This window comes from Trichechus manatus, unplaced genomic scaffold (assembly GCF_000243295.1).
Source record: "Trichechus manatus latirostris isolate Lorelei unplaced genomic scaffold, TriManLat1.0 scaffold00121, whole genome shotgun sequence".
In the NCBI taxonomy this organism is placed as follows: domain Eukaryota; kingdom Metazoa; phylum Chordata; class Mammalia; order Sirenia; family Trichechidae; genus Trichechus; species Trichechus manatus.
The window spans coordinates 5,262,485-5,389,758 of NW_004444057.1; the positions used below are offsets into that span (position 1 = coordinate 5,262,485).

The 127,274-nt window shown below is 39.3% G+C and overlaps 1 protein-coding gene across 1 annotated transcript; it reads left to right on the plus strand.

Annotated features, from left to right (window-relative positions):
• The first annotated feature begins 40,674 nt into the window (after nucleotides 1–40,674).
• On the plus strand, nucleotides 40,675–109,971 carry GRAMD2B (GRAM domain containing 2B). Its single transcript, XM_004384288.2, has 14 exons — nucleotides 40,675–40,759; nucleotides 80,497–80,616; nucleotides 84,031–84,145; nucleotides 86,307–86,373; nucleotides 87,684–87,787; nucleotides 92,915–93,010; nucleotides 96,374–96,445; nucleotides 96,548–96,628; nucleotides 99,765–99,876; nucleotides 100,403–100,525; nucleotides 101,120–101,207; nucleotides 102,124–102,228; nucleotides 105,331–105,424; nucleotides 109,846–109,971. Exons 1-14 carry the CDS (start codon nucleotides 40,677–40,679, stop codon nucleotides 109,885–109,887), a joined length of 1,302 nt encoding a protein of 433 aa, XP_004384345.1. The 5' UTR covers nucleotides 40,675–40,676; the 3' UTR covers nucleotides 109,888–109,971.
• Nucleotides 109,972–127,274: the final 17,303 nt, after the last annotated feature.

The window sequence follows — 127,274 nt, forward strand, 5'->3', positions numbered from 1 at the left end:
TTTGATGGGAAGTCTAGGGGGCAGTGAGTTGAAGATAATGGTGATGGAATAATTTGGAAAAGGATAGTGAGAATAGCAGCACAACTGGAAGAATGTAATCAATGTCACTAAATTGTACATGTAGAAACTTTTGAAATGGTGTAACTTTGGCTGTGTATATTTTCACCAAAGAAAAAGTCCTCCAAGGTCGAGAAGGGAGAGTGTTGACATGTCGTGGGGTTGTTATCCAATGTCATAAAACGATATGTGTACTGACTGTTTAATGAGAAACTATTTGTTCTGTAAACCTTCATCTAAAGTACAATTAAAAAAAAATTTTTTTTAAAGTACTAATTTGGATCATCAAACTGTTACTGTATTTATAGCTTTACCTCCAATCCTATATGTGACTTTGGAGTCATCCATATCGTGTAAACTCTGTAAAGTTTCATTTTTCTGGCGATTAATACCAGGGCAATAAAAATAGGGTCAGTATTTGCTAAAGCTTTGACCCATAACTCAAGGTTTATAAATCAGTAGAAAGAATCTCCACCAGCGATCAAAAGAACCTTGGACTCATTTTCTTAAAAACAATGCTTTTTTCCTACTTTCTTTCCTTCACTGTTAAAGTTAAGCAGGGGAAAGAAAGATAACAGAGCCTTGCTGCATGCCTTTTCTTATCATCACTTTGCAGAAAGGAAAGCTGGAGTACACGGACACTAAACCCTTAGCCTGTCCACGAGCCCTGAACATGCTGGGAATGAGGAAGGATTGGAAGCCAGGTTTGTCTCACACTGAAAGTGTTTTCACTCATTCAATGCCAAAACCTGGAGAATAGCCAGTAGAGTAGAGGTGAGAAGAAGAAAAGACAGCCAGTAACAGACCTGAGAAGAGTGGGTGGTAGGCACTGCTGAAAGCTTTGAGTGAGGAAGGCTAAGAAGGGCAGTGGGAGAACTGAAGGGGCAGTTGGAGGGGAATGTGAGGATGTGGGGTAGATAGTTTGTAGTCTACCAGACAACGTTGTTGAAATCTTCAATATATGTCATCAACTTGTCACAGACCTTACCCTAAAGCTATCGTTCTTTATTACTATGATTTCTGACCTCTGAAGCATATTAGGCTATTATCTCCGGAAAAGTCTCTTACACTCTCTAAATTCCTACTACTCACTTACTGAAACTTTAGACCCTCCTAAAATTACATTCATTTATCTCAAGCAGTTGCCAACTATTAAAATGTAATTGCCCTAGGAAGAGTGATGCTTTAAGCTATCATCATCTTACCCTATCAATAATGTGAATCTATAGGGTCCCAATCAGTTAGCTCTTACCTTGTAACAAATCATCTCAAAACTTGTGCATTTAGAACAAGTATTATTTCTCACGAGTCTACCGATTGGCAGGTGATTCTACTGATCTGGACCAATTAGATTTCGGTTGGCACACTCATGTGTCTGTGTTCAGACGGCAGGTCCCCCCACAGAGAACTGGGTGGTCTACAGTAGCTAAAATGACTCAGCTCTGCTCCATTTCTCACATGGAGCTGACCCCTAGCTTGATCTCAAACTACCTAAGTCAAACAGGTTATCGTGGTGACCACGGATAAGTCAGAGAGGAAGCAGGAACACACAAGGTTTCTTGAGGTCTAGACTTGGAATCATCACATTACTTTTGCCACATTCAACTGGCCAGCTCAAGTCACAAGGCCAGCCCGAGTTAGATTGGGCAAGGACTACAAAGTTATCAGGCAAAGGGCAAGGCTACAGAGAGGCTATTGATTTAACTGGAGTCATCAATGCCTTCAATCTACCACAGGATTTGAGGGTAAATTTTCATAAAAGAATAGAGAAGGGAGGAGAGAGAACAAAAGTTACTGATATTCTTAATAATCTCATACATATAAATCTTTTCTTCAATTATCTGGTATTGAACTCAAGCAAATTCTACTCTTCCTTCTCATTTGTAAAACCTTATCCTAGTATTTCCTATGCAAGTAAATCATCTCCTTGCATATATTTTATTCTGGATTGGTGTTAGATTAAAATGAATTAAATACTAAAGGATATTTAATCATTTGAGTTCACTTATGTTTAAGTTTGGTATAGAGTTTAGAAAAACTTATATCATCCTATTTTCTTCTAAGTAATGAGCAACTTTATCGTTTTCATTAATGATATGATAGAACAGCCAAAACGAAAGAAGAATGGAAAAAATCAACTTCCCTGTGAATTCTCTTTCTAGTAAGAGGTGTCTATCATCAGTAAATATTTATGAGTCCCCACAATGAGAAAAGAACCAGGATGAAGATAGTACAAAACATGTTCTTAGAAGAAAAGTACAACGTAATTACAGAAAGCACAGAAGAGACATGAGGGATATGACAATGATAATATCATTTAACAGTGAGTATCAATATTGTTGGGTCGGATGTGATTAGCTTATATAATATGTAGTCATAACATTATAGGAGTAAACTAAGGATCAGTTAGGTAGAATTAGGGTGAAACCCTCGAGGTAGCGTATACTTACGGTCTTCTGAAGTGTGTAAAGACATTAGGATTGGAGTTAGACATAAGTCATCTTGAGTAAGGGGCCAATGAAATGACTGCAGGTCAATATTAAGATAAAATAAAGCTACCGAAGCAAGGACGTAATATTATCTTAGCAGTCACATAGAATGTTTCTGTGGTCGTTGTCTGACCCACAGAAGTGGATTTCAGGTGTGGCTGATCTCTTGGCTCTGAGCAGACTCTGAAAGAGAAACCCTTTCTCTGATATCGCACGCATGAAGGAAGAACAGGCCACTTGGCTGAAAGTGCTGTCATTGGCCAGATCAGGAGTAAACTCAAAGTTCCTTTCTGGCACTCCCCAGAGTTTCTTGAAGACCAGCTGGCCTCTGGGAGATGTGGAGAAGACAGCAGGCCCTACCAGCAAAGAGGAGCATCCAGCAGGCATTCCAAGCACAGTTTATGCCCTGGAAGAGTGTGGCCCAGGGGAGAGAAGTAAAGCCAGCGGAGCCAGACCTGGAATTGTAAGTGACTGGTCTTAGACCTGGAAAAAACAATTGAGAGCGGAGTGCTGCCTCTTTGCTATGTAAAAGATCTTTTCAGTAGCTCCAGGACAGAGCGTCTCCACATGGAGATCTTTGGCTGCCCACTGGGGCATTTTGCTTGATACAGCAGGAGCTTGAGTGAAAGAAAGAGTGAGTCCCGTACTTTAATCTACTCAGGAACCTCTGACACAACAGCATTTTGCTTATAGGTTTATTGTCTAGACAACTGGCAGAACTTGAGGTTTTTCATGTTCAAACTGAAGCAGGAGGAATTGAAGCTGAGAGGGCAATGAGCAATGCTAGGAGAGGCTTGGAAGGCGTGGTTGCAATCGGGAACTCAGTTTGTGCAGGAGAACTCGGTATTTCCCGTTTCAGTTAATTAAGGGAAGACCAGATTGTAACACACTTGCTCTTAATCACACTTGCAATGTCCACACTGTTTAAGTTCCTTTTAATCTAGAAAAATGGATTTGGTTTTAGGTTAGGTTTCTTTGAATTCCTTGTAAACAGGCACTGTGGGTTTGGCTTTTGGTTTTTTGGCTTTTTTTTTTTAGCTTAAATTTTGTAAAACTACTAGCAGAATACCGAATATATTTTAAAAACCAAACTAGTTGTCGTTTATTTAGAGATGTTTAATTTTTTTAATTCCTCTAGCATTTCCAATATGACTGCTTAAAAATCCCTCAAAGAATTCTATCTTCAAAGGAAAAGAATTTTATGGGAGGGTTATTAGGCTCAGCCCAGGCCTGGGGCAATAAACAGAAGGCCTCCAGAAAGACATTTGAAGGCATCACCATGGGTACACACAGACAGTGTGAAGGCAAAGACTGTCTGTGAGAAATGATGGGAACAGAAAACATCATAAAAAATGTAAGTGGACTAAAGAGACCTGGAGCCTTGTGCTTTCTTCTCCTTTCACGTATTGCAGGGGAAGGAGGCAGGGCTTTAGATTCTACAGGCCTGCATTTGGATCCCAGCTGTGCAGCTACTCAGCTGAATGTGTGGAATTGGGCAACAGACAATGTCTTTTGAGTTTCTGTTTCTTATTTCTAAAACAGTAAGACCTACACCTATTTCACAGCATTATCAGGATGAGTAAATAAGTTTCTATTATATTTAAAATGCCAAGTATATAGAAATCGCATAATAAATAAGTTACCTTTCCCTCCCTGCCTGGAAACCTAAAAAGAATCACTGAAAAATCCTATCTTGGAAAAAATGCTGATGACTTGGTTGCCCCCGTGCTGGCCCCAGCCCAATCTCCAAACCCCACCTCACGCCACAGAGTTTTCACACGTGCAGGTACATAGGGCAGATGCAGAATTCAAACTCTGCTTTACCAGAAATCTCAAAATGACATCTAACCTGTCTGGGTTAGATGTTCAACATGGCCTTGAAGGAGTGGGAGACATCTGTACCTGCAGCCAGGGCACTTGTATTTGAGTCTCAGCTTTGTCATTCACAAGCTGTGAGGCATGAAATCAGGTAATTAGACTCTCTGAGCGTCAGCCTTCTCTGCAAAATGAGGGTGATGATTCCCTTATGGAACTGTTTCCTGCATTGCACACAGCTGGTGAAGAAGCCTGCCTCCATCACTAAAAGCGTAATTACCTTTAAAGAACTCTGCCAGTTGGTTACCCATTGTGTCTTCTTCTGATTTTTGTTTTATTACTGGTGGAGAATATTTTTCATATGTTTATTTCTAGCTACCATCAGAAAATGACTTTTCAATGGCTGATTTTTCTGAAGTATATTCCCAAGGCTTTCTTCCAAGGTACCTCCAGGTGACTAGAATCTCCAACCATTTAGTTAGCAGATGAGTTTGTGAACCATTTGCACTACCCAGGGATTCCATATGTTTATTAGCTGTGTGTGTTTCTTCTACTGTAAAGTATCGATTATGACCTGACTCACATTTTAAGAGAGCCTATGGGCTCAGTTCTCAAGACTAAACTATCACAGACAGTACCATCTCAGTAACCTGTTCTGAATTTGGCCCAACCTCAAGCTTCACTGCTCTTCATTGTTTAAAAAAAAAAAATTGCCGGATGAATGCTAAATTGAAGAGATGTATGTAAATCAAAAGTAACATAGGTATGTACTAGTGTATGAAACTCTTTCACTTTGCCTCTCTTTATTTAAGTGATGATAATTTATGCTCTTATAGACGCCTGAAGATTTTGTAGAGAATCATCATCATTACTATTCTTCATTATTACCATGTCACAAATAGGTGAAATAAACACATTGATTTCAAGATTATCAAGGAAAAAGGGAAAATACCAAAGTCCTAACCCTAGACTTGTCTAAAACCAGAAAAGCAGTTGCTGTCAAGTTGATTCTGACTCATGGCAACCCCATGTGTGTCAGAGAAGAACTGTGCTCCATAGAATTTTCAGTGGCTGATTTTTCAGAAGTAGATCACCAGGTCTTTCTTCTGAGGCGCCTCTAGGTGTACTGAAACCTCCAATCATTCCACTAACAGCCGAGTGCATTAGCCATTTGCACCACCCAGGGTCTTATCTAGACATGCATAAAAATTGATAAAAACACAATGGCCTCAGAAGGAACACAGCTGATCAAATTCAGCAATTCCAAATAAGTTTTTATTTGTATTGCTAAGTATAGTTAATTATCCAGAAATAAACCCTAACATATATGGTTAATTGATTTTTTACAAAACCCAAACTAACTGCCATCGAGTCGACTCTTACTCATAGCAACCCTAAAGGACAGAGTAGAGCTGTAATCTTTACACAAGCAGACTGCCACATCTTTCTCCTGCGGAGTGACTCGTGGGTTTGAACTGCTGACCTTTGGGTTAGCAACCGAGCACTTAACCAAAGGTGGAGATAATTCAGTAGAGAAAGAATAGTCTTTTCAACAAATAGTGCCAAAACAACTGGATATCCACATGCAAAAGAAGGAGATGGACCATAGTCAACACACTTATGTAAGAGCTAAAACTATCAAACTCTTAAAAGAAGCATAGGAGTAAATCTCATGACCTTGGATTAGGCAGCGATTTCTTAGGTACAACTCTAAAAACACAAGCAATAAAAGATTAATAAGTTGAACTTTGTCAAAATTAAATGCTTTTGTGCTTCAAAGGACACTATCAAAAAAGTAAAAGACTACCCACAGAATGGAACAAAATATTTGTAAATCACAAACCTGATTTAAAAAACAGTGTTGATGAGTCTATTCTGACTCATGGCAACCCCATGTGTGTCAGAGTAGAGCTGTGCTCCATAGAATTTTCAATCGCTGATTTTTCAGAAGTAGATTGCCAGGCCTTTCTTTCAAGGCACCTCTGGGGGTCTAGAATCTCCAACCTTTTGATTAGTGACCAAGTTTGTTAACCATTTATACCACCCAGGGATTTCACATATCTGATAAGGAATTTGTATTCACAATATATAAAGAACACTTAGAATTCATTAATAAAAGACATACGTTTTAAAAATAGGCCAATTTAAAAATAGGCAAAGAATGTGAATAGATATTTGTCCAAAACAGATATACTAATAAGCACAGGAAAAGGTACTCAACATCATTAGTAGTTATTGTTGTTCACTGCCATCAGGTTGACTCTGACTCATGGCAACCTTATGTACAACAGAAGGAAATGTTGCCCGGTCCTATGTCATCCTCACAATCACCAGCGTGCTCGAGTCCATCATTCAGGCTATTGTGCCAATCCATCTCACCAAGGGTCTCCCACGCCCTCGCTGGCCCTCTACTTCACCAAACACAATGTCCTCCTCTAGCAATTAATTCTTCCTGATGATGTGTTCAAAGAAATGTTCTGGACAATGTTCTGTTGTGATCCATAAGGTTTTCATTGACTAATTTTCAGAAGTAAATTGATCGCCAGGACTTTCTTCTAGTCTGTCTTAGTCTCAAAGTTCTGCCAAAACCTGTCCACCACTGTAACAACACTGCCGTAGCTTCCAGCATCATAGCAACAGGTAAGCCAACACATTACAACAAACTCACAGATGAGTGGTGACGTTAGTCACTAGGGAAATGTGAATCAAGATCACAGAGATACCACTTCACACGGACTAGAATGGCTATAATCAAAAAGACAAAACAATCAGTTTTGGTGATGATGAGGAGAAATTGGAATCCTCATACTTCGCTGATGGGATTGTAAAATGGTGCAGCTGCTTTGGAAACAGTTCGGTGGTTCCTCAAAGTGCTAGTTACCATTTGACCCAGCAATCTCACTCTGAGGTATATACCCAAGAGAATTGAAAACATATGTCCCCACAAAAATATGTACATGTTTTTAATAGCCAAAAAGTGGAAATAATCCAAATATCCATCAACTGATAAAATAAAATGTGGTATATCCATGCCACATGAAATAGCCGTGGAATATTATTTGACAGTGAAGAGGAATGAAGTACTGATACATGCTACAGTATGGATAAGCCTTCAAAATACGCAAAGTAAAAGAAACCAGTCACAAAAGAACACATATATTGTGATTCCCTTTATAGTAAATTCCAAAATAGGCAAATCTATAGAGGCAGAAAGTAGATTAGAGGTTGCCTTTGCTGGGGGAGAAGGAGAGACAGGGTAGGAGGGAATAGGAAGTGACTACTGGGTACAAGCTTTCCTTTCAGAGATTTTCTTCCATGAAAATGTTCTAAAATAAGATGATGGTTAGGGTTTCATAACTCAGTAAACATAATAAAAATCATTGAATTGAACACTTGACACAGGTAGACTTTATTGTATGTAAATTATTTTTCAATAAAGTTACCAAAAGTGATCTATAGATATAATGCAATCTCCATCCAAATCCCAACAACATTCTTCAGTGAAATGGAAAAACTAATGTCCAACTTTATATCGAAAGGCAGGAGGCCCTGAATAGCTAAAGCAATGTTGAAGAGGAACAAAGTAGCAGGGCTCACACTTCCCAATCTCAAAACTTACAATACCGTCATGATAATCAAAACAGTCTCATACTGGGTCAATGACAGAGACATAGACCAAAGCAGCAGAATTGAGAACCCAGAAGTAAATCCATCCATCTACGCACAGCTGGCCTTCGACAAAGGATTGAAGCCCATTCAATAGGAAAGAAAAGGTCTCTTTAACAAAATGGTGCCTGTAAAACTGGATATCCATTTGCAGAAAAATGAAACAGGATCCATACCTCACACCATGCACAAAAACTAACTCAAAATGGATCAAAGACCTAAATATTAAAGCTAAAACTATAAAGTTCCTGGAAGATAACATAGGGACAAAACTAGGGGATCTAATTTTTGGCATAAATAGCCTATCGAACACAACTAAAAATGTACGAATGACAGGAGATACATTAGATAGCTGGGCCCTCCTAAAAATTAAATACTTATGCCCATCAAAGGACTTTACCAGTGGAATGAAAACAGAACCTACATATTGGGGAAAAAAATTGACAACATATCTGATAAGTGTCTAATCTCTAAAATTGAAAACTTCAACAACTCAACAACGAAAAGACTAACAATCTAATCAAAGAATGGACAAAAGACATGAACAGACATTTCACCAAAGAGGACATTCAGGTGGCCAACAAATACATGAAAAGTTGCTAGTGATCATTAGCTATTAGAGAGATACAAACCAAAACTACAATGAGACACCATCTCACCCCTACAAAAGTGGCAATGATCAAAAAAACAGAAAGCAACAAATGCTGATCAGGTTGTGGGGAGATTGGAACTTATACATTACTGGTGGGATTGTATAATGGTACAACTACTGTTGAAAATGGTATGGCACTTCCTCAAAAAGCTAGAAATAGAAGTACCTTATGATCCAGCAATTCCACTCCTAGGTATATATCCAAGAGATGTAAGAGCAGTGACACCAATAGACTTATGCACACATATGTTCAATGTAACATTATTCACAATAACAAAAAGATGGAAACAACCTAAGTGCCCATCAGTGAATGGATAAACAAATTGTGGTACATACACACAATGGAATACTACACAACTATAAAGAATAATGAGGAGTCCATGAAACATCTTATAACATGAATGAATCTGGAAGACACTATGCTGAGTTAAATAATTCAACCACAAAAGGACAAATATTGTATGGTCTCACTATTATAAAAAGTCAAGAATAGGTATACATACAGAAAGCAACATTCCTTGATGGTTACCAGGAGGGAGGAGGGATCACTTTCTAGATAGTAGACGCTTGTTATTTTTGGTGATGCAAAGGCGACACCAAATATGGATGAAGTCTGCACAACCTGACCAAGGTAAATGAAGACACTAGGAAGTATACAACAACAAGGTACAATTTCAGTAAATGCTATAACATATACAATTTTACAATAGTAATAACAACCAAAAATATGTCTGTGGTTATATAAGTAGATATGTATGCATATATGTGTCTAGGAAAGCATATGCAAGTAAATGCACACGCATGTATTTGTGTATCTGTAGGCATATGTATATACACTTTTGTGTGTGCTGCACACGTATCCATACATATAGCAAAATACATAGCACAGTTACAGAGGCTTCCTAGACATATCCAAATTACTATTCCAGCCTTGTACCTGTGCAAGTCTTTTCACTGCTTTTAATAGCATTTCTTAAATTTATAAAAAGAGTTGAGATAGTTGAGTTTTGGTTTGTATCCTAACCCCTCTGAAATCACTTTCCTCATCTTAACGTAATATGTCTACTACATGAAATAATTAGATGCTTTTTAAGATCCCTATTTGTTTTAAAACCCTATCACGTACCATCTAGTTTCTAAACTAATCTCAAAAACCACTTAGCCTGTGTTGTTTCCCCAGATAAACAAAATCTTCCTCGAACCTATTTCATGAAATTCTTCAAATATGTCTTCTCTGGTTCTCCAGCTACATGGAGGGAACTGAGCAGGTGGATCTGTTTGTTTCTCACTTTGTATGGTAAGTCCTCTTGAAAACAATACAAATACATTTAGTAAATGATGAACATACTTTTGGGATTATCAAACTATTTTGATAATTCCTTAGGGTAAAATATAATTTTGAAGATACCAAAATATTAATTGTGATTATCATTGGGGACTAAGCATTACAGATTATTTTTTATTTTCTTCTTTTATTTTGTACATTGTCAAACATTTTACAACAAATATATATTTGTTTTTAAACCTTATGAGGATACTAATCACACCAACTTCGGAAATGTTTCTCTGGAAATAATTACTAATTTATGTAAAAATCAACGGATGACAAAATATACAATAACTACAATGCAATTTGTCAGGTGGTAATGTTATTTAAATCAAAGAATACAGTTTTTGAAATTGAGCAGCTCTGGAGCCAAACTATATGTTTTACCAAACAACAAAATGTGAACGTTCAAATTTTTACGCTGGTGTGATGAAGTCAGATTGTACTGGCCCAGGAGCCCTGCTAGCGTCTCTTCCCAAAGCTATGTTCAATGACATCACATTGGTGGCTTGAAATCAGCTATGGCTGGAATATTTACACCATGCAAATCCACAAATGCTACAATCAGAGCCTTTTTCCCTTCCCAAAACCAAAATCCAAACCTGTTATCATAGAGTCAATTCTGACTCACAGCAACCCTACTGGACGGAGTAGAACTGCCCCATATGGTTTTCAATGGGCGGCTGGTGGATTCAAACTGCTGACCTTTCGGTTAGCAGCCTAGCTCTTAACCCAGGAGAACCAATTTACCTGCACACCAATGTTTAAACAATAAATATATCAACCAACAGTAATTTATGTGAGTATTTAAAATCAACTGTGTCAACTCTTTTTATAAATTTAAGAAATGCTATTAAAAGCAGTGAAAAGACTTGCACAGGTACAAGGCTGGAATAGTAACTTGGGTTTTCGAATTTCTTTATATCACAAAGACCAAACACACAAAAAGAAAAACTGCCTCAAATTTAGTATTACCACGTTTACTGGAACTACAAGATCAATTTTCTAATCTTTCTAGAAGCAAAACCTCTGAAGTCATGACCTGCTGCAGATAGCAATAGTTTTCTCTCAAGGGCACATGCGTCTTCTCTTGACATCCACTCAGAAAAGTGTTCACGACTTCGAAGGAGGAATTAACCTCCTCTCCAGTGTTTATCATAGAAACCACAGAATAAAGGATTTGAGGAGTGAAGAAGGGAGTTTGTATATGATCTAGTCCAAGAGTTAGACTGGAATGTTCCAAACTGCCTGGAAGCTTGACAGGCCATTATCACCAATGTCAATGCTCCACTACTCACCCTCTGGGATTAGGTCTTCAACAAGCAGCATACACACACACAGCTGATGTCACATTCAGAAAGACAAATCGTTGTTGTTTGGTGCCATGCAGTCGGTTCCGACTCATAGCAACCCTATGTACAACAGAATGAAATACTGCGCAGTCCTGCACCATCCTCATAATCATTGCTGTGTTTAAACCCATTGTTGCAGCCACTGTGTCAATCCGTCTCATTTTCTAAGCATGATGTCCTTCTCCAGAGGCAGGCCCCTCCTGAAAATATGTCCGAAATATGCGAGACAAAGTCTCAGCATCCTTGCTTCTAAGGAGCGTTCTGGCTGTATTTCTTCCAAGACAGATTTGTTCATTCATCTGGAAGTCCATGGTATATTCAATGATCTTCACCAATGCCATAATTCAAATTCATCAATTCTTCTTCTGTCTTCCTTATTCACTGTCCAGCTTTCGCATGCGTATGAAGCCATTGAAAATACTATGGCTTGGGTCAGGTGTACCTTAGTCCTCAAGGTGATAACTTTGCTTTTTAACTTTAAAGAGGTCTCTTGTAGCAAATTTGCCCAAAGCAATACGTCATTTTGATTTCTTGACTGCTGCTTCCACGGGCATTAATTGTGGATTCAAGTAAAATAAAATCCTTGACAACTTCAATATTTTCTCCATTTATCATGATGTTGCTTACTGATCAAGTTGTAAGGATTTTTGTTTTCTTCATGTAAGTGTAATCCATACTGAAGGCTGTAGTCTTTGATCTTCATCAGTAAGTGCTTCAAGTCCTTTTCACTTTCAGCAAGCAACGTTGGGTCATCTGCATATGGAAGGTTGTTAATGAGTCTTCCTTCAATCTTGATTCCACGTTCTTCTTCATATAGTCCAACTTCTCTGATTATTTGCTCAGCATACAGATTGAATAAGCATAGTGAAAGGATACAACCCTTACACACACCTTTCCTGACTTTAAACCACGCAATATCCCCTCATTCTGTTTGAACGACTGCCTCTTGGTCCATGTACAGGTTCCTCAAGAGCACAATTAAGAGTTCTAGAATTCCCATTCTTCACAATGTTATCCATAATTTGTTATGATCCACACCGTCAAATGCCTTTGGATAGTCAATAAAACACAGGTAAGCACCCTTCTGGTGTTCTCTGCTTTCAGTCAAGGTCCACCTGACATCAGCAATGATATCTCTTATTCCACATCCTCTTTGAATCTGGCTTGAATTTCTGGCAGTTCCTTGTAGATGTACTGCTGCAACCATTTTGAATGATTACAATTATAAGTAACTCTGTCAATAAAATAAATCTGACCCAGAATCCCATTTTTTTTGGCAGCCAGCTAAAGATATCCAAAAAGGGAGGCTTGGTAGGTTCTGGGATACAAAACCAGGTTGCCATCTGGTGAATTTGTTTTATATATTGTTCAACTTTATTTGAAGTATTTATCCATAATTTTACTTGCATTTGATATTAATGATATTGTTGAATAATTTCTGAATTCCATTGGATCACCTTTCTTTGGAATAAGCATGTACACTGTCACAGAGGAAAACTACAAATTTGCTTAAAGTAAAATAAGGAGGTTTATTGAAAGTATAAGAATCATTTGAATGAGGAAGTGTAGGCTCCACAGAAGTGAAACCTATGAATCCAAGGTGGGGCTGTTACAAAGCCCCAGTTACAGGGCAAAATCAGGAGATACAACCCACAACAATCTAATTGGTGGACGATGAAGTAAGAGAATTAAAGTTGGGACACTGAGAAGCAGCACTTGGGATATCATTTGTTACAAAATCCCATTTGGCAACATGGGATTGGTTGGCATTAAAAAAATTGCAGGATATGATTAATGTAATGATGATGAGCCCTGGTGATAAGACTTTCACATATGATTACTCACATGAACACATTCCGTATATGAACATATCTTCCTACAGTTGGTCTGTGTGTAGTCACATGATAACTACAAGGCAGATATCCTGATAACTGATTGTTAGAATAACTTGCTTATTAAGGCAGAACATTTCCTGAGGGTGTCTTATGTAAGGGTTTGATAACCATTTGTGTCAATACCCCCAGAGATAATGCATGCCAGCCCTGTGGTATGACCACAGAAAAAACAACTTAGTAAGCAGGTCTAGCTTCTGTTACAAGGGTCAACTTCTTCTGTAGTTAAAGCTTTAGTCAAAGATGGGGTTTTGGCCCTGAGTAAATCAGCCATTTTACTTTAGTCAAGTGCCTCTAAAATTTAGTGCTCCTCACGAACACCTACTTCTAAGTGATGGACTATCTCGTTATCCAACATTTCACATTTACAACAATAGTAAAAAATCTACTATCTGACTGTTTTATGCATTGACTCCATATATCTGGCAGTAAAGAATGCCAAGGTGCAAGGCAAGAGTAATGCTTGCTGTGGTGGTTAAGGTTATGTGTCAGTCTGGCTGGGCCATGATTCTCAGTGGTTTGGCAGATATGTAACGATATAATTTGGCAGTTATGTAATGATCTAATCATCCTCCATTTTGTGATCTGTTGTGGTTATCCTCTATTCTCACATAATGTCAGTTTTCATATAATGACCTGATCTTTGGAACCTAACCGTGTTGATAAATGAGGAGTGGGTATATATGGATTTCTTCTGGATGGTTGGCTGGTAGCTGTCTTCCAAATTTCATGGCATAGATGAGTGAGCACTTCCAGTGTTGCATCTGTTTGTTGAAGTAGCTCAACTGGTATTCCACCTAGATAAATCATATCTTCTGGTTATATTATGTAAGGCTGTACTCAACATTAGTGAAAATATGGCCAGCTCAAATCATCTTCTTCATAATCATCATCAACGGTCTTTCCTGAATGATTACTATGTGCAGACTTCATGTTTAAACATTATGTGTATGTATTATGTCATCAGGTCTTCACAACAATATTTTGAGTAGATAATATTCCCATTTTTACAGAGGCTTGGAATGGTTAAGTATCTTTCTAAAGTAACAGAACAAGGAAAAAGTGGAGGCATTTTCCAACTCAGGCAACCTGTCATCGCGGTGTTTTCAGTTTGATCTTGTGCCTTAAAGTGCAATTCCCATGCCTGCCAGTGAAAAAGAAGAAGGATATGTATGCTTATGAATTCCCCACTTCCTATCTGGCCTAGCATCAGTAGGTATATTATTTCCTTATTTGTGGACTTTCAGAATGGTTGGACATAATAACCAAAGATTATCGTCATTGCACAAGATTAAATTCATGAATCTATGGACCTCTTTTTTCATTGAAGAAAGAAAATAATATTTTGGTAAAAATTCAGTGGGGTTTAAGCAAAGAAAACTAGAACTAAAGAATTTTCAACATTATCTAGGCCAGAGGTCTTAACTTGAATGCAGGTTATAAGAATGAGTGCATGGAGAAACCCCAAGAGTATGGCCCCCAGACACCCTTTTAGCTCAGTGGTGAAGTCATTTCCGAGGTTCACTGTTCAGCCGGGGAGTGGACAGCCCCATAAAACCAAATGGGACTAATGAGGAACAGCAGTCCAGGGACAAGGGCCAGAAGGCAGAAGGGGACAGGAAAGCTGGTGATAGGGAACCCAAGGTTGAGTAAGGATAGTGTTGATGTGAGGTTGTTAACCATTGTCATAGGGCAACATGTGTACTAACTGTTAAATGAGAAACTATTTTGTTCTGTAAGCCTTCATCTAAAGTGAGAATAGCAGCACAATTGGAAGAGCATAATGGATGTCACTGAACTGTGCATGTAGAAAATTTTGAAATGGTGTATCTTTGGCTATGTGTATTTTCACTAAAAAAAAAAAAAAAAAGGTTGAGAAGGGAGAGGGTTGACATGTTGTGGGGTTGTTAACCAATGTCATAAAACAATATGTGTACTACTGTTTCATGAGAAACTATTTGTTCTGTAAGCCTTCACCTGAAGTACAATAAAAAAAAAAAGGAAAAAAAAAAAAAAAGAATGAGTGCAGCAGGCAGAAGGAGACAATAAGGAGGGCTGGAGACTGTGGCAAACTGCAGAGTACAGCCACATCACAAGAGGCCGCTACTACTTAGTACCAGCCAATTATTGCCACACTCTTGCCAGATCTAATTTTTCAAGACAGGTCAGATAACTATGTTTTCAATGAAATTTCCACTTTTCATTGGTCCAAACAGAACATATCAGTAGGACAATCTAGCCAAATCTCTTCATTTGGTAGAAGACAAAAGCAAATCCCAGAGATATTAACTGACTTAACCAAATAGAAGAGCCCAATTCATTGCCCTTTTTCTATGTCAGGTTCTAATCATTTACAATCTCAATTTATAACGACATAGCACTGTGATTTATTAGTTGCGGTTCTTAGTTACTGTTGAGTTGGGTCCGACTTGTAGAGACTCTGTGTCTAATAGAACAGTGTTTCTCAGTCCTGTGCCATCTTCAAGATCGTTGATATGTTTGAGATCATTGTTGCAGTTATTGTGTCAATTCATTTCATTAAGGGTTTCCTTTATTTTTGGTGATTCTCTTGTTTACCATACATGATATCCTTTTCTTTTCTGGAGGAGTCCTGGTGGCGTACTGGTTAAAGCACTCAGCTCCTAACCTAAAGGTCAGTGATTCAAATCCACCAGCTGCTCCACAGAAAAAAGATGTGACAGTCTGCTTCTGTAAAGATTTACAGCCTTGGAAACCCAATGGGGCAGTTCTACTGTGTCCTTTAGTGTCTCTATGAACTGGAATTGACTTGACGGCAGTGGATTAGTGGAGTCTTTTCTAATGACGTGCCCAAAGCGAGCAAGCTGCAGTCTTGCTATCCTCACTTCTAAGGAGTATTCTGGTTGTATTTCTGCTACTGATTTGTTCATCCTTCTGGCAGTCCGTGGTATATTCGCTATTCTTCACCAACACCACAATCTGATACATCAGAAAAATGAGATATTTGAATCATCAGTGATCTCACCTAAAACTGCCTGCTAGTTGTCAGTTTTTGTCTCGTTTGGCTTGGTTTTTTTAATTTCCATGGAAGTGTATAAAAGCGTCTCTGCTACCTTTTTTTTATTTAGTAGTAATATAGTTATTATATTATTTGTTTTTTGCCTCTGCGTGTGCTCGTTTTATAGCTATATTTACATAAACTTTCTACTTCAGTTATTTATCTTTGAACACCTGGTTTTTGCTTTAATTTTCACACACAAAAGTGAAAACTGTGTCCCTGGCTAGAAATGCCTTGGGCCTGGGTTACGTCTAAGTGATCAAAAGGGTCCAACAGTGGCAGCTCTGTGCTTGCAGATGTGGGTTGCTACACAGCAATCAATTGCCATTAATGTTAAGAATAAACAGTCAGAAGTCACATTTTCTTGCAATGATTGTGTGTCATCAGAGCCTTATTCTCATTTGAACATAAAGTCCACACATACTACTTGTAATTTTTCTCATAGGCAGCTCATATCAAGAAGTGAACTTCAGGACAGGTTCACAGACAAGCAGGCCACAGCTGCCTCTGGCCCTCAGATATGTTTAGGTTGCCCCCTCCCACCACCAGCTGTTGCATTTAAAACTTGAATGCCCATCAGAAGGGCGTGAAAGTTCCAGTTTTTTACCACGCTCTACCGTCTCCTAGCCCACCTCATGGTTTTACTTACCTTTCTGGCTCCTGAAAGCATTTGAATTTGTGAGCCCTGCTCTAGACCTTCAGCAAATCTCATCTTTGACACAATATATTATGATAAGAAATAAACTCAACATCTGACGTAAGAGTTCAGTCAATACTGTTTAGCTATTTCATAGTCTAGTAGTTGCTGTATAAATGAAGTAACCAGGTGATTGCAGTAATGGCACAATTCCTCTCCTTTCTCCCCTAGAATCTCCTTCTGCTTCCCAAGCACCATGCACTTGGCCATCCAACTAATCTTTCATCCGTTTGTTCCCATTACCTACATCATAAAGCTTGAACTATCCATAGTGGCATCCTTCATAATTCAGCCTCCATCTAAATGTTCAAACCTGTTCCACCTACTTGACCAACACAAATTTTCCACTCTTGTACACATACTCAGTTCATGCCCACTTATTTGTTCATGAGCCCTACTCCCTTCAACTTTGTGCCTTTTCAACGGTTCCTCCCTTATTCTTCAGGGCTCAACTCAAATTCCACCTTTTCCATTAAGCTTTCCTAAGTCATCTCAGTCTCAAAGGAGTCTTGCCTCCTTATAAATGTAAATACTTAATACATATTTTTGAATGAATGAGTGAATTCCAGCACTACCACATTCTTGTTCTTTAACTATGACTAGTTGCTTCACCTTTGTAACACACAGCTTTTTCATCTGTAAAAATATTGTTTAGGCAAGGTTTAAATGAGATGTTGTGTATGAAATTATCTAACACAGATGCTAGGTAGACTCAAGAAATATTAGGTAGTGCATAGACTTGAGAAATACTAGCCTAATTTAATGACCTCCTCCCTTTTTTATCGTTAGTTAACTTTTCAATTATGTATGTTGTCTCTACATTGTCAAAGCAAAGAGTCTTTTCTTAAAAATTTTTGCATTACTTGCTGCTGCTAGCATGGAACCTTGCTAATAAATAATTATGTGTGCTTGAGTGAATACTAGGAAAGCTGCCTTATTGAAAAATATGCCCAAAGACTGGCTGCTGACACTGGAATTTCCTTCTTAAAAACAGTTTGTTCTGAGTTAAGCTTTGCCTCCAGTTAAAATCCAAACCTACCCAGGAGAGAGTACTGTATTATGTTTCATTGGTTATTAACATCTGTGCTGATAGACTCTTTTGCCTACAAGGAGCAGAAACTATCTTGCCAGTTATTGCTATTATGTGAGGGATGGTGATTGGTTTGTTTACTTTAACCCTTAGTTTATTTAATATCTTTTTATTTAATATACATTTTATTACATATACATATATGCCATGAGTTGGCTCCAACTCATGACAACCCTATGTATGTCTGAGTAGAACTATGCTCCAGAGGGTTTTTAATGGCTGATTTTTCAGAAGTAGATCACCAGGCCTTTCTTATGTGGCACCTATGGGTGGACTCCAACCTTTCAGTTAGCCGCTGAGTGCATGAAACATTTGCACCACCTAGGGACTCCAATGTTTTTATTAAATATTATATATTAAAATAATTAAATATTATATATATTTATTTAATGTCTTTCCAACATGATTTCTAACGTAATTGCAACACAAGATATGGGGAAAAGAAGAATACAGACTATGCACTGTCAAGGAAGGACCAGGAGGGAAACTGGGTGCAGTGCACCATCAGCATTGCAGCATGAGGGCACTGGGCACTAAGCTGACTGCCCGTCCTGGTTCGTCCAGGACTGAGGGTTCCTAGGAAGCAGAGCAGTCAGCGCTAACACCAGGAAAGTCCCGGGGAAATCTGGGCAAGTTGGTCACCCTATCATTGTTGTTGTCAGCTGCCATCAAGTCAGCCCTGTCTCATGGTCACCCCCATGTACAACAGGATCAGACTCTATCAGGAACCAGGAAAATCTCCTTGAAAGACACACTTTGTCTTATTTTAAAAGTGTGCCTAGAGTCAGTACCGCACACTGAACGTCACAGACTTGCCCATGGCTGGTTATTGGTAGGTTAGAGCAAAGTGCCAATGAGACCAAAGCTAAAGGTTTGATTTCTTGGGAGACTTTGCTGTCTTCCATACATAATCAGAATCTGTGAACTTCACTTAAAACCAGCCATCCTACGTTGTCTCTGACTCTAACCACCAGAGAAATGAGGAGAGCAAGCATAGCTACTTTGAAACAAATCTTTCACTGCTGCTAGAACATTGGTGGAGGGCTACTAATGTTTTCTGTGTGCACAGACATTAAGTGATTGAAGATTGCCACATACAGGAATTCGTTTCCTGACCTTCCTGTTTTTCAGTATTATGGATATCTATGTAATAATAATAATAATGCATAGCGTAATTCCAGATTTCCATGGCACATTCTCCTATATTCTTTCATCCTAATCTTGTGAGATAGGCATGGCAGATACCAAGTTCAGCAGGGTTGGGAATCGCCTATTGTTAACCAGCCAGGAAGCGACAGAGACAGCGCTCAAACCTTTGCCTCCTAGTAGAGTCACTGGGTGTTGCAAACAGCTAATCGCTCAACTACTAGCAGAGAGGTTCGTGGTTCAAGCCCACCCAGAAGCAGGCACCTTGGAAGACAGGCTTGGCGATCTGTTCCTGAAAGGCTGTACCCAGGGGGTAGACTCAAAGGCAACTAACGACATCACCACGTTCTTCTAGGGGGGCATTGCATGCAGCCTTGCAACTCCTGTGTGTCTTGCCAAGCTGTAGCTGCGAAGCAAAGTGGGCGTGGGCTGGTTTTTTCCCGTATGTGTAAAGGCATAAAGCACATCCACATTCCTGGTCCTGTTGGTCAGGCTCAGGTAGTTAGAAAAAGCATCCCTACTTTTATGTTTAGATGCTGCCAGTCTCTGCACCTCATGGTTTTAAGTGTCAGCTTTACTATAGATTTTTCTGCCTAAATCCACAGAACTACATGGTTCTAACATTAGTAAACTGAAAGCTGAATTTTCCAAACACGTTTATTTTTCCTTTAGAGTGAATGTGGGCAGGATGAACATCACCCTGTGTCATACTTTCATGTTATTCATTAACTGACTTAAGGAAAAAAAGTAGCCTGAGCTAGATTAGGAGTCACGTGAAGAAAGAGCTTCCTGCAGTGCGGAAACTGCAATGCTAACACACAGAGATTTTCACATCATTTGGGAGACTCCGAAATGAACGTTTGAACTTATTTCTTGACTTTGCGGTTGACGAGTCCACAATGGTGAAAAAAAGGCTGTCTTCCAGTGACACAGTATTCCAGTTTGAGAGTCTGGACAGCTGGAGGAAGGCCCGCTCGAAGGTCCCGCACAGCTCCACGGACAGCCCCAGCTCTGTGTTTCTCAGGTGGGTGCAGCCGGGCTCTGCTCATCCCATCTGCTCCCCTGGTGGCCTCAGCAGCCCAACAGGTGGCCTTTGGGGAGTTCCTTCCTCACGCCCTGCAGCAGCAGTCTGCCAAGGGAAAGAAAGCACAGCATAGATATCTTAGCCAGTGGATTTGAAGAGGATACTGAAGAGATATATGATCTGAGAAAATAGAACTATTAGACTATTAAAGGGAAATAATTGTCAGTGCGCTGTTTAGTACATTTTTAATATTGGCTGACTGGTCAGCTATGCAGTTCCTCAATTTTTGACTCTTAGGTTTATAGGAAGCAAAGCCAAATACTTGAATCAAAAACAACTTTGGTGTAAAAATGACTTGGATTATTGCTAAAATGATAATTATTAAAACAGTTTTTTAAACTGTACTCTTTTTGCCTTTCTATGTTAAATATTTAAATATATATATATATTAGGTGTTTTTTGGCTCAACTGTTTACTGTACAGTGATTTACAGCAGCTTTGACCTGATTCAGAACATACCCTTTTTAGCTGTAAATCTTAATATTCACACCAACACCAATCTTTTAATTACATATTTTAATGAAAATTTATTTATCAACTCTTGATTCATTTTGACTCATAAGGATTCTCTAGCAACTTATAAAATGTGGAAATCAAGTACATTAGTTTAATGTCAAAGACAGGCAAAAATTTTTGAATGAATGAATGAATACACACTGTTGTTGTTAGGTACCATCGAGTCGGTCCCAACTCATAGTGACCCTATGTACAACAGAGCAAAACACTGCCTCGTGCTCTGCCATCCTCACAATCGTTGCTATGTTTGAGCCCATTATTGCAGCCACTGTGTCAGTCCATCTCATTGAGTGTCTTCCTCTTTTTTGCTGACCCTCTACTTTACCAAGCATGATGACCTTCTCCAAGACTGATTCCTCCTGATAACATGTCCAAAGTACGTGAGACAAAGTCTTGCCATCCTCCCTTCTAAGGCGCATTCTGGCTTTACTTCTTCCAAGACAGATTTGTTCATTCTTCTGGCAATCCATGGTATATTCAATGTTCTTCACCAACGCCATAATTCAAATGCATCAATTCTTCTTTTGTCTTCCTTATTTATTGTCTAGTTTTTGCATGCATATGAGATGATTGAAAATACCATGACTTGGGTCAGGTGCACCTTAGTCCTCAAAGTGACATCTATGCTTTTTAAGACTTTTGCAGCAGATTTGCCCAATGTAATATGTTGTTTGATTTCTTGGCTGCTGCTTCCATAAGTGTTGATTGTAGATCCAAGTAAAATGAAATCCTTGACCATTTCAATATTTTCTCCATTTATCATAATGTTGCTTATTGGTCCAGTTATGTGGATTTTTGTTTTCTTTATGTTTATCCATAATGAAGGCTGTAGTCTTTGATCATCAGGAAGTGCTTCAAGTCCTCTTCCACTTTCAGCAAGCAAAGGTGTGTCATCTGCATGTTGCAGGTTGTTAATTAGCCATGCTACGGTAAAATGTTGCCTTACATACACTTACATACTCTTACATACACTTGTGCAAGAGTGTCTCTAAGGTACGTACCTAGAAGAGGAATTGCTAGGTAGTAGATTATGGGCATAATTATTTTTTCTTATGGTTATAAAAATATTCCAGAGACTAATTTTTTGTCAGTTATATGTGTCGCAAATATTTTATTCCAGCATATGATTTGTCTATTCATGTTATTATGTCATTTGAGGAAGAGTTCTTATTTATAATTTATCAATTTATTAGTTATATTCTTTATGATTTGCACTTTCTGTGACTTATTTAAGAAATTCTTTCCTACCTTGAGGTCATAAGAATGTTCTTATGCATTCTCTTCTGAAAATATATTTTCCTTTCAAACTAAGGTCCTTTACATGGGAGGAATTTATTTTTGTTTCAGTGTGGGTTAGGGCATTATTTAATTTTTTTCATACACATAATGAATCATCCCACGCTTTTTATTGCATATTCCTTCCTTTTTTCACTGATCTGCAATGCTAGCTCAATCATACATCAGGATTTTATATATGCTTCTCTAATATTCTGGAGTCTCTATGAGTCAGAATTGACTCCACAGCAACTTGTTTGGTTTGGTTTGGTTTTGGGCTGTAATATCACACTATTCTCTGGGTGATGCAAATGGTTAAGCACTGGGCTACCAACCAAAAGTTTGGTGATTTGAATCCATCTAGAGGCATCTCAGAAGAAAGGCCTCACAATCTACTGTCAAGAGGTCACAGCCATAAAAACCCTATGGAAAAGTTCTACTCTGCACACATGGGGTGGCCATGAGTCAGAATCAACTTGATGGCAATAGGCTTAATATTACACTATATTAATTACTATCACTCTGTAATAAAAACTTTGTCATCTGATAGGACAAGACTCCTTATCTAGTTCAGAGCATTTGGCTATACTTGGCCCTTTGCTTTTATTATTTCAAATGACATTGTCTTCAAAAAAAAAAAAACCTCTTAGAATCTACATTAAAAACAAGAGTGTCGAATATAAGATTAATTTAGAAACTTAATTATATTTCTATACAAATCAACAAGAGGAATTGCAATTAAAAATATTTATAATATTATTATTATATTAGAACCTAGGGATAAATCTAACAAATGATGTGTAGGATCTTTGTATAGAAAATTCTAAAATTTCACGGAAGGGCATTAAAGAAGACCTAAATAAATGGAAGAACATACCAGGCTTATAAATAGGAAGACTCAACACTATAAAGATGTCAGATTTCCTCAAATTCAACAATAGATCCAATGTAATTTCAATTAAAAAAAATCTTTATCTGGCTTACCAAATGAAAGTTATTTCATTAGTAGATGATTTCTAATAAAAACTCCTGCATGTTTGCATATACGTGTATGTACAACTCTCAGGTTAATAGTGTTATTTTTGAATTACCTTTAGTAAAAATCAAAGTTCATGAAAATCAACAATTTTTTTTTTTGCTAGATTGTATCTTCAGTCCTATGAAAAAGTAGACAGTAGATTTTTATTTAGCAGGAGTATGAAGATATTAGAGTCTTTCAAAATCTTCAAAAGTTTGCCTTAACTGTTAGGCAGCCCCATGGGGAAACCCTAGTTCTCCAGAATCAGATTTGGTGGTCCCAATGATCAGTTTGGCTATCACATAGGAAATATTCCTGGAAGATATCATCCAGGGAGGGACAGTCCATCTAACACTCCAGGTTTAATCTTCATAAAGAATCAAATTTTCTTGAATCTCCAACTAAGTCAACTTGGAAACAAGACACAATAGGTAGGCTAAGCCTGTGTCTAAGACAATAATTATCTCCTACTTATCTTCCATTGAGGCAGGGTTTTGTCAAGACCAAAATAAAAGTTCTCCCTGAAATGCCGAAAAAAATTATGTCTTCTAAAAAATTAAAAAGTTAATTTGATATCAAAATGTATAAGAAGACTCTAGAATAAGGAAGGTAATAATCCTATGCAGGTCAGGCCTTTCCTGAACCATCCTGGGGGTCATGTAAAGTAACAAACTGGGGCAGGTACAGATGAGAGCACACTCAGATCTATGTCTGCTGTTAAAGAACTAGGGGTATTAGTCTGCAGAAGTAAAATTTAGAGGCCAGGTGGAGAATGTAGGCCATGAGAGTCAACTCAGACATTCAAAGGTTTGTCATGTGGTAGAGCAAGTCTATGCAGCCTGAAGGACTAAAATTGGAACAAACAGGCAGGAAGAGATGACAGCCTAAGCATTACAGAAGAGAACTTTGAACAACCAGAATTGCCTAAGAAGGATGGGGCTTCTTTGACTAGTCATGAGTTCCCTGTAACCAGAGGTGTTCAAGTCTTTGATAGATTCATTCAACATTCTGTATTCATTTACTGAATGCTTATTCTGAAGGCTTAACATTGGAATGAAATCATCTTGGTTCTTGCTAAGCTTGTTGGGGTGATTTGGCCAGATGGGGCACAATTATCAGATAGGAACTGTGAAGTTTTTCCCTATCCCAAGAGACTATGATTCATTGAAATAAAAGTCAAGGTTTTTCTACATTCGGAGAGCCTCAAATGTGATTTTTCTTACCAAGAATGAACCAGCCAAATTAATAACCTTTAACTATAAAACAGTCTAAAGCTATCTTAGGTAATATCTGGGATCCTATTAGGATAAAGGCACTTAAGGTTATAACTGTGGGTCTTCAAAATATGTTAATGAAAAAGCCCCAAATCCATTTTCCTAAAGTGAGTTAGTTAGAATCATCCTTTTGCTTTTGGTTGCAATTCCTGTAACTTAGAGTTATGTATGTTTTATAGTAAGAAGCTACTTTTCCTTTGGAAAAATGAAATAACGGTGTTTTATACTAGGAAAGATACATAAGACTAGGATATATTTAAGAAATATACTAAAAAGGATGTTCAAATATTATTAACATTTAGTCTCAGAATTAATTTTTTAAATATACAAAGCTGGTTAGGTACAATCTATTGTTGCTCATTAATTACAGTCAGTGGAGTTCATTTTCTAAACACTTTCCTAACCAGCATATTTCAAGAAATGACCACTTCATCTTAATCTAAATGTAACACCATGATCTCAGACTGAGATTGGAGGAAGGTTTAGAATCACAGACTGTTGCAACTGAAAGGCCCCTCAGTGATTGCCTGGCTTGACAGAAGGCAGAAGAAAGAAGCTCTGGGGAAATTCCAGTAGGTTAGCCTCACTGAACTTTCGAGCAGGGCTCCAGGCAACAGAGAATTCACAAACATGTGTTCATGGAAAATAAACTGGCACTCACAAAAGCTCATTTCATTTTTTTTAAGCTTTTTAAAATTGCTGTAGCACCAGAATCTATTAACAAGCTAGGTATTAATCCGTGCTAGAATGCTACAAGTTTGAAAAAAAAAACAGAAGAAAAATCATGTCAGTGACTAAAAAATCAAAAGCAGTAAGAGACAGCCTGGCACTCAGTTTTCAGGACAAGAGGGAGTACTTTATGGAAACTTCTGGATACAGATCTGCTTTATCCAGTAATTAAACAGAACAGTTTAATATCAAATAAAATAATGATACTTTACCTTTTTATACAGTTTTCTAACCACTGTGTCTTGAGTTGTTGTTGTTAGTTGCCATTAAGTCAGCTCCAACTCACAGTGACCCCATGCACAACAACAAAACGTTGCCTGGTCCTGCACCATATTCATGATCACTGGTACACTCGAGTCCATTGTTGCAGCCACTGTGTATTTTGAGCGCCTTCCAACCTAAGGGTCTCATCTGCCAGCACTATATCAGATAATACTCTTTTGTGATCTGTAGGGTTTTTATTGGCTGAGTTTCAGAAGTAGATCACCAGGCCGTTCTTCCTAGCCTGTCTTAGTCTAGAAGCTCTGCTGAAACCTGTCCACCATGGGTGCCCCTGCTAGTATTTGGAATACTATTGGCATACCTTCCAGCATCATAGCAACATGCATGGTGACAACATGATAAACTGACAGATGGGTGGTAGATGTCTTGAGTAGACCATATCTGTCTTAGGCTGGGTTCTCTAGAAAAGCAAAACCAGTGAAGCATATGCGTATAGAAAGAGAGAGAAAGACAGATTTATCTCAAGGAAATGGCTCACACAATTGTGGAAGCTGGCAAGTCCCAAGTCCGTGGATCTGGCATCAGGCTGGAGGCTTCTCCTGACTCACATAGCTTAGGGGCTGGAGAACCCAAGACTGGCAGGTAAGACAGTAGGCTGCTGGCTCAGGTCTCAAGAACTGGAGGTCAAATTATGATGAGCTGGATGCAGGATCCAGAGCAAGCAAAAGCCAGCACGCTTTGCCAGAACATCCATCTATATTGGATACAGGCCATGCCCCCAAGGAAACTCCCATTACAATGGATTAGCTGATCACATCAGATCACTTCATGGAGGTTATTACATTATATCACAAAATGGAGGATAACTACATCATTACATAACTGCCAAATTACATCATTACATAACTGCCAAACCGCTGAGAATCATGGCCCAGCCAAGCTGACAACTAACATTAACCATCACAATATCTAATTAGCATAGTCTAGATGTCACTGCTGCTGGTTATGCTCAGACAATTAAAACACAGAGGTAACCCTCATGACCTCAAGTCACATGCAGGGGTCAGACACTCCACACCTAGCAAGTGACACAAATGTGAAAATCGTACGAGTAGGATAATAGGGACCAGGGGCCCACAGCATACTGGAAAGTGCTTATTCACCTTCAGACTTTCAAGTTTTAACAAAACACATTTATTGATCACAGTTAGCTGAGGTTCACTATTTTGTAACTTCTGAACCAGCCACAGGGAAAACCAGAAGCCTAGGTGGTAGTCTCAGCTGAATTGGATTCCAGGCCCCACCCTGTTTTGGTATCAGCCCTTCCCAGCAGTGTCTTCAACAGCACTCCACCTTTCCCACGCATCTCTGGTGCTCTGGGTTGCCTGCTGGCAACCCCCCTGGGGCTCCAGAGTAGGGGGTCATTGCTATGCCTTCCTCCCACCCAACCCCAAGTGGAAAGAGATTTTCTGCCAACCTAGAAAGCCTGGCCTTATCAGCAATACTTAACGAGTTGCTCCTGGCGACCCCAGGTGTGTCAGAGATGAATTGTGCTCCATAGGATTTTCAGTGACTGATTTTTCAGATGTAGATCTTCAGGTCTTTCTTCCGAGTCACCTCTAGGAGACTTGAACTTTCAGTTAGAAGCCAAGTGCATTAATTAATCATTAATTTGCACCACACAGGGACTCCTTCATAAGCAACAGGCTCACTAATAACAAACTTAAAACTAATGCACCTAAGGGTTGACTGAGCTAGGAAACATTGGTAAATTACCACCTTGAACCATACTCTCAGGCTTCATCTCAGATGCAGCGCAGATGCCCTCAAAAGGGGTAATTCTCCTCTGTCTCCAGGAAGGATCTCAGTCACTGGAGAACCTAATCCAGAGACTGGGGCAATCTTCACCATTTTCTTCTTTGAGACATATCTCTTTGGTATTAAAGGTCCACAATTCCTTATCTGCAATTCTGTAATAGCAAAAGCTATAAAAACAAACAACTTTCATAACTTCGACAGCAAAATCTGAACTGAAGTAATATAAGGCTATAAGCAGTATCTATGTATCTCATTTAGTGGGAATGTTCGTACATTTAGCCAAAGAAGTATTGCGTTGAATTACAGGCCAGGGATATTATGTAATATGCAGCATGTGTATCATATTACCTTTCTTAAAAAAAAAAAAAAAATCTCTGAATTCCAAAACACATACGGCCCCAAGGGTTTTGGATAAAGTCCTGTAGATCTGTAGTAACTTCAAAATTAATTCCAGAGTTTCCCTCCCCTGTTTTCCTCAGGGGACTGAGGTAATTTTGCAGGATATGGGCTAAAAGGAGAAGGTCACATATAGAAATTAGAAGTCCTCTGACTTGAGTGGGAAATTAAATAAGAGAAGAATACTTTTATAGAGCCAGGAGTCAAGGTAGATTCTCCCCAAAGCCCTGGAGAAGAAAATATTTACTCCTAAGTGGCCACTTAGAGCCCTGGAAAGGCAGTGGTTAAGAGCTCGGCTGCGGACCAAAAGGTCAGCAATTTGAATCTACCAGCCGCTCCTTGGAAACCCTATGGGGGCAGTCTGTCCTATAGGGTCCCTATGAATCAGAATTGACTCGATGGTAACAGGTTTAGTTTTGGGTGTTTTTTTAGTGGGTACTCTCTCATGTCTCTGTATACCATTTGACGAATATCCACCGAGGAGAGAGAATGTATAAAGGAAAACCTATTCCTGAATTAAGTGGAGAGGTCACAAACATCCCCTGAGCCCCTGGATTCCTGCTGAACAGCCCCAGACCTGCTACCTGCTAATCACCTCTGTGATGGCCTCCTAGGACATTGATATCCCCTAAGCTGTGGCATCCATTTCTCACACTGGGATAAGAACTGCTTTCTCCATACAAATAAGCTTTAAAATAATGACTTGATTCCCAAGCTAACTCAGGAAAGATTACTCCTGGAGTAGCTAAAACATTAGGGCATTACAAAGACTTTACAAAATGGGATAAACTGTCTTTTATGAAATAACCTAGAAATCTAAGTTCCATTCACATTAAATGAAAAAATATATTCTGCATTCCAAATAATGAAGTACAAAATGGCATTCGGGGCATAATGTATTTCTAAATTAGATGCTGCCTGTATTGTGTAGAGTGTTTTTTTTGCTTTGTTTTTTTAACCAAGTAATCAGTTATTATTCAAGAAATATTTATTTAGCACTTATAATAGGTACTAGGGATATGTGGCTCAAAAAAACAATGAACCAACTCTCCCGAAGTGTACACTTTAGGGAAAAACAGCAGAAGAAAAAAAAATTAATACAGTTTAAAGTAATCTCATCTTAATGTAAAATTAAGTTTTCAATAAAGTTGTATTTTTCTTGTTGTAATTTTATACACCAAAACTTTCCTGTGATAAGCTTCATCTTACTTAAAAGCAGTTTTATGTCTCCTGAAATAGAATTTGAAACACTAAAAGATTCACATTTAGTAACATTTAGTAAAAAAGTAAAAAAAAAAAAAAAAAAGTAACATTTAGTAAAAGAATCCCACTTAAACCACAAAAGTTTTTGCAAAGGTCAGAGAGACTTCCCTCATGGCAGCTAGTAGGGGGAGCTGAAGGTGTCAGTGTTAATGGAAATGAGAAGCTATGGCTATCCACCCACCACCAACTACCACCAAGTCGCTTTCGACTTATAGTGACCCACAGGATTTCTGAGGCTGTAAATCTCTCCAGAAGCAGACTGCCACATCTTCCTCCTGCGGAGCCGCTGGTGGTTTTGAACAGCTGACCTTTCGGTTAGCAGTTGATCACTTTAACCACTGTGCCACCAGGGCTGTGGCTAGAAGGCACATATTATGTTTACTTACTTATAACATTAGACCGACTTGTATCAACAACCTAATGCCAAGGATAGAAAGTCAGTCTATGCTTGATGTTAATCCCCTAAAGGAATAGCAAACATATAATTAATTCCTAAATGGAGTCATGGGCATATGCAACTACCTCTGTACTTCAGATTCCTTAACCTAAAAAGTAATGAGGAATTCAGGAAATGAGTGCCAGCCTGGAAATCAATAATCAGGATCCTCAAGAATAGCAGACTAAAGTCTGGTAGGCTTGGGTTCTGTACTTGACAGAGTTATTAACTGGGGAAATCTGGAAAGTCATTAACCGGGAAAACCAAATCAATACAATAGGCCTTTGTTCGGTGTCTAGAATTGTTAAGTACTGATCTTGGCACTGAGGGAGGAGTTAAAGAGGAGTGCATTACAAAGATGTGGAAGACACCATCTCTGTCTGTTCGGGGAGATAAGCCTATACTTATGTAATTAGAAATCAAGAGAGAAGTATTATACAACATAATAATAAAAAGTAGTCACTAATACTCATGAGACACCTTCTACATGAAAGTGTCTATTCTAAGGGCTTTCTAATGTTTTAACTCATTTAATCATCACAACCATCCCATGAGATAAGTACTATATTCTTTCCTTTTTTTACAGTGAGGAAACCAGGGCTTCAAAACGGTTCAGTCCAGTTTGAACCCCTGCTGAGCATTTGCATTTCCACCCCAGATATATGAATCAGAATCTACATTTCAACAAGATCCCGAGGTGATTCTTACATATAATAAAATTTGAGAACCACTGCTCCACTAGTGGTTCTCAGAATTGGTCTTTGTTATGGATTGAATTGTGTCCCCAAAAAATGTATGTCAACTTGACTAGGCCATAATTCCCAGTATTGCGTGATTGTCTACCATTTTGTCATCTGATGTGATTTTCCTGTGTGTCGTAAATCCTACCTCTATGATGTTAAAGAGGCATGATTAGAGGCAGTTATGTTAATGAGGCAGGACTCAATCTACAAGATTAGGTTGTGTTTTGAGTCAATCTCTTTTGAGATGTAAAAGAGAAGTGAGCAGAGAGACAGGGGGACCTCATACCACCAAAAAAGTAGTGCCAGGAGCAGAGCGTGTCCTTTGGACCCGGGTCCCTGCATGGAGAAGCTCCTAGACCAGGGGAAGATTGATGACAAGGACCCTCCCCCAGAGCTGACAGAGAGAGAGAGAAAGTCGTCCCCCTGGAGCTGGCGCCCTGGATTTGGACTTCTAGCCTCCTGGTCTCTGAGAGAATGGATTTGTTTTTGTTAAAGCCATTCACTTGTGGTATTTCTGTTATAGCAGCACTAGATAACTAAGATAGTCGCTAACCAGCAGCATTAGCATTGTCTGGGAACTTGTTAGAAATGCAAATTCTCGGCAGGGTTTCAAACCAAATGAATAGGTTTAAAGCCTGGAGGAAACTGAAGCTCAGAATGGTTAGTAACTTACCCAAGGTCACACAGCTCATATGTGGTACATCAGGGATTTGAACCCAGGCTGCAGAGACCCTTGACCACCACACAACATAGCATGCAATGGAATTTAAATCTGTCTAGGGGGACAGGATAGGATTGGAGGATTAGAGGTAGCTTTTAGGAGGAACTGTAGTTGAGCTGTGCATTGTCCAGATGGATACAATATAACTTCCCTGTACTCCAGTTCCCTTATCTCTAAAATCCCTTTGAATCTTAGTTGCTTCAGAATGCACTTCTTGTGACATGATCAGAGATAGCACATTGTGGAGAAAGAGGTAGCTTTGGAAACAACACAAATGAATTATTAGCTGCATGATGTTGAGTGAGTTTTTTACCTTTTCCGAACCTTGGTTTCCTTGTTGGTACAATAGAACAACTATGATAGGGTTGCTGTGGAGATTAAATAATATATGCTAGGCACAGTGCTTGGCACACAGGAGGCACACAATTAATTTTATCACCCCCCCCCCCCGCGCTTCCTTTCTCTTTAATTGCAGATGATCTCAGTTCTTGAATTCACTTAAGTCTGGTGAACCAGATCATTGTATGGCTGGCTACACATTAATAGAGTAACATTTAGGGCTAGATAGAAAGTCAAAGGGTAGTTGAGGGTATCAAAAAAAATTTTTTTTAAATCTGGAAGGTTCTAATTTGCCATGCTGTTTGCTTCTCTTGATCCTTTTGATCACGCAACTCCATTAACTTGTTAAATAGCCACATAATAAACTAGGAACCAAGAGGTGAAGATACATACTATTCATAAATTATGACTAATGTGTCTAGAAAGCTTTTGATAGATATTTGCCAAACAAATGAATAGTTAAAAGAGTTAAAAGCATTGCAACACTACACTGAAATTAATATGTAAATAAAAATGGGCCAAAAAACTCCTATCCAAAATCTGTTTTGCTATAATCTGAAGTTTTACTATCAAAGATTAAATAAAGGCAGAGAAAATAAAGCATTTATCCATACGAAACAGTAAATAAAGAGACAAAGACCATATTGGTATCCAAGAGAGAAAAAAGGGGTTAAAAACTTTTATGTATGTTAGCAATTTGTTTCTTCTTTCTGTTACTTTACTAACTCCCAATCTGTTTTTTGTCAGCTCTGGCGCAGGAGGTTTCAGGCTTTTCTTTTTGTTTTGCTTTTTTAATTTATTATTATTGAGGTTTAACTTGCATATATTAAAATGCACAAATCTTAAGGGTACATTCAGTGAATTTTTACATATGCATACACCCATGTAACCACCACCCAGATCAATATATAGAACATTTCCAGCATCCCTGAAAGTACCTGGCCCCCTTCTTGGTCAACACACCCAAGGTAACCATTTTCTGCACTTTTAAATAGAGCACATATCAAAAACAGAAAATGGTAAATGAAAAAGTAAAGGAATCCCAAGGATGATTTTGTAGAGTTTTGTAGGTGCAAGCTAGAGTTTTTCATTAGAGTTTACTCATTGGAAGTTTAGTAACCATTAGATTAGATATCCAAGGCTCTGAGGAATTCCCTCACTGGATAATAAATAAACTTAATACCATAGGCTTGGGCTTAAGAGAAGTGATCTCAAGTTCTTTCTGTAGAGGAGTCAGAGGACTCATTCCTTCTAGGAAAAAAAGCGGGGGGGATTAAAGAAAGCCTCTCAAAAAGTAAGCTAGATTGTTCACAACCTCAGTATCAACATAAGCGTAATTCAGTGAGGTTGGAACAAAACCTTTGCCCTTTGGTTAGCAAAGCCAAGGTAAGTGATAACAAATAATTGGTCAGACTCAAACTCTTGATTGAGGGGCCCTGGTGGTACAGTGGTTAAAGCACTCAGCTGCTAACCAAAAGGTCAGTGGTTTAAACCCACCAGCCACTCCATGGGAGAAAGATGTGGCTGTCTGCTTTCATAAAGATTTACAGCCTTGGAAGCCCTATGGGGTAGTTCTATTCTGTCCTGTAGGATCACTATGAGTTGGAATAGACGGCAGTGGGTTTGGGTTTAAAATCTTGATTTGATCATGAAGCTATTAGCTTTGTACTTAAAGAGATGTCTCTGATTTGACATCAATGAAACATGAGCTTTGAGTGGTTTTTCAAGTAATTGTCATAATCTGACCTTCTTACAGGCATTTTTTGTCCCACCCTTCTGATAACGCTCAGATCATTTAATAAAAGTTAGGGATATAGTGAATGACAGAGAAAAGCCTTGTTGGTGAGCAAGCAATCAGATCCCTGATTTTGGTTCATTAGATGCCTAGTCTAAATAACTAAGCCAATATGATAGTTTAGTTTGGTCAAGACTATATAGACTGGCTATTAATAAATTGTCCAAATAGGGGCACTTTTTGAGAATGAAAGGGAATTCTATTATACCAAAACTGCAAGGCTAAATGAGGACTCTCCCAAGCGAACATCCGGTCACTCTAGCTATCATAAGCTTCCACCCATAAGAGTTCTTATTAATTAACTCTGAATTCCAATCACTCCTTTACTTGGTAAACTAAGCTTTTGTGATGACAAAGACATACAAGAAAGGGAAAAAGCCAAGGAGACAAGAGAGACTATGGTTAAGATCTAGCATGTAGCCTTAACCTCTGACATAAGAAAATCAGCTTGAATAGGCTTGAGGACTCAGAGAGAGGACAGAGGTCACATCTTGTATCTTTAATAACACCCCCTAGCATGTGACTTATACTCCACACACTGTAGCTGAGTGTGTGTTACTGAGGGTTGATAGACTAAGGGAGGGCAATATCCTCAATTTGTTAAAATACTCTTGCGCTGAATAATAAGGTGACAATGACTATCAATAGTTTATATGAATTAAGTGTCTGGCATACTGTGCTAAGTCCTTTATAAACATTATCTCTTTAAATTCCCCCAATGATTCTATAAAATAGATACTACTGTTATCCCATTTTTTTCCATAGATGAGGAAATTAAGGCTTAGGGGAGGTAAGTCACTTACCCAAGGTAACTGACTCGTTGCTGTCAAGTTGATTCTAACTCATAGTGACCCTACAGGACAGAGTAGAGCTGCCCTACAGGGTTTCCAAGGAGCAGCTTGTGGATTTGAACTGCCAACCTTTTGGTTAGCAGCCAAATGCTTAACCACTGCACCACCAAGGCTCAGTAGTAAGATGCATATTGGGATTCTCAGATCAGTCTCTTAACTGTTCCCTTATTCTGCCTCCCAGTCAGAGCTCTTCTATTACCAGGCCAACTCACCCAATTATCTCAAACAAAGAGAGTTGTTTACTGGAAGGATACTACTGGCAATCATTTGGACATCCAAGGGTAGAAAAATAAATACAACTGAGAAGCCAGGAACCAAGCTGTCATCTCCTGCTTCTTTGTAGTGTCTACTACAAGTTTATACTGCATTTTCTCAAAATCTAAGGGCTTGGGATTCTACCAGACCAAACATTTCCAGCATCTGAATCTTCCTCTGATATGTTACTTGTTAGATAACATTTTAAAAAATAAATAATGCTGCATAGAGAAAAAATTGGAAGAAAAGATAACAAAATCCTCACAGGAATTGTCAAAAAAGAAAATTAGAGAGTTTACATATTTTTAGTATTGAAGAAAGATGAATTTTTAATTTGATGTCTTTGACTACTCCTAAAAATAAAAATTAAATTCTAGTTTTAATTCACCTGTCATTTTAACACACGGGAAAAGATTTTGTTTTTAGCTGGTATGCTTTTAAAGGTAGAAACTAGTGCAACAAAATTCAAAGCCCTCAAGGAAGTAAATGTACATTTCTTCCCAAGTAAATAGATTTCAATACTTACTTTCTCTTCATTAAAGTTATTTAAAACTGCCGCTTTGCAATTGGTATATACAATATTTTTGTGTAAAAAGTTTCTTTTTTCCTCCCTTATTTCTATAATTAATCTGTTTAAAGGCAGAAAGAAGTGATACTGCTATAACCATGAGGTCTTGAGTCTTTTCCTTGGGACCAGCATTTCTGTTACTTGCAATGCTGTATTCCATTAATAGATCCACATTCCAGCACAAAGCACAGAACTTGGACTATAGCCCAGTCGTCTTGACTTCCAGCTTAGGGCCCTTTCTACAAGTTGTGTCGATCTGTGTGAATGTTGGGGGAGGGGAGGTGACCTGTGTGAGACCCAAAACAGAAGAACGCAAAATACCATACGGCCATCCCCTTCCCCTTTTCGTCATTTGACACTATGATGTCACTTAGTACCAAGTGTTTTGTTGTGATATATGAACGTGATTATTTTTTGGCTAGAGTTCTGTATATAGATGTAAGTATCTATTCATTGATCTGTCTCTCCCACTGGACTGTATACTCCCTTACAGCAAGCATGGTGCTTTTTTATTTTCATATCTCTATCACCCAGAATATGACCTGGCACATAAAAGTTATCAAAAAAAAAGGAAAGAAAGAAAGAAATATTAGTTGGAAGGAAGGGAGAATGGAAGGAAAGAAGGACTGACTGCACAACTTGCTTCCAACGAAGGCTCTATTTATAAGATTCAACCAAAAATAAACATAAAGTAAATCTGTACCTGGCAGAAATAGAAAAACTTTCACATTTGCCTGAGGAGTCTTCTTCCTTCTCTTCTTCCTTGTTGCTTCTCTGTTAACTTGTTAGATAACATGTTAGAACATGAATAGTGTGCCTAGAGAAAAGACTGGAAGAACAAAATGTTCAATAGGAATCGTCAAAAAAGAAAATTAAAAGGAACGTTTGTAAACATAGAATGAAAAATCAGAGAAAGCAATAAAGTGAGCAGCATAGGTGACAAAGAAAATATGTAATAGGGGGAAAATGCTTTAACAATAATTAAATATTAACTGCTTCAAAACAATATGTCAGTTGCAATGGGCTCCACTGTCCACATGGTTCACAGGAAGGACAATAGAACATGCCAAACCAGGATGGGAGGAAAGGGAAAGGCAGGAAAGTCCTCAGACTGATGGTGGGATCAGTAGTTCCCAAAACAAGGAAAGGAAGTGGCTGTATGAATGTTTCCCTAAGAAAAGACAAGAAAGTCCATAACTCTAAATTGTTGCCTGTGGATTATAAACAGTTGTTCTTAGACTTGCTCAGGAGCTGGACCATCTTGGAGTCATGTGATTTCTCTGATTTGCTTTGGGCCCATGCACTCAACTGGCAGATAAGTGATAAGTAGCAAGAGCCAAAGATTTTTTTTTCTTTCTTTTAAGTAACGTGTCTTTTTTAGTCTCTCTCTCTCTCTTTTATTTTTTGCTGCAAAATTCTGGCAAGTTTTACATCCAGAACTTCACATAGCTTCCTCCTTCTCCTCATTCAAGTCTCAGCTGAGATTCCGCAGAAAGGCTCCCCTGGTCGTCCTACATAAAACAGGCCTCCCTCACTTCTATCCGTTTCCATGTTATTTCTTTTGTATCTCTGATCTGTTGAGGCTGTATTATTTATGTACTTCTTAAATTTTTGGTCTCCTGCACTAGAATATAAAAGCCACAACAGTGTGGGTTTTCCCTGATTTGTTCATGTCTATATCTCATGCATTTAGAACCGGGCTATTAGAAATGCTCATTTACTTACATGTCCAAAGACAAAGTATCTATTATCTGGAGTTTGGTAGCTGGTCTCCAAAGATGCCCCTGTGAACTATACCTTCTGGTATTCACACTTTGCATAATTCTCTCACCTTGAATCTTGACTGGCCCTTGGTGGTAGAATTGATCGGACTGGATGATACCAGAATAGAAGGCCAGTAGACTCCAAAGGTAATATAAATAAAAAGCATTTTGAATTGGTTTACCTTTGACCAATAGAATGCAGCAGTAGTGAAAGTACATGACTCAAAAGCTATCTCATAGAAAGCCTTGCAGATTCTACCTTGGTATCATGGAACACATGCTTGGGAGGAAGCCAACAACCAAGTAAAAAAGTCCAGCTATCCTAAGACCACCATGCTGTAAGGAAGCCCAGTCTAGCCATATGGAGGGCCATGCAGAGACTGAAATGCTCAGCTAGCCCCCACCTCCCCACCTATTCCAGCCATCCCAAATGAAGCACTAGACATGGGCATGAAAAAGCCATTTTAAGCATCCAGCTCAATTAAGCCTTCAGAAGATTCCGGTCCCAGCCACCATCTAACTGCAACTGCATGAAAGCCTACAAGTGAGAACCACCCAGCTGAGCCCAGTCAACACACAGAACTATGAGAGATAATAACAAATTATTGTTTTAAGCCACTAAGTTTTGAGGTAGTTCACAACACAGTAATAGATAACAATGCAAAATGCAGCCACCAAAGGACTCCTCTAAATTCAAACATTTCTTTTCCCACAAACATTATACATGCCTGAGAGTCCTTCGGCCTCTGAGGCCCCCACCCCCCACCCACGCTCCCCTACAAAGCGTGTGTCTCTGTCATCAACATAATTCATTTTTCACTGTTCACTCCCCTACAGCCCTATGAGCATCCCACTGGAAGTCAGGAAAGCCTCGTCTTCATCTTCATAAGGCTGCTATAATTTTGGCCAAGTTACTAAACTTTCAGAGAAGAGCTCAAGCTCTTCTCTGAAAAATGGTGGAGGGGATCTGATTTTTAAATTTCATTTATGTGTGGCAGGCAACCCCTTCTTCTTCTCCCAAATAGAAATTTACACAGAACACGGGTATACGAAAGAGATACAAGTGGAAAAGTTCTAACTGAAGCAGGAGAGGCTATACATTGAAGGAGTGTTAAGAAGTAGGCACTGCGGTCAGAAGACCTGAGTTCAAATGCCAGTTCCTCTCCTTAATAGCCCAAAGAACTCTGGACCCCCTCAACACCAGGTGTGAAAACCACTGCACTGGATGATCTCTGAGGTCTTCCCACTTGACATGTTGTGATATGTAACATTTATTGTTGTTGTTGTTGTTAGCTGCTATTGAGATGACCCCCCCGTAGCAAGACCACACACAAATGCTGACTAGTCCAACTTTTGTGATCAATAGGGTTTTCATTGTCTGATTTTTGGAAGTAGATTACCAGACTTTTCTTCCTAGGTCATCTTAGTCTGGAAGTTCTGCTGAGACCTGTTCAGCATCATAGCAACAAGCAAGCCTCCACTGATAGGTGGGTTATGGCTGTGAATGTGGTACATTGGCCGGGAATCAAACCCAGGTCTCCCGCATGGGAGGCAAGAGTTCTACCATTGAACCACCTATGGCCCCGTTATGTAACATCTGTTATTGTTGTTGTTAGTTGCCAGGGGTCACCATGTCACATTTGCTGTATAGAAAATAGACATATATTTTAAAACTTTGAGGTAGATTTTAATTTATGGTTTATGTAGCACCATTTATGTTAATTTTTTAAAAAAGAATGTTGCATTGGAAGAGTCCTTTATTGTTTCTGCTTTCTCGCAGAACCAGCTTTATACTAGTGTTTCTCAACAATTATCTGGCCCCTAGACCAGTTTACCTATTTCTCTCAACACAGGTTGTAAGCTTAATTCTTGCCTAATCCCTAGGAAGAACAATAGAGTATTTCCAGTTTCCCAATCCTGAAACCGGGAAACATTGGTTCGAAACATTGGGAAGCATTGGTTTAAAAACCAATCTATTTGATTTTTTTTCTTAAATCTTGTTTTCAAAGACTTCCAGAGTAGGAGATTCCATAGCCTACTATAGATTCTTATTCTAATATTTACTAGCTGTATTCACTAGGAAACTTTTCTTCCCATTTGAGATAAATCATTTAATAAAGATCCTCTTCACATAATGCTACTCAACTTTCGTTCTTACAACTTTATTTTACAGTCTTATAATTAAGTTCCTCAGTATACGGCTCTTCACCGAATTCTTTCAATTTTTTTCCCTCATTTTCTCCTTTGGATATTGACCTTAAATAGACAGCAGAAAGGGTCTGATGAGCACTCCTGGAATTCTTTGACTTATGGCATTGATATATTAAATATCCTGTGTAGCTAAACCCATTACTGAGATGCCAGGTTTCATCTTGATAAGGGCATCAACATCTTCTAAAATATATGTCATCAGACAATATGTGTAAAATTACAGGCACGTGAAGGCACTTTACATAGACTTATATTGGTTAATAAATACACACCCTGCCCAATGTTATAAATTAGGTAACTACTTGACCACGCATTGCAACCAAACTTCCATCCAAATCTTCATACTCATTATTTTCATTCTGCCCCTGAACCTATGAACAGATGCACAGTGTATCTGATCAATGTTAAAAAGAGACCAACATTTGACCAATACTCTAAGAAGTTTGAATAGAAGCCATCAGACAGGGTTTGTTTACCATCCAGTACAATAATGGTAATGTCTTGGTGATGGTTTAGGCATTTTCTACCAGAGCTGTTTCAATTCCTGGAAAACACATCAGCTACTCTACTTTGACATTATAAACAAGAAACTATGTCCCCAGAGTCTTGAAGGAAAAAAAAAGAAACATGTCTCTTAATGGTGCATAATCAAAGAGCCCCCTAAAATCTATTTTAGGCATACTCTTATGTCTCTATTTTGTCACAGTGCAACAAAATTCCTCCTATCATTTGGCTACCGCTGCCTTTTAAATACTGTATTCTGTTTTTTATATAAATCCATTGCCATCAAGTCAATTTTGACTCATAGCGACCCTGTAGGACAGAGTGGAACTGTCCCATAGGGTTTCCAAGGCTGTAAATCTTTAAGGAAGCAGACTGCCCCATCTTTCTCCTGCAGAGCGGCTGGTGGGTTTGAACTTCCCACCTTATGGCTAGCAGCCTATTGCTGAAACTGCATCACCAGGGCTCCTAAACTTTTCCCAAGCATGCTCTGTTATTGCCACTTCGAATCGTTTTAGACTTCCAACAATAAGGTTTTACATTAGTTATTATTTTCAACTATTGTATAGCAAATCAGAAAACTACCAACATATTTGTTATTGGGCATAACAAGTGAATGTGTAGAGCAATGCCTGGAAGACAGTAACTCTCAAAAATTTGTTAATGAGGTTGAGAAAGGGAGAATGTTGACATGTCATGGGGTTGGCAACCAATGCCACAAAACAATATGTTTACTAATTGTTTAATGAGAAGCTAGTTCTGTAAACCTTCATCTAAAGTACAATAAAAAAATTTTTTTAATTTGCTAATGAATGAATGCTTCAGACGCAAACTTATAAATCAAAAGCCAACAGGGCCTCCATCTCTACCCTCAGAACTAGCATCTCAAATCAACAAAAGGCAGGAAGAAGAGGCATTCATTTTATTGGTTGGGTGCCTAGAAAGCAAGCTGCTAATGAGATTTTGATGATTGCCTCTCTCTCACAGAACTAGGAAGGGTTAACCAGGCAACCACTAAAGACAACTACCTCTTACTACCTTGTTATTCCCACATAAAAAAATCGAACAAAACTACTGTTTAAGCAACCGGGGTCAGTCCCCAACGAGGCAATGTCCTGTTTGAATAATTTAGGCTGGGGCATAGGCCAGCCCACACCGTGCATTTGTATGGGAAATCAGCCTCACTCAGTCGTATCCATTTCCTGTATCAAGGGCCAACTGCCCATTTTTAAAATCCCCTTCTTACAGTCAGGGTAGGAAATATAAAAAAAAAAAAGCCCAATTATAGCAGGAGGCTAAATACATTGTAACTTGTTAGGCAAATGTTTTCACCTGCTTGACCAATTAGCTTCCTCCCCCAGAAAGACTAGTTAAACAGGTTTCCTTTTTCTCGTCTTCTCCCTCCTGGGTTGGGGAAAAAGGCTGTCACTTCACTTCGACCCTCCCCTTCCCTGCCTGTGGGCTCTTCCACACTCGGTCCGACCAATAGCGCCGGTTCGAACGTGTCCAGGTTGGCGGCCGAAACAGCCGGCGGGGCCTGGATGCGCCAAGGGGCGGAGGGCGCTGGGGAGGGCGCGGCGCGGCTCGTTTGGCCTGCGCCCGGGAGGGGGGAACGCGGAGGAGGAGAATAGCGTGGAAGAGCGTGGAGATCTGAAGGTGCCCTCCTGACACGGCCCTAATGACTGAACTACAGCAAGATGTGGAAGACACAAAGTCTGCAAAAGTTCTCGGGAAAAGAGAGAGCAAAGTTGGCTCAACCCAGTAAGTATTCTCTGCTGAGACCCGTCCAGGGCAGTAGAAAGCGCGCTTCCCAAAGTTCATCTGCCATGGGACAAGTTTTGTGTTGAAACGGTTTCTGGAACTTTTACATTGACAACCTTGTGACTTTTACTCTTTCTGTGGCGCCGGATCTCTCTTTGGCTGAAACCCCTCGGTAAAGGCACAGCATCAGGAACGCGTTGTAGCTTGCAGTCCGGCGGGGATGTAAATTATTTGAGCCCAAAGCATAATTGGTGTTTTATAATTCCCAAGGGAGATCTGGGAGAACTATTCAAATCTCTGGGCCATGTCAAGAAAGAGTGCTGCCATTTATCTCACTTGTCCTTTTTAGTGACGTGTGTGGCGATTCAGTTGTCCCCTTGATGCCATCTGGTTATTAGCTTCCCGGTGATGTGTATTTTGTCGTTCGATTCAGAGCTTGGGGGTGTCTTTTCCCCCATTCCCTTCACTCTTTCCCCTCAGGAGAGAAGAAAAGTAGTCGAAAACATGAAATATGCTGTATCTTTCCCCTCAAAGACTGCCTGCCTTTGGTTGGATAGTTAACAGAAACTTGTTACCCAAATTTTTTTGAGAGAGGAGTTGGTGTTAGGTCGGGGTAGGGTGAGGGGAGCACGATGAATTTACAGATAAAACACTTAAGATATTGGGTTGCTATTGTCCTCTTAAAAGATTGATGTGCATAATTGGAAGATTAGCACATTATTTAACCTAGAAACCCTTCTGGTCAAAGAGAGTGAAAAATCAAATACTTTGATCGCAAGGATTTCTTTCTTTCTCACACAACACTGAAGGAGCCCTGGTTGTGAAGTGGTTAAGAGCTCAGGCTACTAACCAAAAGGTCGGCAGTTCAAATCCACCAGCTACTCCTTGGAAACCCTATGGGGCAGTTCTACTCTGTCCTGTAGGGTTGCTATGAGTCAGAATTGACTTAATGGCACACAACAACATACCACACTGAGGGCTTTTTTAAAATCCAGAAGTGTGATTATTTACAGTGTTGTTGTTCCGAAACATTCTTGTTTTAAAAATGTAAAGAATCAGTGTTTGCTTATTTGCTGTATCACTATAATATCATATCACTCTTAAGTTCCAGATAAATATCTAAACAAGCCCAATTTAATTTTTTTTAAACAACCCCAAGTTGTTGGGAATGCATAAATACACTATCGCTAGTAGTACAAAAAGATGACAAATTATTTTAATAGCAAAAATTAATCTCCTTTGTTCATTATTTCAGTATGTGCTCGTTTTTAAAAAAATCACAACCAGGCTCCACACAAAGGGTCATGAGTACAAAAGTATGTTCCATCTACACGTCTCTTGAAGTTTGGGCTGAAGTTTTAGAAGGAGGAGAATTTTATTAGCTGCTTTGATTTGTTTCCAACGCGTCGGTGGTATTCTCTTCCAGTATCTCTGCTTTGCTTGGCTCCTTACTCTTTCCTTTGCCCTCCCAGCGTTGTCCGCTTTTGCGAACGCTCTTTATTCTTCGTGATAGAGACATGATAGAGACAAAACTACTGTAGGTACAACCCCCACAAAATGTTTTTGTTTTCTCACCCAAGGATAAAATCCTGACTCTGTAATAATAATTCAAGTCCACAAAATGATGAACTCTCCAATAACATCTGTTATTTCCTTTTCACTTAATCTTTCTTTCAGATACTTTATTTCTCTGGAGGATCACGAGTAGGCAAGGTGGATGGTCATATCCCCATTTGATAGATACAGGAAGTGCCAGGATTGTTGAGTGGCTGGGGCAAGACTAGAACCTAGGACTTTAAACTCCTAGTCCAGGACTCTTCCAAAGACAGTGTTTAGATCTAGTTACACAAAGTGATTCAAGCCTACCCAACAGCTACCAAGTTTTGAAATCTTCACATTCCCTGTCGTCTAGATACTCAGTTAAGATCATTTTGATTGAAAAAGTCTACTATAGCATTTAAATTAATTTTCTTTACTCAAAACTCTTAAGCAGTCGACAAAATAAGCCTAACCGCATTGAAACTCAAGGCTCCAACACAGCCCTTCATTTGAACTGACCGGTTTCACAAATTCATTTCAGTCCAACAAATATTGGAATGCCTACTATTTGTTAAATAATGGTAGGGAATACAAGGAACAGTGTGACTTGGAATCTGTCCTTCTGGAACTCTCAGAGCAGTTTTGGTGGTAGAGGTGGAGGTGGAGGGTGGGAGACGTATATGTACATTATTATACCTTGAGGAACAGTGTGAACAATGTCATTAAATACACAGACAGGGTACCATAAAATTTTTACCTATAACTGAATCTTCTCTACAGTTAGGGTGTTTATCTGTTTGGTGGTATTTGGTAAACTTCTCTTGGTGTGTTTTTGTTTGTTTGTATGTTTTTCGCTATAAAGTGTCTTCCAGGCCAACTAAGATCACTTCTGATTCAATCTAAGATTTTAGACATTCTTTACTTCTGAGCTCTTAATCTCTTTTTTGGTATCAAAATAAGAGTAATTTTAGGAGGGAGGGAGGTAAATTATCACAGTGATGATACTGGTGTGACAATTCCATATTTGAAATCAGTTTTATTTTGCCAAATTTTTACGCTTAGAAACCCAGTCTAACCTCTCTGTTTTGAACTTTGTAACTAAGATTGATTATCCCTAAGCTCAAAGGCTTGTTAAAGTCCAAGTTTCCCAATGGACAATTTCCTCTAAGAGTGTTAGAATGGCTCTCTCGTCCATTTCCCATGGATCTGTAGCCACACTCACACAGGCCTCATCACCTAGGACCTACCCTCCTAGGTAATACCAAACCAAAAAACCAAACCCATTGCTGTCAAGTCGATTCCAACTCATAGTGACCCTATAGGACAGAGTAGAACTGCCCCATAGGGTTTCCAAGGGGTGGCTGGTGGATTCGAACTGCCGATCTTTTGGTTAGCAGCTGTTAACCACTGCATCACCAGGGCTCCACCTAGGTAATAGTAGCTGGCGTTTATTGAGAACACTTGCTCTGTGACAGGCAGTGTTCTCAACACAACATGCATCTTCTCACTTAGTGAGGTAGGTGCCATTATGAGCTTCATTTTTACAGATAAGAACATTGAAGCCCTGAGAAGTTACACAACTAGGCAGAGACACACAGTTAATAACAGCTCAAATCAAGCCCAGGTCTCGTAACTCTAGACCCTGAACTTGTAACCACTGCACTACACTTTAGCCATACTCCCCTGCTTGAGAATCTACAATGGCCCTCCATGGCCTGCTCTAAGAAAACAGGCTGCTATGCCAGGATTTCAAGATTCTAATGATCTGGCCATACATAAACCATTCCAACCTCATTTCCTGATACTAGTCCACATGCACATCTTTTATAGCCAAACAATCATACTAGCAGCCCTATGCTTAAAAGGTAGTAGGTATAAAGAACAGGTATGCCAAAGGTAAGGAGCTCTGGTGGTACAGTGGTTAAGCGCTCCTGGCAATCTGTTTACCTGAAGGTTACAGCCTGGGAAACCAATGGGGCAGTTCTGTTGTAGTTACATAAAGTGTCCTATAGGGTCACAATGAGTCGGAATCAGCTCCAAGGCATTTAACAGTTAAGAACATACCGAAGGTAGTAATGAATGGTAGTTCTCTACCCTCTTCCCTTCTCTCATTCCTTCCTCCATCTCTTCCTTTTTCCTTTCTCTTCACCTCTGTTCCTTTAGTTCCCTCTCCTTTCTCTTAAATATACTTCTAAAATAACTCAAGTTTTTCTTCATTTAAAGCCTTCCCTTTTCACTCCAGGCCTTGCTCATCTCTTATTTGTCAGCATTCCCCTTGTACAGATGCGGTCACCCCCACAGAACTCAGCTTCTACTATTTTCACTATTAATTAACAATTAGCATTTATTGAATGTTTAGTATGTACAAAGTACTGTTGTAAGCTGTTAACATATCTTAACTCACACACTAGTCCAGTGAATATTAGTTATCTTTCCCCAAATAGATTTTAAACTTCAGTGACATCTACTCTATTGAATTTCCCAGAAGGCCTAGCAAATAATCATTTTCAATAACTGTTAGTGGGCCAAGGAGAGTGAGATCATAGGTCCCTCTAATTAAAGTGGATGATATGCTCATAGTTGACATTCAGCTTGACTGTCTCAAGGGAAATTCTACTTTTTAAATTTCTTAAATATTCAGTCAGTAGCAGTTAGAATTTTTAGGTACATTTGCTTGCCCAAGAGTAGTGGCTTGTTTACTCATCCTTATGCTAAAAGGTGAGGCTGTGGATTTACTCATCACCAAAGTGCATATTTGATTTTAAAAAAGTACAGTGTACTCTTTTTCTGACAAAAAAGGTAACTTAGCTGCATATCTCCCTCTTGAAATTCTAGTTTCCCCTTACTTTCATTACCGTTTTCATTCTGAATTTTATGTTCCCAATACAGAAACAGTTCTAACATAGCCTAACTTTTTTCACATACATTTTATGAGATGTACTTTTATTTCCCAAAAGTCTGTAGTGAATCTGATTTAGTAAGGGCCAGGTTACTTATGATGAATTTCAACAAATATCTAAAACTAATGCTGCTATGTTTCTGGGCTAACGCTCTCTTGCTTCATATTTCAGATTATGAATTACATTATAGCAAAAAGTTTTGTGCCATCCTTTTATTTTTAACAGCTTTTTTAATGATACAGTTCATATACTATACAATTTACCCATTAAAAGTGTGCAATTCATTGGGCTTTAGTAGATTCACAGATATGTACAACTATCACCACAATCAATTTTAGAATATTTTTATCACCTCAAGAAGAAACCCAGTACCCTTTAGCTATCACACCTCTTCCCTCTTCTACCTGCTCCATCCTTCCCACCCCATCTACTTGTAGCACAAAGCAACCACTAATTTACTTTCTCTGTCTATAGATTTCCCTATTCTGGACTTTCAGATGAATGGAATCATATAGTATGTGGTCTTTCGTACTAGTTTCTTTCACTTAGAATAATGTTTTCAAGGTTCGTCCGTATTTGTAGCATGTGTCAGGACTTTATTCCTTTTTATGGCCGAATCATATTCTATCGTATGGATATACCACATTTTGTTTATCCATTTGTTCATTGATGAACATTTGAGTTGTTTCTCCTTTTTGGGTACTGTGAATAATGCAGCTATAAACATTCATGTACAAGTGTTCATTTCTTTTGAGTATATACCTAGGAGTGGAATTGCTGAGTCATATGGTAACTCTAGGAGTCCCTGGATGGCGCAAACAGTTAAGCACTTGACTTCTAGCCAAAAGTTTGGTGGTTGGAACCTACTGAGAGACACGTTGAAAGACAGGCCTGATGATCTTCTTTTGAAAGGTCACAGCCTTGAAAACCCTGTGGAGCAGTTCTACTCTGCATACATGAGGTCGACATGAGTCAGAATCGACTTAATGGCAGTTAACAATAGTAACAACCACAAAAACAACATGGTAACTCTATGTTTAATTGTTTAAGGAACTGCCAGACTGTTCTCCAAAATGGCTGCACCATTTTACATTCCCACCGTCAGTGTATGAGGGTTCCAGTTTCCATATCATCGCCAACACTTGTTGTTATCTGACTTTTTGATTCTAGTCATCCTAGTGAGTGTGAAGTGGTATCTTGAATTTTTAACATGTAAACATTAATAACTTAGGGCATAAGAATTATAGAAAATAGTTCAGCTCCATGTAATGGAGAGAGGATGAATGTGGGCAATGTAAACATTGACCTTTAAATGAAGCTCTTTGTTATTATTAAAAAATGGTTTTCATTTTAGGGACATATTTTTACTTTAGTGAATTCAAGTAAAAAGAAATTACCTGCAGTGAAAGCACCTATCACCCAAGCTTTACTATCCTTGTACATATCACATTGGGGCTACAAGCAGAATAAGAGTGGGAGTGGGAATTGATTTTGAATTGGAAGCAGGAAGAGCAAAGGCAAATTAAATTACTGAACCAAGCTCAATTTCTTAATGCTTACTTAACTTCAAACTTTGAAAATTCCCGTTGAGCAAGAGAATCCCTATATTACATATAAGTGTCTATCCATACATGTATATATATGTGTATGTATGTGTACATTACTTTTTTTAATTTCCAGGTCATCAGTTCTGAAAAACTTAGTTCACTTTTTAATATAAACTTCGGGGTAGGAAAAAAAATATGTATAACATATTAGAAAATGTGGAAAATATAAAAATTATGTTAAAATAAAACAATCAGCTGAGGGGTTTGAAGAGATGGAGAAAAATATGCAGTGTGTTCTGGTTTGAAATGTTTTCAAAACACATATAATAAAGCAGATCAACTCTATGGTTGGAGGCCAATATCACAGAAAATTGGTGATTTGTCAAGGCGGTTCATAGAGTTGTCAAGAACACAGGCCCTAGTAAATAGGAGTTGAATTCTGACTTTGCTATCTCTTAGAGGTGTGACCCTGACAAGGTACTTAGCACCTCTAAGCCTCGGTTTCATCATCTGTAAAGGAGAATAATTAAGTCAGCTGTTTCGTATAGACTTGTTTTAAAGTTTAGGTGAGAAATGTAAGAAAATGGACTTAACCACCTGTTGTTAGCTGCCATTAAGCCAGGGGGCCAATTTATGGGGACCACTGTGATCCATAGGGTTTTCATTGGCTGATTTTTCAGAAATAGATCACCATACCTTTTTTCCTAGGTCATTTTAGTTTGGAAGCTCTGCTAAAACCTATTTGGTATCATAGCAACACTCAGGGTGGTGGCTGCGCTTGAGGTGCACTGGCCAGGAATCAAACCCGGGTCTCACGCATGGAAGGTAGGAATTCTTCCACTGAACTATCGCTGCCCTTGCGCTTAGCCTAGTGCCTGACATACTGTCAGCTCTCCATAAACTGTAGCTATGCTAGTCCTCACTGACTAGCCATTGAAAACTCCACGGAGCACACTTCTACTCTGACACACATGGGTTCGCCATGAGTCCAAGTTGACTCAATGGCAACTGGTTTAATTTCTCCATTGCTTGAAAAACAGTTTGCTATTTTATATTGCTTTAATCAGAAAGATATTTGTTCATTTTATCTCTTTAGGTCATGCCTTACTAATTTGAGAACAAGTGAAAAATTAATATTGACATCTTATTTGGCTTAAAGTTCTGAGAGATCCCACTATAAAGGGTGTATTGTATGAGTTCCTGTATGTTGATAGTGTTGACAAACTACTATTTCATCATAACAACTTTTATCATGACGGTACTGTTTTTTATAATACAGCTTTAAAAGTATGCTGGATGCTTTATGTAGCATATAATGTGTTCTTCCAAGAGTACAGCTTGAACTGTCAACAATGTATTTCTTTCCTTCCCTCTCTTCCTTCTTTTTTTTTTTTTTTTGTACTTTATATGAAGGTTTCCAGAACAAACTAGTTTCTCATTAAACAATACACATATTGTTTTGTGGCATTGTTTGCCACCCCCACAACATGTCAACACTTTCCCCTTCTCGACCTTGGGTTCACCGTTACCAGCTTTCCTATCCCTTGCTGCCTGTCGTCCTTGCCCCTGGGCTGGTGTGCCCATTTAGTCTCGTTTTGTTTTATGGGCCTGTCTAACCTTTGGCTGAAGGGTGAACCTCAGGAGTGACTTCATTACTAAGCTATAAGGGTGCCAGGGGGCCATACTCTTGGGGTTTCTCCAGTCCTGTCAGACCAGTAGGTCATTTTTTTTCTTTTTGTCAGTTAGAGTTTTATTCTACATTTTTCTTCAGCTCTGCCTGGGACCCTCTATTGTGATCCCTGTTAGAGCAGTCGGTGGTGGTAGCCAGGCACCATCTAGTTGTGCTGGGCTCAGTCTGATGGTCCCTCTCTTCCTTCTTCAATAATAAAGTTCTGTAGTATGTAAAGTTGGACTAGTTTTGACATGAAGTTGGTAGATTTCTTAAGCTTGTTTATAATTTGATTAAAATATTTTCTGAAAATTTTACAAAGAATCATAGCACCTTTTCTGAACTCCATTTCTAAAATCACAAAATATCAGATCTTTCATCAAAACATAGGAAATAAGAGAATACCAATGGCCTAGGAGCTGGAGGAAAGGCCACACCCATAAAACCAAACCTGTTGCCATCGAGTTGATGCCAACTCCTAGTGACCTTATAGGACAGAGTAGAACTGCCCCATGAGGTTTCCAAGGAGCACCTGGTGAATTCGAACTGCCAACCTTTTGGTTAGCAGCCATAGCTCCTAACCACTACGCCACCAGGGTTTCCCAGGGGAAAGGCAGAATTTGATAATTCACAATGACCAGAGAAATTTGCTTATGTACTAAACCCACATTTACTAAGTAGTTCTGTGTGTTGGGCACCATGCTGAGTGCTATGAATATAACTAGAATAAAGAAGATAAGCCTTTACCCATAAGGAAAATGAAGTTGATAAAATTTTATTTTGTTTTGAGATTTGATTTTCCTTCAAAGAGACTAGGAATCTCCAGAAAATGTTATCAAAGCTTAAACGAGAATAAAACTCACCCATTACCATCAAGTCGATTCCAACTCATAGCGACCCTATAGTACTGACCCGATAGGACAGACCCTGTAGTAGAACTGCCCCATAGGATTTCTAAGGAATGGCTGGTGGATTCAAACTGCTGACCTTTTGGTCAGCAGCAGAGCTCTTAATCACTGTGCCACTAGGGCTTGTAAATGAGATTAGGTAATACAATTGCTATAAACTGTGCACTATTCAAAGTGCTTTTACATGTATACGTATAATGAGGTAGGTACTGTTATCATCACATTTCATGCATGAGGAAACAAAGACACAGTGAGTTGCCCAAGTTCATAACAGCTGGTAAAGTGTTAGAGCCAAAATTCAAACGCAGGCAGACTAATCCGAACCAGTCTCCTAAAATCACTAAATTCTGCAACCTCTGTCAATGTTAGGAAGAAAGATCACAGAACCAGAAGGCAAAGTGTCTCCCATTAAGTGTCTATGGACACATGAGTAGATCTCTTCCCCTTTATGGTATGTTTTCTCAACCATGTAACCATTTCCATTCTATAATTCTAACACTGAAAGGATTTCTGATGCTCTGTAAAGAGTAGAGAGAGAACCATTAGCTGTCATTTGGGCGCTGGTGCGCTCTCTGTGTGTTGTCAAGTACAGGTAACCATCTGCTAGATACTTCTCTATTCACTCTGTGCAGAAACCTGACAATAGATTTATTTTTTCAGTTACCACTTTACACTGTGATTTGTTCAGCAGTCATTCATAGAAAAACCATAACTGAGTTCTTCTTTGCTCAGTCACAGAGTGTTACTGTAATGTGACTGATTCATTTAAAAAAATATGTGAATGTTGTCTCTTTAAAAGTAGTCACTGAAGGAACCCAAGAACTTTTCCAACAATCCTGCAATTGCACAAAATCGTTTTTAAATTCTTCTCGTGGATTTACTTTCAAAGCCAGAACCCTGTTGTTTGAATAGTCATAAGGTTGGCAAATCCACTTCCTTCAAGAGTGAATTCAGTTTTTTTAAAAATAGCCTGAAGTTCCTTGAAGCTGAATTTCATGAATGAGGTGGATAAGAATAGTTTAAACTATTCTATAAATAAGGCGATTTTTGGTCAAAAACAAGATGTGACACTAATAAGACTGAGATTTTGGTCATAATTACAAACCAGTTTCTGTACTTTTAAATTTGAGTTAATTACCTCATTATGAAAAAAGTAAAATTTTATAGTTATTATTTTATCCTAAAATTATTTTTCAGTGTTTGTAACATAGCCAGCTAGGTGTTAGGTATATTATAAGCACCAAGAAATACTTTGAGGATGCGTACGTAATATATGATAAGCCTTGTTCTTAAAGAGTATATCCTATGTATTATGGAAAACATAATTTTGGAGATAATTTCTATGAATTTAGATAGTAAAGAAAATGAAGGTTCAGTAATCACAATCTTGAGGTACTGTCATCTGCTTCATTGCACATTATGGATATTTATATACAAATTATATTTTTCCAGCTCCCCTCCCCTCGTGGCACAGTGGTTAAGTGCTCAGCTGCTGACCAAAATGTCGACTGTTCAAATCCACCAGCCACTCCACAGAAGAAAGATGTGGCAGTCTGCTTCCATAAAGATTACAGTGTTGGATTAAAAAAAAAAAAAAAAGATTACAGCCTTAGAAACCCTATAGGGCAGTTCTGCTCTGTCCTACAGTATCACTATGAGTCAGAATTGACTCAATGGCAATGGGTTTGGTTTTCCAGTTTTCCCCTTTTTTTTTTTACTGTATGAAGTGTGACTGCTAACTTTCCCATGTAATAATTATTAGCAGTAAGCTTTCCATTTTTTGTTTAAGTGTCACCTAATATTTAACTTCTGTGAGCTACTACCTGGTAAGTCCCTAAGCGTACTAAGGACGAGCATGTTTTCCTGTTCCCTCATCCTTTGGACAGAATGGTTCCTTTAGCGTAGGAGTATTATACAGCCAGTTTGTCTGAAATCAGATTTTAATACTGTGTTGTTCAGTAACTTTTATGTGATATTCCTCCACTCAAATCTAATGCAGTTTAATTCAACAAGCATTTACCTAGCGTTTAATCTGTGCTGCGAATACAAGGCTAAAAAGGAGTTTCCTGGTGCCCTTTAGGAACTCCCAGTCCAGGGGGAAAGGAGGAGGATACAGATACTCGTCACTAATACTGTGTGAGAAGAATTCCATGCTTAGATCAGTGGAATGGGAACAGAGATGGAGGCAATTTATTTTTCTTGAGGTGAGCATAGATGAGATGTGATATTTGATGTGAGGTTGATGGATAAGAATTTGGCCTCAGTAGGGGGGAGAAAATTATTCTAGGCAGAGAGAAGAATAACAGTAAAAATCTGGAAAGTTCAAACTGTGTTTTTGATGAGCACTTAAGGGTCTCATGTGGCTAGATTGTTTGGGGCTGGGAGGAATAGCGGGGAGATCAGAAGAGGGGAGGGCTTGGAGTCCCTTGTTTAGAATTCCACTCCTTGCTTTGCTCACTTAGCTTCACTTCTGGTTTTGGATCTACTACTGACTCTTTGAAATGTTAGGGACAGCATCCTCCTCTCTGGTCTTCAGTTTCCTCCTCTATAAAGAGAGAGGATTCAATGACCTGATTTATTAGATCCCTTCCAATGTGAAGAGTACGAGTCTTTGAAGAAACTGGCCTACTTCTCTGTGCTCTTCTAAGGCCTTTCTATAAAGAATTCTGTCAGACATTGAACTGAACAAACTGAGGAAAGCTTTTTGCATATGAATAGAATCCTTGCTTTCTTACTTGGTCTGGCCTGTTTTTTTTCCCCATAGGTATACTTTGTTAAGGTAGGACTGCCACAGGAAACATACCTGAACTATCCTCTTAGGCATTTATAGATACATATCAGTATTCTCATTGAATTCAAACAACCATACTTTGCCTTTTGGCTGCAGTGGAAAGGGTCACAATGCCTTCTAGATTGGCCATTGCAGAACTGTCCAAATCGGGTAATTTAATTTAAACCTATTAAACAGATGGGACCAAAATCATTATCAGTAGAATTGCAAGCTTTTCTAGTATACTCTGGTGGCGTAGTGGTTAAGAGCTTGGCTGCTAACCAAAAGGTCAGCAGTTTGTAATCCACCAGGCGCTCCTTGGAAACCCTATGGGACAGTTCTACTCTGTCCTGTAGGTTGCTATGAGTCGGAATCCACTCGATGGCAATGGGTTTGGTTTTTGTTTTTTGTTTTTTTTTTGGTTCTAGTATACTCGGGTGGATGACCCAGTAAGCAAGGTAACCACGGGTTTACTTGTACTTACTTCCTAATCTGTAGTGAAATTGTTTACTACAGACTAGGAAGCAAGCACAAGTAAGCCTGTGCTTAACTTTCTACTGGGTCATCCATCCCTGTCAGGGATTGTGAATTTGAAAAGAGGATTGGATTTTATCGGAATGTGCTTTGGGGTTGGGGAGAAACAGATGCCAACCATATCCAGAAGCAGAATCTTTGATGGTGCAAAAATGTGAAATTTTTCACTACTGATGATCTGGTAAGTGAGGTAAGCACTGTGCTTACCTTGCCTATTGGATAATCTACCCCTGGGTATACTTAAGGTCTGAAAATAATCATATTTTGCACCTGAATACAGAATACAGTAAGTCCCTGGGTTACAAACATTGGACTTAAGGACAACTCATAATTGCCCTTTAATGTTATATAAATTTGGCGTCACTTTGAAATGATGGAACCAACCCCTACTTGAAACAAATTCTTCATCACAGTCACCTTCACTTGCTGCATGTGCAGCTTTTAAATCATTGAAAAGGCTTTGAGCCTTTTCTTGCACTAAAGTGAGGCTAAATAAGAACCAAACGCACCTCTTCCGACCTAACCTACAAATTCAACTTAAAGACACAGTTAGGAATGGATCTCGTTCATAAACCGGGGACTGCCTGTAAAATTTCAGGTTAAAAAGACTTTTCCCTCAAATGAAATCAGGGAATGCCTAAGAGATACTAGTTTCCCACCTGAACTTAATAATTATACTAGCATTTTAAAAGCACTTTATGTTCTTTGAAGCACTTATATTTACATCAGTAGTTGAATTTAACAAATATTTTTTGAGGACCTACTATTATTAGGCACTATATTATGTTATAGTATAACAGTGGTTAAAGCAATCGACTGTTAACTGAAAGGTGGGTGGTTCGAAACCACTAGGGGCTCCGCTGGAGAAAGATGTGGCAGTCTGCTTCCGCACAGATTTGTAGCCTTGGAAACCCTATGAGGTCACTATGAGTCAGAATAAACTCGATGGCAGTGGGTTTGGTTTTGTTTTGGTTTTGATACTGTGTTATATGTCCCTGGATGGTGCAAAAGGCAGTTTGACTCCACTACCCAGTGGCACCAAGGAAGAAAGACCTGGTGATCTACTTCCATAAGATTGTTGTTGTTATTAGTTGCCGTGGAGTCGATTCCAACTTATGGCGACCCCATGTATGCAGAGTAGAGCTGCTCCATAGGGTTTTCAAGGCTATGACCTTTCAGAAGCAGATCACCAAGCCTGTCTTCCAAAGTGCCTCTGGTGAATTTGAACCATCAACATTTTAGCTAGTAGTCGAACACTTAACTGTTTGTGCCCCCAAATTACAGCTATTGAAAACCCTATGGAGCAGTTCTAGTCTGACACACATGGCGTCAGAATCTACTTGACGGCAATGGGTTTTTTATACTATATTATAAGGATATTAGGGTACATTAGATGTAGACCCTGCCCTCAAGAACAGATCTCACTATAATTTGAGCAAGGTCTTACTATGATGTTAAATATGAATTTCAATCTACTGTGATCAGTAAAATTTATACAGGCACTTCCAAGAAAACAATGGAGGAGAAACTAGCCTAGTGTAGGGACTGAGGGAAGGCTTCTTAGAGGAAATGATATCTAAGATAAGTTTTGAAGAAAGCACAGATGTTAGCCAAAAAAGAAAAAGAAAAGAGGTGGTAAGGTCATTCAAACCAGAACAAATAGCCTAAATGATGACAGTGAAGTGAAACAGCCTGGTGAATATGGAGAACTAATATTACTAGAACATAAAATGTGTAATACTGAGTGACAATACATGGGGCAGAAGCAGTAATTTGGAGGAAGTTCTCAGAAAACCTCTTATGCCGTGAGACGGAGTTTGGATTTCCCCAGAAGGCATAGAGAGCCATTGAAGGGGTTTACTCAGAGATGTGATACGCTCAGGTTAGAGTCTTTTTTAGCGATGACTCTAGTGGCAGAGTATAAAATAGATTTGATGAGGAACAAAACAGGAAGCGGGATTACCTGGCAGTGAAACAATCCATGTGAGACTGTTTTGGTAGGGAAAATGGAACAGGAAGGTGAGAGAGAAATGGGGAGAACAGGTTTGAGAATTGTTGAGGAGATAAAATCGAAAGTACAAGGTGATAGATTGGATTGATAGAGGGAGGAAGCTAGAATGACTCCTAATTTCTCTATCCAGGAAGGCTACATGGATTGTGATGCCATTAATTAACCCACAAAACATGGCAGGAAGAGGAGATTTGAGGTATTAAGATGATGAGTTCACTTTTATAGAAGTTGACATTGGGAGGGTGGCCAGGACTAGGAGATAGATTTGGGAATTATTAGCCTAGAGGTGACAGTTAAAATCATGAGTGTGGATGAAATTTTCTAATGGTGAGAAGAGTAAGGGACCAAAGACAGAACTGGGAATGATCCTATGTTGGGATGAAAGTCAAAACAAGAAGAGGCCACAAAGGTAATGGAAAACAACAGATAGCAAAAAGCAATAAAAGAAACAAAACACAACAAAAAGCACACACAAAAAAACACCAGGGGAGTAAAATCGTGGGATGGGGTGGGGCAAGGGAGGAGAATCTCAGAGATAGTAGCCAACATTGCCATCAAGAGCGACCTGAAGAGAACTATTAAAATGCCCTGGGTATTTAGCAATATACAGATTCCCAGTGAACTTCGAGAGAGAAATTTTAGTGGAGTGATGGGAATGGAGGTCTGACTATCGTGGGCTATGTTAAAGGGAAATGAGGAAGCAGACACAGCATGTATAGACTATGACTTAAGAGGCTTGATTGAGAAGAGACGGAAAGAAGGGAAACAACTATAAGAAAGTGAGGTTGAAAGAAGGTATGCACATAAACTAGGAGAAAGAAGTAGCAGAGTGGGAGAAGATAAAGATGTAACACAAAAATGGAATGACTGTTATAACCCCAGAGGTGACAGAAAATGAGCCTGAACATGGATAGAAGAGAGACTTTGTCTTAGTGGATCCAGATATAGGTGATCGTAGATCAGGGGAAGACGTGGCTGCTCTCGCTTGAGGGCTTCAATTTTCCATTTTCTTAATGACATGGTGATACGGCTTTCATCTAGAGGCATGTTTGGTTAGGGGCTTGAGAGTGGTGAGTGTTTAGAACACTAGTTGAGGGTACTAGAGGAGGAGGGTGACTGAGGACTGTTGAGGTCCCAGCAGACAGTGGAGAAACCAATCCACAGTAATGGCTGATTTTTCTTTCTTCAACAGTGCTCAGCTTTCAGGGATTAGCAGTTTAAAAAAATAATTTTGAATTGATCCTGGGGTGTTTATGCTGAGTGGGTGTGGTATAAGGACCTGAGTGATTGGAAACCGAGGGTGAGCAATCCCACGGTTTAGGCTGCCTCAGGAAATAAGTATAGTGAGCATGGGATTAGCAGAGTAGGGGAAGTGGGAGTTTAGAGCTGTCATATAGACAATGAGTATTTCTGTATGGAATAATCTGAGCAATGATAAAGCCAGGCATTAACCATGAGTGATTTATGTGAAGTGGAAGTAAAGGTCACTGTAGTTAAAGCCAGGTTGTTGGATGCGGTCCACGTGGACTTTGAAGGATCCAGGTGTCAAAGTCCTCAACAAAGGAGAAGTGATCAGTATGCCAGAGGGTGAAGCAATAAGGAAAGTTAAAAGCATCTGGGCCAAGAGTAACCTGCGGGAGGCTAGACTTTCTGTGTGCTGAGTATAGGTAAAAATTGATTTTTATTTTTTAAACTCAAGTGAACTGACAAAAAAAAAAAATTAAAAATAAGGGCACTCAGTAAATTGACTGATTACCAGACAAAAATCATAAAAATCAATACCTTTCTTACTAACCATAACAAGTTAACAAAATAGAGTCAAAAGTATAGACCAGCAACAAAAAAATATAAAATAGCCAGAAGGAAAGAAATTTAATAAAAAGTAAATAAAGCAATACACCTACTAAAGGAGACAACTTGGAAAATGGAAAAGTCTATCTTCTTCAGAAGGAAAGCTAAGCATTATAAAGATAGCAGTGTTCAATATAACACCAAACAAAATCTCAGTGACTCTCTCAAGGAAACATAACTGAATGATTCTAAATTCTTCTGAAAGAGATGCATACAACAAGCGCATGAAAATATGTTCAACATCATTAGTCATTAGGAAAATGCAAATCAAAACCACAATGATATACTACTTCATACCTACTAGGATGGCTATAACATGAAAAACAGCAAATGTTGGTGAGCTTTTGGAGAAATTGGAACACTTTTGTATATTGTTATTAGGAATGTAAGATGGTGCAGCCACTATGGAAAGTTTGGAGGTTCCTTGGAAAGTTAAATAGAATTACCATATGACCCAGCAATTCTACTCCTGGGTATGTACCCAAAAGAATTGAAAACAGGTATTCAAACAGATGCTTGTACAAGAATGTTCTTAGCAGCACTATTCAGTATCCAAAAGGGAGAAACAACTCAAACGCCCATCATAAACGAAATGTGGTATATCCATATGGTTAAATATTGATTTATAAAAAAGGAATAAAGTACTGAAGTATCACAATATAGATGAACCTAAAAAACATTATGCTAAGTGAAAGACACCAAACACAAAAGATCACATATTGTATGATTCCATTTATATGAAATATCCAGAATAGGTAGGTGGAAAGCAGATTAATTATTGCCAGGGGCTCGGGGGAGAAGGGAATGAGGAGTGACTTCTGGGTACAGGGTGTCCTTTGGGGGTGATGAATGTTTTGGAACTAGATGGAGGTTATGATTGTACAACGTTGTGAATGTACTTAATGCCGTTTACTTGTATGCTTTAAAATGGTTAATTTTATGTTATGTGAATTTCACCCCAATTTTTAAAAAATGAGTATCCAGGCTGAATCTGAATGATAGACTCATAGTTTATCATATATTCTCAAGCTATCTTAATAAAGATTGAGAAAGAAAGCCAAATATATCTGGAGGCATTTTCAAATCCCTGGGGACAACTGGTTAGCCATTTGGGAAAAATCAGATTTGGTATCCTACTTCACTCCATAATTAAAATGAGTTCCTGATGGATCAAGTATTTAAATATAAAAAAAGAAACCTTAAAAGTACTAGAAGAAAACAAGAACCACTATATAATCTTGAAGTAGGAAAGGTCTTACTGTACATAAAATTAAATTTAGACATTATAAGGGGAAAGATCGGTAAGTTTGACCAAAACAAAAAATTGTCTATTGTTTTAGTTATCTAGTGCTGCTGTAACAGAAATAGCACAAGTGGACGGCTTTAACAAACAACTTTATTTACTCACACTTTAGGAGGCCAGAAGTCCAAATTCACAGTGCCAGCTCCAGGGGAGGGCTTTCTCCCTCTGTTGGCTCTGGGGGAAGGTGCTTGTCATCAATATTCCCCTGTCCTAGGACCTTCTTAGCACAGGGACCTTGGGTCCAAAGGACGCGCTCCCCTCCTGGTTCTGCATTCTTGGTGGTAGGAGGCCTGCATGTCTCTCTGTTTGCTTCTCTCTTTCATATTTCGAAAGAGATTGACTCAAGATACAACTTAATCTTATAGATTGAGTCCTGCCTCATTAACATAACTGCCTCTAATCCTGCCTCATTAACATCATAAAGGTAGGATTTACAACACATAGGAAAATCATGTCAGATGACAAAATGGTAGACAGTCACACAATACTAGGAATCATGGCCCAGCCTAGCTGACTTACATTTTTGGGGGATACAATTGAATCCATGACATCTATGATTTTAAAAAAGGCGCTGTAAAGGCTCTGAAATATCTTTGATATAAAATTTTTTAAAATAATTTGCAAAAAAATGTGTAACATGATTCTATTATATAAAATTCTATATTTATATTTTCTATTCATTGAGATAGGCCTGGAAGGATGTACGCTAAAATGTTAAAAAAAGATGATTTTCTCTAAATTGTGTTTTGATTTTTGTTGATTTTTCCCCATCTTTATAACTGTTGGTATTGTTTGGATTTTCTAAAATGAGTGTGTATTATCATGGCAGAAAGGAAAAAACAATTTTAAAAAATGCACCGTTTTAATGAAGTCCATGGTGGATTTGATTTATATCTTGCATTGTGAGTGTAAAGGACTATTGCTTTGAAAAGGTGATAAAAGACCTTGTAAACATGCCCAGTGAAAATAATGTAAGGTCACTATAGACATAATTTCATCTGGGACAAGTACAGGCAGTCCCCCCATTACAAAGAGTTATATTCCTAAATCTGTCTTAAAGTCGAATTTGTACGTAAGTGAGAAGTTAGGTATGGTTCCTATCTAATGTTAGTTAGTCAAATGTTAGTATATCGTATATAGCTATGTATAAAAGACGCTAAAGAAACACTTCCAGATACACTAAAACATCTTTAATGCAATAATACAGTAATAATGATAATAGTAATGTTTTGATGTCTGTCGCAAAGTAGCACCCATTTGTTATTATGAACCAGTGTATGTACATTGAATTTTTAATATACTGGGCTTTACAGGGATTGGTTCATAACTATGGGTTGTACGTAAATGGGATGTTTGTAACCCAGGGACTACCTGTATTCTATACATGCTTCATTCAGCTTCTTAAACACTTTGGTATTCTGTCTTCTCAGTGATAAAAAGAGGGAGTAATAAAGGATTTATGAGGTAAACTTCATAATCCAGCATTTTTAATTTGAACCTTTAAAAGAGATGTCAATTTCCCATATTAAACATATATTTTGTTTCTAGATCATGCACCAACAATGATTTTCCTCATCAAGTATCCTTTATCCTAGTAGTAAAAAATACTCCACCCCACCCTCCAGGAGGGCCAACTCAAGAAAAGTAAAATATCTGGATTTTCTTATCAGTTAAAATAAAAATAGCTTTATTTAACCCCATGGGGGAAATGTATATAAAATCATAACCTTAGATCCCCTGCTCCATGAAGGAGAGGAATGCCTTTTACACTCTAGAATATTGTGAGCTGGGCTTATTTGAAATGTAACAACATGAAGGCAACTTTCTAATTATCTAGTCGTTAATCCTGAAATTAAGTCTCAGTTCATTTTATAAAACTAGGTACCTAGATATGTAAGGAGCCCTGGTGGTGCAGTGGTTAAAGCACTTGGCTGCTAACCAAAAGGTTGGCAGTTCAAACCCACCAGTGGCTCCGCAGGAGAAAAGACCTGGCGATCTGCTCTTGTAAAGATTACAGCCTAGGAAACCTTATGGGGGCAGTTCTGTTCTGTTCCATAGGGTCACTATGAATTGGAATCAACTCAGCGGCACACAACAGCAGCACAACAGATGGCATGTGGGCTGTGGATTGCTCACAACTGCAGAATCAGCCTCTGGGTGCCAAGGAGGAAAGGAGGCTCTTTGGGACTGTTTTTAGGATTGACTCAGGGCCACTCCCCTTTACTGAGTCATTCTAACACTGCTTCATTGATGATCTTCCTAGTGTTTTATATTGCCTACAGTTGTATGCAGGGGCTCAATCAGCAGTCCGCGGGCATCTCCCAACCTTTCTCTTCTTCCTACACCCTTCCTCTTTACCTGGACCACAGAGCCATAAATAATAATGGTGACATACGTAACATTTCTGAAATACCCTTGTAAAGGATAAAAAAAAAAACCTATTGCCATCAAATCGATTCTGACTCATAGTGACTCTATAGGACAGAGTAGAACTGTCCCATAGGGTTTCCAAGGCTCTTATCTTTATGGAAGCAGGCTGCTGCATCTTTCTCCCATGGAGCAGCTGGTGGGTTTGAACCACTGACCTTTCAGTTAGCAGCCTAGCACTCCTTAGAACTTTTTTAGAAAGGAAATAGAAACTTCCTTCCAAATGCAACCTGAAGGCCTTGCCCCTGTTTAGAAAAACCATGTATCTGTTTTACTGAAAAGGCTTTCTGTAAGCGCTATCCTTTACAAGTTCTAAGGAGAAGAGCTCCTCCATGAAGATTTTCACATGAATATGAACCTGCTTGTTAGAGGCTCTTAATAAAATATGCCTCTGCTCAAAATTCCTAACATCTGGCAATCTACTCTAGTTTAAGATATTGTTTATAACTGGTGGCCCAAAATTAAATGTGGTCAGACATAACTTTTTTCTTTGTAAAGAACTTTTGAATAAATTAACATCTATGATTATAAGAGAAATAGAGGCTCATCCTAAAAACCTTGACAATCACAAGTCATAGCAAAAAAATAAAATAATAAAAATCATCAATAATTTCATCTCCTAGAGATAACTCAAACATGGTCTGCATTTTGATTTGGGATAGTACATTGAACTATCCTAGAGAACTTCATTCCTGAAGGTAGCTCTGCAGATTCATCGTTAATAGGGATTGTCCTTTGAATTATTTTTTTAGTAATACTGGTTTGTGCTAATAAATTTACGACTCTCGTCTCGCCTCGGTTTGAAGATTGGAAGAAACAAAAGTAATCAATTCATTTCCCATTTGGCCCGATAATCTTGGCTTGGTTGACACTTGGTTAGTTTACTAGTTCCAGGATTTTAGTGAGTATAAGATTTAAATCTTAAAAGAGTCTGTTGATGTAGGTCTAAAATGTGCATTTTTATTATAAGTCCCTCTTCTTCCTACCCCTCATTTGCCACCCCAAAGTGGTTCTGACATAGAAGATCCTTCCCTAGGCCCCAGTCAGAGAATCATTCGTATATGGAGCTCAAACACTGATCTTTCGGAGACTGTATGGCTCAAGCTCACCTAAAATGACCCTTCAGGGAGGAGAGAAAAGTTCTTCAGAAGCGAAAAGTTATTCTCAGTCCTGTTTTGTTAAGTGTTATCTCAGCCTGTGTATTTCTGTCCCTGAGCCAGAGTCCTACTAATTAATTCAAAGAGAAGGGGGCCCCTTCATGTAAAACATTGAGGCTTCAGACCCTTCCCACATTCTCTTTCCTGTCTCTCTTCCCCTTTGTCTTCACCCTTTACTCAGTCACCTCCTCCCGGGTGGAGATGTTAATATACCTGATAACTTTGCTGCACAATACCTGTGCTCTTTCCTCTCTTGTAAAACTGGCTTCCTCTCAGCTGTGGTGGAAGAACTCCATCAGTGACTTCACCCGTTCATGTTGCTATAACAAAACACTGAACTGTAAACAATATAGATGTCTTCCAACACCTCACCCCATCCCCACCCAAATCCTGGCCTACCTTTTCAAGGAAGATTATTGCAAAGAAATATAGGTAGAGCATATTGGGGTGGGGGACTGGGGGGTAGGCAGGGGTGATCATAAAAGGATTCCAGGATACTACTGAAGAGGAGCCCTTCCCCCAGGATACTGCTGAAGAGGAGCCCTTCCCCATTCTCTCTCACTATTGAGCAAACCACACTATGCAGATAGCTACCTTAAATACAGCCTGGCCCTGAAGAGAACTCCGGTTTAGAAAAGACCTTTCCTCAGTGCCCTTTAACCTGCCTGTTTGATATCTGAAGCCACTCAAGGAGAGGATGGGAATTATTGTTTTGTAAGAGCTGTGTTTCATGAGCCAGATTCCATAGAATTGAAAAGAACCTCTTGCGAGCAGAAGGGGGCAGGTACCATTTTGGCATTATTTATGATTGACAAACTCTTTCTGAGAATCTATTACTTTTGAGAGCTGGCCTTTGCACCTAGACCTCCATATTTTGTTTCAAACTCACATACTGGTTGCTTTTTAGTTACGTACAGAATTGTTGCTTTTCTGTGTTCGTGGAGGTCTCATCTAACCCTGCAAATTCTCAAAGACAAATGAGCGTGTCTGTGTGAAAGCCCGGACAATCTCAAGTGTCAGCACCGCCTGAAGACTAGATGACACATCTTATTGATGGGCTGCAAGGGGTGGGCCAGAGGAAATGGCAGCTTAGCTCTCACATCATCACTGTGTCTGCTGCTGCTCGGGTTTCTCTCAAGACTGTCCCTTGGGTGTGAGCCAGGGTGGGAGGGGGGATTGGAGTAGAGCAGCTGCAGCATCATGTGTAGGCAGGATGCAGGTATGGCTCCATCATCCCACTTGGAATCATAGGATTAGGTCATCTAGTTTGATATATTCTGTTTACAATTATAACTAGCTCCAGGTTGACCCATGGTATTAGGAATTTCTTTTCCTACATTCCTCAAGAAAACCAAATCTCACCCAGGTGTTGGGATTAGGGGATGCCATTTCTGTTTTGTCCTCTCCCCAGAGTAGCCAGAGCAGCTTGGCCCACAAGAGAGACTGGACACTGGCAGCTGGGGAAAGCACAGTGGGTAGCTCTTATTACCATGCAGGCAACCGCCATGTGGACTTGTGCAGGGCCTGTGAAGTTGCCTAATGTCCAGCAATATGCATAGAGATGTTTTAGTCCATTCCATTCCTAAATACTAATATATAATACTAATACCTTCCCTGAAGAAAAGCTAGATTCCACTTATTTTTTTTTAGAAATGAATTACAATTGTTCATTTTTTAGGCTTGATGCTGGTATTATGCTTATTTAAAAACAAACAAAAAAATCCTTTTAGAGCAACATACTGCAGTGATTATAGATGAAAAAAATAATATTGTTTTGGATTTGCTTCAAAATAAATAGAAGATGGGAGGAATGGGCAGGGATATAAATGAAACAAGATTAACCCGGAGTAGATAAATCATTCAAGATGTGTGATGTGAAGATGGGGATTTAAAATATCTGTCGACTTTTGTGTAAGTTATAAAATTTTCATAGTAAATAGTTTAAATTTTTTAATCACTTGTGAAAGTAAGTGGGTACCCTTAATTACCCAATCAGCTAGGCTGTGTATTAAATGTTATCCAAAAAAGTAGACCAATTTGAGTTTTTCTAATAAAATCCAGCAGTAACCGTGACTGATTTTCAAACATTGTTCCTATTGCTGTCACCAACAATGCCTAGCTTCATTGGTCAAGTAGAAAATATATACATTCCCCCAAGCTCCTTTACCCAAAACTTTTGAAAATGGAGGGCAAAAAAAAGCTCATGCTTTCTAAATTTGAGTTGTCTATGACAGAGAGCAACACAACTCTGTAACACATGCCATGAGAGGGCGGACCTGGTGTGGAGGTAGGGAAGCCAAGCTCTTATTAAGACACTGAAATATAATAAGCATCTTTTATGACAGTGCCACTCCCAGAAACAGTCAATGGGCTATTCTTAGGAAGCCAAAGATCGTGGAATAAAGATTCTTCTCCTTGAGCCTTTCCCATTTTGGAAAAAATGTAAAATGAAGAAAAGCAATCCTGTTTTCTTCCTTTTCTTCAGATCTTTTATATCTAATTATTGCCCTTTAAACACTAACAAAGTAAAGCAGACTTAGGCATTACGGCCCCTCCCAGCCATATGATGAGATTATTTGGTTTAGTAACTAAGGTAGACTCCACTACCTTTCACCCAGTTTCATGAGAAGAAATGGTAAAGCTTCCTTAATGGGAATGTTTCTTCTTAACCTACAACCTTTGTGGGATTGATTAATCTGACCTTTGTCTGAAAGAATTGGAGGAGCAGGCCATTCCTTCAAAAAACCATCTCTTAATAGTTTAGTTAAGGTCGCCAGAATGGGATCCAACATCCAGCAGAAAACTTCTCTGGTCTTTCCCCCTCCAGTCTTCCGAAGTCCAGGAATTCCAAGTGAAATACATCTTTTCCTGTTGTTATTTATTCTGTCTGGTATAGCCAAAAAGGGCAACAGGCAAGAAATCAGAAACCCTGGCCTCTAATGCTGATTCAGTGAACATGAAGTGCTTAGGGTAAGTGAGTACTGTCCTGAGGGTACAGAGATGTGATAGATGCAGACCCTGCCCTCCAGTGGCTTATGGTCTAAGGAGGGGAAGACAAGCAACAACACATTGATATTTCTAAAGCAAGCCCTATAAGGTACTAGGGAAGAGCAGAAAAAAGGGAGGGATCAGTCCTTACAAGGGGGTTGGAGAAGGTTTCATGTGGGAGGTGAGTCCAGCCAGAGCCAAATCTTGAAAGATGAGCAGTGTTTGCTGGGGACATGAGAGAGGGCATGAGCAACCCAAGCATAGGGTGCTTGGGGGAAGCATGATAAAGAGGTTAAAATCCAGGGAGGGAAGAGGCTCCAGATTGCAAAGGGTCTCCTTTACTGTACTCATCTTCAGCTTTATCCTGTAGGTAATGGAGAACCAAAGGGTCTTAAATGGTGGAAGGTAGGGGGAGTAGGAGCTGGGGATGTGTGATCAGATTTGAGTTTTTCGAAATCACTTCAGCAAAGAGTGCAGGGTATAGATGGAAGGAAATGTGAGACACGAAATGGGAGGTACAGCGATCCTGGCAGGAGACACTGAGGACCTTAGCTAAACAGTAGAACTGGGGAAAGAAGAGGACATCACTGGAAAATGTTAAGAAGGTAAAATCTGCAAGTCGTGTCTAACTGGGCTTGGTGGGAGAAAGATAATCTAAGTATGTGTCTTAGTTATCTAGCACTGTTATAACAGAAATAACACAAGTAGATGGCTCTAACAAACAGAAGTTTTATTCTCTCACAGTTTAGGAGGCTAGAAGTCTGAATTCAGGGTGCTAGCTCCAGGGAAGACTTTCTCTCTCTGTCGGCTCTGGAGGAAGGTCCTTGTCATCAATCTTCCTCTGGTCAAGTCCCTTCTCAGTATAGGAACCTTGGGTCCAAAGGATGCACTGTGCTTCCAGCGTGGCTTTCTTAGTGGTATGAGGTCCCCATGTCTCTGCTCGCTTCTCTCTTTTATGTCTCTAAAGAGATTCGTTTAAGACACAGCCTAATCTTGTAGTTTGAGTCCTGCTCCATTAACATAACTGCTGTTAATCCAGCCTCATTAACATCACAAAGATAGGATTTACAATACATAGGAAAATCACATCAGATGACAAAATGGTGGACAGTCACACAATACTGGGAATCATGGCCTAGCCAAGTTGATAGATATTATTTTGGGGGGACGCAATTCAATCCATAACTTTATGAGAGTAATGGAGGTTCCAATAACTACAAATTTCCTTGTTATGAACTATAGATGACACCTGTCTTACACACCTGTCTCATAAGGTTGACATGAGGCCTAAATGGTATCATGGGTGTGAATGCTCTTTGAGAACAGCAAAGCACAAGTATAAAGTCATCTGGAAAATTCATTAGGACGGATTGGCCACGAAGAGGGAAAAGGCAGAGAAGAGGTGTTTTGCAAAGCAACATATTTTCAGTGCAGGTAGACAAAATGCATATTTGAGGTGGGAGAAATTAAGGACTGGAAATAAGGATGTCAGATGTAAACTTTATTAAAATCTGTTTAAACTTAATGCTTATTTCCTTGAAAGAGATACCAATTATCATATATAAACCAGTTGCCATCAAGTCAGTTTCAACCCATGGTGGCCCCGTGTGTGCCAGAGTAGAACTATGCTCCACAGGGCTTTCAGTGGTTGATTTTTCAGGAGTAGACTTCCAAGGTTCCTCTGAGTGGACTTGAACCACCAATCTTTGGGTTAGCAGCCTATCACATTAACTGTCTGCATCATTCAGGTCATGTATGAATTGCATTAATTCTAGTTCTTCTATCCTGTACAAGTTAGTTGCTTTTGACTAGGATAGACATCTCATTTCAACAGCCATGAGGAATTATTATTAATTCCACAGCTATTCCGTATCATTGATATATATATAACAATTATAATATTAGTAATATTATACAGTATAATAACAATATATGCTATACTATGATATAAATAACCATAATGTGGAATAATTCCACATCTTTAGACTAGTATGTAATAACTGAAAATACAGGGATAAATTCTGAGGAAAATCAAATACAGATTTAAAAACAAAACAAACAAGCAAATAAAAACAGTTGCCATCAAGCTGACTCCAGCTCATGGCAACAGGTAACACAATTAATGCATTTGCTTTCATAAGTAATTTACATTAATGCTTTTGAATCATCACTTAAAACTTATTTGAAATAATTAAAAATGTACTTTTTTTTTTGATGGAGGGGCACAGGATAGCATAAACTGCTCTTAAATAAGAGTATCAAGTTCAGGAGTGCTTTGGTTAAAACAAAGCCTTTTACAGAAAATTATTTTCTCTAAAGTGTAGATATCCCATTTTTTCAAAGTGACAATGTCTTTCCTTTCTAGAAGTTGAATGACATTAATTTTTTATTAGAAAAGGAATCCTGAGTTTTAATAATAGATGACATCTTAAGCAAAGAGGGTTTTCATGTGTGCTAATGACATGCACAACATCATATGCCTGTTTGATCATGGGCGGGGTGGTGGTGGTGGTGGTGGATGTGGCCTGAGATCTGAATCTGCCTGCTGGGAAATTCCTATATGGCACGGCCCTTTGACATCCAAAGCTGCCGTCATGCACATGGAATTCTGCACAATGAGATCAGAATGCAGAAGATTGAGGAAATAGTAATGCTGTGTTTGATGCGGGGAGAAACAAAGGAGATTCCCCTCTCTCGTTCTATTTTGGGCTCCTGTGACAGCTTTTAACTCTGCTGTGTGCCCATGTACCTTGATCTTTTAGCTTTTTGACTTTTGATCTATTTTTTTCTTCTCTCCTACGTGGAACAGAAAGACAGAGTTATAGGAAATGAAAGGAGTAAGAGGAAAGAAAGTATTTTAGTCATCACAGATGACAGCCAGGGTGGCAGGAAGCAGCTGCTCTCTGGGATGTGTCAAGTCCAGATGCCCACTCGCCACAGCTGAGGATCAAAGTAGCACAGCTCTCTCCACGGGGACGGAGGTTTCTTCAAAACATAAGCAAACATTTCTCTCTTCAGTCTGCTTCTAACTGCTCTGTCTGTTGGGTTTTTATAACCTTAAATGTTACTGTGCTATTAATTGGTAAAATATCCACTTCTGGTCAAATACATATATTTCTGGCATGATACATTCCCTCTGTCTCTCTAAATATATGCTGAGAGAAATGAAATTTGATTCAAGAGGAATTCGTATTAAATATACGGAAATGTTTTGCCTATGAAGTTTATTAGTAATGCCTAGCTCTGAGGCGTCTGTCATTTCCTCCCTTTTTCCTTTCTTACTGACCACCTTAGCCTGGTTCTCGTTCCTTTTCTTGCAAGATGAACAATAATTTTCTCAACAGTATCATTTTCATAAAACAGTGTCTCATGTCAGGAAACTATAGCAAGTCCTTTTATTCTCTCGTAAATTCAGAACTCCTCTGCTCAGCTGCAGCCTCATCCGTTTGTCTATAAGCCCAGCATCTCAGCCACGGGATTCCTTATAATTCTCCTCAGCTGTCAGGTTCTGATACTACAAACACGCTCTTTGCCATTCCTGATACACAAGTTACTCGTTCTTTTCTTGACCCTTCTTTGCATATGTAACTTTTTATGACTTTTGCATGAAGTGTTCATCCTCCCAATTTTTACCATCCTGGATCCTCTGTTCCTTTAAAATGGAGCTCCAAATTGATCTTCTTTGTGATTGTTGTTGTTAGCAACCTTATGTATAAGAATACCAAAGGGTTGCCGAGTCCTGCGCCATCCACACAATCATTGCTATACTTTGTTTTTTTCGCCCATTGTTGTAGCCACTGTGTCAGTCCATCTCATTGAGAGTCTGCCTCTTTTTCACTGACCTCTACTAGCCATGATGTCTTTTTCCAGTGATTGGTTGCCTCTGATGACATGTCCAAAGTACATGATCCCATTCCAAACCCATTGCCGTTGAGTTGATTCTGACACATAGTGACCCTGTAGGTCAGGGTAGAACTACCCCATAGGGTTTTCAAGGCTGTAGGCTTTACAGAACAGACTGCTACATCTTTCTTGTGCAGAGCTGCTCGTGGGTTTAACCTGCTGACCCTTCAGTTACCAGCCAAGTGCTTAACCACTGCAGCACCAGGGCTCTTCAAAGTACATGATAAAAAAAACCAGACTCATTGCTGTGAATTCTCATAGCAACCCTATAGGACAGAGTAGAACTGCCCCATAGGGTTCCCAAAGCTATAAATCTTTACAGAAGCCAACTGCCACATCTTTATCCCACGGAGCAGCTAGTGGGTTCGAACCACTGACCCTTCTGTTAGCAGCTGAGCACTTTAACCACTGTGCCACCAGCATTCCTAAAGTACATGATGGACCCCACTTAATTCTGAGAAGTCCAAATTAGAGGTGTTAACATTCTTTATTCTGGGTTTTAATGGAATTGCTCTGAGAGTGGGTTTTATTTCCCATGTATGTGTTTCATGTCTTCATTTCAACTGTAAATATATTGAGAACAGGGACAGTCCCCTGTGTTTCTGCTTCCCTTCTTCTCTACCATGTCCAGGATGTGGTAGGTTCAAAATCTGTATATGTGACGATTTATCACAGGTATAGGATCTCTTTTGGTGAGAGAAAAACTAGACAACATTCCCTTTTGAAATTATTAGATGTGGCCCTACCCAAAGCTAGAAGATTGAACTTCTTAATTATTCTTAAATTCTAGAATTCCTGCTCTGGCAATAGGTGCACTTGTGAATTTGACTAGTTGCAGGTCTGGTTTATGGAAGCTGCTTTGCTTCATTTTATTCTTCAGAATAGTCTTTTATCCCAAATGGCTATTTTGATTTATCATATAGCATATTGTTTTTCCATATTAACTCAAAAAAAAAAAAAAGTACCAATGCCCAATTGTTCTCCATAATCCAAGTTTTAACTGCTAGTTATTTCTGAAGTACCTGAGGTACTTTTCAGTTTTATTGATATTTATGATACTTTGAATATTTGCCCTAATAGCTGATGATTTGTCAATATTTTACTTTTTCTAGATATTTTTTTCTGGACTCTGTGCCCTATTATTTTGCATTCCTATCTTTCTGTTTTGATTTGGCAAGTTTTTCATTCTACCTTTAAATCCAGTTCTTCTCTAAATACATCCTCAGGCCAAAGTCTTAATCAAATAGATGGTCTCCAGTACATTATAGGTATTATATGAAAAGTGGCTTTAGTAGCATTCTGACAATTCTGGTGGAAGAACAACATCAAAAAGAGAGAGGAGATATAAATGCAAAAAATATTTAAATTCCCTGTCTTATAAGTTTATATGCTAGTTTGAAGGAGATATATGCAGTGTATTTTTTAGAAATTTTGTTAGTACTGAGTAGTGCAACAGGCAGAATACTGTTTACATACTGGGAGTATTAATAAAAAGGAACTATCAACAGCATCAATCTGCCTTTCCTGGGAATTGGAAAAGTCAATTGTTGTCTCCTTGATGCATTTTCTTGCAATTTTACTTTGTTGTTTTCCAATTGTGCTTGGCCTCAAAAGCCACTATTGGAAAGTTATTTAATTTGATTATGATTTGATTTGCTGTTGTTGCTTCTTCCAACAATGAAGACAGTCTTTTCACATTTCCATATGGTTTCAAATTATTGTTCACCTAACTAATGATAAGTCTGAAAAATAAGTTTGTACACAATGCTGATTCAGTGATGAGGAAGTGAAAAGACTGGCTTTTTTCACAACCTTCCCGCTTTTTTCCAATAGGACTTGTCAGCCACACTTGGGAAGGAGTTTACTGGGTAGGTTTTGAGATAACAAAATTTGAGCACAAGTCCCTTTTCTTTTTATTTATTTATTTTGAGCTTTAAGTATTTACTAAGGAGCCCTAGTGGCACAGAGTTTAAATACTTGGCTGCTAACCAAAAAGTCGGTGGTTCGAACCCACCAGCCTCTCCATGGGAGAAAGTTGTGGCAGTCAACATCTATAGAGATTACAGCCTTGGAAACCCTATGGGGCCGTTCTGCTCTGTCCTGTAGGGTCACTATGAGTCGGAATCAACTTGATGGCAATGGGAAGTATTTGTTACCTTTGATTTTTTTATTGTTATAAAAGTATAGAAAACACAGTATTTGTCAATTAGATATTTTTCAGGTGTACAATTCAGTAAAATGCTGATTGTTGTCCTGTACTGCAAACATACACAAAGTTGTCCAGTCAACAGGGATTAATGGCACAATTTCTTATATCCAGAAATTGGCAATAAAAAGATGGGAGCCAATATCAAAGGGGGTATAATTGGGTTTGTCCTGGACCTGGAACGATGGATAGTTGTGGGTAGGTAGGAAGGAGCAGAGAGGATATATTCCAGATAAAAACTGAGAGCCGATGCACAGAGGATGGAACATGAGGTAAGCGAGGCCACGATGAGAAGACCAACAGGGCCGGAATAGAGAATTTCTTTTGAAAAGTGGAGGAAGGCCATGAAACTCTGGAGGGTCTTGGCTTGTGTTCAGATGCCTCAATGTGATGTTCAGTAGAGAACCATTGTTGGCTCTGGAGCAGTGGCATGACATAATGGAGGCGGTGTCTCCGGAGGATGAATCGGGCATTGATGTCCCAGAAGACTTGCCCGCAGAGGGAGATCCTAGAGATCACTGCTGTGTATTCAAGGGTTGCAGGGAAGCTTCTGCAGCTGCAGCTATTCTCTACTGCTGACTCCATCTTAAGGCAGTGACGGAAGCCCTTTGCGGGGGTGGGGAGAGGGGTTATTCTTTCTTTCTTTTAACATAAACTAGTTTGAGCTGGGTTTCTGTCCCTTCAGAATCAGAATCCTGACAATTAAATGCTTTTTGGAGTTGTGTGAATTGCCTTAGGCTTTGAAAGAAAAGTAATAATTTACAAAAACAGAATTAGTAGTAGATATAAAGGTGGGGATGAATCACATGATTGTTCACGGCACAATGGCTTGTCCATTTTAATGAGAACAGAGAGAAGAGAGCTCTGTGAGAGGTGTGTTGGGAAGAGATGTTGGCCTCTGCTAAGCCATTCCTCCAGCGCTAGTATCGCAGCTGAGATTTGGATGTTACTCCTTGCTATGGCACTGTGCTTGGGACTAAACAGAATTTGTTTTCACTGGCAGAACCCTTCTCTTCAAAATCAGATACTCTTTTTTGTCATTGTTGTTGTTATTGGTCTTTTGGACTCTTGTTTTTTAAATACGGTTGTCTGCCTACTAACAGTATATGTCTATTACATCCAAAACTTGATTCACAAAATTGTTTCCGCCAAACTGTTTCCTCTTGTGTTCTGTGTTCCCTGTAACAGATAGTGGCAATGCCATCCTCTCCATCCTCCAGGCTTGAAAACTTGGGGTTTATCTTATACTCCTTTCTCTCTCTTACTTGCTCTCCTGACCAGTGTTATCTCTAGATCTTCTCTCCAAGGCAGTCTCTTCCTCTGGCCTCCAAACTCAGCTTCCTCTCTGCCTCTCCATTCTCTGTCTCCAGCCTCCCCCTCCCCAGTTCTTGTCAGCAATGCAGATAATCCTTCAGAAGCACATATCTCATCAGGCTACTCATGATGTATGTATGAGGAAAGGTGGGCACTTAGTGGGCATTTAATATGTCTTAGTTTCATTCCTTCTATTTGAAAATATTCAGCTAATTCCTACTGTCAACCAAATGAAGTCTAAAAGCAGCCCTCTCTCCATAGAAAACAGACTTCATAACATCCTAAGCTCTTCCTCTCCCTGCTGTCTGTACTGCAGGAAAAAAAAACTGGTAGATGTTCCTTGTTCGCATGACTCTTCCTTACCTGAATGTTTGTGCTTACCCCTTCCCTTGTATTTCTCATGCCCATCGGTGTTTCTACAGTCCAAATTGTATGCCCCAGCTCAAATGTCAATCTTTCCACAGTAAGCATTATACAATTACAGTATTTCTTTGGGCAGAGAGGTGACACAGATGACTGCAACGTGATAATAATGTAAGGTTTTGATTTATCCATCAGAAGGAATTGTTTTATTTTTGTGGTTTTATAGGACAACTAGAAATGAAGTTTATACTTCTGATTTCTTGTATGGAAATATATTTCTGACAGTTATAATATTTTTTTGCTAAATTAAAAAACACGTATTACCCCACCCCACCCCCACAGTGCCACAAAACTTCCCTGATTCTCTTCTGTTCAACTGGAAGAGATTTCTGAATTCCCAAGGCACTATTTTTTTGTGGCAGATATCCCTAATGACCTATATATGCTTTAGTTATGTGTTAAACTAAAATTCCCAATAAAAGCTAAGTCCCTTGAGAACACAGCACCTGGCATTCTAGTTTACACATAGTATGAACACAAACATTTGAAGATATAAATCCACCATATTTATTACCACTCCTTATTTTACACCTTCTTCACAAGGATATCAATAAAGTTTTTTTTTTAATTTTTAAGTGTTTACCAAAATAGTATAACACATTAAACTTTTTAATAAGGAACTCAGTCCTACATCTCCCCCATTCCTCATCCACCTCCCCAGTAGCTGCCACTTAAAACAGTACCTGGTTTTAGTTGTAGTCTTTACTTCATCATCTGCAAAAATGTATTTATCCTGCTCTTTCTTGCTTCATCAGTTTTAAACTTTATCTTTCAACTTCTTGTTTTTATGGAAAAGAATCAGCTCATTACACTAACTCCCTTGCGTCTGCTTTCTTCCTGCTCCCAGTTTTAAATCGGCAAATCAGTCTTTATAGTTCTTATTTTCATGCATTTGTATCTTTGAAGGAGCCCTGATGGCACAGTGGTTAAGAGCTCGGCTGCTAACCAAAAGGCTGGCAGTTCAATTCCACCAGCCACTCTTCAGAAACCCTATGGGGCAGTTCTACTCTGTCCTGTAGGGTTGCTGTGAGTCAGAATCAACTGGACGGCAGTGGGTTTAGTATCCTTAAATAACATATCAACCTCAATCTCTTGTTAAATCAATTTGACTCCCCGCTTTTTAGGATAAAGATATTGGTACCTCTGCCCTTCACCCTGTGCTTCTTTTACCCTTTTACCTCCCCATTTTTTCTTCTTTAATAATATAAATCCATTGCCGTCCAGTCAATGCCGACTTACAGCAATCCTATAGGACAGGGTAGAACTGCCCCATAGGGTTTCCAAGGCTGTAATCTTTACGGAAGCGGCTGCCACACGTTTCTCCTGTGAAGCAACCAGTGGCAGCCTAGTGCTTAACCACTGCGACACCAGGGCTTCGCCTTTAATAATATATTCTCCTTTTTTTTCTGTTTAAAACTCCTACTCATTTTATGTAGAATTTCATGGCTTAAACATGTCTTGTTTTTCCATCTCACTTTTTCTCTTTTTGAATTTCTGTATCTCGACACTAACTACTACCCTTTAGTTAAATATATAGGTCTCATTGAGAAGGTGACATTTGAGGAAAGACTTGGAGAAGATAGGGGAGAGGGTCACATGGCTATTTGGGGCAAGAGCATTCTAGGCAGAAGGAATGGCCAGTGCAAAGGTTTTCTCATGGGGGCATGCTTGGAGTGTGGCTGGAGTGGAGCAAGTGAAGGGGAGGAGGAGATGAGGTCAGAGAATAAGAAGTGGGTGGGTTAGGTAGGTCATGAAGTGCTTTGTAGGTGATTACAAAGATTTGGACTCTAAGAGAATTGGGGGGACAGAGGAAGTTTCCTTTTCAATAATACTCGGATTCTGTATTATGGATGCTATCTTCTTTCTCTCTCTGAAGATATTAATTAGAAGTTTTGGGGTTTTGTTTCTGTTGTTTAAGTTTTCCTCTATTCTCTGAAATCAGTTTCCTCTGGATTTTATTTTCTCGTTGGTTTATCTTGGTCTTTTCCTTTCAGATTTCAGGTTTTCTTCAAAGGTCTGACAATCCTTGGTTGTCAATTCATATATAAGAATGAGGGACTAGAGTAACTGTACTGGATGTACATGCATAGAGTTGGCGCTTAGCCTAGGGACTGCTTTCTCAAAATGGAAGCATCAAAAGGGACTTACCCTGGGGCTCCATCCCCTGCATCGGGTGCCCTGGTTTTCTGTACCTAAGTTGTTCGGTTTTTTGGTGGTGACCCTTCTGATGTTTTTTTTCCCTCTTGGACTAAGTGCCTGACTGCCTACCATTTGACTCTGAGCATGAGGGGAGGGAGTAGGGAGAGAGGCAGAAGGGGTCACATATTTAATTAAACATATTGTTTTCAGCCAACTTCTCACTTCCCCCTAGAGGCTTTCCATTCTAGGTCCAGCACCTGAATGGGCTTCTGACAAACAGAACTCTAGTTTATGTCTTCTGTCTTTGCCCATATTCTGGACTACAGCTTCCTCTACTCTTGCTGCATGAGTTAATCATGTACTTTACTTTCTGCTTTCCATTTTCCAGAAATTTTGGGAAATCACTCTTCTGTTGATGGTTTATCTCCATTTTTGTAGTGAGATTATTACTTCTTTTATACTTATTTTAATAGGCTTCAGAAAGAAAGGAGAGGCAAACATTTGTGCTCAGTTCTCCATCGTGAGCTGAAGCCTGTCAGATTTCATTAAAGCGCTGCTGAAATCAAAGAGTACTGTGTTTTCGTTATTCCTTTTATCTGTCTGGCACTAAGCCTATCAAAGAAAAAAATATGTTTATCACTGATGTTTTGCTTTAATGTCATGCTGACCACTAATATCCACTTAACTTTTCTACATGTTTAAGATTATTTATTTAAAAATTCAATGCCAGAATACTGCCAAGAATCCGTGATGCAGCTATGATAAGAATTGTTTTCCTTAAATATTGCAATCAACAGCCTATTAGAAAAATTAACAAAATATACAAACAGCCAATTGAAACTGTACTGGGATTTGCACATTTGCAAAGATCAGAAAAATTAACGCTAGTCATTACTAAAATTATTATTTTATGTGCCAGATACTGTGTTAAGCACTTTTAAATATTTAAAAAACAACAACACTTTATTAGTGAGAATGGGAAACAACTCCTGTATGTTGTAGGTATGAGTCACAAAATTTCTACTGAGCGCTATTTGGCAATAACCATGAAAAATTTTAAATCGTAATACCTTTTGACACAGCAGTTCCACTTCCAGGAAATTTTCCTGTGAGTATATTCATACACATAATAAGTACACAAGTACATTTATTGCAGTGTTGTTTGTATTTGCAAAAGACTGAAGTCCGCTTCAATGCCCATCAATAAGGAACTGGTTCAACTATGGCCCATCCATTGTCATAGAACTCCATGCAGTCATTAAAAAGAATGAGGAAGCTCTGCATTTACTGATAGGCAAGAGCACCAAAACAAAAGGTAAGGTGTAGAGTAGCATACTGTTGCTTGTACTTTAAAACACACACACACACACACACATGTGCAGGCTCTCCCTGTAAAGAAACAAGCTGCCAGGAGCTGCAGTTGCCTCTGTGGAGAGAAATTTGGCCACCATGAAACGGGTGGAAGGGAGATTTATTCTTCTGTTTGTAACTTTTGGATTGGACTTGTGCTTATACTATCTATCAGAAATAAATAATTTGATATATAAATAAATAAACAAAATTTAAACTTTCCAGATGAACATACTCTATTATCAGAATTGTACCTGGAAGGTTCTTTTTCTTGACCTAAAAATCTAGTTTGGAAAAATCAGAGTTTATGAAATTGAAGAAGCTAAGGGATCTCCCAGCAGTCCTTGTCCCCATCACCAACTCCTGCACCTTCTGCATCCACTTCTACTTCCTTCAGTTACTATGACATCTCTCTTATTTGTACTCTGGCTGCTGTGCAGGAGTCCCCGACACCATGTTCTATAGCCCAACTCTTTGCTTCCCAAGCATTGCAGCCCTTGCCTGCTAGCCATGGAGCCACTAAACAGGTGGCACACACACACACACACAAAAAAAAAAATGTCTTGGCTAGTTGAGATACAGCCTAGGTTTAAGGACAAAGCTTTAGGCAACACTTCTCTCTCACAGAGCTGGCCTTTGACCACAGCAATCTCATTTCCAGGGATTTATCCTATGGCGATCCTTTGATGAAATGTATCTTCAAGTCACTTCTAAACCTTTGTTCACCAAGGCTGTGGTTTTAGAAAATGATGATCAGTTTTTTTTTTTTTAAATGATAACAGTTATCAGTTGTTGCCATCAAGTGGATTCTACCCCATGTGTGTCAGGGCAGAACTGTGCTCCATAGCGTTTTCAATGGTTAATTTTTCAAAAGTAGATTGCCAGGCCTTTCTTCTGAGGCATTGCTGGATGGACTTAAACCTCCATCCTTTCGGTTAGCAGCTGACTGCATCAACCATTTGCATCACCCAGGGACTCCTTTAAAATGATAGATAAAACTACCCCCAGTACCATAAGAGGATTAGTGACATTTTTATGCCTTAGCTTAGACTAATGTAACTTGAAGGTAGACTTAAACACAAGGGACTATAATTAAGAAACACAGCATCCTGGCCTGAACTGCAAATGAGGCATGTGTTTTTATTCACCTGAGATGCAGCTTAATCTAACTTCTGCCCAGGTAACTGCTTATTTACCTTGACTGGCATGTGACCATGCCCAAGTACATTACACAGGAAGGGCAAAGGGCCTGGGAGATTGATGGGATGAGAGAAACGAGTGTTGAATTCACCTTCAACTCTGCCTTTACAAAGGCCGTCACGAGGGGTATGATAGTTAACTCCATGAACGAGTTCTAATTCTGAAAAATTATAAAATCCAAACCCAGTCTCCATCAGACTAATGAGGTCTGGGAAGTGACAAATATTAGACTGTTGGGGATTGTCCACCGTGTTTGTTTTTTTTTAATCGATTGTGTAACAGTGTATGGCAGGTGGCAGTGCTTTATTAAAACCAGCACTCGCTAGCTGGTAATAAAATTGCTGTCCCCTAATAGGTGAAGTCAGGCTTAGTTGGCACAAGCCTGACTGTCTCTCTCACAGCTCTGAAATTCCTACCGAGAAGCGTGCAGAGCCTATAATTGATGCGTACGCTGGACTGGAGATAGGAAAAGAAATAACCTGCTCAGGCCAAGTGAAGGTTGATCCTCTCTGATCATAGCCTTCTCTTATGCTTCTATGGCATTTAATAACTGTGGGCAGCTCCCTTACCTGTCTCACCCACCAGGCTCTGAGCATCCTGTGGGGAGGCACTGTTTCAATAAACATTTGTTGAAATAGGAAGATAAGGCTTTGTCTTCTTGTTTAAAAAAAAAAAAAAATCTGGTTTCCTTATTTTCCCTGTTTAAATGAAACCTGTATTATTTAGTCTCCCTTGCCAGGGAGAGTTCAGTTTCATCGACAGTAACTTTAAAGTTACTGAGAGGCCTTGAGGAAGCATTCCGTTTCACCTCCCATGCTCTGCTTGCTAAAACGCAGACACCTCTCTGCTGTTTGGATCTACACAGTTTCAGTCTCTGGCTGACAAGACTGTAGAAGTAAACGGTGCTTGCAAGAAGAATCCTGCCCGTGTTAGGAATTAGCCTGCTTGAGTGTATGTAGCATCGATAAGAAAACCAAAACCTAGAATTGAATTGGCCCATAGGTAAATTTCATTTCCTTTTTGAGACACTACCTAATTAATCCCTTAATTGATCAACACATATGAACGACCGCTATGAACAAAACACTGAGCTGAGTGCTGTGGAAAAAAACAGAAGTTGTGTGACTTTAAGGAACTTGTTATAATGGTTGAATAAGTAGATGTGGGGAGGAAGTGGAGTTTACAGAACAAGGCAGTAACTGATTAGGTGCCTAGTGAGTTGTAAAGCCCTCAGCGAGCATAGACAGACCACCTGGGATGCAAAGGTTTGTGGAGGATGTAACCCTGAGCTGGGCATTCCAGAAGAGAAGCAGTGCTGAAGGCAAAGCACAAGGTTAAAGAAAAGTGGGTGGCAAATCTCTAGACAAGGAGCCCTGGTGGTACAGTGGTTAGGCAGTTGGCCGCTAACTGAAAGGCTGGCAGTTCAAACGCACCAGCGGCTCTGCAGGAGAAAGACCTGGCAATCTGCCCCCTTAAAGATTACAGACAAGAAACCCCTATGGAGCAGCTTTACTCTGTAACACGTGTAGTTGCTATGAATTGGAATCAACTTGACGGCACCCAAGAGTAACAACAAATCTCAAGACAGAAGTTATTCTAACTGGAGCATACCTGTGTTTTCTGTCATTAAAGATATTGTTTTCATGGGCTGATGTAGAGGTGTGCATTATAATCTTTTCATTGCTAAGCTAGGACTCCTGAGCAGGACCACCACATGTGGTTAAGCACTTAGTACTCCACACAAAAGTACCCAATAAGGAAGGGCTGAAATCCAGATGAGTTTTGCTTCCTTTGCAGCTTGGTAATAGACTGTTTCTGCCTAGAGCAAGGGATGGCTTTTCTCTGCCAGGCTGCGTGTCAGTATGACTACAGCCAAGCAGAGGAATACCTTTTTCTGACTGGTTCCCAGGAGGGGTGGCTTTTTTTTATGTACACAAAGGATGGCTGTTTATGTATTATGTAGGACAGCTACGGCTTTGCCTCTAAATCTTAATCTGACCCAGAATTAAAAAAAAAAAAAAGTCACCATCGAGTCGAGTCCAACTCTTAGCGACCCTACAGGACAGAGTAGAACTACCCCCATAGGGTTTCCAAGGAGCAGCTGGTGGATTCGAACTGCCAACCTTTTGGTTAGCAGCCATAGCTCTTAACTACTGTGCCACCAGGGCTCTATTTGAGTGAACACTGAGATGGATTATTGAAGTTCCATGTACAATTAGTCTCCCTACTTAAAAAGGAACTCTAAAGTAGATTTCTGTCTGATATTTTTTAAGTGTAGGAGTGATGTGTGTGTCTTGAAAGGGTGAAGGGAAAAGGCAGAGATATGCCCTAAGGCCCCTTAATAGCGCTAAAAGTCTGAGTCCATAAATTAAACTTGATGCTAAATTTAAATAAAGTCATTTTTAATTCAAATCAAAGCAGTGTGTTTCAAATAATATTTCAAGGCCTTCCATGTACCTTTTGTTACATAATACAATTCAATTATTGAATTTAAATTTACTCATGTGCTTTAAGTACTTTTGAGAAGAACTACTAAAGCAGAAGATGAGGCTTCTGTCTTCGGATACTTAGCTGCTTAGGAAAAGAGAAGTATTAACCACAATATGAGAGCATCAATCATTCATAAAAACCACTTGCCTTCAAGTCAGTTCTGACTCATGGCAACCCCACGTGTGTCGGAGTAGAACTGTGCTCCATAGGGTTTTCAATGGCAGATTTTTTGGAAGTGTACCACCAGGCCTTTCTTCCAAAGCCCCTCTGGGTGGACTTGAACTTCTAGGGTTTCGGTTAGCAGCAGTGTTAACTGTTTCCACCACGCAGGGACTCCCAGCCATTTATAAGGGTATTAATTGAATACCCTTGCCAGATATACTTAGTCTTGATTTTTACACTGCAATAGGTGTCTAAGTGTAAGCTGGAATTTTCATGTGCTGTGAAAAAATGGTAAGAAAGCATCCAGAAAGCTTTAACTGAACAATAACATTTCCTGCCTGTGATCATTATGAGGTAAAGATACCAAACAGGTAGTAACCTATGTATAACTTCCTGGGAGCTTCTTGGAAATGCAAATTCTCATCAGGGATTCAGACCAGAAATAACAATAACCTTAAGTGGGACCTAGATAAGGACAGCAAAAGGTGGTGACATAAGAGAAGTGCAAACAAAGGGCGAGGGAGTTCCCAGCTGGAAGGCTCACACCTGGCAGGAGGCTGCACAGGAGCATGCGCAGGGGCCCTCCCAGCCTCCAGGTGATCTGCTGCCCACCCACTACACGGCTTGGCAGGGCAAAGCTGGGAGAGCTGGGCAGCGTGAGGCCCACTGGTGCAGAATGGTGGCTGGGAGCACGGAGAAGCCGAGCAAGTCCTGGCCCAGTTGGACATTTATAAGTGAAGCAGCCTGCCCTGCAGCTATTGCCCTCAAGGCTAGGACCCAGCGGAGTTAAAATGGGGGATCTGGAAAGGGCTCAGCTGGCAAAGTTGACTTTAGCCCATCAGTGGAGAGTGAAGATCATTCCACTCTCCTGAAAGCGAGGTTAGGTCATTTTTCCCTCCACCCGCTTCTGGATGGCTAAGGTGAAGCGTTTTTCTCTCTTCTCCAGCTCAGAGGCTGAGAATGGCATGGAGGAGAAAAAGAAGATCTGCAGGTTGCCAACAGCCCAGTCCCCCGCCCTGTCCAGTGAGGCCGAGTCCCCGGACCAGAAGAGAGTCCTTTGCCTGCGGTAAGTCCTCAGGTTGTCTCTTTGTTCTTGTTTGCCTTTTTGGAAGGAGGGGTTGCTGGGAGTAACCTCTATGGTTGTTAAAAGATTAAGGAGCTACTATAGGTAAATAAACCCGCTGAGAAAGAAGTGGAGAGTTTTTCATTGATATACACGGGTTAGAGTTTTGACTTCCTTTGGCTTCTTCTTTTTTTTTTTTTTTATTTTGTTGTTGTTGAGAATATACACAGCAAAACATATACCAATTCAACTGTGTCTACATGTACAGTTCAGTGACATTGATTACATTCTTCGAGTTGTGCAACCATTCTCACTGTCCCCAAGGTTCCTATCTAATCTTTCGAGTTGCTGTTGTTGCTTTGATCCCGTATAGACAGTTCTTAAAAGAGCATAACGCTCAAGGCAGACATTTTTTTACTAGTTAAACTAAACTATTGTTTAGTTCTAAAAAGAATTCAGGGAATAATTTTGGTTTAAGTTTTAAAGATTGTCTGGCATCTTTTCTTAGCAGCATCTTTTTCTCCTTCCTGTCCCAGCCTTCTGCCGGAGCTTCTGCCCCTTTCTTTCGTGAAGCACTGATTTTGCTACCTGATAAAACCAAGTGGCTTGCTCTCAGGCAGAGATTTAGAAAGCACCTAGCTGGCCAGATTGCTAATGAGGCCTGCCCAGGTTGGAAGCTGTGCACATCTGGCGTCTCACCTTCCTAGGAACCACTGGAAAGAGTGAAGGAGAAGCCGGGCCCTCGTCTTGCTGGGGATCCACAGGGAGGGTGTATAAGCTTCTGGTAGCTGCCTGCCTATTTCCTGTGACTGGTGGAGTGAGGGATGGTTGATGTGGTTGTGAGGGGGTGTGGGGCTTTGGGAGGGGGTATAATTGTAGTCCTTTTACTCTCAGAGGCACTAATTACATGCCTTCTTTCATTCGGAAGGGGGAAGGAGGGACTTAAAGTTGTTTTTCAGACCTTAAAAGAGGCCTTAAAAGTTTCACAGTGGTTAGGAGCTTAGCTGCTAACCAAAAGGTCAGCAGTTTGAATCCATCAGCTGCTCCTTGGAAACTCTATGGGGTAGTTCTGCTGTGTCCTATAGGGTCGCTATGAGTCAAAATCAACTCGACAGCAACGGGTTTGGTTTCTTTGGTTTATCTATATCAAGTGGAGGAGTGATTGCTCTCCTTCCCCCATTATTAGAACTGTTAGAACTGCTGCCTTCTATTTCCTGTGGCCTCTGCTAAGGGATGATTAAATAACTCCTGCTTTTCACTTCCTCCCCGGCTACCCAGCCCATATCTTCTCTCCAAATCTATACTTCCTTCAGGACCAAGCGTAAGTTTTACCTCTTCCCCAAAACTTTCCTTTACTGACTATGACTCCCAGTTATCTCTCCATCTTTTCTGCCCATTTTGTGGCATCTCACTTTTAGCCGTTTTTCCTGCAGTTGTGTCCTGTCAGGGCACTTGCCTCACTCGCTAAATGATTCTCTCCACAAAGGCACCAAGCCTGTCATTTCTTGTATCTTCCACCACTGTTGACTGGCTGCAGCAGGCGCTTTAAAAACACTGTTGGTTTTACTCCAGACCCAGCTTCTGATGAGAATAACACACTCCTCATCAGGTCGTGCGCGGTAAGCTTCATGGGGGTGCGGTCTGTGCAGTCGCGAAGGGCCCTGTGCTTGGTGTAATGCTTTGCTGTCACTGTCTTGAAATCCTTAATAATTTTTTTAACAAGAGGACCTGCATTTTCATTTTGCACCGGGCTCCTGATCCTGCTTATAGTCACCTGTAGGAACATTGAGAAGACCCACAGAAATCAAACCTATGGAGATAAGCACCCCACCCTCGGAGGACAATGCTATGCAGACAAGCCCCTTTACTCCTTGTGCCTTTGGAAATTATCAGGAATAGATCTTCCCTGCTTGTCACATTTGCAGACAGCCCATGGTTTTTCAAAAGGTGTGATCATTTCCTCAGCAGTGCCATTTGCATTTATTAACTTGAATCAGTACAGGGGATAAATTCAAATCAGTGAATGGTATAAATAATATGTAATTTGACATTTATAAAAATAATTTTATTTTTAAGCAGAGTACAGATATTTACTCATATTTTCCAAAAAATTAATTCCTGGAATTAGTTCTAAGGGAATTTATACCTGTGAATAGATGCAATGGCATGTAGCTGGATCCTTTTACCTTGAATTGATGAGGAATTTTATCAGTGACTTTAGCATCATGGAGTCAGGAGCTGTGGGGGCTGGAAGGGTCCTAGGAGATACATGGGCCATCATTTTACAGCTGAGAAAACCAAAGCCTAATGTCTCCCAAGCTTCAGTCATTCCTATTCCTCTGTCACACTACCTGAATTACATAGGATTCTTAAATCTGCTTTGAACCAAGTATTTCTTTAAGTAAGCCTCATTCTAAGGAATAACATTATGTCATCATGGATTTCATTGCCATTCCACCCCAATGAACAATAAAACAGCCATATAGGTATATGATAAAACTGGATCTACATACCTCTAAAAATCATACATGCATTCAGCTTTGAAATTACTGTTTTTAGTTGTAGGCTTGAAGGTATGTGTAAATTCATTCAGCTACTGAAATAGAGAACTAGGGCTAGAATTACCTTAGTAGGAAATGCTGGAGCTCTGGCATCTACCCTGAATAAACAAAGGAAGACTTGACTTCAAAATGTGTTCTTTTTTTTTCCCCTGATTTTGCTTCTGTTTCCTCAATCTGTGATGTTTTTTGTCGTTCTTTTCCTCATACCCAGTTTCTGCTCATTCTGTAAGGCCCGACGTATTTAATCCACATTGTTCTGTTTACTTTCTCTTCTCTTACCTCCTGCTGGACTTATTGTCTATATATCATCTCCTAACTTCTATGATAGGCATTGTTTCATTGCTAAAGCGTGTACTGCCCTTTAAAAAAAAAGTTTCATTTGTGTACAGGCTCCTTGAAGATAGAGACTGTCTTGTGTGCCCCAAGGCATTTAACACAATGCCCTACTCAATTAATACTTGTTAAATATTAATAGAATTCTGAAGCAAAACTATTCTTTGATTGAGCTATAGCTGCAATTCTGTTTAATAATTTGCCTCCAATACTCCTCTTTACACTGATTAAAATACTTTAGAAATGATATAATTACTTTTACAACTCTGTTATTATTTCTCACTTCAATAATTTACCATTTATGCAGTTTGAGACAGCCTGCTGAAATCATTCCAACTCCCTAAGACACATGCTGTGTGAATTACCCTTAGAATATTAGGAATAATCATTGATGTCTAAAAGAGAAAAATGAATGTCCAGTTTTCTCGTGGCCTGATATAATAATCAAGATTTATTTCAGAAATATTAATGAAGTAGCATAAAAATATCCATCTTATAGAGTCCCTGGATTTTCTTTCCCCAGGTCAAAATCCGGTTTTGATGGTACCTCCTCCTCAGCAGGTGATAAGAATGACTGTAAAACAGAGAGCAAAACTGATTCCAAGACTGAAAGGAAAAAGTCTTCGTCTTCCAGCCAGGTAATTTGGGAATGGAATGTGTACTGTCTCAGAGAATGACAGAAGGATTGAGGCCAGTGGAAAGAAAGAACTCAAGTGTACAGCTTTCCACTGGTCAGACTGAATCTAGGCGTAAGTTTGAGAGAATCTAGAACGGACAGGCTGAAGTTCCTTCAGTCAGTCTTTCATCAATATTATATTTTACAACTGACCTTTCAACACATATTGAGGGGCGATAAGTTCCAGGTTGTGACCCTTAACTCTGTCAAGTACCCCGAAAGTAGGGACCAACCCAAAGTAATGTGCTTGTCTAATAATTAGCAGGATGAGGAGAGGGGTGACATCCTTGCATTAAAATGAAATAGTCTGACAAGGCACCTTCCTGAGAAGAAGGCTCCCCATCTGCATACAGAGGAAGGAAACCTGTGAACAGGGCCATCGTTCTCCTCCTGAAGTCATTTTGATTCTGCTCTAAAATATACCCAGAGAGGTACAAAACCGAGTTCTGTGTCATAGAGTCTGACACATTTACTGAGCTGGAGATTTTTTTTTTTTTTTTTTTTTGACACTTCACACCTAAATACTTGAATATGTGTCTCCTAAGAGGGGTTGGGGGAGACTGTTGGCACATACAGTAAATATAGCTAAATATTAAATATATAAAAATATTATAAAATGTATATTCAAGTTTCCACAGTTGTCCCAGTAATGAATGTCCTTTATAGTTTCTCTTCCTCTCCAGGATCCAGTTAAGAGTCATACTGCATTTATTTGGTCTGTTTTAGTTTAGATCAGTCCTCTCACTTTTTTTTGTTTAACCTTTTATTACATTGATACTTTTGAAGAGTCTATGGCCTGGGATATTTTTAAATCAAGTATGCAACCAATGCTCACTGTGCCATTAAAAACAAAATCTCAATAAAGCCCCCCTAGAACACTTAGCTTTAATGAAGGCAACTTGCTGGGTGAAAATGTGCAGCAGGAAACAGCATGTGGTAACTCTCTCTGTGTAAGGTGTTTATCCGTAAAATAGCTGACTCCCGAGGACCATCTATCATCTTGATGACCTGCTCTGTGGCTTTTTTATGGCAATAATAGGCCAGTTTTTCTGTTAAGACTATTCATACTTCAGCTAATAATACATCAAGGGCATATTTGTGCTTATTTCTCTGTGCTTATCTATCTTAAGTCTTTTCCTTATAAGACTTTTCCATCAAAAGCATCCTATGAGGAAGAGAAGTCCTTTAAAAGGACGACTCAGCTCTACTGATTAATAGCTATGTGGTGCTGATTAAGACAGTCAATATCCCTGAAGCACAGTGTCCTAATTCCTGGAATGGGGATATCAGGTTCACAGGGTTATTGTGAGGATGACATTTGTGAAAGCATTTTTACAAATTGTAAATTGCCACCTATACATTGTTGTCAGTGTGGAAACAGATGCCTTGAAAATGAAGTGATTTGTAGCATTTCAGACCCTTGGGCCTTTTACTGCCCTGGAGTGTTAAGTCTTTGGTAAGAAATCCTTGTCTTAACGGTCACCTCCCCCTGAGGCTAGCTAAGGAAATGCCTTCACAATAGTAGTAGTAATAGTTACCATATATTGTCCCAGGCAGTAGGTCCTTTAGATGTATTCTCTCCTATAAGCCTTACGGCATCCCTGTGACGCAAGTACTGGCACAAAAAAAGGAAACTGAGGTTAAAGTGGCTAGGCCATGATAACACACTAAGTAAGAGGTAGAGTCAACGCTTAAACTCAGAATTATCTGACTACAAAGCTTTAACCACTGTACTCTTCTGCCTCCCTTTTGTCTTTATTGCCCTGGGATCTACCACCTTCCCTTGTGAGACTCCCTAGAATTTCATCTGGTTTCTTATCAGGGACATTCTTGTTCAGCCCTGTTTCTGTGCAGAGAGCTGACTACCAGCTATGTCGTTATTATAAACCCAAGTCCAACCAACAAGTCACTGGTCTTACTGGAGTATGAAACAATTTGTGTCCTGCCTCCTACCGTTTTCCACTGAAGGATTGTGTCAGAGACTCTGAGGTCAGAGAGAAGGAATGCCTGAAGATACTATTAAGGGAGGGAAAATTTGTTATTTCATTTAAATTGAAATGAAAATTTGTCATGTTTCACAAAAAAGTGAGAGCAGTGATACCTGTCTTTTGTTCTCGTTGTAGTACAAGGCAAATATGCACTTTCACAAGTTGTTTCTTGAAGTCCCAGCTGAGGAACCACTGACGCAAAGTAAGTTCTGACCCGTTTGACATTTTAAGCTAAGTATTTGAAAGATACTAATTAGTTTTGGGGGAGAGAGAGGGTATGGTCTGGGGATAGAGTCATCAAGGGGAATAGGTTCCTGAAAGTCATGATGTAAGAATAATGCCTGTTTCCTTCAGCTCTCACCCAGCTAAGAGAGTAGAATGAGAAACTGCTGTGAATGAGAAGCTCCACATGATATGGAATAATTTAAGGGGATTCCAGAATGATATCCTTGCCTTCCATATTCACTGCCGAAATGCATGTGATTGAATTGTCCTGAGATTTAAGATAACAATCCTGGGACACAAGAGATCACTACCAAACCAAATCAAACTCATTACTGTCAAGTCAATTCCAACTTATAATTGACCCTATAGGACAGAGTAGAACTGCCCAACAGGGTTTCCAAGGCTGGAAATCCTTATGGAAGCAGACTGCCACTTCTTTCTCCCATGAAGCGCCTGGTGGGTTTGAACCACCAACCTTTTGGATAGCATCCAAGCACTTAACCACTGCACCACCTAGAAGAAAGCTAAAAGAGAACAAAAATCTAAGTGGACAGACATGTGTTGGGTTCCTGCAATATGCAGGGTGTGATGCTCACACCTAACATCCTCACCAGCACGCCAGCTAAGCACCTACCCTGCTCTGCAGAGGTTCTTCAAGAGGCCAAGGTTTCATTCTAGCCTCTTGTGGTATGAAACAAACCAAAAACCCACGGCCATCGAGTCGATTCCAACTCGTAGCGATCCTATAGGACAGAATAGAACTGTCCCATTGGGTTTCCAAGGAGCAGCTGGTGGTTTCAAACTGCTGACCTTTTGGTTAGCAGCCCAGCTCTCAACCACTGCACCACCAGGGCTCCTCTCTTGGTGTACAGATGCTTAATTCCTGCCATCATTTCCAAACAGGAAGGCTTGCCCCTCCGCCACTGAGACAACTTATTTCAAGAGGTGCCATTAGGGAGAATCCCAAGAAGAAAGGGACGGGGTGCTAATGTTAGCCCACAGGTGACACACCTCCCTAAAGAGAGGAGATTTTTGAAAACACCATTCGTGATCTCTCCTGTGAAATGATAGGCTTGGCCTTTCCATTTTGATTTTCATAATACAGTTTATGAGATTTAGAATTAAAAAACAAACTAGTCTTAGCTGTCTTGTACCACAAAAGATGACTGAAAAAGAGGTCATAGCGTATTATCTCTTCCCATTTCTGAGTCACCAAAATATATGTATGTAAAATTTTTATTTTAATGGAAATTCTAAGTGGTGTTATATCTATATATATTTTCCCAGGCTTTACCTGTGCTCTTCAGAAAGAAATACTATACCAAGGAAAGCTCTTTGTATCAGAAAACTGGATTTGTTTTCACTCAAAGGTCTTTGGAAAAGACACTAAGGTTGGTATAATTTTAAAAAACTAAGCAATTTATTGCATATTGTGAATATTGTTTTAAAAATATATTATTGATAAATGAAATTCAGTGATACTTATAAATATTTCCATCATTATTATACTTTTATGCCAGGTTTCCTGAGTTGTGGTCCCAAATATTACAGATTCTAAATGCCTCCAGATGACACTAACTTCCCTCTTTCCCTAAACATTCACTTTCTTACTCATTTCCTTGTACACATACACACATACCTCTTCACAACCATACTCTATTTTTTTTTTACCCAAATATCACAAAAGAACATTCAGTACGGTTCATCTGGAGAATATGCTCTAATTTGTTTCAAAGATATATGTTAAAACCAAAACCACTTTTTTTAAGAAATGTTAATTTTTATACCTTATTCATACCAGTTACCATAAGAGGCATCTAGGAAAACAGGCCTATAAATAAGCTACTTATTAGTACTCACTTTGTACCATCACCAGCACAAAATGAGCAGGAGTTGGAGCATTCAAGGCCTAGTCTCAGAGTCACACACCCATAATCCCGAGTAGACTCTGATATGACATCTTTTCATTAAACGCAGCTTTGGGGGAGGGGTAAGCCCATGAAATGCCAAGCCATTAAGAAGCTTCTGAAGGAACTGACATCTTCCTTAGGCACCACCTCCTAAAATGAGGACCTTGAGATAGTGGCGTAAGAAGGGAAAAGAGGGTTCCATCCCACTGACATTCTTTTCCTTTGAACTGTGATGTCACATCACAATTCATTCAGGCCACAGAATAAGGAGTCAGAGAAACACCTTTTTGGGTTCCCATGACTTCAGTGAATTTCCAATCATTCTGATTCCCGATTATGAATCAGCGATTTTGATACTTATAAAGTAGCTGACTAACAACTTTTTGTTTTGAGTTGCCCAAACCTACTGCCATGGAGTCTATTCTGACTCATAGCAACCCTATAGGACAGAGTAGAACTGCCCCATAGGGTTTCCAAAGCTGTAAATCTTTACAGAAGCAAGCTGCCACATCTTTCACCCGAGGAGCCAGCTAGTGGGTTTGAACGGCTGACCTTTCGGTTAGTAGCCGAGCACTTTAGCCACTGAGCCACTATATTCTCCCTAAGCTACTGGCAATCTTATAGAAGACCACTTAACAAATATAATGGAAATGCTTTATTTTATTGGTGTTGAGTAATCAGACTAACACACTATTCTTTAGGTCAAGCATGCTATTTTTATATTATTTCTTTCTATATAGAGTTATGTTTAGATAAACTTATTTTGATTAACAGTATTATCTGAATCAGTGTCATGCGAGGCAGTGTTAAACAGTATTCTACCACATTTCTAGATTTCTAAATTATAAGAACTGGTTCAAAGAGTGGAGAGGATGGTTGTATAGTATTGATCTCCAATTCAATGTGATAAAGATGATTGTCAGGGATTCAGAGAGAGCCTACAGCTCTGACTAAAGCAGCAGGGGTTGAAGACATTAGTGAACAAAGAAATTAGTCTTTGTTAACCAGTTGCCGTTGAGTCAATTCCGACTCATAGCGGGATTCACAAAGGCAGTGAATACAGTTTCAAGCTAATATGATTTTAGCAGTGGTTTCAAAGTCTTACTTTTACTTGAAAACCGACAAAAAGAAGATCCTGGTGTTTTAAAGGAATGGATACACTGGGATCACTTTTACAAATGCTCTATGTGGCACAGCGTTGAGGAGCTTGGCTGCTAACCAAAAGCTCGGCAGTTCGAATCTACTGGGTGCTCCTTGGAAACCCTATGGGGCGTTCTACTCTACCGTATAGGGTCACTATGAGTCCGAATTGAATTGATGGCAACGTTTGGTTTGTTTTCATTTTTTATATGTAATCTACAGAAGGAGGAGATTGAAAATCTAAGGATGGAGTTAGGACATTTATAATTCAAATCTATTGCAGTATTTCCTCACTGCCAACTGACCTGGTTTCCAACATGATCCAATATGAACTAAAGGCACCCAAACAATTTGCTCTAGGAAAAGGAATTTTCTGAGCAGCCCACCCTAGAAAAATATTAATAAAGTATAACTTTAATCAAGATCTTTTAGTCAGCCTGTTGGTATTTTCAAATGTTAGCAAAAGTAACATGCATGTATCACATTCCACCCAGGCTCAAACTGAAAAGTGATTTATGCTTTATTTCACAAATGTTATCTGCTTATAGTCTTACATTCATGAAGCAATTGATTGAAAACTCCTTAACGATGTCCCATGCCTTAGATTATGAAAAACCCTAATTTATAGCCCCTTGTCACTGCATGTTTGTGTTTCTGCTCAGAAACAAAATTAGACTTATTTTTATTTCATCTTCTGTCTTGGTGTGTCTTAAATTCTTTTTTCCAAAGTTATCCCCACTTAGCACCAAAGACACATCCAGACTCCCTGAGGGACCAGATTTGGGGCTGAAGGCTCTGGGGACCATGGTCTCAGGGAACATCTAGCTCAATTGGCATAACATAGTTTATAAAGAAAATGTTCTACATTCTATTTTGGTGAGTAGCGTCTGGGTCTTAAAAGCTTGCGAAAGGCCATCTAAGATACTCCACTGGTCTCACCCCTTCGGGAGCAAGGGAGAATGAAGAAAACCAAAGACACAGGGAAAGATTAGTCCAAAGGACTAAGGAACCACAACTACCACAACTTCCACCAGACTGAGTCCAGCACAACTAGATGGTGCCCAGCTACCACAACCGACTGCTCTGACACAGATCATAGTACAGAGTCCCAGACAGAGCTGGAGAAAAACGTAGAACAAAATTCTAACGTACAAAAAAAGATCAGACTTACTGGTCTGACGTAGATTGGAGAAACCCTGAGAGTATGGCCCCCAGACACCCTTATATCTCAGTAATGAAGTCACTCCTGAGGTTCACCCTTCAGCCAAAAATTAGACAGGCCCATAAAACAAAGCGAGACTAAATGGGCACACTAGCCCAGGGGCTAGAATGAGAAGGCAAGAGGGGACAGGAAAGCTGGTAATGCAGAACCCAGGATCAAGAAAGGGAGAGTGTTGACATGTCATGGGATTGGCAACCAATGTCACAAAACAGTATGTGTATTAATTGTTTAATGAGAAACTTGTTTGCTCTGTAAACCTTCATCTAAAGTACAATTGAAAAAAATAAAGTTATCCCAATTTATAACTTCTGAATTGTCTCTCACCCTTTAAAATTTTTGTAGGTATAGTTCTTTGGCAAAGTAAATTTTTAAAAATGTCTAATTTAGATTAGTGCCTCATTCTTCCACAGTATTCCTGTCCAGAACTTTGAGACAGTAGAATAACCCCATCTCATAAGCCCAAATATGAATGTAAATACTCATCATTAAAAGCTTATTTTTCTTCTGTGAAGCTGGCAGTACTAACATATAAGGCCCTTCTCTCCTCAGTGATGTTGTTGATCTCTTTCAGAATGTGTGAAACATTTTTACAAAATATGTTTGTCATGGTTTGAATTATGTCTTCCCAAAAATGTGTGTGTCAATTTGGCTGGGCCATGATTCCCAGAGTTGCGTGGTTGGCCTCCATTTTGTGATTGTAATTTTATGTTAAAGAGGATTAGGGTGGGATTGTAACACTACCCTTACCCAGGTCATGTCCCTGATCCAATGTAAAGGGAGTTTCCCTAGGGTGTGGCCTGTACCACCTTTTACCTTACAAGAGATAAAAGGAAAGGGAAGCAAGCAGAGAATTGGGGGACCTCATAGCATCAAGAAAGCAGTGCCGGCAGCAGAGCACGTCCTTTGGACCGGGGTCCCTGTGCAGAGAGGCTCCTAGTCTGGGGGAACATCAAGGAGAAGAAGGCCAACAGAGAAAAAAAGCCTTCCCCTGGAGTTGATACCCTGAATTTGGATTTTTAGCCTACTTTAACTGTGAGGAAATAAATTTCTCTTCGTTAAAACCATCCACTTTTTATTTCTGTTAGAGCGGCACTAGATGACTAAGACAATGTTCAAGTGAGTATGTGTACCTATAGACATGGAGGGAGCCAGATCATTTTCTTTTTACCATGGGACCATGGACTCTTCAGGGATAGAAGTGATGTGATCTATTTTTTCTTGTGACTAAGCGTTGTTGGAGGGATATAATATATAAGTGTCAAGAACATTTATTACTCTTTGTGGCATCTGATATATTCTTTTAGCATATTTTATATTGAAAAGAACCCACATTTGGATCCAGTTGGTTCAGATTCTATCTGTAACTTCTTATATGTGTGATCGTGAGCACGTCATGTATCTCTATAAACAAATTTCCTTATATGCCTACTTTATAGAATTGTCATAATTAAATGACATTCTCATCTGGTAAATAGGTATTAATGATGGTAGTTGCTACAGTTGTCATTGTTGTTTTTCTTTATTGTTTGAATCTGGAAAGAACTTAAGAGTTCATTTATTTCACCCATCCTCATTTTATGAAACAGACAAAGAAATGAATGAAATTTTTATTGAGTGGTGGGCATTTTTCATATATCTCATTTAATCCTCACAAACATGGGAAGTAGGTAAGATTAACTCTATTTTACAAATCAGCAAACTGAGGCCTAGAAAAAAGATACCTTATAAGGTTGAATGGGTCATGGGTCATGTAGATAGTAACAGAACTGAGCTGAGAATTCAGGTCCCAGACTTTCTGTCCAATGATCTTTCTACTACACCAGTGCTTTTCAATGTTTTCCACACCCATATGTGCCTAAGGACAGAGGAGAGTGGGTTCCCACGTAGTTACCTGGGTTAGCACAGACTGGGTGACCACAAGAGGCAAATTAGCACCTTAGGCTTAGCTTTAAAAAGAAATGTAAATTTTGCATTCCTCTCTGTGTGGAGATAAAGGTTTCCCACCAAGTCCTTCCAGCAGAATTGATGATCCAGATTTATCCTCTGGCTTTGCAGACACCAGTTTGAGGAGCTCACTGACATGCCCCATGCCACTCTCTAAGACTTCGTTTTCTAAGTCTTAGAGCTTGCTGCTGGTTTTGATTGATTGATTTATCTATCTTTCTTTAACTGAAAGTGTGACGTGAAGATTTAAAGTGCCATTCTTTGAAGCCTGACCCAGTATGAACTTGGTGATTCTGTTTCAGATCTCCATCCCAGCTTTCTCGGTAACCCTGATAAAGAAAACCAAAACTGCTCTTCTGGTGCCAAATGCCCTGATTATAACGACAGTCACAGACAGGGTGAGTATGTGCAGAGCGAGGGCACCTTGGCTTTGTCCTCCTGCTCCGTGCTCCATTGCTTCAGGGGCCTCTTGCCAGGGACCAGGACTCTAAACCACAAATAACACCATCATCCCCAATAGTGAATCAGGAGATATTCTATTCACGGGACATCCCAGTTAATTGGGAGGGAGAGAGTGGAATAGTTTGGCTTCTGTTCTACCTTATAGTTCCTTGCATAGTGCCTGGGGTCTTAAAAGCTTACACGCAGCCATCTAAGGTACAACAATTGGTCTCTATTCACCTGGAGCAACAGAGGAAAAAGGAGAGTCAGGAATAGGAGGAGGATATGTAATGTGTGGCTAATTGCCTCCATGAATAACTGCCTCCTTTGCCATGAGACCAGAAGAACTGGATGGGGCCTGGCTACCGTTAATAAACATTTTGATCAAAGATTCCATAGAAGAATCCTGATCAAAAGGAGAAAAATGCAGAACAGAATTTCAACTTTTCATGGACTCCAGACTTTATGGAGCCGTAGAGGGAGGATGAACCCCTGAAACTATGGCCCTGAGATACTCTAAACCTTCACCAAAAATATCCCCTGAAGTCATCTTAAAACTGAGCAATAGTTTAGCTTAACTGATATAAAAGTCTGCCTTGAGCATTATGCTCTTTTAGAACTATCTATATGGGATCAAATTGACAACAGCAAATCGAAAGATTAGATAGGAACCTTAGGGGGCAGTGAGTTTATGTTAATGAAGGAGGAACAGCTCAGAAAAAGGGTGAGAATGGTTGTACAACTCAAAGAAATGTAATCAATGTCACTAAATTGTATGTATAGAAACTGTTTAATCAGTGTATGTTTTGCTGTGTATATTCTCAACCACAACAAAATAAATGAAATTTAGAAAAAAAAAAACCTATCTCTAGATATTTATAAAGTGTTGTTTCCCCTCACAAGGTGATTTATTTGAATTAATTGCTGTCAGTTTTGAATTCCCTACTGTCTTAATTATACCAATTACTTAGTCATATTGCTTGACCAAGGTCAAAAAGATTATTCTTTTCTAACTTCCCTTTCCCTATTCAGTTCTTTAATATTAAAAACAAAAGTGAGCAACTACAACCTTGTGGACAGGGTGAGGCAGGATGACACTTAGGAGTCCTTGGGGTGGGGGTGGGCTGCTCAGCCCCCTCATAACCTCAACCAGTACCTCCCCAAAGCCATCCCAAGTGGATACAACTTATGCTTCCCAGGCAGTGGCAGCTTCAGCACTGGTTCCTAGCCCCTCTTTCCTACCAGACTGCCTTAACTACTCTCTTCTATACAGAAATTTTGGAGCTGTCATTGATTGTTGGGTTACCCCAGACATGTCCAACCAGAGACATTTGCATTGAGAGTGGTGTTTATTTCAGGTTGGCAGGAGAGAAGCAGAGAGTGGAGTAGTTTGGATGCTCGTTTTTCTCTTGATTTTTTAAGAAATATTTTATCTACTATATGAAAACATAAAAGCTACATTCCATTTCTAAGCATATTTGTTAGACGTGGATAACTTAGAGTGAAACGGAAGGAGAAGGAAGGAAAAAAAGAGGCTGTTCTGATCAGCTAGGAATGTATTTTGTGTATTGTATGTATAATATGTATTTTGTGATTGATTTCTTTAAAATAATACTTGCTAACAAGCATTGAGTACTTACTCCTTGTCAGGCACTATGCTAAATACTTTACTTTTATTTTCACATTTATTCCGCATATTTATTCTACATCCTTGTCATGGATTGAATTGTGTCCCCCCAAAAATATGTGTATTAATTTGGCCAGGCCATGAATCCTGGTATTGTGTGGTTTTCCTGTATGTTGTAAATCCTACCTCTATGATGTTAATGAGGGAGGATGGGTGGCACTTGTGTTAGTAAGGCAGGACTGGATCTACAAGACTGGATTGTGTCCTAGGGCAATCTCTTGAGATATGAAGGACAGAGGTGAGCAGAGAGACAGGGGGACCTCATACCATCAAAAAAGCAGTGCCGGGAGCAGAGCGCATCCTTTGGCCCAGGGTCCCTGCACAGAGAAGCTCCTAGTCTGGGGGGAAACTGAAGAGAAGAAGGCTGACAGAGAGGAGGAAGCCTTCCCCTGGAGCTGATGCCCTGAATTTGGACTTTTAGCCTACTTTGACCATGAGGAAATAAACTTCTCTTCATTAAAACCATCCACTTGTGGTATTTCTGTTGTAGCAGCACTAGATGACTAAGACAATCCTATAAGGGATAGATACTGTTAAGAAAACTGAAGCTAAGAGTGGTTAAGCAATTTGCCCAGCGTCACCAAGTTAGTCAGTGTCAAAGTGAAAATTTGCAACCAGTTCAGTCCAGCGCCAGACCCCATAATGTTAACTACTTTGAAATACAATACTTGCTTAGAAATTACATCAAGTTTTCTCATTGGTGAACGAGAGCGGTAATGACAAACTAATGGAAAGGGGATCTGAAAAGTTTCTATGCCTCAATTAGATCAAGAAAGAGTGAGTTTCTATATATTCTGAAGGTATATTTTTCAAACTTCCCTAAGACAAGTGAATCTTATGTATGGTAAAATCATTTTTCCTTATGTCATTTATCTCCAAATTCCTTGTCTAGCTCTGATTTTACTGTTTCTTGTAAACATCCACTAGAAAAATCTCCATTTTTGTGCAAGAAAGAATCTGGAAGTGCTTGAAAAGGTTGCCTGTTAGAGCTGATGAGAAATTTTCGATGGAAATCTGAAGTCAGAGCAGAGAAAGCAGACTCTTAAGAATTGTTTTTTTGTTCCTGTGATTATTTGTTTGCTTGTTTGTTTTCCAGTTGCCCTTGAGTCAGTTCCAACTCATAGTGACCCCATGTCTGTCAGTAGAACTGTGCTCCATAGGGTTTTCAAATGGCTGATTTTTCAGATTACCAGGCCTTTCTTTTGAGGCACCAGTGGGTAGACCAGAACCTGCAACCTTTTGGTTGGCAGCCAAGCATGTTAACCAGTTGCACCACCCAGGGACTTCTAGGAATTGTTAGATACCTTAAAAAATAAAAATAAAAAGAAGGAGGAGAGACTTTAAAGAGGCTCTAACAAGTATAACCAGCCTTCATTTTGCCCTACACTTCTTTATTACTTAAAATTGGGTTCAGGGATTTCGTTGCTATTGTGGGGGGGTATTTGCTTTATTCCAAGAATGGAATAGAAATTGAACGTTGCAGTGAGAAAAATGAAAATACAGATCAAAGAATGGCCTTTGTCATTTGAAAATAAAAAAATATAGACATATACCTTTCTGAACTCTGAACTCTTTTCTCGTTAACCTCTCAGCAGGCATTATCTGTACATAGTTATTCCGTTTTGTTTTTCAGTACATATTTGTCTCCTTACTCTCCAGAGATTCAACTTACAAACTACTGAAGTCTGTGTGTGGACACTTAGATGTGAGTATGACATCTCTGAGCCTCAGTTACTGTATCTCTTTTGTATTTTTTGTCATTTAGTAGTTGATCTGATTTTTTTTCATTTTATTCCTATGATTTCAGAATACAAGCATTGGTAACAGCCCCAATCCGTCTTCTGCTGAGAACAGTTTCCGGGCAGACCGCCCTTCATCTCTGCCTCTGGTAAGTTGCCTGCATAGCTATCTAAATGCAAAAGAAAGGGAATATATCCTACGATTTCACTTCTCTTTCTACCATGACCAGGATGCGGGAGGAGCATAACCAAAAAACCAAGCCCATTGCTGTCGAGTCGAATTCTGACTTATAGCGACCCTTAGGAATTGTTTTTCAGAGGAGGACCATAGGACTATGATATTTGAGACATAGTTGAAGGAACAGGGCATTTCTGTCCTGAAGAAGAGAGGATGATAGGAGGCCATAAGCGTTTTTCAGGTAATTGAAGGCTTGTCCTGTGGAAGAAACTTGACTGCCTTGGGGAATTATTGGTCGTTGAAGGTGTTCATAACATCCTGCTCTGTTTGCTTGTCAGTGTTGTTTTAGAGGGATTCACAAATCCGTTTGGGGTAGGGCGTGATTCATCTCACAAATTATTGAATGTCTGGCACGTTCAAGGCACTATGCTAATGTACACTGTAACAATACCAGCAAAAATCAAAACTAGTTCTCGCCTTCAAAGACTTAGAGCTCACTAGAGAAGATAAAAGAAGAAAGCTATAATGTCCAAGTGAAAGGTAGAGAGATTCTTTGATTCCCTTACACTTTGTTAACTGTAGAATAAATCTCTAGTGGGAAGTAGCTCCCCGTTTGTACAAGATTTATTCATATGATATTATAATGTTTGCCCAAGAGAGTCCTAGCTATATTATCAAAATGATTATTACCAAATATTGAAATATCTTTGGTAGGGAGTATAAGCCCTTAGTTTCAACATCTACAAATCTTTTTTAAGAGTTGTTAAAAAGTAATGGGATTCAATAACAACAAAAATAAATTATAAAAAAAAAAGTAACCGGTTTGAAAACATATGTTCACACAAAATCTTGTACAAGAATGTATACAGCAGCACTATTCATAATAGCCCAAAAGTGGAAACAATCCTACTGTCTATCAACTGACAGATGGACAAACAAAATGTGGTATGTCCATACAATGGAATATTATTTGTCCATAAAAAGGAATGAAATACTGATACATGCTACAACATGGAAGAACCTTGAAACCATTATGATAAGTGAAAGAAGCCAGACATAAAAGGCCACATTCATATATTGTGTGATTCCATTTATATAGAATATCCCAAATAGGCAAATTCATAAAGGCAGACAGTAGATTAGTGGTTGTCAGGGGCTGAAGAAGGAAGGGATGGAGAGTAACTGCTAATGGGTATGGAGTTTCTTTTGGAGCTTATGGAAATCTTCTGGAATTAGATAGTGATGACTGCACAACATTGTGAATGTACTAAAAATGGCTGAATTATATACTTTAAAATGGTTAAAATGGTGAATTTTACTTCTATTAAAAAAATATACCATTAAAAAAAAAGAGTGGGGAAGTCATCCAATATAGAATAGCTAAAAAAAGACAGATTAGAAATCCAACAAGCCTGGTTTCAAATCTGAGCTCCACCCAGCTGAGCTATGTCATTGAGTAAGCTCTTTACTGCTCTGACTCAGTTTCTTCATAAAATGCCAACCTCATGGTGTGGCTGTGAGGATTATATGCAATAATGTATGTAAATATTAAAAATCAAAGAAGTCACTTTGAGGATTAAGGTGCACCTGACCCAAGTCATGGTATTTTTAGTCACCTCATATACATGTGAAAGCTGGACAATGAATAAGGAAGACTGAAGAAGAATTGACACCTTTGAGTTGTGTTGTTGGTGAAGAATATTGAATATACCATGGACTACCAAAAGAACGAACAAATCTGTCTTGGAAGAAGTACAGCCAGAATGCTCCTTGAAAGCAAGGATGGCGCGATTTCGTCTCACATGCTTTAGACACGTTATCAGGAGGGACCCGTCCCTGGAGAAGGCCATCATGCTTGGTAAAGTAGAGGGTCAGTGAAAAACAGGAAGACCCTCAACAAGATGATAGATTGACACAGTGGCTGCAACAATGACAGCAATTGTGAGGATGGTGCCAGACCAGACAGTGTTTCGTTTTGTTGTACATAGGGTCGCTCTGAATTGGAACGGACTTGACAGCACAGCAACAACAACAACAATGTATGTGAATAGCTTTACATACTTCCTGATATGTGATAGGCATTCAATAAATCATTATTATACTGAAGAGACTTTAATTTTTCAATTTTCCTTCCCCTATAAATTCTTGAATGAAATTGAAATGAGTATTGAGATGACCAAAAGTCAGCAAGTTCAAGGGAAAAGGTGAGTAATTTGCTTACAAGATGAGTCTCTTCATTTGGTAGCTAACTAAATTGTTAAAAGTTCAGTCTAATTGTACCTTCACCAGGACATTTTAATGACATTGCTTTGTGTCTTTAGTTCTTAAGCACTTTGGGAGAACCAGTGGCAAACAAAGTGAAGAATATCTGCTTTTTCCTTACTCCTCTAGCATCCTTCCATTATTTAGATGTGATAGCACGGACCCTGTTGATTTTGTTGGGGAAGAAAAAGGCTAAAATTTTCAGGGTCTACTTTGCTAAAGCCATTTTCCCTCTTCTGTTTTCAGTACTTTCTTTAAACTATCATTTATGAATAGCTTTCTCTCTGTCTACATATCCAAACATCCACTCTTTGTCCTAGTATTGTCTACAGCAGCCAGTTTTTCTCATTAGAAAGTGCTAATGAAATGTTTCTAGCTTTTCACTCGAAGCGTTTCAATCACCAGCATTCCAGTTTTTTTCTAGACGTTTGTTGTTTCAAACAGGTTGGCCACTGTTGACAGAATTCAACTGCCCAGAAAAATCTCACTTTTAGTAACCAGATACAGTGAAACCTGTGAGAGCCTGAACTCAACAGGACCACCTTGTTTTCCTGGGTCTCGCAAGTTTTCCACCTTCGACAGGGTGCAGTTTTACCACTTTTCTATCACTCATTTTAGTGGAAAATATTTAATGTTCCTTCTCTGACAGGTTTCCACCTTACACATGTTCCAGCTTTTGCAGGTTTTCCTGTACTCAGTGACCTATTTGGAAGAACTCAGTAGGATGGAGTGGTCCTCCTTTCTTTTCTGCATTTTATAGGGCAGGTCTAAGGCTAGGGGTTACAAAAACCTGCCTGTTTAACAAGGGAAAATTGGCTTCTCTTCATTTCACTGTTTCCCTTCAGGATTTCAATGATGAATTCTCAGATCTGGATGGAGTGGTTCAACAAAGAAGACAAGACATGGAAGGATACAGTAGTTCTGGCTCTCAGACTCCTGAATCCGAGAACTCTCGAGGTCTGGAAATCATTGTATTTTGACTAAAACTTAATCTTCCACAAAACGTCCCTACCCCACCCCCTTAAAAAAAAGAAGCACTTTGTCTTCCGACTTAACATTTGGCAAAGAAATCTGGAGAAAGGATACTTTGAAAGTTCAAGGGAAAGAAATTACCTATGTGGTGAAAATCTACTTCCCTTTATATACATTTAATAGCTGTCTCTTAAATAGACATAATATTGGGGTGGTTGAGAGAGATAAATATATAATATTTCCTTACCTTTTATTTAAGCAATATGATTAATTGTTATAGCTGAGTCATCCCTGTGAATCAGTGGGGTGCAGACTGTCCTTATATCATTTATTTGCTTGAGCATTGTTTTTCAACCCCCAACCACCTTAATCAGTTTTTAAGAAGATCCATTTATATTCTCAGGTATTATGCATATTAAGGGATTGATTTGCTTTGAGGTTGATCCCGTGTGTTTTAAATGCACTGGAGGGAAAACGAGAAAACTTACCTAGCCCTGTTTTGGCTTGATAGATTTCCATGTGACAGAGTCCCAAACAGTTCTGAATGTCTCTAAAGGAGAAACAAAATCAGCTTGGGCAGATGCCCATGTAAACAGAATGCCTGAAGGAAAAGCCAAGAGTCTGCCTGTACATGGTAAGGAACTGATTTTTTTTTTTTTTTTTTAACAACTGTATGTAACTTTTAATAGGTCCTAATGTTTCAGTTTATGACTGCCTTTCATATCCCTTCCCCCTACTTCCCACCTTAGGTCTTTGCATATTAGTTCATTTATTCATTCACCAAACAGTACCCAGTGCTTTACTATTGGGAATACAAAGGTGAATAGCCTTCATGGGAGTCACTTCATTATTCTGAATACTTTGAGATTATAATTCAAAAATTGCTGGTAAAATTCAAAGTATTGAATTATTTCCTTTTTACTAATTATTCTAATAATGGTTACCAGTTATACTGGTATGAAAGCAAGAATAGTGTCTATATTGTTCACCATTGACTCCTACACAATGCTTGACACAAAGAAGGCGCTCAGTAAATATTTACTGAATGAATGGTGAAGGAATTTTATAATTATTGGCTAACTGGAAGCTTTTAGTTAATTTTTTTTTCCCTAATTTTCCTTATCTAGGGTTAAGTCTCTCTCTCAAATGCCTCTTCCCCACAGGGGTATTGTTGCATGAAGTAGGTGTGCTACGGCTTTAAAACTGTCTCTTTTTGTATACCCAACAGGTCAGTCAGAAACCGTTGGAATATTACACAAAGTAAAGTCTCAGAAATGTCTGACTCTCCACCATATTCTTATAGTATATGCAATTGTGTAAGTAAATGAATTTACTATTAGTGACTTAAGAAAGTGATTCAGTTCTCTAAAGGGATAATTTATTCTCTTCATGTTGCCAAGAGACATTGCAAATCTCACTTGTCTTTAATGTGATCCAGATATTTTCTTTGACAATTTTTGCCTCCTACTTCAGCACTTTACTCTGGTAAGCTTAGGTCACATTTTCATATTCATTTTCCTCTTGTTTAAGGAAATAGTGAGAAGGGAGGATGGAAAAGGAAAATGATCGTGCCAGATCCAGCAGAGGACTAAGTTCTGAGTCAATACAATTAATTGGGAAATTGCTCTGTGAATTATGAAGCGTTTTCCCCCTTGTTATTTATTGTCCCACCTATCATATGTCCCTTGGATAGAGGCCAAAACAACTTTAAAATGTCATCTCCTTTCCTGAGAACTTAGGCACTGACTTGTTAAACTTCCCCATCAGCTTCCAGTCTGTAACCAATTATTCTTCTGAAAATAGCCTGACCCAGTTCTGAGCTATTCCTCACAACCAAGCAGCATATGCCCAGTTTCCAGATAGAGTAGGGCATTTGTGAGTCACCAGAGAACAAGGCTGGGCACTTGCTGGCATCCCTTCTAGCAGAGGGAGACAGTCCTGCATGGGATGAGGAACACTGACTTGGTACTCCAGCTTGGGTCTGACCTTGAACAATCATATTAGAATGGCCATTATTTATAAAATGAGGGATTTGGGCTAGAGGATTTTAAGTCCCCTTGCAGCTTTAAGGTTTTGTGACAAACAGCAGCCTTTGAAATAAGACCTTTTTAAAGTCTTATTAACCAAGTTATTTTGGAAAATGCCTTGCCTCTAATGGCTGTGCATTTATTGTTTTATTAACATCAAGTCCTGGTCATTAACCTACTGAGAATGTTTTTTATACCCTCCCAGTGTCTGTGCACTAATCATCTCGACCTTCTACATGAGATACAGAATTAATACTCTGGAGGAGCAGCTGGGATCACTAACTTCCATTGTGGACACCCATCGTACTGAGTAAGACAGTCCCCTCCAGTGCTATCATTTCTTTCCTAGTCAGATTAGTATAATATTTCACTTGAATTTATCATGATTCTTAGCAACCATTAATTGAAGATAGATTCTGTATGAGACATTTTGTTAAGTGTATATTCAGGGAGTAAAGAGGTAGGAGGGTCGTAGAAATGAATGACCTGACCCTGCACTATTCTTGAGCTGCTATAGTGTTGCCAATGACATGGCAAGAAGCAAGCCTGATTTTATATTATCTTGCTCTGTTATCCTAAGACTCAGTTGTGACCTTGGCCCATTTATTAAAATATACACATTTATCTTAGAAAAATGGCACGGAGTAAAAACATTCATAGAAAAGAAGAAATTCAAGTAACTCAGCACTTTCATCATGTATAATTCTTTATATGAGCTCATTTATTTGCAAAACGCTTGACCACTGTAAAGATCCATGTGACTAGTCATTAGTTGAATGTGCCTGTGAAAATATTCCATCACAGTCATTTTTCTTAAGCTTTTGATACACAGTATTTTTAGAGCAGTTCTAGGTTTACAGAAAAATTGTACAGAAAGTACAGAGAGTTCCCATATACCCCCTCTCCCTGCTGCAGTTTCTGCTATTATTAACATCTTGCATTATTAGTGTGGCACATTTGTTACAATTGATGTTCCCTAATGTAGACTATGGACTGTAATTAATCATGTATCAATATTGAGTAATCAGTTGTAACAAATATACCATAGTCATTTTTTTTATTTCTTAGACTATGTACTTTTTTAAAAATAATTGTGTTAGTATTATAATAAGTAAAGCCCAACCTTCCGACATTGTTTAACATGCCTGATCTAATCAAATCTATTCAGACATGAGCTCTTTCCTTTAAATCCATTTACATGAGGATTTTGACACATTGCCTAAAGGTATTTCTTTACAGAGTATCTACCATGTGCTAGAAACTGTATTAGAATGGATACATACATACACGAATATATAAAATCTTCCCTCATTATATCTTCCCCATAACCTTTTAAGATAACTGTTATTCCCATTTTACAGATGAGGAAACAGACTTGGAGAAGTAATTACCTTAATGTCTTATAGTTCATAATAGAATCAGGATTCAAATGCAGGTCTATATGACTATAAAGACTCTGAGCTTCCCAGCCTATCAGTGTTTCTCAAACTTCAGTGTGCATCATGATCACCTGAAGGGCTTGTTAAAACACAGATCACTGGGCCCCAGAGTTTTAGTTTCTGATTCAGTAGGTCTGGGGTACATTTCTAGCAAGCTCCCAGGTGACATTGATGGTGCTGGACTGAGGACCACACTTTGAGAACCCCTGTGTTATACCATTCTAGGGCCTTTCTTTATTCTGTAAGACTTACTAGAGTTCTTGTTCTGTGGCTTACATATATATTGGTGTACAGGTTATTTTTTAACTATAAAGGTACATTTGAGCCAATAAAATATAGAAGCTTAATGAATGCTTTGGAATAGATTCATACTTTACCCTTATTCTTTCCCATCTTTTTCCAAATGTTAATAGAGATAGGAAGTGACTCTAGATTATAGCAGACTATTAGTCCCATTTGCAGATAAGGAGTGGATTTTATTAGGGAAATGTACTTGTGTCCTGTTAACATTTAATTAATTTGGTGATGATAACAGGGCAGTGCCACTAACAGAAGCAAATGGAATGTTCTTTCTACCCTTCAAATAATCAACCAAGGAGGAAGTACAGTCTGAAAAATAGTCATATAAAGGAAAAATCGCAAAGACCACGTATGATATGCGGCTGGGGAACACCCAGGATGGGCAGGTCTGCTAATAAACCACTTTTACTGGACCTGAACTTCCCCAGTGTTTTATTTCTCCAAGGGTAATTCATCTGTGCTGTCTAGGTGGCTGAATCCACAGGTGTAATCTAAGTCTTCCGCTACTGATGAGCCATCCTTTTGAGGCCGTACATTGTACGCACCTTGTTAACACTTTAGCAGCCCGTAGATCGCAGAATCCTAAATGGGACTGCACTCTCAGATTCCTAGCCCAGGATGAGAATATAATGCCACTCAGAATCTCATGTTGACAAATCAGTTTTCTGGGCCTCAAATCCCTAACCTAGAAAACAAAGGATTTAGATTCAGTTTCCTTATTGGGTCTACACTTTTGATAGTATGGGTTAGGATAAAGAAAGCACTATTTGTTTCAGTACTAATAAATAGAAAAACATTCTGATTGCCTTCTTAAAATTTAGATAATCATCCATAATTTACCAAGTGCCTGAATCTCAAAAGTGTACCTATGTAAAATAAATTAGACCAGTTACTGCCATCCAAAAACTTGGCAGCTAAAATTAAATTACAACCAAGAAATACAGAGAAGATACAGATCCATGGTTCTTAACCTTCACATGAAACTCTTGCCAACAACTTTAGACTATCTCTGCAGGAAAGTATACACACGCTTCCACATTTCCTACAAGTTTTAGCCGGCACAGGGTCCCAGTGCACCCCAGAGGAAGAACCCATGCCATAGTCAAATGGTAAATAATGAGTACATCTGTGAGGTTACAAGACAAAGGCAATTACATTTGTAGGCAAGTCTCAAAGAAGGAACTACAAAAATCTCACACTCAATAGAATATTGACTAATTAAATAAAAACAGTCCTAAGCATTCAGAAGGTTTTAGTGTAAATGGCTCCTTCTCCCATGAAAAAAATCTGTATATGACAGAAAAGAGCAATAATTCTTGCAAATTTATGCTGTGGTGGGAATAGAGAGGATGTTAGAGGTTAGTAAAAGGGGGCTTAAGAAACCATGTGCTTGAAAATAGTTGTGTGATTTTTGTTTGGAAACCCAGCCACCAACATGCCCACTTAAATAAAAATAGCCTAAAGGGTTTCCAGTTGAGCTCTTAAGAACAAGTCCCCTAAACGTCTAATCTGGAGTGTGTGGATTACCGCAGTGTGCTTTTCAGGTGTTAATAAGCGAACTGCTTACTGCTTTCTGTTATGACCTATTTTCTGTTCAAATAAATTTAAAATGTGTTCATTCTACTTCTTCCTTTGCCATGCCTGCCCATAATAATTTCTCTTTGTTCTTACAGACAGACAGCACCGTCTGGCCTGGGGTCACAAGTACAATTAAATGTGGAGGTCCTCTGCCAAGAGCTTACAACTAACATAATGAAATTGGAAAAGGTGACTGATGTCTTTCCCGTGTATGGAGACAATAGCAGTAATGCCTGACAATCGCCTTAGGTCAAGGGTTGTACACTCAAACGTCTTTAGTGTGCAGGCAGCAACCTAAATGCCCAGGCTAGGGGACTGCATAGTAAATATGTTGTTGCTATTGTTGCTGTTGTTAGCTGCCATCAGGTTGGTGCCTGACTCCTGGCAACCCCATGCACAATGGGATCGGACCCTTATGATCCACAGGGTTTTCATTGGCTAATTTTTGGAAATAGGTTGCCAGCCATTTCTTCCTAGTCTGTTTTAGAATGGAAGCTCTACTGAAACCTGTTCATCGCAGCAACACTCAAACCTCAGCTGGCAGACAGATGGTGGCTGCACTTGAGTTGTATCAACTAGAAATCAAAACCAGGTCTCCCACAAGGAAGGCAAGAATTCTACCCCTTATAGTAATAGAGAAGAATATTTTTTATTTCCACAAAGAAATAAGTTTTAATCTCATTTTCCTTGAAATACGCAGTCTTGTTGGTCTCTTGTTGTTCCTTCTTGATTAGAAGTATTACTCTGTACCGCAGTACCCAGTGGCAGATAGCTGCTGACACTGGGGCACAGTGTTGGGAGACAGGAGGGTGTGGACTGGAGACCACTGGCCCCGACCAGAGAGGGCCGCCCCAATTCAACACAAGCGGTTTTTTACCATATGTAAAATATTGCATTCAATCCTGGTTGTAACCCTGGGAGGCAGGCGTAATTGTCCCTATCTGGTAGAGGAAGAATGAAAGTTTCAAACTTTACTTGCTCCGGCTGACACACGTAGAACATTGGACCTGCCTGGAATTTGAACCAGGTCTCACTCCAAAGTTACACTTGGAAGCCCTCTGATTTACTGCTTCTCAGAATCCAGTCGTAGGCCTTGCTGATAAGGTTACTGATGCACCTTTATCCCTAAAAATATCTTCCTACAGGGCAACTTGAGAAGCCTGTCCTTAGACTTGTGGCATTCTTAGAAGTCAGTTGGAGAGTGAACAAGGAGAAGAAGATAGGAAAATTAGGAATATCCCAAAAGTTAAACGTTACTAACATTTCTTATTTTCTTTTCTTTTCAACATTTCTGTTCTTTCCCATCTGGCGACTACTTTGTTTTTACCCTAATCCTTAAGGCAGGGTGTAGTGAATCATGTGTTCAATTGGAACTGTTACCACAAATGCCCAGTATTTGGTAGCTTTACATTATAGTGCAGTCCTTGGGTGGTGCAGGTAGTTAATGCGCTCAGCTGCTCACCAAAAAGTTGGAGGTTCAAGTCCACCCAGAGGCACTCAGAAGAAAGACCTACTAACCTACTTCCAAGAAATCAGCTATTGAAAACCCTATAGAGCACAGTTGTACCCTAATACATGGGGTTGCCATGAGTAAGAATCAACAGTAACTGGAAGTGGAACATTATAATGCAGCTATGCTTACTTGGGAAGAAAGATGAAATACAAATGAGTAAAATTATTTTTGGTCTGCTACACTAAATGTTATCTGACATTTAACAACTGAAATATTGAGAGCCAAGGAGTTTCCAAATTTGTGTTCTAAACCAAGTCATGAAGGAATTCATATTGAATCATTGCATCTGTGGGCAAACTTAGAATTTTTTTCTATTTTAAATCCAAAATCAACCAAGAGAAGGTATGGGTTAACTACTAGAATTTCTTTTCTTTTCTAAAATGTTAAATTCTGAGAATTGAAGTTTTTTTTTTTTTTTTTTTTTAATGAGTTGCTTACAAACATTTGGCTTTCTTGCTAACCTAAAGAATGGGGTAGTAGTAATTTTCAAATCTGTTCAACCCTTTGGGTTGGAAGTGCATGGAATCCTGGCACCTTCTTCTGTGTTTCTTCCCACTGTCCCACCAGGCCCAGTAATTAGGGAACAGAAAACAGAAGAGCTTGTTCACAGGGGACAGATAGCTGGCCAAGTGTTGTGCACAGTTTCAGACAGAGCCCAGCTGCTCGGCAAGAGAAGCCTGTGGTACCAGGGGAGACCACCTTTGTCCCAAAGTGGAATCAGTGCAAGAGTAGACTTGGGGTCAAAATGCATATGCTAAAGTTCTAAAAAGTTGTAAGTTGCACACATTGCTCAAAGAAATCTAAGTATAAAAACAATCACCAGGCCATACCCATGTTCTTTTTGATTGGTCTGCCCTTTCCCCAGAGGCACTCTGGCAATAATGCAGCCGAGCTTGGTGGTAAAATAGTAGCTGCATGCTGTGGAAAAGTTTGAGACATGTCTCAGCTCCTTTTACTCAGTACCAACAATTCTGTCTGCTCTGCTTCAGGAAGTGAGCATGTCTAAACCTCATGATCTTTCCCTGTTTGTAACTTCCCTATTTCTATTCATGTCATCATTGCCTGTTCTAAGAATAATTTTTAACTCCTCCTCCCTTTTTCACTTGCCACTGATTGACAAATTAGTAGGTAAATCCTGTGAAGTCTATCTTCAAATGTCTCCTCAATATTCTGCTTCCACTGGCACCATCCTACTTCATTCAGGTCACCCACTACCAGTCTGATAGTGTGAAAAGATCTCATATTTTTTATTTGCATTTTCTTGATTATTACTGAGGTTGAGTATTTTTTCATATATTTATTGGTCATTTGTGTTTTCTCCTGTAAAGTGCCATTTACGACCTTTGTTTTACTTTTGGATTTTTTGTGTTTTGTAGGTGGGTTTTACATATTTTGGGTAGTAGTCCTGTGTTTCAATTTCTTTTCTACTTCCCACTCCTGTTTTCCTAGTTCACGTTGGTCCTGAGGAATGGGTGGGGAAGACATGAAGTAGGAATGCGGGAGAAGAAGGCAGCCCCTTCTGGGTGAAGAAGTAAAGAATTGCTTCCTTAGTATTTCAAATGGCATTAGTGGTGGAGTGGTTTAGTAGAAAGAGCACATACTTGTTCACATCCCTACTCTGCCACTTACTACCTGGGTAACTGGTCATGTTACTTAACCTCCTGGCCCTCAGTGTCATGTGTAAAACCTCAGTGGGGTCATGTGGTTACGGTGAGCATGCATGAAGGGCCCGGCACGTGTGTATTAAATCCCCTTCCTCATCATTTATCCTGTGTATGCCTGTAGGGTATTCCAGACTGTCCCTTCAAAAGAAGAATATATTCCCTTTCTTTAGCATTCAAGGGGTTCCCTACTTCGATCACAATATTAGATAGATAGATGGATGAGTGGATGAAAGGACAGACAGACAGATGGACAGATAATCAGTTCCGACTCAGGGCAACCTTAGGTACAACAGAACGAAATGTTGCCTGGTCCTGCGTCATTCTCACCATCTCTGGCGTGTTCGAGTCCATCATTGTGGCTGTTGTGCCTCCCGGTCTCACTGAGGATCTCCCTTACCCTCACGGGCCCTCCACTTCACCAAACACAATGTCCTCCTTCAGCGATTGCTCCATCCTGATGACGTGTTCACAGCAAGCTAGTCAGACAATGTTCTGTTGTGATCCATAAGGCTTTCATTGCTGATTTTCAGAATTAGATCACCAGGCCTTTTTTCCCAATCTATCTTAATCTGGAAGCTCCTCTGAAACCTGACCACTATAGGTGACCCTGCTGGTGTTAGAAATACCAGTGGCATAGCTTCCAGCAGAACAGCAACGTGCAAGCCATCACAGTACAACAAACTGGCAGACGGGTGATGGATCCCAATACTAGTTGCTAAGAATTCCTTACTCTGAATTCTTTAAAGTTTGTTTATTCAACAAACATCTACTGAGCACATTTTAAATTCCCAACACTGGGCTATATTCTTGAGATCTAAAGATAATGATGAAATCCCTATCCCTACAAAATTCAGAATCTTACGGAGAAATGTATAATGTCTAATAGGAGACATTATGTGGTGTTTGATTAAAACCATTGAATGGGCTCTGTAAAGACCAATTTCACAGGTGATTAAGAGCTACAGTGAGTTATAGCTGCTAACCAACAGGACGGCAGTTCGAATCCACCAGCCGCTCCTTGGAAACCCTATGGGGCAGTTCTACTCTGTCCTGCAGAGTTGCTATGAGTCAGAATCAACTCAACGGCAATGTTGTTTTTTGTTTTTTTGGTTTGCTGAGTGGATTTGCATCACACCTGGTGTTGTTTATGCTTTGTTCTTTTTCTTGTCTCATTTTTCTGTCTACTGACATTTTCATCTCTGTGCAACTCTTTTTTTTTTTCCCAACCCATCTTTTTTTTATTTTTAAAGTGGATTATCAGAGTTCTGTTCCATTGGAAAGTATTTATTTGTTGCACCTAAATTTAACCCATGTGTAGCTTTTTATTTAAGGCAGAGTAAATTAATCATAAGCATTGTATAGGCCATAGCAAATATGTCCTTAGTCTACTCCATTTTATTTAATAATAGGAACTTCTCTTTTATTATTTCAAGATACAAAACAACTTACAAAAGCTGCTCGAGAATGGGGACTGACCGACCTGGTTGCTTGGGCCAACATAATACCTCACACTTCCCTTTGAAGAAGGTGCTCCCTGAGACGTTCTGGTGGAGAGCCCCCTGCTGGTCGGAGGAGCTCATGGCCGGGAATCCAGAGCCACATTTGCACTTGGAGGTCTCCAGCTCAGGAAAAGGGGGGGAAGGAGGAGGATAATCTTGGTTCCTGTGCAATAAATGCTGACCTTGACTCTCTGAGGACGTTTTCACTGCTGCTGCCTGAAGAAAGCAGTTTTCTGGAAGTCTCCGGGAAGGTCCCAGTGGACACTCTTGGGTGATTATGGTTTTGTAATTATGGAAGAAGGTGTCAGCAAACACACTCCACTCCCTCCCTTTTCAGTCTTTGCCACCCTCTTTTTCCCTCTTCCCACCCCTCATAACTGACTTTCAAACTAAGGGATATATAATGTACCCATGTACCTGTTAAGGTCCTTTAAAGAAGTAGCTATGACTCTCCAGAAAAAGCAGTAAGTTATTCTAATGGGCAGGCTTGTGTCAAATAACATCCACATTTTCCCCCTCCTGCTGTTATTTTGTGGTTTAAATCTTCTCAGTTCACTATTGGCAAGAATATCAGTGAATTAAACTATCCCATTTATGTTTTGTTTTGTCTTGTTCCTATGACTAATACCTAATTGGAGTGATTCTCACCTACCCCAGGTCAGGAATCTGAGGCATGGAACTGAAGTACTAAATTAAACTTACATTGAAACCAAAACTAATATTTAAACCAAAAAGTATAATAGTGATTGAATAAAGGACGAAAAACACTGAATTTTTTATGATTATAGGTGGACTATGTTAGCAGTGTTAGGATGTCTGTATGAAATGCTGAAATCCATTTCAGTACAATGATAGCATGTTTTTCTCCTTTGCTGCCTAAAATAAATAACTGGTGGTTTGCTAACTTCTATTTACCATGTGGGTTGGCTGGTTTTTATTAATTATTTAGGGTACCATAAAATCTGTATGTATAAAAAGATATTCTGTTTTCTATCTGCAATGCATTTTATAATCATTTCTATGAAATGTATTTTGTTTAATCAGATAAGCTAATACGTGAATTGGTTACATCGTTTTTATTTGTTAGCCTACTGGGCAAGAACTGTGCCTGGTGCACCACTGGCTTTTAATAAATGCTCATTGGTTAAAATGCCCTGCTAACATTGTGTTTTGTCTGTTTGTTCTTTTAACTAAGCCTTAATACGCTTTGTAACTGCCCACCTGCTCTCTGTTACTTCCAACTCACTTCATACTTCTTTCCTCCTGTCTGTTCATTTCAAGACTCAAAAATATTTTAGGCTCTTGGGTTAGAATGGTATAAGGAAAAGAAAATGAACTTTAACATCAGAAGCCAATGTTTGGTTCCTGGCTCCATGTCTTATGAGCTGTATGGCCTTAGGCAAGACATTTGCCCTTTTTCCCTCATTTTATTGATGAGGCTGAAAGTATCTACAAAAGTGTCAATGCGAGGATTAAATGTGATAATGTCTCTAAAGCACATAGCCGTGTCAGCCAAGTAGTATAGTCTCCTAATAAGTGCCATATTCACTTTTAAAAATGCTGTCATATCTGGCATTCAAATTTCACAAAAGTTCTGTGTCAATATTCAAAGCCCATTAGAGATTCAAGAGAAAGTCAGCCACCTCTGGAGAGCAAATTTTATAACTGTATTAACAGCCTTAAAAAAGGTTCAAATTTCACTGAATTAGTAATCTGCCTCTAGGAATTTATCCTAAAGCAATAATAGACATATGGTCAAAGATTTATATACCTTTATCTTTGGTACTAAATTTGTCATATGTAGTATATATACTAAACACCAAAACCAATTGTCTTTGAGGCTTTATGAAAACAAAATATTAGAGAATCTAAATATTGGATAGTAGGAAAATGATTAAATGATGTAGCTGTCTAAAAACATATTTTCAAAGAATATCATAGAAAATATCCTTAACGGGGCAGGACATAAAACTACATAGAGTATGATCCAGTTTTCATCAAGAGAACAATACCTGTATGCATGTGTGCACATGTATATAAATACACATACATGCTGATGGAAACACAATCTTTCTATATTTTCTGAGTTTTCTATAACTAATAGTTATTACCTTTTTTAAATCAGATAAGGAGTTAATTAAAAAGATACTGCGTGACTCTCAGCAGGGAATGAAATCTAACAACAGCCACCCCCCACAGCACTGCCGCTGGGTGTGTACCACGAACTTCACAGCAACCACTGCAGTTGACTCTTCAGAAAGAGCAAGCTCCATCATTTCTAGGGTTAGTTGTTATTGGTTTGGGTTTGGGGTTTTTGTTTGTTTGTTTGTTTTTTATTTTTGATTACTAGCTCCCAGGTCAAAATTTGGCACAGGTGGATCTGAATGGTAAAGTTCAAGTCATACATCTGCACATTTACTGCAAGGAAGCATGGGAAAGAAAGTATCTGGGATTTTTCAGCCTCCACTTCCTAAACACAAAAGAAGGGAATTCTCCTAACATAAGAAGGGGTTTCAGATGCTGAATGGCCAAAATAATGGCAAATATTCAGTATGTACCTTGCCCTTAGAAACTTGGGTATTACCTTTCTGGAACCCTCGTGGCACAGTAGTTAAGACAGTGGCTGCTAACCAGAAGGTCGGCAGTTCAAATCCACCAGCTGCTCCTTGGAAACCCTATGGGGCAGTTCTACTCTGTCCTATAGGGTTACCATGAGTTGGAATTGATTCCACAGCAACAGATTTGTGGGTGTTTTTTTTTTATTATTATTATTACCTTTCTAGAATCAGGAAAAAAAATAAGAGATATCAGTCGTAATGCTCTTTCTATGCATTCGATGTTTTAACCTATAATTTAATAAGTAAAATGGAGCCCTGGTGGCACAGTGGTTAAGCACTCAGCTGCTAATCTAAAGGTCAGCAGTTCGGACTCACCAGCCGCTCTGCGGGAGAAAGATGTGGCAATCTGCTTCTGTAAAGATTTACAGCCTTGGAAACCCTATGGGGCAGTTCTACTGTGTTCTGTAGGGTTGCTATGAGTTGAAATTGACTCAACAGCAATGGATTTGAGGTATGATTAACCATATACTGGGGCCCTGGTGGGGCAGTGGTTAAGTGTTTGGCTGCTAACCAAAAGGTCAGCAGTTCAAATCCACCAACTGGAAACCCTATAGTTCTACTCTGTCCTATAGGGTCGCTAGAAGTCAGAATTAACTCAATGGCAACAGCTTTTTTTATCTTGATGAATAGAAATTACCAATCTTAAGTAAACTTGAAATGCTATTACTGTTATTAACTTTTCAAGCTTGTAAATATTTAAGATACTTTCCTTCTTATGGAGCCCTGGTGGCATAGTGGTTAAGAGCTCATTTTAGAAACCTTAAGGGAAGTTCTGCTCTGTCCTATAGGGTCACTATGAATCGGAATTGGCTTGGTGGCAACGGGTTTGGTTTTTTGGTTTGTTTCCTTCCTATACTCCGCAACACTCCAAAGTATTTTCCAGGTATTCGTTTTTCAATTCTTGGAAACCATCCCAGCTACATTCTTATGGTGTCTTTTCCTTATGTTATGTAACTCATTTCTATTCATAAATTCATGGAGTCAGGATAAAAAAATTTTGACCTAATTGTAGACGAGACTTAATGGTTTGACTGAGACTGGAGGGACCCCGGAAGACATGGCCCCTGGTCTGTTAGCCCAAAACTAAAACCATTCCCAAAGCCAACTCTTCAGACAAAGATTAGACTGAGCTATAAGACATAAAATGATACTTATGAAGAGTGTGCTACTTAGCTCAAGTAGATACATGAGACTAAATGGGCAGCTCCTGTCCAGAGGTGAGATGAGAAGGCAGAAAAGGATGGGAGCTGGCTGAATGGACATGGGAAATCTGGGGTGGAAAGGAGGAGTGTGCTGTCACATTATAGGGAGAGCAACTAGGGTTACATACCGATGTGTATATAAATTTTTGTATGAGAAACTAACCTTGAACTGTAAACTTTCACTTACAGCACAATAAAAAAAATTTTTTTTGACTTAATTGTGAATCATCTTGTATGTTGTTATTTTCATTTATATATCCTAATAATGGTAAAACTCAGTTGGTGCTGTCCAGGTTTATCTGTTTGTGTCTGGTAATCAGAAGGACATGGACACTCACATATTATAAATAGCCCAGGTGATTTTGTTCTCAAAAGCATTTTTTTAAGTCAAAATTCTACAGATCACTAATAGTTATGCCATCATTTTGATCATAACCTGATTCTCTAAAAAAAACAACCTGGTAAAATAATATTCCTTTCACTCTTCTTTTAAGTCTGCCCCTGTTGATGATGATTTACTAAATTTTTCAAAAAAGAAAAAAAAAGTGAGTCATTAAGTGAAGCATCTTTGACCACTGTGTCTCCAGTACTTCTGTGTTGTGTCCAGATGCCTTTTCTACTTTGAAAAAGTGGAGACCTGACTGACTCGACGGCAACTAACAACAACTTTGTGCTTTAACCAATTTATATACACACCATCCACCCTATGAATAATCCCGGTATATATATACAGTAATTAAAAGTGGGAGGAGAAGATGGCCCTTTCTTCCCACAGACAAAATCACACTGCCTCAATGGGTCTTGGTGAACTACGCAACCCATTCTCTTTATTAAGTCTTTAAAAAATTCCACTAGAAATTCTCACTTTCAGTGTTGTTTTTGGAAATGACCTTGATTATACAAAGCCTTCTGATACATGAAAATGAGAGAGCCTGGAATACAAGCAAGCTCGCGTCCTCCTGTCCTGCCACCATGGCACCTGTTTTTAGCCATGGTAGCATGCCTTCTCCAGTATCCAGAAAGCTACCGTTATGTGTTCAGAATGTTGCTTGTTCTGTTGCTGATTGACTCTAGAGTAAATGTGCATATAGTTTTTTCAACTGTAAGTGTGCATTTTTTGTTTTGTTTTGTTTTCATTCCCTCCCTCATTGGATAAATCCGTTGCCATCGATTCCGACTCAGCAACCCTGTAGGACAGAGTAGAGCTGCCCCATACAGTTTCCAAGGAGCAGCTGGTAGATTCTAACTGCCGATCTTTTGGTTAGCAGCTGAGCTCTTAACCACTGCGCCACCAGGGCTCCTCATATGATAATAGGGTGATAAAATGGCCAATAATCTCTGGACTCAAGCAATATAGGCTCTTCCACCCTTCCTCATTCTTGGCCCTGACCAGACAGTAATCCCATCATCCCTTCTCTCCTTTTGCATTCCAGGGTTATGACTGTGAACTCTATTCCTTCCTGTCCGCACACACATGGGCTATAGTAGAAGTAACAAAAATTCTTGCCTGTGACCTAGAGTTGGGGATTGCTTGTCCCAAGATGAAAGCTACTTTCTTGAGAGTGCAATCCAAGGCAGGAGAGAAGTAGCTTTGCTTGCCGCTAAAGGGAATATTTGTGAAGTTTTGTCTACCAGCATCATCCTAACGGTATCCTGATTTTTTTTTTTTAACTTTTAACACTTTTGTTTTTTTAAGACCTCTATATTTACTAAGTAATCTTTTTACAACCCCTCCTGACACCCCCCATCCCCAAGCAGTCCCTGATCTGCTTTCTGTCACTATAGACTAGTTCTCATTTTCTAAAATTTTATATAAATGAAGCCATACTACATATACTCTTTTTTTGGTCTGGATTCTTTCACTCAGTATAATTATTTTGAGGTTCTTTTATGTTGTTGCATGTTTTAATAGGTCATTCCTCTTGTTTGTGGAGCAGTATTCCGTAATGCATATACACCACATTTTTTTTTATCCGTTTACTTGTAGATGGACATTTGGGTTGTTTCTAGTTTTTGTCTATTACAAATAAAGCTACTATGAACCTTCCCATGCAGGTCTTTGTATGGACACATGCTTTCATTTCTCTTGGGTAAATACCTAGGAGTGGAAAGCTGGGTTGTAGGTTAGGTGCATGTTTAATTTTTTAAGAAACTGCCAAACTTTTTCCAAAGTGGTTGTATCATTTTACATTCCTGCCAGTAGTGCATGAGAGGGCCAGTTTATCCACATCCTTACCAACACTTAATATGATCAGTCTTTTAATTAAAATTTTAGACATTCAAATAGGTGTGTTGTGGTATCTCATTGCGGTTTTAATTTGCATTTCCCTAATGACTACACTTCAACATAAAGAAAACAAAAATCCTCACAACTGGACCAATAAGCAACATCATGATAAATGGAGAAAAGACTAAAGATGTCAAGGATTTCATTTTAGTTGGATCCACAGTCAACACCCAGGGAAGCAGCAGTCAGGAAATCAAAAGACGCATTGCATTGGGCAAATCTGCTGCAAAAGACCTCTTTAAAGTGTTGAAAAGCAAAGATGTCACCTTGAAGACTAAGGTGCGCCTGACCCAAACCATGGTATTTTCAATTGCCTCATATGCATGTGAAAGCTGGACAATGAATAAGAAAGACTGAAGAAGAATTGACACCTTCAAATTGCAGTGTTGGCGAAGAATATGGAATATACCGTGGACTGCCAAAAGAATGAACAAATCTGTCTTGGAAGCAGTACAACCAGAGTGCTCCTTAGAAGGAAGGATGGCAAGACTACATCTTACATACTTTGGACATGTTGTCAGGATGGATCAGTCCCTGGAGGAGTACATCATGCTTGGTAAACTAGATGGTCAGCGAAAAAGAGGACGACCCTCAACAAGATGGATTGACACAGTGGCTGCAACAATGAGCTCAAGCATAACAACGATTGTGAGCATGGCACAGGACTGGGCAGTGTTTCGTTTTGTGGTGCATAGGGTCACTATGAGTCGGAACCGACTAGACGGCACCTAAAAACAGCAATGACTATATGGAGCCCTGGTGGCGCAGTCATTAAGAGCACAGCTGCTAACCAAAACGTCAGCAGTTTGAATCCACCAGCTGCTCCTTGGAAACCCTATGGGGCACTTCTACTCTGTTCTATAGGGTTGCTATGAATCGGAATCAACTCAATGGCAATGGGTTTTGTTTGGTTTTGGTTAATGACTATATATATTTTATATCTTTTCATGTGCTTATTTGCTATATGTATTTTTTTGGTGAAGCTTCTGTTCTAATCTTTTGTCCATTTTCATTGGATTATTATCTTATTATTGAGCTTTAAGAGTTCTTTATATATTCTAGATAAAAGTCCTTATTCAGATATGTGATTTGAAAATATTTTCTTGCAGTATTTGGCTTGTGTTTTTATTATGTTCACGTCTTTCAAAGAGAGGGTCTCTCCTCTCCAGTACTCTGCAAACTCCAGTACCTTGCATACTCTAGCCACCTGGGCTTACTCCCAGCTCCATTTTTGCAGCTCAAGGAGACCCCTAGGCTCTGCCTGGATTCTCCCTGCACCATGCCTGAAAACTCTCTGAAGGCAGGAAGCTGGGACAGTGGTAGGGCTCACCTCCTTTGTTCCCCTTCTCTCGGGGATCAATGTCCTTCATTACTTGATTTCCAGTGTCTTGAAAACCATTCTGTTATATATTTTGTCTGGACTTTTTGGTTGTTTCAAGTTAGAGGATAAATTCAGTCCCTGTTACTCCATTTTGGACAGAAATGGAAGTCTCACACCAGAGAAAATTTAATATCAAGAATTGTGAACCAGGTAGAGAGATTTGTTAACTTGGTTACAAAAAAGTGAAATAGATCACTAAGATAGCATGGAGGTTAACAATTACAGGAAGTAGTTACCACTCCCAGATGTGGGGGAACAAGAAGGAAGAGTGTGATATTATTAAAGTTTATAAGCTCAGAGGAGGGGCTTTGTGGAGCTGAAATTCAGACCTCTGAGGAAAGGGCACAGCCAGTTGGTGTCAGGGTCTGTGAGAGGTCACAATGAGGCTGGTTCTGCAAATGTGAAACCTGCAAACTGGATGCAACTGCTGCTATAGAAAAAAAATGCCAGAAGAAGTGAGAATAGGGTGAGGCTCACAGGAACACGAACAAGTTAAGAAGTCCTCAGGAAGCAAACAGGAAAGAGCAATCACTTCTTACCCCTCCAGCTCATAGCTTCCCTTTACTGCCCTCTGTTGGCAGAATCTAACAGGGAGAAGCTGGCAAAACAGAAATATGGTTTGCAGTCTTAGCATTAGCATCACAAAGCAATGTATAGAAGGATGGACTTAGAGCTGAAAGATAATAGCTTAATAACTATTATTCACCCCTTTGGCTACTCAGTATCCAGACATACCCTTCCACATATATTGAAAAACAAGAAACACAATTCTAAAAACATACCATGTTCATGGACAGGAAGACTCAACATTGTGAAAATGTCAATTCTACCCAAAATGGAATCCTGATCCAAATACCAACAGCATCCTTTAATAAGATGGAAAAACTAATCACTAACTTTACATGGAAAGGAAAGAGGCCCTGGATTTGTAAAGCACTACTGAAAAAGAAGAACAAAGTAGGAGGCCTCATACTACCTGATCTCAGAACTACTATACAGCCACAGTAGTCAAAACAGCCTGGTACTGGTACAATGACGGACACATAGATCAGTGGAACAGAACTGAGAACTCATCCACCTTCAGTCAGCTGATCTTTGACAAAGGTACAAAGTGCATTAAATGGGGAAAAGACAGTCTCTGTAACAAACGAGGTTGGCCAAACTTGATGGCCATCTCAAAAAAATGAAACAGGACCCATTCCTTACACCACACACAAAAACTAATTCAAAATGATCAAAGACCTAAATATAAAACCTAAAACGAAATAGATCATGGAAGACAAAATAGGCACAACACTAAAAAAACCAAACCAAACCCATTGCCGTCAAGTTGATTCTGACTCATAGCGACCCTATAGGACAGAGTAGAACTGCCCCATAGAGTTTCCAAGGAGCCCCTGGTGGGTTCAAACTGCCAAACTTTTGGTTAGCAGCCATAGCACTCAACCACTATGCCACCAGGGTTTCCTAGGGGCCCTAATATATGGCATAAATAGGATACAAACCATAACTAACAATGCACAAACACCAGAAGATTAGCTAGATAACTGGGAGGCCCTAAAAATTAAACAGTTATACTCATCGAAAGACTTCACCAAAAGAGTAAACAGACAACCTATAGACTGGGAAAAAAAATTTTGGCCATGACATATCCAACAAGGATGTAATCTCTAAAATCTATAAGATACTGCAACACCTCAACAACAAACAGACATTATTTAATCCAATTAAAAAATGGGCGAAGGGTATGAACAGACACTTCACCAAAGAAGACATCTAGGCAGCTAACAGACACTTGAGGAAATGTTCACGATCATTAGCTGTTAGAGAAATGCAAATCAAAACTACATTGAGATACCATCTCACTCCAACATTACTGGCACTAATCAAAAAAACAAAAAAGTAACAAACGTTGGAGAGGTTGTGGGGAGATTGGAACACTTATGCACTGCTGGTGGGAATGTAAAATAATACAACCACTATGGAAAATGATATAGCACTTCCTTAAAAATCTAGAAATACCATATGATTCAGCAATCCCACTCCTAGGAATATATCCTAGAGAAATAAGAGCCATAACATGAGTAGACATATGCTCACCCATGTTCATTGCAGTATTATTTACAATAGCAAAAAGATGGAAACAAACGAAGTGCCCATCAACAGATGAATGGATAAACAAATTATGGTACATATACACAATGGAATACTATGCAACAATAAATAACAATGATGAATCCTCGAAATATCTCACAATGTGGATGAATCTGGAGGGCATTATGCTGAGTGAAATAAGTCAATCACAAAAGGACAAATACTGTATGAGACCACTATTATAAAAACTCAAGAAAAGGTGTACACACAGAAAGAAACAATCTTTGATGGTTACGAGGGAATGGAGGGGTGGGGAGGGGAAATCATTAACTAGATAGTAGTTAAGTGTTAACTTTGGTGAAGGGAAAGACAATACACAATATAGGGGAAGTCAGCACAACTTGACCAAGGCAAAGTTATAGAAGCTTCTTAGACACACTCAAACACCCTGAGGGACTGAGTTACTGGGGTTTAGGACTGGGGACCATGGTTGAGGGGTCACCTAGGTTAATTGACATAACAAAGTTCATAAAGAAAATGTTCTACATCCAACTGTGATGAGTAGCATCTGGGGTCTTAAAAGTTTGCAAGTGGCCATCTAAGATACATCTACTGGTCCCACTCTGTCAGGAGCAAAGGAGAATGAAGAGAACCAAAGACACAAGAGAAATAGTAGTCCAAAGGACTAATGGACCACATGTACCACACCCTCCACCAGCACAAGCCCAGAAGAATTAGATGGTGCCCAGCTACCACCAACCACCATTCTGACAGGGATCGCAATAGAGGGTTCTGTACAAAGTGAGAGAAAAATGTAAAACAAAATTCAAATTCACCAAAAGAAAAAAACCAGACTTACTGATTTGACAGACTGGTAGAACACCTGAGACTATGGCCCCCAGACACCTTTTTTGCTCAGAACTGAAGTCACTCCCAACGTTCACCCTTCGGTCAAAAATTAGACAGGTCTATGAAACAAACAATAACACAAGTGAGGAACGTGAGCATCTACTACATCCTGTAAGATAGAACCTCATGCTTTGAGGATGTCTCCCCTACCTGGTAGCCTAACAATCTTCAGTAGGTCATTCTATTGTTAATTAAGCCAGCAACTTCCAAGGGTGATGGAGTATGTGGTAAAAGCAGTGAATTCCATGGACTGCTGCACTTCTTTGGCTGTGAAATGAGTTTCTTGATCAGAAATGATATGGTGTAGAGTGTGGAGTATGGAAGCATATGGACAGAGACTATGTGTCTACTCCAAATGAGACAAATTTTTTTGCCCTCCGTGATGGAAGAGGTTCAATGTAATCAATATACCACCAAGTAGTCGACTGGTCCACAGGGAAATGGTACTATATGGGGGCTCAGTGATGGTCTTTGCCGTTGCCAGTTTAGGCACTCGTCAGTAATGCAAAGTCCATGTAGCTGAACTCAGAACAGAACTTCATAAAAATCCACATTTGTTCCCTGTTTAAAGATTAAAATTTGAATGAGTTATTTTAGGTTGAACACAGAGCAAGGACTCTGACTCTTACCGTCGCACTTTAAAAAAATATGAGCTATCCACAGTTTCCAGTCTGTCTCCCCATCAGCACTGGGCTTGTTAAACAGTTATTCATCTGGTGAATGCTCAGTTAGGAAGTCAGTCGGAGCCAGCCAGCAGTCAGGGGAGCGTGAAAATCTTCCCTAGATTGCTTGGTGTTAAATCTTTACACCTGACTACAGTACTTCCAGAGACAAACATGGTGAGCGAGCAATCTGCGTTTCCTCCACTGCACATTCCCTCGTTCTCAAGGCTGTGGCAACTTCCCACTCAAGGGTTAAGCTCTCCCATGGGAAATTAAGCCATTTCTCGCTAAACTAAGAAATAAGAGCAATAGTCACATGATAATGTCAGTTCTCGGGCACTGTGGATCTGTGTAACCCTGTGTGGAGGATGTGATGTGCTGTCAGCTTTCCAGACAAGCATATTGTGACCCAATTTGTTTGCCAGGCAGTTGTTCCAGAGAGGTAGTTTACTGACAGAAGAAAATTGAAGGCAGGGTACTGATTGCACAATCAAAGCAGAGTGGCTGCTGAACTGAATGAAATGCTGTGTAAATCCAGGAGTCACCCTGGAGTAAAGAAAATTAAATAACAGGGAAGAAGATGATGAACTTGGCCATGAAACACAAGGCGGTGCATCTCCCAGTCCAGCAGTGACCTGGTGTGCTAAGCCCAGTAAATTGGTCTCCGTCCAGGCTCAAACGACTCCCCGTTTGCAGAGCCTATTGGGAATCTTGTTAAAAGAACTGAACAAGCTGTGGGCCAGCATGCACATCCTTTTACTATCATTGTATTTCAACTCTTGGGAAACATCAGGAGTTATTTTCAATTGTATTTTACACCCTTTGTATGATCAGTGAGCCGTATAGGATATTGACGCTTTCCTCTAAGCTATTTCTCTAACATTGCAACATGGAATTCAGTTTAAGGCAGGTCTGTCTTGCAGGCTTGTGATGGTATTGATTATGCCGCCAGAATGAATTTTTCAACGAAGTTTTGTAAGAAAATCAGGATCTGAGCCCTCTCAAGCCTACTGATCTTTTTTTTTTTTTTTTTTGTACTTTTAATGTTAGGAATAATCATTAATTTAGAAGAACAAATGCTATAAGAACAGGTCTCCAAAAGTGAGATGAGTTCAATAGTCACCTGGAGCAATTATTTGCTTTTATAAACAGTGCTGCAATGAATTGTTGATTTATTATTTTGCATGCATTCAAGTACTTCGGGAGGATACATTATCAGAGGTAGAATTGTTGTTAATGAGTAGATGTATTTATAATTTAAATATATACTTTCAAATTGTCCTCCACAGAGTTCTTACCACATTAGAATCCTACCAGCAATATACAAGACTGTGTATTTCCTCACAGCCTCATTAATAAAGCGTATAATCAGACTTTTGGCTTTTGGATAATCTAAAAGGTGAAAACTATTGTCCTGTAGTTTTGACTAGCCATTCTCTTATTGTGAATAAGGTAGAGTTTAATATGTTTAAGAGCTGCTGGGTTTTAGTTTTCATTAAGCTATGTATTCAAATACATTGGCCATTTTTCAATTGAATTATTTGCAGAAGCTCTGTATACATGAGTAGATTCAGCCTTTTTAAATCTGAGTTTATATTTTTTTTTTCTTTTTGGTTGTCTTTCGACTTTATTTATAATGGGTTTTGCAAAGCAGATTTTTAAAAATTTTAATATACTCAAATTTATCAATCTTTTCTTTTATAGAGTCTGGGGTTTATATCATGCTTATAATGACATTGTCTACCCTGAGATTATTAATTTTTTTTAATTCCAATATTTATTGTAGTCTTTTTGTGGTTTCCTTTTATTCTGCATTTCAATCTTAAATGTTTTGGAATTTTTGTTCTGGTACAGAACGGGAGATGTTGAGCCAACTCTTTTTTCTTTTACCAATCACTATCCTCTTCCCTCAACATCAATTAGTGAATTAATCTAGATTCTTCCATTTTTACATGGAGCCTCAATGAATAGTAAAAGTGTGGCTAAATATTGTCTGGGGAAGTGGTAATGAATATGAAATAAGGAAAACTGTAAAGGGCTTAAAGCTATAAAATGGCATAAAAATATAATATGAGATGACACTGAGAGTTCGAACTACATTTTCCCTGAGACGAGTAACCACAACGATTTGAACAGAAATATGTGAAAAGCCACCAGCTTTCTATTTGGCTCTCCTCCAAATCAATGTTTCCCCATGACCACACCTGCTACTGAGGCGGATGCTTAGAACCAAGCACGTGGCCTTCCTGGAAAAATAGGAGGTTTACCTATTTCTGTATCAATATGTTTTATAGTCTTTTGGGCAGGTATCTTCAGGCTTTTATATATGAAAGACTTCATGACACTTGGGTAAATTTTTATAAAGTAGCCCGTGACATTTGTAAAGGTCAAAATACGTTTCACTCCCGTGCCTTGCTTCCAGCTTCGCAAACAGTACTTGAGACAGCCAGGTTAAATAACTTTCTGAAGGCCGAGCAGCCAGGATCTACCAGAGAGGACTTACTTTAGATCATTCTGCCTCCTTTCAAACCTGGAAGCTCATCATGTGGATGTTTATACTCACACGCACCTTACTATCTAGATCATGTCTTGAGGACGTGAACATTCATGGACCTCGTTTCTCCTTTATGAAACCTTGGTTTTCATTAAATATTTAGAATCCCATTAAAAAAATGAAAATAAACCAATTGCCATCGAGTCCATTCTGACTCACAGTGACCCTGCAGGACAGAGTAGAACTGCCCCATAGGGTTTCCAAGGCTACACTCTTTATGGAAGCAGACTGCCACATCTTTCTCCCGGAGCAGCTGGTGGGTTTGAACTATCGATCTTTTGGCTAGCAGCCCAGTGCTTAACCACTGCACCACCAGGGCTCCTTTAGAATCCCATAAACACCCTTTTATTTCATCTTTGATATTATTTATTTTGTGGTACTCAGCACTGTAATGAATGCAGCAGCAAACATAATATTTAACTAGATACAGCAATTCCCTGATGAGATCGTAATTAAATCAGCAAGGACACAAATACTACTAAAGGTTGAAGCCAGAGCTTCAAACTAGTTCTGCCTTGTTCAGTCATGGCCGAAACCGGAACAGACTTGAATTTTTAAAATTTGGGTGAACCTGAATGAGAATTGGAGCAGGAAAAATTACAGGTTGAAGCCCTGCTAGAAACTTAAAAAATAAGGGCAGCGTATGTATTGCATAGCAACCAAATTTCTGGTCCGTCGGATTCTGAGCACAGTCAGAAACAGAGCTGCGCTGCTCAAAGATGGCTGCCGACTGCCTTGCTTTGAATGTGTGTCACAGTCCTGCCAACAATCCAATCTCCCGCGTCAGGCTCCTGAATGGGCTCACAATGCCTTTTCCAAGTCTCCCATTCCAGGACTTTGACCTGTAATTTTTCCCATTCCAGTTATCATCCCAGTTCATCCAAATTTTAAAAATTTGGGTCTGTTCTGCTTTTACTCCATCAGCCATAACTGAACCGGTTCGAACCGGTTCTAAGCCCTGTTTGAAGCACCTGAAGGTATAACTGCTTATTTTCCTAGGTGTTTAAGAAATTTTACCTTCATTTCAAGCTGTCACAAACGCATTGCTCTCCTAACTTACTCTGTCCCTGGAGAAAATACAGGCCTGCGCGATAAAACTATTACCATCTGCACCTCATTCTGAATCTGATTGTTCCGAGACCATGGACCCTGTCTGAGGAGGAATTCCTTGATTTGGTTCTTCTAGTCAGTTCCTCTGTATGTACCGCACTGTCTCAAAGGTGCTGATCCTCCCACCAAAAAAGTGTAGTCCAAGTAATACCTGCTACAAAATCATAGGGTGGTGGATGTTTGCTGAAGGTTCCTTACGCCAACCTCAGATGTCCTGAATTAAAATCTCTGGTAGTGGGTTTGAGAATCTAGTGCCCTTCACCCAAAAGAGTGAACAACAGAAGAAAATAAAATGGTTATATTTAAGTTGGTTCATTTTTTCCTAGTTGTAAACTGTGAGGTCCTTTATATTGTAAAGAATTATTCATTGTGAGCTAAGTCAGAGTTCATAAACTATGAGAAAATAATCCAAGGGTCTCTCCAAAAAGGAGAGTGTGTGGATTTTTAGCACTGGGCTTCATTCCACCAATTTCCAGAATTCAAAGATCTTTTCCAGTAACTTCTGCTTTCTATCCATGTTTCTAAATATTCCAGGCTGCTGTTAAGTCTGCCCTCTGAAAAAGTAGGGTATCTCTAGATACTCATCTTAAAACATTTACAGATTCTATGCATCTTGACCATAGATAGTCTTTTTTCCCAGGAATTTTGAAAAGCAAAGAGCCACATATCAAACATGCAGCAAATTCCATGAAACCAAGCAGAAAGGAAATTGGAAGAAGAAGCCAATACTATACTCAGCTCACATCCTGATTTCCTTTAGGCCATCCCGGATTTCTCTTTAGCCCTGGGATGTGACCTAGGACTTGTTTTTATGGTTGCAGAATTCACTGGTCATGCTTATTCCAGACGTATTCATGGCAAGAGCAGGTCTAAATCATCATCACTACAGAGCATGAATGAAAATGTCCATTAAGGAATGCCACAGCACATTTTCAAATCAGAAATTTCCATTGGTATAAACTCAGTAGTGCATGTCTAAAGTCAATCACGAACTGAGAGCCCCTCCCGAGATAAGGAAATGTTTGTCTTTCCAAATCAGAAGCAGCGGTCCTTGAAACCACCACATCGTTGGCACGCAGAACTGGGAAGCACCCAGCTGACCCAAGTCAGCTCTCAGGCACTAGATAATGAATTAGGCCAATCTGTCCTACTTTGTATTCCTCAGTGTTCTTCTGCACCTGTGATGAAATTGAAATTGCATCCACATAAATGAAGATACAGTTCTGAGTAGAATTCAAATGTTAAGTACCCTGGGTGTGTTCTCTTCTGGATCAGAAATGAGAATGCACTGAAATAGCAAGTCAGCTTTACAGCAAGGAGTGGCCGCAAAGAAATGGGATTTGTAGACTTTTTTGAATGTGCCCATTTGGGGGGACTGAATCCCCCCACAACTTCTCTACTTCATCCATTCCGACTTTGCCACAGGAAAAAGAGACTTGATAACAAAGAATTGGAGGAGAGGAACAAAATTGTCAAAATGATAACAATGCAACAATTACACAAGACAAAACAATTACCAAACAAAAACCATAATAATAATTTTACAAATAGATTATTTAATACAAGAATATCAACACTTCAAGATTATGGCCAACTTAAGATATAACTGCTAATTAGGGTGATGACATAATTTATCATCCAAACCATAACATGGGAGGAAAACTTAAGCCCCATTTGTATTCATGTCCTCAGATCAGGAACTAAGTAGTTACTCCAGGATGGCAAGTATAAACCAGAACTCTCCCAGGCAGACTAGGACATATGGTCACCCAAGTGATAATTTACAAATGACGTTGTATCCTTCAAGAAGAATGTGGAAATTTCAAGCATCTGGATATGCACTTGCTCAGTAAGGACTTTGCAACATTATTGGTGATAAAATACTGAAAACAGGGACCTCAGTATTTGTCATGAATTGAATTTTGTCTCCAAAAAACGAAGGTCAACTTGGCTAGGCCATGATTTCCGGTATTGTTTGATTGTCCATCATTTTGTGATCTGATGTGATTATCCTATGTGTAGTAAATCCTAACCTGATGTTTATGTTCCGCTGCTATTCATAAGGTTTTCACTGGTTATTTCTTTTCAAAAGTACACCACTGGGTCCTTCTTCCTAGTCTGTCTTAGTCTGGAAGCTCAACTGAAACCTGTCTACCATGGGTGACCCTGCTGGTATTTGAATTCCGTTGTCATAGCTTCCAGCATCACAGCAACCCCCAAGCCTCTAGACTATGACAAGCTGACAGACAAGTGGCGAAAGGTATGCATTAGGGTTGTATCTTTTCAGTATACTTATTCAATCTGTATGCTGAGCAAATAATCTGAGAAGCTGGACTATACGAAGAAGAATGAGGCATCAGGATTGGAAGAAGAGTCATTAACAACCTGCATTATGCAAATGACACAACTTTGTTTGCTGAAGTGAAGAGGACTTGAAGCACTTACTGATGAAGATCAAAGACCACAGCCTTCAGTATGGATTACACCTCAACGTAAAGAAAACAAAAATCCTCACAACTGGACCAATAAGCAACATCATGATAAAT

Bases quoted from the DNA above. Each gene is read 5' to 3' on its own strand.
- GRAMD2B (XM_004384288.2), top strand. From the start codon at position 40,677: ATGACTGAACTACAGCAAGATGTGGAAGACACAAAGTCTGCAAAAGTT. The intron at 93,011-96,373 runs GTGAGTATGTGC...TTTGTTTTTCAG, and splicing joins TAACGACAGTCACAGACAGG to TACATATTTGTCTCCTTACT. The intron at 101,208-102,123 runs GTAAGTAAATGA...ATACCCTCCCAG, and splicing joins CTTATAGTATATGCAATTGT to TGTCTGTGCACTAATCATCT.